The 144,179-nt window shown below is 38.5% G+C and overlaps 3 protein-coding genes across 8 annotated transcripts; 2 read left to right on the top strand and 1 right to left on the bottom strand.

Moving 5' to 3' along the window:
• The first annotated feature begins 17,916 nt into the window (after nucleotides 1-17,916).
• Nucleotides 17,917-19,860, top strand: LOC149185233 (cysteine proteinase mucunain-like). Its single transcript, XM_089415592.1, has 5 exons — nucleotides 17,917-18,050; nucleotides 18,146-18,419; nucleotides 18,518-18,658; nucleotides 18,956-19,408; nucleotides 19,517-19,860. Exons 1-5 carry the CDS (start codon nucleotides 17,917-17,919, stop codon nucleotides 19,595-19,597), a joined length of 1,083 nt encoding a protein of 360 aa, XP_089271718.1. The 3' UTR covers nucleotides 19,598-19,860.
• Nucleotides 19,861-41,234: 21,374 nt separating this feature from the next.
• LOC149185231 (uncharacterized) lies at nucleotides 41,235-116,290 on the top strand. 6 transcript variants are annotated; one of them, XM_089417840.1, is made up of 4 exons: nucleotides 41,235-41,375; nucleotides 41,482-41,634; nucleotides 43,695-44,272; nucleotides 115,111-116,290. In XM_089417840.1, the coding sequence occupies exons 2-4, from the start codon at nucleotides 41,616-41,618 to the stop codon at nucleotides 115,975-115,977; spliced, it is 1,464 nt and encodes a 487-aa protein (XP_089273966.1). In that variant the 5' UTR covers nucleotides 41,235-41,375; nucleotides 41,482-41,615; the 3' UTR covers nucleotides 115,978-116,290. The 6 variants fall into 6 exon arrangements, with proteins under 6 accessions (XP_089273966.1, XP_089273970.1, XP_089273965.1 ...); XM_089417844.1 differs by having other exon boundaries at nucleotides 41,291-41,634; nucleotides 43,773-44,272; XM_089417839.1 differs by having other exon boundaries at nucleotides 41,292-41,634.
• LOC149185232 (uncharacterized) lies at nucleotides 81,883-104,716 on the bottom strand. Its single transcript, XM_089417996.1, has 5 exons — nucleotides 102,538-104,716; nucleotides 101,999-102,427; nucleotides 86,754-86,924; nucleotides 86,141-86,643; nucleotides 81,883-82,323 (listed from the first exon to the last, which is right to left on the bottom strand). Exons 1-5 carry the CDS (start codon nucleotides 104,336-104,338, stop codon nucleotides 81,883-81,885), a joined length of 3,345 nt encoding a protein of 1,114 aa, XP_089274122.1. The 5' UTR covers nucleotides 104,339-104,716.
• Nucleotides 116,291-144,179: the final 27,889 nt, after the last annotated feature.

Raw genomic sequence — 144,179 nt, 5'->3', positions numbered from 1 at the left:
CTCCATACTCACTCCTTCATCTTTCTCTCTCCATCCATCCTCCGAAATCCCATTTCTGAACAACCTGTAGAAAATTACAGACATCTTGTAGAAATTCCAGAACATCCTGTAGAACCCCTGCAAACTTCCTGTAGAGGCTCACGAATGAGGTTTCTTGATAGCCAAACTTTGTGAAACTCTCTGGAAGGGTGTTAGGGACCCCTTAGGCCCTCTCTGAACCTTCTCGACCTCCTCCAAGCATTTCCTCTCGCCAATCCACCTCTGCATAGTCAAAAACAGTTAAATCGCATGCATGATAATTCTGGCAACTTATTCAAAAATACAAAAAGATGTTTTAAAATTAGGGTTTGCCAGGGTTTACGTTTCCTTTCAGCTTTCCAGTTTCTTTCTGCAAGTAGATCAACCTTCTTTGAGTTAGCTTTCATCCATCAGTTAAAAAAACTTCATCTCAGAGCTCATAGAAGTTGGCTTAAGCTCCTAGCAGACTTGTGCCAGCTGACCAAGTGATAGCTGCGGCAAGAGCTAGTACTTGTGCATACAACATCGTCGCTTCTAAGTTTGTTACGAACTACCAGGTTGATAAAAGTAAAGAAGGGAGTCCCAGGAGTTGCAGCATTATTGCTACAATACTGGAGCCCACCATTCTTTTTGGCACCGTTGCTGGGGAAGCGTCAGAGTATTTGTGATTGCTGCTTTTCTTCTATTTTCCTACCCTAACCTTCTGCTAAGTAGTTTATTTCAGCTCCATTCTGCAATTTCATTTCTGCAAAAGTAAATTAGACATTTCCTGCTTTCATAGATTAGCCTTTCAATTCCGCAATTTCAATTCTGCAAGCGTAGAATAAAATTTCAATTCTGCAAGTGTAGTCTAGCATTTCATTCCTGCAATTTGATTTCAGCAAAATAGATTAGTCCTTTCCTGCTTTCATTTCAATTCCGCAAGATATATTTTAGTTAGTTGCAATTCCATTTGTTTCAGTTTTGCAGGTACAAGCAGAAAAAAACAAAAGCAACCAAAAATCTTTTCATGCCTCGTAGGAACAGAGATAATACCGGAAAATTCCTACCCAACACCCCCACCACTTCACTGAGTCACCCTTCTCTCTTCTTTGGTGGCAGTGACCCAGAAGAACCTATAGGTGAACCTCCTGAGATATACGAAGATCCTATAATAGAAGAAGAGCAAGAAAACATTCCTTTTGAGACCATGGCTGAAAACAGAAACGGTAGAGACGATGATGAGAGAATAGAAGGTACCTTCCCCATCTGAGAGACCAACGGGGACATGAAGATGAAGAACATAAGTCCCTCAGCCTTACCTCATTTCCATGGATTGACCACTGAAGACCTTGATACCTTCCTGTTTGAGTTTGTTGTCCTTTGTCGAACTTATGACTATGCAGAAGACGAGAAAAAGTTGAAACTCTTTCCCTCTACCCTCAAGGATGCAACATTACGCTGGTTCATGGGGTTACCTGGAAACAGTATCACCACTTGGGCTCAGATGCAGCAAGCCTTTAACAACAAGTACCAGGATTACTGTAGGCCAAAGGAAACAAAGGGAGAAATCTTTCAGACGACCATGGGAAATGAGTCTTTAGAAGACTACGAGGAAAGGTTCCAACTTAGCTATAAACGGGCCAGGTGCACACTTGACACTGAATCTCTAAAGTTGGTTCTACTCCGAGGAGTCCCCGAAGACCTTCTAGATACCCTTCACATGCTAGCTGGAGGAGACATCTACCAACTACCTTATGAGGACATAAAGACTGTGTTTAGAAACCACTCTAGGGCAGCCCAGAAAAGAGGTAGGGGGAATCCACTTTCAGCTAGTACTACCTTCTCCAAGCATGAGTTTGCTAATCAGATGGAAGACCTCAAAAGTGAGATGAGACAGACCATTGCCATGCAACTTGATACTTTTCAAATCCAACAAAAGGAAGAGGAATCTGAGAGGGCTTTGGCCATTTTTTGTCCCAGATGTACGAGGAAGCACCCTAAGAACGAGTGTCCATTGCACTCAGTAGAGGTATGTTTCGTTTGTGAGGAAAACCACCCCACGAACCAATGCCCAACCTTGCCTGGATTTAAAGCCATGTACCAAGGGACTGAGGCAACCACTGAACCTCTCTACTTCCTCAACCAAAGGAGGCCGCATGGGCCCAGACCTTACCAGCAGGGGATGCAAGGGACATCCCAAGCTTATTATAGCCCCAACCAATATGCTCACATGCCTTCTTGGGGTCCCCCTGCTCATCCTTCCTGGTCCGCACCTCCTCCATGGTCTTATCCACCTCAATACCATACTCAACCCACTGCTCATTTGTTTCACTCACATGTCCAGCCACAACCTCAGTGGAATGCACCTCAACCGGGGTGGAGGCCCCAATACAACTCTCCTCCTACCATTATGCCTCCACCACCGGCTTAGCCACAACCATTACCTCTTGCTCCTCCAAGACAACCCTAGATGCCTGCTCAACCGAACCCGAACCCCAACAACCGACAGACCTAGCAGGTATACACTGGGGAAACAACATGCCCTACCTATGTTGTGGAGATCTAGGAGATCAACCTGCGATCCGGGAAGACCCTTCCAGATCGCCAACCTCCTCCCCCAGAGGACGAGGAAGAGAAACAGGAAAGTGAACCCAAAGCCATTCCACCCTTTGAAATTAAATTAATAATATGAAATTGGAAATTAAATATATCAATTTTTAAAACAATTTAAAATACACAATATTACATACAAAATTTTTCATAATATTATACAAAATTAAATAAATTTAAAAATATTTTTTTTTTAGTTTATTATGTTCAAAAATATAACTAAAAATCATAAATTTTCAATAAAATAGTAATTTAACAAAAACACTTAAAATTATAAAATTAAATATTGTATAGTGGAAAAAAAAATATCAATCTTAAAATTTCATTGTATTGAAATTAATTTGAAATATACAATATTGCATAAAACAAACAATTAATTTTAATTAAAAATTACAATTTTATTATATTTTAATATTAAATATTAAACTTCAAAATATTCCATTTAAATTACAAAAGTGAGTTTGTTAAATATTTTGAAATTTGAAATTTAATTTGATAATGTAAATGTGGAAATTAAATATATCAAAATTTCAATCAATTTAAAATACAAAATATTACATAAAAAAAACTAGTCATAATAATATATAAAAATAAATAAATAAAATTATGATAGAGTATGTTTAAATATGTAATTGAAAAATTATAAATTTCCAATAAAATAATAATTTAGTAAAAAAAAAAAAATTATAAAATTAAATATAATACATTACAACAACAACAAAAATTGTCAAACTTAAAATATCATTGTCTTGAAATTAATTTGAAATATACAATATTAAATAAAAACAATCAATTATTATAATGATAATGGATTAATTTCAATTGTTGAATTAATTTCAATTAAAAATTACAATTTTATATTTATTATATTGGATGAAAAAACACATTTTTTTAATAAATTGTAGATTAATATATAATCATAAAAATAAATATCATATAATTCAGTATAAAAAATTAAATTTCTTAAAAAAATGATATATTTAAATTAATTTAAAATACACACTATTATATATAATACTAACATAATGATGTGGTGTGAGAAAGATTTAGTAGCTAAAAGAAAATTAAGTTATTATAAGAAGGTCATCAACCCCACCCTAGAAGATCAAAAGTATCTCTCTATTTTAACTAGCTCAAAGAAGAAAATTAATATAGCAAAGATTAGAACGAATTCTCATGAGCTCCATAGTGAAACAGGTCGTTGGACAGTTCCTAAAATGCCATGGATGGAAAGGATCTGCCATATATGTGAGAATAGGAACATCGATGATGAAAACCACTTCCTCTTAGAGTGCCCCGCGTACAACCACATTAGATCTCAGTTTCACAATTTTTGTTACAATGCTAACCTTCAAAGAAATAAATGTGGTGTGAGAAAGATTTAGCGAATAAAAGAAAATTAAGTTATTATAAGAAGGTCATCAACCCCACCCTAGAAGATCAAAAGTATCTCTCTATTTTAACTAGCTCAAAGAAGAAAATTAATATAGCAAAGATTAGAACGAATTCTCATGAGCTCCATAGTGAAACAGGTCGTTGGGCAGTTCCTAAAACGCCATGGATGGAAAGGATCTGCCATATATGTGAGAATAGGAACATCGAGGATGAAAACCACTTCCTCTTAGAGTGCCCCGCGTACAACCACATTAGATCTCAGTTTCACAATCTTTGTTACAATACTGACCTTCCTAGCCTTTTACAATGTCAAAATTATAGTGAGCTCGGGAGGCTTCTCTCCAAACTTTTTGAGCATAGGAATAAAATCTTAAATCAAAATAAATAATTTGTTTCTTTAGGTCCGATAGACCAATGTTTGGTCTCAATGGATGTTAACCACCATCATCATCATCATCATCAATAATAATTAAAATATATTATAAAAATATATTAACATTTATTATATTCCAACATTTAAATTAAAACTATTTATTTTTTTAAATAGATAGTTCAACCTACGATTTTCAATTTAAAATCAAAGATTTTAATTTCATACAATGAAATGCAAATGTCTGAGTTCATATTTTATTACATACCTCCCAAATGCCTCTTATAGTACGGACTTTAAGCTTCTCGATATTGTCAAACTGACACGTGTTTAATTGTGGCCATTCAATTTTATTATAAAATTTAGAATAAAGATTTCTTAGTTTTTGGAATCGCCTTGTGCTGCGTGCCTCTAACATCTCCTACATTGCTTGAGTGGATTTATTTTATTTTGGGCAATTTATTGATTAGATTTAGTTTAAATGATTAAATTATTATAACATTTATTATTTTAAACCAAAATACAATTCTTTCAATTTAACATTTCTATCAGCCTCTCTTTACACCTTTTGGGGCAATTGCTAGTTTTTATAATGTTTCAAGTATTTATTTTGGGCTATTTTTTTTGGAAGACGGTAGATCAATCTATATTTATTATTTAAAGAGACTGAGATATATGAAGTTTTATTTGTTAATTTTTTGAAAATAATTAAAATAAATTTATTTACGATTTTTTCTAAAATTAAATAAATAGAATAAATATGTATCTTTAACAATTAATAAATCGTACATGTACTTAACACAGTTGAATCCCAAAATAATTTCTAATTAATAAGTCACTTTTAATTTTATTGTTGATTGAGATGTTGAGATTATACAAATTCAACCATTATCTTTTCAATTGAAACCTTTATAACAACACATCATACAGTGTAATAATCTTTCTTCAAAATAGCTATGGGGTTTGTTGAAACTAACACATGGCATTTTCACAGTGGAAAGGTACTTGTGTACTCTCGGATGTGTATGGCAAATCTTGCCATGTTGGGACTATCGATTGCTTAAGGTTTGGACATAATAAATCAAGTGGTATTCACATGGTGTTCTCATTGTATGGAATGTTGGTGTTTTTCTTGCATGGGATGTTTCGGTATATTTATTTTTAATTTTGTTAAATTTTTTTTAAAGAAATCATGTTAATTTTTAAATAATCTGTATTTTTTTATTTAAACATATTTATTTTTGAAATTTAATTAAATTAAGTTATATTCACAAGGGAGAAGATTTTGAACGACTCTCATTATATTTGTATTATTTGTTACCCAAACACTTCTCTAAATTTAATAATGAAATTTAGTCTTATTTATTAAGTTTATTTAATAATATTATTTAGTCTACATTTTCACTCTTGTAAAATAAAATTTAAATTTACAAAGTAGGTAATTGTAATTTAATGTTCAAATAAAAAAATATAAATATTAATGAAATAAAAAATTATATTCCCTTGTTATTATAAAGGAAAGTTATTAAAATATCTTAAATATTTATTGATATATCAAATAAATTAATATTATTAATATGACTATTTATATATTAATATTATTAATATGTTAGATTTAAGATTTTTGTGATTCATAATGTATATAGATGTCTTTCGGATTAATCACATAATCATGAATTGGTCGACATTTCGAACAAACTAATGTGGTCCATCTTCAAGACAAGGTGAAGAATCAATCAATCTTAAGGAACAAATGATAAGAATGCATCATTGCCCATAATTCACTCTTGAAAACTAGTTATTGGTAAAATAATTAAACTAGTTAAAAAATAAATAAAATGATAAATTAAATCATCAATTATTTAATTTTATATATTTTAAATTTAGTAAATGAAAAATAAAATGATCTCTCCAAACAGGCACAAGCTTATCGACAAATGTCTCTTCTATTAAGAAGACCACCTGGCCGAGAAGCTTATCCGGGAGATGTTTTCTATTTGCATTCCCGTCTCTTGGAAAGAGCAGCTAAATTAAGTTCCCAGTTAGGTGAGGGGAGTGTTACTGCTCTACCAATAGTTGAGACTCAAGCTGGAGATGTTTCAGCTTATATTCCCACTAATGCAATTTCCATTACCGATGGACAAATATTTTCATCGGCCGATCTATTCAATGCTGGGATCCGACCTGCTATTAATGTGGGTATTTCTGTCTCTAGAGTAGGATCTGCGGCTCAGATAAAAGCTATGAAAAAGGTAGCTGGAAAGTTGAAATTAGAGTTAGCTCAATTTGCAGAGTTGGAAGCTTTTGCACAATTTGCTTCCGATCTTGATAAAGCTACTCAAGATCAATTGGCGAGGGGTCAACGATTACGTGAGTTGCTCAAACAATCTCAGTCGGCTCCTTTGACTGTAGAAGAACAAATAGCTACTATTTATACCGGAACAAACGGATACCTGGATATATTCGAAATAGCACAGGTGAGAAAATTTCTCCTTGGGTTACGTTTTTATTTGATAAAAAATAAACCTCAGTTCGGAGAAATTATACGTTCTACTGGTACATTTACAGAAGAAGCGAAAGCCCTTCTGGAAGAGGCTCTTAAGGAACATACTAAACTTTTTTTACTTCAAGAAAAAAAATGAATATTTGATCATTTGGTGGAATTATTCAGAACAGTAAAAAGAACTAAATAATTTGTTCCATTCCAATCCAATACATTGCACAACAATTTATAACAATTGAAGAGTATTACGTCCAATAGGATTTGAACCTATACCGAAGGTTTAGAAGACCTCTGTCCTATCCATTAGACGATGGACGCTCTTTTTTTTCTCTTCCCTTTTTTTTATTTGAATTCCCTTTGGCATACATTGTCCCGATCTACCTTTTTATTCACACTGAGGTTATAGGATAGGAAAAGAATGGAATTTATTTCACATTAATTGATCTCGTGCAGCATAATCTATGGTTATAGATCCAAATTCATCGGGAAATTTTTCCGAGTATAATCCTTTGCTACATAAAAGAATAGGAAATTCCCTTTGTCGTTGTGGGATAACAAGCATTCGAATATTGATCGATCTATCTAATCGATTTGGAGCTATTAGAGCTGGATCCACTCTTTGGGGGATATGAGTCGAAGCAATAACAAGAATATTTCTCATAGAATCTTTTTCACCATCTCTAAATCTAAAGAGATTGTTCATTAATACACTAAGGAACAAGTCAGTGAAGCCAAAACCAAATAAATAGTTAGTTGCGTCATTTAAATTCAGTTCATGAATGTTTGGAATCCATATTATGCAAGGAGACATGCTTTTCGCCAATTCTAAGGTAATATGGAAATCTTCCATTTTGTCTTTCACAAAAGGATCAAACTCAGTAGAAATACGTTCAACAGGGTAAAAATAATAAATATCATTTACTTTTGATTTACAAATATTCACTTTATTTTTTATTTATCTTTGTACTTATCTAAAATATTATGTTTGGTATGTACATATATATATATATATATATATATATATATATATATATATATATATTTTTTTTTATTTTTTTTCAGAGAATATATATATATATATATATATATATATATATATATATATATATATATATATAGATATATAACTTTTATTATATCAATTTATATATTTTTTGTGATATATCTATATGTGTGTGTGTGTCAATTCTATATTTTTTGTGTGTTATATGTCAATTTAAATTTATAGGAAAAATATTTTTCTAATCTAAACAATCACCAAACAAAATTTAAATCATAAATAAATAATGTGGATCAATGATAATTTCAGTGTGCAAAACATTAGTTCTATCTCAGATTTATTAAACATTGATATGGTGAGAGTGTTTCTCTCGACATCTCATAATTAGGTATTAATTAACAAGAAATCAAAATATATACAAATATATAAAAGAAATCAAAACACATCAATCAGAAATATACATATTCTTCCTTATCTAAAGGATCACCAAACAAAATTTAAATCATATATAAATAAATAATGTGGATCAATGATAATTTCAATGTGCAAAACATTAGTTATATCCCACATTTGGTAAACATCTATATGGGGAGAGTGTTTCTCTCAACATCTCATAATTAGGTGTTAATTAACAAGAAATCAAAATATATACAAATATATAAAAGAAATCAAAGCACATCAATCATTGATGGTTTAGTAATGAATTAAGAGACATTAGTCATTGATCATTCAACTACATGCTACGCTAAAGTTTAAGTACAAGTTAATCTTATACACAATAGACCTTTTTCTAGTCACAAATTTATTGAAATTTAAACTTTTATGTACCAAAATCATAAATGTGGTTACATTGAAATTTAAACTTCCCTTTTCATGTGTGCACCTTCTTCAATTTATCATTATACATAAACACTCCCAAATTAAGAAACTATGATATCTTTGTCACTCATTAATGTGTACCATGAGGTATGTGTCACATGTCCATGGTGCATGCTCATCATTACCGATATCGTCACTATGGACAATTTACTAAGCATTTTGGAAAATTGAAAATTTTACACATCCACAACCCATCAACTTCGTGCTTAATGCTTATGAACATACGTTGCATAACCTTGGCATCCTTGTTATTCATGTCTTTTTAATATGTCTTTTGGTTTTAACATTATCATCATATTATTACATAAAGTATACACATAACAACATAACTCACTAGAAAGTTGAATCATTATACGCATCCAGTCAAAGCACACCTTTTAAGTTGTTAGAAATGGAGAGAGTATGATTTAATGTAAAACAAAATATCAATAATTGTTATAGAAGAGCATGGCAGAAGCAAAGCTTGGCCCACATGGATAGGAAATCACTGAAACCACTAACAATAAACTATTCAACCCATTTCTTTGAACTCTGCTTTTGAGAGAGTGATATCCAGCTCTGTTTTCTTTTTTAATATGGAAAAGATTTGGGTGATACTTTCCTTCACTTCTTTTTATAGGGTATCATAGTTGGCCATTAACTTTAGATCTTTAACACTATATTTTCCATAAGAGGAATCATAACAAATGGACTTTCATTCAAGTCAGCTCAGTTATGTTTCCTTATATGTGACTTAAATGTATAACTTTTCTTTAACACTTTGGCAATTTTAGATTATCTAGCCACCGTTATCCAAAAGGATGTGTTCATGTGTTCCTTGTGTACTCTTGGTGTACGGAAGCATGTTCTTCACCTTTTCCCATTCCCTTAGTGACATGTGAATCTTATCCTTGTTTTCCACATGTCTCACACACATTCTCTCGGATACTATGTCAGTATATAGAGGACTTCGGTATATAGAGGACTTGGATACTCTTACGTCATTTAAAGAAATGTTTATGTTTTTTTTCAATTTCTTTTTTATTATAATTACAATTATTATTTTGTGTTTAAAAAATATATAAATTATAATTATAATTGCTAATTTGTATTTGTTGATTAGAATGATTTTTTTTAATTTTCTGGTGAAATTTTTGTTTTTGTTTCAAATTTATTAAAAATAATAATAAAAAAATTGTCAAAGGCTTTGGCACAATAAAAATCAAGGAATGTTAAAGTCTTTTTATCATCATTTTTTAAATATCAATTTGAAGAGGTTTATATTTCATTTCTCCAAAAAAATGCATTTGTCCATTTCATCGACATAATCTAATTATTAACGATGAGGTACAACACATTTTTATTCTAATTCTTATATTTTAGTTTTCGGAAAGAAATAACATTTAATGTAATTAATTGTTATTTATGAGTGTGATAGGGCTTAGTTTCAGTCTTATCAAATATTATCGATTTTAAATGATTCTAGTTATTTTGTAACAATTGGGGATAAGACTTTTTTTTCCAACAAAATTCCCATTATAACCTTGGGACATTGATACTATTTGTTTTAAGAAGAATTCCACAAAAACTAATAAATCTCTAAAGTTTAGGTTTTTTTGCTGGAATATTTCTATTAAGTGCAAGGAGAGAATAACTAGAAGTTTGAGATAATTTTCATTATTTTATTAATGTTTTTTTAATCTATAGTACATTAAAGCGGTAACTAAAATTAAATGATGTCTCAGTTGCGCACGCCTGCTCTGCTCCCCGACTGCTGCAGCTCGCCCTAGCTCCCTGCGCCCCTCAGTCCGCTCTGCCGCTCCAATGGAGGGCAGCGGGGACCCTGATCCCCCACCTACACCGCCTCCGGAGGTGACAGCCTTCCGTTCAATGATCGCAGCAGGTCCAAAGCGCCCCCCTTCAGCTTCACAGCAGAAGTTTGTTAAAAAGCTGGATACGATTCCATCGGTAGCCCTACCAGAAGAAGAAACTTGCAAAGCTGCGTTGAACCTTGCGGAGAGAGGCCTTATAGGCCAGTTCACAGGCCTCTGGCCATCTCCCAAGTCGGTGGATGAATGGACCCAAAGGAACTGGAAGCCCCTGATCAAAGAAGGAGTTAAAAGCTATTTCGTAGGTAAGGGTTTCTTCGTGTTTGTCTTTGAAAACCCAGATGATAGAGGTTTAATCTTTAGAAATGGACCGTATTTCATGGGGCCCCAGGGCCTTTATCTGAACAAATGGTCCCCGGATTTCGATCCCACCCAGGACATCCCTTCTGCTGTTCCGGTCTGGGTTAGGCTCCCACATTTGCCTCTGCACTGCTGGAACCAAAAATCTCTACAGATCATAGGTAACGCTCTGGGAAAATATATAGATCAGGCAGCGAGAAAAGACCAGTATTCATGCGCCCGTATCTGCGTAGAAGTGGACCTAGAGGAGGGGTTACCGGAAGCCATCAAACTCACTGTAGCTGGGTGGACGCATGTCCAGGAGTTGGACTACGAACAGTTACCCTTTAAATGCAGACATTGCCATGGTCATGGCCACTTTGCAAAGAATTGTAAAAAGAGAGCAGAGGAGCAAGCAGACAAACAGAATGGGGAACAATGGACCCTAGTCCAGAAGAACGCATCCACAAAAAAAGGAACTGGCAAAGGTAACACGGACGGAGGCCCTAGCAGCAGCAAAGCCAACCAGGAAACGGAAGTAAATCCAAAAGGGACAGAAAGGGCTCAGAATAATCAAGCTATCCCATCCCAGGAGAATGAAGAACAGGCGGACATTCCACCTTTAAACAAGGAGGTAGGGGAAGCAATCCAGATCGAGGCCAACCAGGGCAGCCCCTCCAATCCCTCATATGCAGAGATAGCAAGAAAAAAACCAGTTGAAAGCTCTGGTTCCTCGGAGGATGAAACCTATGAGCGACAAACGAAAAAAGCTGGAAGGAAATCCCGCAAAGAAAAAAGGGAGGAGGAGGCAGAAAGACTCAAAACACAAGGAAGCCAAGCTACCATAGAAATGACTATTGGGCGAAACATCAGACCAAGGCCCTCCAAGGGAGGGCTCAATACCCCCTCAAGTAAATAATGAATCTCGTCTCTTGGAACTGTAGAGGACTGGGGAACCCCTCTAAAGTAGAAGCAATCAAGGATCTTATGAAAGCGGAGCCCTCAGATATCCTCATGCTCCAAGAGACCAAAATAGAAGGCCATGCCCTTCTAGAGATCAGCAGCTCAAAGTGGAATAAAAGAGCAGGCAAAGCTGTCAGCTCAAGGGGTACTTCTGGAGGACTGGAAACACTCTGGAACGATGACCTTTTTCAGCTGAAAAACCACAAGGAAACACAGCACTGGATCCACACGGAATTGATGCATAAAGCAAGTAAGTTGTCTATTTCCCTTTTCAATCTTTATGTCCCTGTTTCTTATTATGAAAAGAGAGAATGCTGGAACTCCCTCTCAGCATTTCTAGAGCAGACATCCCCCAGCAATATTATCATAGCAGGGGACCTCAACATCATTATGAAAGAAAAAGAAAAGAGGGGAGGGACAAGTAACAGAGACCCCATGCTAGACGAGGTGGAGGAACTCTTTCAGCGCTGGGACTTGCTGGACTTCAATCCTATCAGAGGCATTTACACCTGGTCCAATAATAGAGTGGGAACTGATCATATCTCAGCACGATTAGACAGATTCATGGTACAAAGCTCCATAATGATGAATAAAAAGATAATCATCACTAAAATTCTGCCCAAACTAGCTTCGGATCATAAACCTATTCAGCTTCTCCTGGAAGATGAAGAAGATCTAGGGCCCATTCCATTCCGATTCAGCCCCCTATGGATCGAGAAGGAAGGCTACATAGAGACAGTAAAGGCAGCTTGGGACAAAACATTCACGGGATCCCCAAGCTATGTCTGGGAGCAAAAGCTAAAAGCAACTAAGCAGGCGCTGAAGAACTGGATAAAGAAACCAGGACCCACTCCTACTGAGCAAAGAAAGGAGTCAGTTCATGCATTGCAGACTTTGCAAACAGAGATGGAAAACAAAGACATCACAACAGAGCTGCTGGAAAAAGAAACAAAAGCCCAACGTTCTGCACACCAAACTTTCAGAAAGGAGGAAGAATACTGGCGACTAAAATCTAGGAGTTTGTGGTTGAAGGCTGGAGACCGAAACACCTCCTTCTTCCACCGACAATACAGAGCGAGATTGACTAGGAATCACATAGCAAAAATCAAAACATCAGAGGGTATCGTTTGCAAAGGTTTTAATCAGGTCAAAGCAGCTGCAGAAACCCACTTTAGGAATCTCTATAGAGAAGAAACCCACAGCAATGATGAGGAAGTCGCTGATTTCATTGCCAATATCCCCACTCTTATTAGCCCTGAAGAAAACGTAGCCCTCTGCAGGCCAACCACGGAGGAGGAAATTATAAAAGTCATCTGGTCCATGGACGCAGATAAGGCCCCCGGGCCTGATGGATTTACAATCCATTTCTACAAGTCTTGTTGGCACATCATTAAAGCTGATCTCTGCAAAATGATACGCTGGTTCATGGGAAAAGCCAAGGTAGGCGGAGGAACAAACTCCACTTATCTCGCTCTAATTCCCAAAGACATCAATCCGGAGACATTCGCAAGGTTCAGGCCGATATCGTTGTGCAATGCTTCATACAAAATACTGGCAAAACTGATAGCAAACAGGATTAAGCCGCTGTTAAAAAAACTGATCTCTCCCCCACAAGGCGGTTTCGTTGAAGGCAGGCATATTCTAGACAATGTAATCCAGGTACAGGAGATCATCCATTCTAGCAAGCAGCGGAATGAAAAAGGCATGTTGGTCAAGTTAGATATGGCAAACGCCTTCGACAGAGTGGATCGCTCATTCCTCTGCAAGGTCCTGCTCTCATTTGGCTTTTCGTATCAATTCGTCAACCTCATCAAAGCCTGCATAGAAAAACCATGGATCGCCCCTTTAGTCAATGGCCGCCCCACGAATTTCTTCCAAAGTCAGAGGGGCATCAGACAGGGATGTCCCCTCTCCCCATTCCTGTACATCATAATGGCGGAATCTCTCAGCCGAAAACTTACTGCTGAAAAAATAAAAGGCAACATCCCAGTCTTAAGCCTTTCCACGGAGCTGAAGCCCAGAATCACGCGTTATTCGCTGATGATTCACTTCTTCTAGGCGGAGCCTCCATTAGAATTGCCAGAGCCATAAACGCAGTCCTCAATAATTATTGCAGAGCCTCTGGGGCATTAATAAATGAGAACAAAAGCGAAGTTTATAGCTGGAACATAGATCAGAGGGAGCTCTCTGACATAACCACTCTCCTCGGTTTCAAAGGACAAGCAAACTGGGATAGATTCAAGTATCTGGGCCTTCCCATTATATCAGGAGCAAATAAAAGATCGCTCTGGAGTGAAATAATCTCGAAAATCAAAACTAAAATTGCAGTGTGGGGAGGCTATTGGTTGACGAAGGGAGGCAAAGTAATTTTAATCAAAGCAATGTTGTCGGCGCTACCAATCTACCAGGCAGCGTTTCTCTTAGCACCAAGAAATGTGGCGGAGCAAATATCCAAACTGCTCAGAGACTTCTTGTGGCAGGGAGGAAAGGGAAACGAAAATAAAATGCATCTGGTGAACTGGGACGTGGTTAAAAAAATAAAGGCAGATGGAGGGCTGCAAATCAGAGATCCAGCTCTTGTAAATTTAGCGCTGGGAGGAAAGATCTTATGGAAGCTGATCCATGAACCCACCCATCCGGTTAGTGTAGTGCTGAGCTCTAAGTACAGACCCAACAAATCCCTTAGCAATCTTCAGAATGCAAATGTAGTCAACAGCACGCAGGTGTGGAAACTATGTTGCAGGAGCAGTAAGTTCTTTAACAAACAGGCCTACAGGATTCCGGGCAACGGCAAGCGCACCCATCTGTGGCTTGACAGAATTATGGGGAAAGAACCCCTGAAGGATAATGAGGACATAGCTGATCTCAGGGACTGGCTGAAGCAGGCAGGAGTTAACACCATATTCGAATTGTCAAAGTGGGATCATCGTGGAGATTGGGCAGGATGGGATTTCCATGGAGTCCCAGAGCGGTTAACTCACCAACAAATTCTGCTTGAAGATTTGCTGGAGGAAGCAGCGCCTATCAACAGAACCATGAAAGACAAATGGGGATGGGGTCAGTCCGGAGTCTACACGACAGCAGCAGGATATAGAGCATTGCAGGCTTCAAGAAATAGCAGTCAAACCCCGGCTTTTTGGAAGAATGTCTGGGAACCTCTAGCCCTTCCAAAAGTGAATTTCTTTTTCTGGACCCTGGCTCATAACAAACTCTTAACTGGCGACAATCTGGAAAAAAGGAATATAGCAGGGCCGCACAGATGTGTACTATGCAGCAGCAACTCCGAAACAGCCCAGCACCTTTTCTTGGAGTGCAATTTTGCAAAAGAGGTATGGAGTATTATTTTACATGATTTTCAGATTATTCTGCCTTCACAAATCTCTGTTGCAGATCTATACGCCACTTGGAATAGTTTCTATCCTCAGTGCATCCCCTCCAAATCATTCTGGAATAAAATATGGACAGCTATCCCAAAGTATGTTTGCTGGCAGCTTTGGCTAGCTCGAAATCAGCAGATCTTCAGAGAGATGAGGCACACTCCACTGCAAGTCGCAGCAAAAGCTAAATCTTTTCTACTGGAAGCAGCCCAACAGCAGTATTTTAAAGAAGATCCATTGTTATTGCCTGAAGAAAAAAGATGGCTTGGCCCGCTAGAGCCCTGTCCGCACAAGCAGCTCCTCTCCCCACAAAAGGCAAATCAGGAATGGCGCATAAGAGATGAAGATGACAAATTCCAACTATGGTGGCGGTCACAAAACTTAACTACAATTTTCTTCGATGGAGCATCTAAAGGTAATCCCGGAGATGCAGGTGCAGGGGGGGTCATATACTCTACTGACGGGACTTCAAAAGACTGTTTCAGCTGGGGATTAGGCCAGAAATCTAACAATCAAGCAGAGATTCTTGGGCTTCTCAAAGCCTGCCACATTGCAAGAGACAAAGGTGCCAAAGACCTCCAAGTTTTTGGAGATTCAGAGTTAATAATAAAGAGCCTAAAGCTGGGAAATCTATTTAGCAATGCCAGCCTCAACAAAATACTGGACAGATTGAAGAGAGTTCTTCTAGACTTTGACACATGTAAGTTTTATCATATTCTCAGAAAGTCAAACGGTGAAGCAGACCAGCTGGCAAACAAAGGCAGCTCTCTGATGAAAGGACTGCTAATTGTAAACAGTGAAAGCACTGTACAAATGCCCTGAAAATCAAGCAGATCTAAACCAGCAACAGATAGAAATCTGTAATGTAATTGGAGCCGCTTGGGCAAAGACCCAAGGTTTTTCAAATAAATAAAATCATAACCGTTTTAGTTAAAAAAATAAAATAAAAATAAAATAAAATTAAATTACATTAAATGATGGTAAAGACATAAAATTAAATTAGTTATCACCATGGAACATCAATAGCCTAGTGTGATTATTTTAGAATGAACAAATATGATATTAAAGTTTAAAAAAAATTCATCCACAAATAGATTTCCTTTTTATCTCTACCTAGCCTCACATAATGCAATCATGAATTATCTTGCTATTTTATCTATAATTTGTATTAATATAAAGTTGTATGTCTTTATTGTTTTTTACTCTAATTTAACTATATTTAAACTAAACGTGAGTAGCTATTTTGTAGTCCTTGTTCAAATGTGGGAGTTGGTTCATACTTTTCAAAGTTCAATAATTAAACTAAGCGGGAGGGAATGCTAGCTATACGGTCTTGATAATCCTAAAGTGAACAATACGACAAAAAAAATTAATAATCTTGAAGAGTTACACGACAAAATTTCCATACATGACTTTGTTGTTCCTGTGCTACCTACAAGTAATCACATTAATTTAAAAAAAGGTCAAGTATTTAATTTAAGTTTCCAAAAATATTTTTTTAATTAATATTTTTATTAAGATGCGATAGATGTGATATTAAGTTTGTTTATAATTTTATTTGATGGATGAGAATTTCAATTATAATTTTTTCAATAATTTTATATAACTTAAAAAAATTAAATTATCTTTATGGTCTATTTATTTATTTTTGAATTTTATCTTTTTAATTTACTTTATTTATGACTATTAATAAATATTTTAATATAAAATTAATGAAATGTTTTTATTTAATTTTTAATTAATTAATTAAATTATAAACTATAATAAATATTTTAATATAAAATTAATGAAATGTTTTTATTTAATTTTTAATTAATTAATTAAATTATAAACTATATAAATTAATAAGAAATTATTTTAATGTTCATGAAGCTAAAGATAGTCTATGGGACAGATTGTTTCTTCATCTACTTGATGTATTCAAAATGATTAGTAAATGTTAGAAGTTAATTCATTATAAGTATAAAATTTACTTTGTAATACATTTCATGTTTAAAATAATAATAATAATTAATTAAAATTGTAACTTTATTTTAAATTAATAATATATATATATGATTTTTAACTATAGATATGTACTCTTATTTTATCGGAGATTCATAACCTATAACTTAGCTTTGTTACAATACCATGGCTTATCAATGTCACACACCTAAATAACCATAGCTTGTTCATGTGACATTTCTTGTAATTAATCAATTTAATTAAAATGGTAGAAAATGCATAAATAAATATCAATATTTTGTTTGTGACTAATACTAAGAATATTTTATGCATGTTAAATCTCTACCATCCATTTAATAAGTGTGTCGATGCATATCCACATTCACTAGCTATTTAATTAGGCCAATTGGCCTTCCTTTGAAAGAGACTTTCGTCGTCCTTTTATTTCTAACGTTGACACCTGGCGTCCACATTCAGCGGGAAATTGTTCATATGTGTCGTGCAATTTCTGTTTATTCTCAGCAATTTCGGAGAACAAGCGCCACCCTTCTACTTTCCACTGACATCTGTGCGCATTTTCAAGATATTCGTCATGGTCTCCTTCAATTACTCGTCATGGTCTGCATGCACTTGTCTGCACAAACTCCTCCCTCTACATTCGACACTACCCTCGCTCCCTTCATTGCTTTTCCAACCTCCCAAACCCTCCTCATTGGCGGTCCAGGAAAATGGGAAGCACTGACGCCAATAAGCCTCTCAAGATCATTGCAGGAGTTGATGACTTCGGCTGCACGCTCAAAGATTCCCTTATCGAACACCTCCGATCAAAGGGTATCGAGGTCCGGGATCTCGGCACCGATAAGTATTACAATGTCGGCTAGACCATAACAATGCCCTGTATAGTACTTTTTATTTGAGAAGTTTTATCTCCTAAATTTCAAACCCTAGACCATAAAAATGCCCTGTATTGTACTTTTTCTGTTCGATTTTTTCAGGAAGTTGTTGGGCGTTCTCAACTGTGGCGGCCGTTGAAGGAATCAATCAAATCGTGACCGGCGATTTGATTTCGCTGTCCGAGCAAGAACTGGTGGACTGTGATACTTCTTACAACCAAGGATGCAACGGTGGCCTCATGGATTACGCTTTCGAGTTTATCATAAACAATGGTGGACTTGACAGCGAGGAGGATTACCCCTACACGGCCTACGATGGATCATGTGACGCTTACAGGGTAATTCTCATGGTCTTTTGTTTAAGCGGGATTCGATCCCGCTACCTGCTGATTTTTCTAGTTTATCATGACTGATAAATTTGCATGCATATGTGTAGAAAAATGCCCATGTGGTGACAATCGATGACTACGAAGATGTGCCTGAAAACGATGAGAAATCGTTGAAGAAGGCTGCGGCTAATCAGCCAATTAGCGTTGCCATCGAAGCCAACAGGAGGGAGTTCCAGTTTTACGAATCTGTGAGCACTTGATTTTGTGAAGAATGATCATTTAACCGTTTCAAATCTTAATCATCATTTTAGGATAAGTCGTCTTCATTAATCTACATGTGATAACCCCTAAAATTTTCTTTGCCAGTCAGTTTCTCTTGATGCCATTAATTTTTTTTCCATGTGACTTTAACAATTAATTATTTCCCATGGAATTTACCACCTGAAATGCTGTAAATTCCGTTGGCTAAGCTTATCTTTCCGCGATTAATGCTTTTGCCATGCGATTTTACCAATTGATTAATTTTCCATGGAATCTACCTCCAGGGTGTGTTCACTAGCGCCTGCGGAACCCAGCTAGACCACGACGTGACTCTGGTGGGCTATGGGTCAGAGTCGGGCACAGACTACTGGATTGTTAAGAATTCTTGGGGAAAGAGCTGGGGAGAGGAGGGGTTCATCAGACTGCAGAGGAACCTTGAAGAAGCTTCAACATGTATTTGTAGTATAGCAATGGAGGCATCTTACCCTGTAAAGAAGGGTGCCAACCCTCCAAACCCTGGGCCTTCTCCCCCAAGCCCAATAAAGCCTCCCACTGTGTGTGACAGCTATTATTCCTGCCCTCAGAGCAACACCTGCTGCTGCATGTATGACTTCAGAGGCTACTGCTATCCCTGGGGCTGCTGCCCTCTTGATTCGGCCACCTGCTGTGATGATCACTACAGCTGCTGCCCTAGCAAGTACCCAGTCTGCGATCTTGATGGTGGGACCTGCCTCAAGGTAGTACCAATATTCCTAACCAGTCATTTCAAGTTTGCAACTTCGCTAGATTCGATCTCAAATTTCTGATATTGTGTATTTTTTGGGGATAAATTGTTGTTGTCACAGAGTAGCAAGGATCCATTTGGAGTGAAGATGCTGAAGCGTACCCCAGCCAAACCCTACTGGGCTGCTGCTGCTGCTGCTTGAATAGTCGCTGATGTTTTTTTGCAAACCTGATCGTCCAAGGAGAAACTGATACATAAAAAAAGGGTTTGTGTACAAAATACTTCTGCTATGTTGCCGTGTCTGGCTTGGCTTCTCCAGATGGATCAGAAACTGCTCCTGTCCTGTCATCAATTCTATCCCTTTCCATTTATACATGTACAGCGCTTGGCTATGTTAGCCATTGTTATTGTTTGTTCTGAGGCTTATAGTCTATGAACAAAACAGCTTTATGATTACGGAAGCTATTATAGATCTTAACTCCAGGAGTTAAAGGTAATGTTCCATATTTTTCAATTGTTATTGTTATTTCAGGTCAGTAAGATTATTCCCAACCTGGGTGCAAAAGGTTCAGGTGTAATCCCCCATTGTTCTATGTACTATTTGGAAATTAATATCTATTACTCTTCATGTACATAATTTGTTCATTTATATTTGCTCTGTCTTCTTGTTAATCTATGAACAAAACTTGCTTGCATATATTAGTTTGAGATTGTTGTTGGCAACAGGTCACACACCTGTGCCCAAACCAGTTACCAATATAACTACGTCGGGCTGATAAATAAGTTAGACAAATATCTCACGCGAAATCTCTTATACGATTTACAGGCCTGCTAAAATTTTCGGCCATGGAACAAAGATTGGGATGTTAAAATTATAGTTTGCCAAATTAATAGAATTTGTGTGTAGAGAAAAAGTGGGTGTCATATTTAAAATTCCAAAACGACGCACAAACCTAGGATTGGGAAGGTTCTCTATATCAGAGCATGAGCAGTCGAAGCTAATGAATTTAAAAGCGAATGAATTTACCGAAAAGAAGGATAATGACCCTGGTTTATTTCATGGGTATTTTTTGTCTATTCTTCAGTATGCCTCAATTTGGTGCTCGTTTGAGTGTTTTTGGGGATATTTCGTTTCTTTTCTTGCTTGGGCATAACGTCTCCTAATTTGCAGTAGTTGAAATATTTAATCTGTTGTAAATATCACAGAGATTGAATTTGTGAAAAATCATCTTTATTTTTTTTGAAAATCTGTGTTCACTGTCTTGCCTCTGAATATAGAAGTTGACCCAAAGTCACCATACCCTATAATTCATTTCTAACGTTGTTTTTCAAATAATCCAGCTATATATCATATGTGAAATCTAGGCTTCCACTGAAGTTCTTTGTTTGTTGCTAAATGATACACAGAGGTGATTTCTATTTTATTTTGTCAATGAGGTTTTACAATGATGAAATGACATCTAATTTCATTTTATCACTGACGTTTTACAATGATGAAATGACATCTAAATGTAACAATATTTCATATTGCATTGTAGAGCCTTGTTACAAAAGGAGAGAGATTTACCAAAGTTAATGGTACTTCTGCAGAGTAAAGGTGAACTTTACACGCTAAGATCAGAAGCAGACACAGATAGATTCCTTGACACATCTTAACATTTTGTGGGCTATTTTGGTGATATAATTATTTTATGTTGTAGATTTTCTTTGTAGATGTGAAGGGATCATTGTTGAGGCAGCAACAAATCTTTTGCATTCTCGCCTTCAGCATATTCGACCCTTAAGATACTAGTGAGAGAATATAGTTACTTTGTAGGAAATTCTGGACTGGGCTTCAAGAACATAACAGAATATATTAAAGTTAGTGATGTACTTTTCCAAGGCTTAGACAGAATGGAGTTGTATGTTTTCATGTTGATGTTCCTGAAGGAACACATTTATAAATATGCAATAGTTGTATTCCTAAACGAATACAGCTCCTACAAAGTGGTTCTTAGTTGATTAACAATTATCTTGCAATGGACATAGTTTTACATCTACAAACAGATCATATAATGTGGAATGGACTGGAAATCCTGTTGACAACATTTGATTAGTAATTTGAACCTAAATTGGATGTTAAGGAAAAAGTTATAGGCTTATAGCCACTCATTCTATGAAGTTATTCAAACGGAGTGATGGCTTCCTCAGCATGGATGGAGATAGTTGCATTTCTAATAGTGTGGTATTCATCCTCTATTTGTATTTTATTGTTCTCTATTTGTAAACTCTATTTGTATTTTATTGTTCTCAGAATATATTTCTTTGTTACTGTTAATAAATAATTCTAATAACAATTCAATGACACCTAAAATCAAAAGTTTCGATAACAACTAAAATCAGAAGTTACAGCTAACAATAATGCTTACATTCAAGGTCTAAATATAAATGATCTGAAAATGAACAAATAAAAAAGAATGCACACAATAACACATGGCCTTTTGTCAAGAAAATTTTCTAGTGGTATAAAAACTCCACCATACATGATACTCTGTTTTACCATACGAAAATAAGTATGGCAGAGTGCTCTGTTTCATATTAACGGTGCATTAGGCTACACTGATTGCATATGGAGGATCTCGAGTCCCTTACAGCAACGTCGTGAACTCCCTTTTCACATTTTTCTGTTTTATCTGGATGGAAACTCAATCCTTTGTTGCTCGAAGAAGAAAAATCATTATTCCGGTTGTCTTCTATTTCCAATATTAAACAGATCTACAACCCACCAAATACACTTCATTTAGTTTCCCACATACTGAAATCTTCAATCTCCAACTGTAGTTATAGTTATTTTCCCCACCTGCAAACTTCACCCTTTAGTTTTCAATCTCAAATCTTGATGTAGTATTCTGGCTGGACATTTTACTCTTAATAAGACAATTTAGAATTTAAATCTTCTACGGTATATATCTCAATAGGAAAATTTCTAGAATTTATGTAATGTCGTTGTCGAATAATCTGGAATTAAAACTTGAAACTTGCAAGAAATAATTTACGCAGTAAAACCTTGTCATAAACGAAGTTATTTCATAAAAAAAATTATGTCCAATATTCCATAATACCATTCACTGAAAATAATTTACTGCGATAAACCCTAGATACCAAATAAAAATATTCCAGATACAATAAATTATTCAAAACATAGCATCGATTCTGAATGGGGATTTTACTGGACATTTAATAATTATTTCCAAACCATGTCTGCCCAATACGAAATAATACAATGAAGCTCCTCGTTGCAATGGCCTGCATGGCTCCTGCACAACTGTTACTGATAATGAAGCTTACTTGTGGACCTTGGCTGAACCCACCTAAAACACTGGTAGTATTGGGTTTTCGTTGTCCAGCGATCACAATGTCAAATTCTTAACAAAATATACTATATAAATAACAAATTCAGGAGGATCTAAATATCTGGCTCTTCCTCATTTTGAATCTTTTGAAAGGCGGGATGGGAGTATTTTCATTTTATTATTATTATTATTATGATTTCCAAATTTATTTTTATATATTTTATTTATGTGATTTTTTTAATTTAAATTATTCTTAAGACTATTTTTCCTCTCTAATTGCCGGAATTGTGGGAATTGCCGAGAACTGCGGGAATTGCTGGGAATTACTGGAATTGTCGGAACTGCCGGGAACAGCCGGAACTGCCGGGAAAGCTGACGCAGAGGGCAGAAGCTGGAACTGCTGAGAAAAGCTGTAACCGCCGGAACTGCTGGGAATAGTCGGAATTGTCGGAACTGTCGGGAACAGCCGAAATTGCTGAAACTACATTTAATAATTATTTCCAAACCATGTCTGCCCAATACGAAATAATACAATGAAGCTCCTCGCTGCAATGGCCTGCACGGCTCCTGCACAACTGTTACTGATAATGAAGCTTACTTGTGGACCTTGGCTGGACCCACCTAAAACACTGGTAGTATTGGGTTTTCGTTGTCCAGCGATCACAATGTCAAATTCTTAACAAAATATACTATATAAATAACAAATTCAGGAGGATCTAAATATCTGGCTCTTCCTCATTTTGAATCTTTTGAAAGGCGGGATGGGTGTATTTTTATTTTTTTATTATTATTATTATTTCCAAATTTATTTTTATATATTTTATTTATGTGATTTTTTTAATTTAAATTATTCTTAAGACTATTTTTCCTCTCTATTAACTAGCAATTGTCCCAAAAACTAGCAATTGTCCCAAAAGGTACAAAGAGAGGCCCAACTTGTCCTGATGATGAACCACACTTGTTGGTTCGAAACGCGTCGACAAATGATTTTCCATGTGATTTTCGCCGAAGAATCTATCTCTAAATTAGAATTGTTGAATTTCTCTAGAAGAGATGTTGGTTCAAGCCTAACGGATGAGCAATTTGAGCTGGCTAAAGGCCTTCTAATTGTTTTTTATATCCCTAGCTACCTCTCGTCTCTAGCTACGGAGGTGAGTTCAGTACCATGTTGGTTCATGGCTACCAACCCGTAGCAGCTACAAGGCCGGCTCTAGCTACCAACCCTATCGGGTAAAACTAGAGGCGAGCTCAGGTCAGGTGGTTGGCCTCCTCCCCTCGCCATACCCTGGATGGAAGGCTCGTTGCCTTACCATAGGTTTTAACAACCCTGGGTTTAAACCCATCCCCCCTCTAACAAGGGTTAAGTGTTTATAACAACAATGCAGAGAGGGCCCAGCTATTGGTATAATCATTTTCGGGGTGCGACCATCCCATCTCCCTATTTATTATTCAGTTAGTCATTACTAACCGTGGAGAAGACAAGCTTTAGGGGTTTTACGGGAGTAAGGTCTTTGGTTGAGCCCACGACCATACCTCACCCTAATGTGAGGTGACCTCAGAGGATGCGCGTTAGTATTACATGATGTGTCCAGTGGGATTCCTAAACGGAGTCCACACGAAACTATCCATCAATTTTTCTTTCTTGCTATGATAATACCCTGCATCAATTTTGCTTGCTGTATAGTGTTTGTATAAGAGGGACATCAGGACTCTTACAGGATGCCTACGGCGTTCTGGCTAAGATCCACCTCTGAGTTTCTCACTATTGGGATTTCTATATCCCAGATCAGCAAGAATACACTTCATTGTTACTGTTGTATATGAGGCTCATAACCATTATAAATTAAGACAAGACAAGTGTGTTACTTTTAACACAACATATATTATTAAACACCAACATATAACTATGTGTCTATCAATGAACTTATGACCAAAATGAGATCAAAGCATTGTAGGAGAACATTGCAATATGATCCACATGAAGGGAGAACGAGAAAAAACTTGTTTAAAAATAATTTGATTTTAGGTTGATAACCTTTCATATATAATGCAAATTTCATTATATATTTTCAAACAAAAAATTATATTATGTCAAATTGTAAGAGGCATATGTTTTTAAATAAAAAATCACATTAACATGAACAAAACAACCATGATAACTAACAATCTTACACATGCAGGACATTTATACAACGAACAAAACAACCATGATAATTAACAATCTTACACATGTAGGATATCTATACAACTAGTGTTCACCAATTCTCGTAAGTGATGATACTTACAATGATATTACACCAAGTAAATGATCCCATAAATGTCCAAATGATCATTACCAATTGTAATACGGTGTATTGCAAATCATTAAATAATCATCGTCAGTTGTATTATGGTATATTGCAACTCATTTTAATTGATGAGTAAAGTGCTCAATCCTTATTACAAAATGGGACTAGATTTATGTCATTAAACTTAGAAATCCCTCTCATCTATATTTTAGTAATTCACAAAACTAAAAAATTCCTTCTCATCTATATTTAAGTAATTCATAAAACCAAAAAATCCATCCACACCATGCATTATTGGGTAATCAAGTTGTTCAATGAGAATAGCATTATTGGGTCATAAGTTGTTCAATGAGAAAAGTGTAATATCCTAATTCTTTGTGATGTCCCTCTATATAGCACTTCATTGTTTGATTATTAACTTAACATTTTTATTTAACGCATAGGAAAAAGTCCATGATCGTAAATTTGGAATGCTTTATATCATAATGCACAAATTCCAATGTCCCTTCATGTTATATTTGCTATCATGCTAAACTGTAAAATTGTAAACCTTCAATGAGGAGAGCTTAATATTTATTGATATATTGTGCCTACCTCTCCTTGATATCTCCTATGCTATTTGATAGCATAGAGAAGGTATCCTAGGCAAAATTGTTGTTTGATATGGTGGGGTAGAATTTTAGACCAAATCCCTAGGCAAAATTGTTGTTCAGTATGGTGGGGGTAGAATTTTAGACCAATTTTTTCTCAACAAAAGTTGTGAGTTCAATCACATATTGTGGTAATAGTGTAGGATGTATCGTCATTAAATTTGATTCTTTTCACATCAGATCTTCAAACAATAGTTTTATACAATAATACAATACATACATGGTGATTGATTAATTTTATATATGTTTTCTCTCCACCCTAAGTAAATATAATCTTTTCATACCTCAAACAACTAAGCTGACTTAAAAATTAATTTATTTGTCTTAAATCTAAATTAAAAAATATACAATCTAAACATTTACCTACATTGTTGATAATAAACATGTAAAAAATTAAGTTGTATTTAAAGAAATATGGTGTCGAAAAAGCATAGAACTCAAAACATCAAATCTCTTTGCTCCTTGTATTATTTACAATTTGTTGGAAATAATTTTTCAAAAAAAAAACATAATAACAAATATTTATTTATTATCTATTATTGATTATAAATAGAAATAAATTGCTTCAAAAATACATAACTATAAATATTGATTTAATTTAACTAAAAAAAATATATATTTTAACAAATTACTAATTAAAATCAATAATAGTAAAGCCCCAAGGGTTAACTCAATTAGTTGAGTTCCCATCACTTTTAACAAATTACTAATTAAAATCAATAATAGTAAGCCCCAAGGGTTAACTCAATTAGTTGAGTTCCCATCACTAAAGCACCTTGCTAATGAGAGGCCACGGGGTCAATTCTCCTCGACACCCTTGTAGTTAGGCCTGCTAATAAGCTGATAGTATGGATCTACCTGGATATTTCTTCGGAAAAATAAATAAATAAAATCAATAATAGTAATTTAACAACAATATAAGTAGAGTGAAAAATAATTTTCTTTCACCACCCTTTCTTGGATTATTTATCAACAATCAAGTAAATTGAAGATTGTACTTTAAAAAATAACAAAATAACATCATGGGAAAAAACCTAAATTGGTATAGCAATAATTTAAATGGTGAAAAAAATATCAGTTCATTTACTCTTTGCTTTAATTTGCGACATTGTGCTCATGATGTTATAATAAAATTTTCAACTGTGTTAATATTCAATTTCCCATGGTAAGGCGGAAAATTAAACCAACAACTTAACACTTAGGAGTGTCTTAACAATACAAATCATGTCTACAAATGCATTCCACTTAAACAAATGAGTATTTATATTTTTATTAATTTTTCATCAAGATTTCTTAATTTTTAATGTTTATTTCTTTACATAAAGCCATTTTTCATTACATGAGACAAGAAACATGAGATTTATTTCTTCATTATTGAAATACATTTCAGTTTCTTTGTCTTTACATATAAACCACTCTTCATTATTTTCACTTTGAACGAGCGTACAAAGTGGATCCATTTAACAAATTTGTGTGGACAACTTTCTTTCTTCTTGGTAGAGTATTTGGATTTTGCTCTATGTATGTGCATAATTCTTTCCAAAGGCAATTTATTTGTGTAATTGGCTTGCTTCTCCCTCCCTAAGTATTCAATCTGATTGGGTAGAGAAACATTGTCAAATGGTAGGGGATAGTCATGGTGGTTATTGCCTTGGTCACTAGAAAGCTTCGTAGATGCTTGGCCATCTATAGAGGTTTCTTAATTTTGGGTAATTAACTTACTCTAAAATGAAATAAGACATTCAATGTGTTCCGTGTAATATAGATATAAACAAAACATCTAAAGAAAAGTAATTGCACAATGATCCAGTCCAAGAAAACAAGGTTTTCCACAAACCAATTAAGCCTTTCAACCTTTTCGGCTTATTTGCTTATATCAAACATTTGTGCAGGGTTTCAACCAATTAACATTTCATTGAGTATATATCTACAAATCAATGATTTTGGGATCAAATCCCACAAAGCAATTCTATACCTGCTCTTCAAATTCCTTCAAGCTTTTGAAAGCAAAACCAATGAATTATCAATATAATTTTACCATAATAAAAAAACAATTAGAAGGCGTTTAGCCAGCTCAAATTGCTCATCCGTTAGGCTTGAACCAACATCTCTTCTAGAGAAATTCAACAATTCTAATTTAATAATCCTATCGGCCTCTCTTTGTACCTTTTGGGACAATTGCTAGTTTATATGACTACTAGTAATTATTGATAATTAAATCAACCATTTCAAAAATAAACATGCATATTCAAATATTAATAAACAAAACTTTGATAAAATAAATAAATACTAAACCTTGTAAATTGTAGATATATTGCCAAGGAAAAAATGTTTTGAATCTCATATTATTTTTTTTAAAAGCAAATTCCCTCATTCTTAAAATGGTACACTAGTGAAGTTCACAAATATCTATTATATGGAGAGGTACTTAATTTTGAAAATATATATATATATATATATATATATATATATATATATATTATAATTAAAATAAGTAGAATTTAGATTAAAATGAAAAGAAAGGAAATATTGTCTTATATAAATATAATAGTTATAATATTCGGTGTATGATTAGGAGGAATGATTGTTATCTTCTCTATCCACATTTAATTTAAGAAGTGATATGATGAGCTTTGTTGTAATGGTTTCAAGAACCGTATTGTTTGAGTTTAAACAATCTCTTAAGACATGTATATTTTTCATGTAAAAAAATAAAAAAGTATATTTTATTTAAATGTATATTTGTCCATATGATATGATCTTAAGGGAAAAAGGTGTGATGGAAACCCTAAGCCCTTTAGTCGTCGCCCTGTCACTAGGGAATTTTTAGCTTCGAAACTTTTCCTCCCATCCGAAGCTCCCTCATTTTGATGTCATCACTGCAGATCTGTCAAAGCAAGGGGAATTTCTTTTGTAGCAGCGCTTTTCCCTCCTCCAAGGTAATGCCATTGCTTCAGATCTCTCGATATTTTTGGTCTTTGTGAGGCCGCTCTCAAGGGGTATCGTCTGTCTACATGCGAAAGATGCCAACTTTGTCTCTACACTCACAAAAAGAATTCAAGATCGAATAGGAATCCTTTCCATCTCAATGTGACTCCTACATGGGGGTAGGCAGCTTCAGGAAGGGCATTTGCTCAAAGATTACGATATAGCCAAGGAAGCTTAATCCTCAAAGTCTTAAGATTGAACGGAGGAGTCAAATGTTGGGTTGCACCCTCTTCCTCTTAGTCATGTTCCTTTAAGGATGCTCTAAAGCCAAGGATCTCGCAATAAACTCCCAAAGATCTCGCACGACTAACCTTCATTGTAGAACAAGCATGATATATTTCAAATCTAGAGGTGGAAGACTCTCACTCCGAACTTTCTTGTTTTTCCTATGAGCATTATTCCATACTTTTCTATTTTAATGGGCTCTAGCCATCAACATTTATGCTTCGGGAATGGGTACATCAAACCCGGTCCTCAAATACATATCTATATTTCTATTCGAAGGGTTTCTTTGTGGTTTATTTCAAAAATCAAGAGGATCAAAGAGTTTTTTTTTATCAAGAATCATGGTTATAGGGTCAATTTGTGCTCTTCTTTCAGCCATGGTTTCCTCAATTCAACCCTTTATCCCTGACAACTTTGGGCACTCCAATTTGGGTAAGATTTCCTAATATGCCCATTCATTTGTTAACTTCGAATATCCTAGCTTTTGTAGGAAACACACTTAGTCATTGGAGGGGGTTATTGTAACCTTTGTACGCATCTATGTTGAAATAGATCTCAACAATGGGATTTTTGATAGGATCCTCATCAATTGGAATGGCCTAACCTTTTTGTAGCCAGTGGATTACGAAAGCACAAGTTTCCGTTGTAGGTCATGTCAATAGCCAAGTCATCTGTAGAATGCTTTCCCTTCCTTTCAAGGGCATTCTCACCCCCCTAATGCCAAGAAAAATAATCGAGGATGACAAGACCAAAAGATCCAAAAGGATCTAAGAATTCCTTAGCTCGCAAGTAAGACATCATGCAGCATCCAAAAACGTTTGTAGTCAAATCTAGTCTTTTGGCCTCAACACAACACCATCTCATCCCACAAACTTTAAGGTCCCGCCCCCTACTCCATCATCTCCCCGCTCTTATCTGGATCCCTCAAATAAAGAAGAAATATATACAACTATGATCCCAACTTCATCCATGAGTAGGCACAAATTTCTTCATGAATCATATCACTTAGACATTGACAAGGAAGTAGCCACTATTGCAAACTCTCCGAAAATGGAAATGCCTCAAGGAAATAATTGTCTCCACACTATCTACCCCCGACAACTTCTCTAAATGGATTAACGTTCACAAGTAAAAAGGAAGAAAAGACCTTCGGAAAAACCCATGATCATTTCTAGCCTCAAAGACCAGAATATCAGTATATGTATTTTGTATTTTCAATCTTAGGTTACCTTGTCTTCTTGTTTTGGGGTTTCCTCAATAACCAATGAATCTAAACTTTTCAGTTTTCCATGTAATCTAATGTTCAAAAGGTAATACAACTTTTACTCCAAAAAAAAATGTACATATAAAATTCAAAATTCCTTTTTCATATCCGTGTTTTTTATGGTAAAATATCTCATTATTTTCATACAATGAATTTTTTTATTTTATTTTATTTTAATTTTTTTTTTCATAATAAAAAATGTTTTAGAGAGTAAATATTATATTTTTTTTAAATATTTTTATTTTTCTATTTTTATATTTATAGAAAGAGGGACTACGTTTGCAATCCTCTTATTGTTTTGGCCTTATGACTTTTTCCTAAACTACTAATCATTCTCGTTAAATTCAAGTAATTTGATCTTCATTTTATACTAATACCAAATAGTGATAAACATTTTTATTTTGATTTTTTTTAATAACAATTAAGGATTTTATTAAAAAGCTTAGTATTAAACTCAGAAATTACATCTCATTCATATCAGGAGAGACTTTCTCCATGATTCTTGGTTCATAATGTCTGTTATTCTTATATACCAAAATTTCCTTCTTAGATTTTCATTTCTAATTAAGCCACATCAGCTTCTGTAGCATCTCCAAAAACTGTATATTAAAAAACAAAAGGAGCATTATATTTAAAGACTAGAGATAGACTAAAAAGCATATCACATGTTGTCTTCTTTAGTGATGTTCTGCGGTTGCCGATATGACAGCTCGTATTTTCCATTTGTTAGAGATCCTTCCATGATTTTGTCCTCTTTCTTATCTGTATGTTTATGATTGAACTAGATTTTAGAGTCGAAAGTGAGCTCTTAATATTTCTGATCAAAATAGGTCTTCACTTCAATAGATAATTCCTTATGAGGTAGGCGTAACAATAAGACAACATAGCCCTTAAAATTACACATAAAAGGCACCCTGAATTCAAAATCCACTGAATTTTCCAGACTATATATTTCTTGTCCTGATGTGAGCTTGGAACTTATTGTGAATTCTATTAAGGGCTCATTTCTATGCATAATGAAAGAAAGAAGCCAAATCAATTGATGTAGGAGGGTCATATGAATGAAACTCCCATCAATGACCTAGAAGCAACTCAGACCAACAAAAACAACAAGACCACTTATGCAAATATCAATTGTTTTCCACGGGGGAGGGGTGGGTGGTTATAGCTCGCGATACAAAGACACAATTCAAGACGAAACAAAGAGGGCCATAGTTTCTCTTTATAGCGGAAATACCATAGTTGAGAAGGCAAACTAATTACACTCACATATACAACTATTATTCCTTTACTATCTACTTGTCTTGGCCAACAATACCTATCCACCACCCCCCACCACTTTGCCATATCGTACCCCTCTATACTATCCTTCTTCTGTGTGATTATATACTTTAGAATGTTCTTCACATAATGATCAAACTCTCCCTCATTACGAAACCAGCTGGCCGAATTCTCCATAATTAGAACTGATTCTCACATATACAACTATTATTCCTTTAATATCTACTTGTCTTGGCCAACAATACCTCTCCACCATCCCCACCACTTTTCCATATCGTACCCCTCTGTACTATCCTCCTTCTATGTGATTATATACTTTAGAATTCTCTTCACATAATGATCAAACTCTCCCTCATTAAGAAACCAACTGGTCGGATTCTCCATAATTAGAACTAATTCAACACACCAGCTCGTACTTCTTGATGATTGGGGGATGGTAAGATGTAGGCCTTCCCTACGTATGATTACGGATTGTACTTTGAAGATTACCATGAAACTTCTAGACGTTGACTCTAGGCAAAGGCACCGATGAGTGCATTCTTTATTCATGATACACACGGCGAGAGAATCTCGGGGGATTCATATATGAGATGACCATCCCAATCAAGGTTTCCCTTTGGTAGAGAAGTCTCGTGATTATCTTTTTCATTAGGTTTCGAGTTATTTACTCGTAACACATCATAAAAGTGAGATGTTGGTATGTGATTCAAAATCTTGAGAGTTCTTGTAATTGTATGAGTAAGTCTTGCATCATGGGGTGCAAATTTTTTATTATCCTTGATATAATAAGGAAGGAGTCTCCTATAATAGTTATTTCTTGAATATTCATTTTCATAGCTTGTTTAATCCCTTGAAAAAGAGTGTAGGCTTTGAAGACATTATTGGTTTCTTGTCCTAATCCCTAGGCATATTTATATTCCAATTTATTTTTGGGATGAAAAGTTACCCCCCTCTTTTTATTTGGATTTAAACTTTTCACGCTAACATTATTTTATTGTCTCCATTGAAAAACATAGCTCTTAATGCTTTCCAAAAAGATTGATACCATTGTTTCTTATTTCACTTCATTAATCTTTTTTGTCATTCCAAAAGACCTAGGTGTTCAATTTCCTTAATACACACACACACAAGAATAAATATCTTTATTTCAGTATAAAAATAAGATGTTTTGATGTATAAAATAAAATATTTTGAAAGAACACAAATGCGAGGTCGAGTAATGTGAAAGAACAAAAATCCATCAAAATAATATTGGTAACGAGATATACTTCTAAGATGAGAGAGAAGTGAAGTGCTTTGGCCGGACTCAAACACATATCTCATTTGCAATCGCTTTGGATCTAACCTACAACCTTATTTTCCTTGCATCTAGGATTTATAAGGTTTTTGTCCTAATATGAGTGTTCTAAAAGGAGGAACTAGTTCCCCCTCCTTTAAGGCAATTGTGTTTGGGTATATCGTAGGATTGACTAAGGGAGATAATACTAGAGCAAATTCCTCATAAATGTCAATTATAGGAGTGAAATGGCAAGCTATTCTTCAAGGAAGATGTATACCCAAAGCTCCTCAAACCCTGACTTTCGTAATACCACCTCAAAGCTTGGTGGATCATTGTAAAAGGATGAAAGATCATGCATTTATTTGAAAATTTATAGGAGTTTGGCCTACTGAAAGAAAACTAGCGTGTTGGGTACCACAAAAATGGCAACCGAAGGGAGAAATTGACTTGAGATTATGACCCAAAGGTTTTTTCACTGTATGTTTTCCCAATTTGGAAGACAAAGCTCAAATTTTTGAAGGCAAACCTTACTTTTACAGTAATGCAGGCATGTATATTCGACACTGGGAGGAATGTTTCAACCCTAAAAAAGAAGAAATCATGTTTGCACTTGTATGGATAAGGTTGTATTCCTTACCAGTTGATTTCTGGATCCCAAAAACATTAGAGGGGATTGGTAATGTGTTGGGTCATTTTGTAAAAGTCTCAGAAGTAACTAAAAGGTGATGGAATATGTCATACGCTAGTTTATGCATATCTATGAATATATCCCAACCCCTATCGGAGTTGATCAATCTAAATTACCAAGGGGAAATTTTGTCCCAACCAATTGATTACAAGCATGTTCATTTTCAATGTCATCTCTATCATGAACATGGCCATCTTTTTAGAGATCGCCTAAAGTGGAATAAGTAACTAGACAGTGCAGGATCGATGGGAAATGAAGGTTTCACGAAAGTGACTCCCCACAGAAAAAACTCCAAGTCGCACACCACCACAAATCAGCCGACCCTCCAGGGAAAAAATTCTTTTGAAGCCCTAGCGGTTATGGAGGAGGATCCTAAAGAGGAAATACCAAACGATGTACTCATGATGGAACAAACCTAGAACGTGAAGGAAATGAAACAATTGGCGAAACAGAAAACTCCAGAGGATGAAGTGGGGGATAATGATAAAATCAATGTTTGTAGTTTGGATATTTCTGTGGTGCAATTTTTGGGATTGAGAGATCGGAAATTCCATAGTCTGCATTTTTAAGTCTGATAAAATCGATGTTACTAACCTAAGCTATTGAGGAGGTTTCCCAGTTAACAAGAAAAAATTACGAGTCTTTGTCTAAGGAAGAAATTGTTTTAGTGAACCTCTATAATGAATGGGCGGAGAGAGATTTGGCGGATTTGTCTGGAGAGCAACCTAAGCGATATGCGAAAGCTCCGTTTGAATGGAAAACCCAAAAACGAAAGCAATCTTTGCAGGAATTCAAAGAGAAATGCAAAGACATTTTAGTCAAAGATTTGGTTAGAGAAGTGGAGAAAAAAAAAAACAAAAAAAAACAAAAAAACAAAAACAAAAACAAAAAAACAAAAAACAAAAATAAAAAAACAAAACAAAACAAAACAAAAAACAAAACAAAACGAACAAACAAACAAACAAAACAAACAAACAAACAAACAAACAAACAAAACAAAAAAAACAAAACAAAAAAACAAAAAAAACCACTCTCCATCCTTATTTCGCTAGAGAAAGCAAGCTTCGTGGAAGGTAAGTAGATCATGGATGATATTCTTACAGCTTAATAAATTATCCACTCCCTAAAATTGAAGAAGAAGCTAGGTATGTTGATTAAATTAGATTTTTCAAAATCCTATGACCATCTCAGTTGGGATTTCTTATCCACTCCCTAAAATTTAAGAAGAAGCTAGGTATGTTGATTAAATTAGATTTTTCAAAAGCCTATGACCATCTCAGTTGGGATTTCTTACTTCAGGTTTTAGATGCATTTGGTTTTTCTTGGTAGTGGATTTCCTAGATTTTCTCTTTGTTATCATCTCCTTTCTTTTCAATAATAATCAATGGTTCACCATCTTCAAAATTTAGGCCAACAAAGGATTTAAGGCAAGGGGATCCTCTATCCCCTTTTCTTTTTATTCTGGCAATGGAAGGCCTACGTAGATTCTTAAAGCAATCATGTTCTAGGGGACTTATTAAAGGACTCAAACTATTTGGGCAGGATTTACAGTTAACGTGTCAACAAATCTTTTGATGACATATGCCTATTTGGTTTACCCTCATTATGTTAAGTCAAAGGCCTTCAGAAAATCCTACAAATCTTTGTTGATACATCAGGTACTATGATTAACAAAGAAAAACCTAAGGTTTTCTTTTTCAATTGTAAGGACTCTGTTTGCAAATTATTTGACTTATGTATTGGAATTTCGAAGGGGTCACCTCACAGTCACATATTTGGGGGTACCACTAGTCCTATACCCAAGATGAATTACTTGCTGGAAGTATTTACTAACTAAATTGTCGAACAAAGTTCAAAATTGGACCTTTTACACTCTAATTTTTGCAAGCAGGATGGTTTTGACTAAATCAGTGCTACAGGCTATTTCAGTGTACTAGATGGCAGCTACGCCACTCCCCAAAGCTATATTATGCAAGCTCATAACACTATGGCGAGAATTTTTGTGGAGAGGTTTTCATAGAGCCAAGATATGGACACTAGTTGGCTGGGAGAAACTTACTCTAACAAAATCTTTAGGTGGATTAGGCCTTAGAGATCCATACATCATGAGTATTATGTTTGGAGCAAAATTATGGTGGCAGTGGGTTAAAGGAGGAGACCAATCATGGATATAAATCTAGCTTTGAAAGTATGCCCAATTGTTTACTTCAGAAGACATATTATGGGATATTAGGACTATTGCCAAATCAAGCATATGAAATTGGACTCATAATAGTAGAGAAATGGTGCAAATATATGCCTTTTGGGACGTTAAAGTTGGAGATAAAGCCAATTTTTTGGATGAATCCTCACAATAGATGCCAAGATTAAATGGAAAAAATGACCTGTAGGGGATTAAATATTTCTTGGAAAACCTAGGTATGATTAAAATTTTTGATTATTGGAAACAACAATTTGATGTATCATTTTGGAGGACATGGAAACAATAGGTCAACTGGCCTCCATCCCCCCACCCACTCCCATGGGAACTATTTTATTATGAGCTTTGCAAAAGAAGGATTTGATACTCAAATGGAGTAGATGTATTACGTTGGGGGACATGCTAGCATGGTCGTTTCACAATTAAATAAGCGTATCAGATTGTGGCGGGACATCAACTTTTGGAGAAAGAGCATGTATGGAAGTGGATATGGTCGGGATTTTGGAGGCCGAAAATATTTTCTTTCATGCGGCTAATAGCCTGTAATCATCTTTTAACTTGGGACAAGATTCGCAGGCAAGGGTTCAAAGGGAAATTTTAATAATTCTCTTTGCTCGTCCGATATTACATTTTCAAGATAAGAATTTTGCAATCAATCAATGGTCGACCATACACTTCAAGAACCCAATTGTAAATAGAGGTTGGAATTTGATTTTCGGTTTTACTTTATGGAACTTATGGAAGGAACGAAATAACCAATTTTTTAGATAAAAGGAGAAAAAACGATGTTTGGTACAAGATTTTGTTTTTCCAATTTACGAGAGACCATATGAATAGTTCCATGGTCATCAACGGATTGGGAAGCTGAAGAAGCAGAGATATTCATCCTTCAAAACTTAAATTTGGATGGTAAAATGATTCCTTTTCCTCATCATGTGTGCATATATCACTCTTTAATGATTATTTGCCTCCCCCAACAAATTTTATAACATTAAGTTTTGATGGTGCATATAAGGGAAACCCGGGACCTACGGGTTTTGGGGGGATTTTTAGATATAACAAGTTAGTCCCTTTAAGAATTTTTGCAGTAGATTGTGATATTGCCACTAACAACCTACTTGAGTTTCTAACTGTGGAGAGAGGACTCTGAATTGCCGCTCGACAAGGTTTTAAGTTAATCCAAATTCACGGGGATTCATACTCGCAATTCAATGTGTTCGTCGATTACTAAACAACCAACCCGCTTCCAAAATTATCCACAATTGGTGATTAGAAGACGTAGTGGCCAATATTGCGGAACTATTGAAAAAAATTGAATATATCCTAGTTCGACATACACGACAAGCAGGAAATGGAGTGGCATATCACCTAGCAAACATGGGTTGTTGTTTTGTAGGGTTGGACATGTATAGGTTGTGGCCAATTTCGGACTGGGAAGAGGAGAGACAACAAATAATGGTTATGCCTTAAGAGGATAACAAACTCTATAAGGATCCCTGATAGGGGTGGAAACATGTTCACAACCCAATCTTGCTTGAAATGGGTAATGATACCGCCAAGTGTCCATATGGGGTCCATATGTGGAAACACAATGGTAAATGGAAAGAACGCCACCAACCGACGACGCCTCCTCATAAATGGGCGAGGTTAACGGGAGAGGGACAAGACTTGTTGCTTCTTATTTCCGAAGTTTCCATTATGGTTCTAACTCACTCAGTCGTGGGAGGGAATGATGCATGCTATGAGCTCATTTATGGATCATTGCAATAAAGAGGGAATGTATTCCTTAACAACAACGCTAACACTTGTCCTCTCCATATCCTTTAATGGCAGATAAACGATATTTCGACCTCATGGTACTCCTCCTTCTCCTGTCGTTATAAAAGTCCTGGATCAGTCACAGGGTGGCAAGGGTACGATGTAATCTTGGGAGGTGAAGAAAGGTTTTATTGCCCTTGCTGGTTAGTTTACTATGTCATGTTTTGCACTATGCGTTGGGTGTTTTGGAGGCCATTTGCTAGTAAATTGAGACATAGTCACCCAAAGGAGGGAATCGGGGTTTCAAGAGATTATCCTTTCAAAGGTCTTCGAATTCTTGAAATTTCTGTACAATGCAACCTCGGGGCCTGTCTTCGAGTTGGTGGTCGTGCTTCCCTCATTGGCGCTCCAAGGTTATGATTTTCCAGGTATCTCGTTCAATTGTCTTGTTTTGGTCTATGGGGTATGGTATCCTGGGAATTTTTCTATCTAGTTTTAACAGTAGCTTCTACCTTGACATTTCAAAGAGGAAATTGAGAGTTTTATGGCTCACTGTTGTTAGTTTTGGGCTACATTGTTTGATGTTGGTGTTTGGCAACAAAACTCAGTCTGTAGTCGATGGTTTTCTGCTATCGTATTCTGTGGGTAGTCCTATTGTATCAATTTGTCTCTGTAAGGTCAAGGAATTTCGGTTGTCCAAGTTTCTAAGAGTGTATAATTCAAACTCTATAGTCATTTCCCTTATCGTTCTTCTGTCACAAGTAATCATGATCTGTCAAGGGTCACTAGAATATAAAGTCGACTTTCCTTTGTGTTTTGGGGACGATATAACTTTGCTTGGGTCTGTGTTCTGAATGGGGTCACCAAATTATATAATTGGATTTCCTGTGAGTTTTGGGGACAATATAGTTCTTCTTGGGTGTTGTCCAATTCATTGTTCTGAGAGTCAAATTACAAGTCTTGGGGTTAGTCAAGTCAGTGTCAATACTATGTACCTCTTTGTGACTATGCCACCTCGCTAGAGAATGGCAAACCGACAGGGAGGTGCCAATAGTAGTTCTATTTCTCATCATAGATGTTTATTTGGATGGAATTTGGTGGAAACTTTGTTCGACTTGGTTCCTCTAGAGATTAGAAAGGAGATTCGACACCTAGAATCAAGAGAGTTTGGCGATAAGGCCTACTTCTTTGATTCAGAGGTGGGTGTTCAAGATCTTAAATGGATTCCCAACCTGGGAAATTTAGAAGAAGGAGATTGCACTTCTTGCATTATGTCGCAGTGCATCAACAATTGGACACTCTATTTCATTTGGTGCTCTAAGACAAACAGGTGGATAATTACAAGATTTTTGTAGGCCAGGAGGACATAAAACGCCTCCTAAGGAATGTTTGCTCTTCTGTTTGGATGATATACTCACGCATTTGTAAAGGGTGGAAAAGTATGTGATGTCAGATTTTGATTCTGACTCTGAAGATATCACTTACGCTCCTGTTGTTATCAATGTTCAACCGGTCAACACTTCTCCACCATCCAACACAGCTCCCCTCTCTTTGGTCATCATCTCACACTGAATGGTACTACTCCCTCATCAATAGTGGCAATGTTTGGCTGCAAAGTATCCTTTTGGCACTTTTCCACAACATGAACTGCACATTAGGGGTTTCGACTGTCTTCTTGGCATCAAGCAGGCTAATGGGTGGCGTTTTTGTTGGTCTCATGTCTTACTATAATGATTGTAAAATTTTCTGGTATAGTTTTGCATTTTGGCACTTAGTATTTCACCTCCTTTTGGTGTTGGAACATATATAGTTATCATCCTTTGTATTGCTCTGTAAAACCAGTGGTCAATGTTGATCAAACTCATTTCTACTTTTTGGAAGCTTTGATGTTATTCAAAGATATCTGGTTAGAGGTTTACACTCCCAGATTAGTCCTTTTGGATAAGCATGTTATCAATGTAAAATCCTTTTATTAATAGAAAAATTTTGTACTGACTTACAAAAAAAAAGATGTTTTGATTTTCAAAAGAGGATCGAGATTTAACAATAAGGTTGAAAGCCATCACAACAAAGTTGTGACATGTGAGAATTAAATCTATGTAGAAAAAATAACAAAATATGCTAAAAATAAATCCATTTTTTTTTATAGATGATAAGCCTTTGTATTACACTTATGCAAAAATTACATGTAACAGAGCTTTGAGGCCCAACAGAAACCAACCATATTCAAAGGCCATGGGGCTAGGAGTCATGAAAGTGAAAAAACAAGAGGAAACATCTACCCAAAAAGGAGAAACCAAATGTCCTCCTCGCAATTTCTTTGCATCATTACATGCAAAATCAGAGGGAAAGGAACCTAAATATCATTGAGACACTATGTGGCAGACACAAAAAACTACCTTGAGAGTCGTGCTTTGCACAACTAACGCTCTGGAGGGTCTTCCTAGAAAACTGGGTGGGGCTTGTAATAATCTTCGTCATTAGGAAGGAGGTGCCCCATAGAAGCATGATGATTGAACGTCGTTGGTTACACTATTTGATGAGGGGATGATGCAACACTATTGTTGTTGACCTGACCACCCTTACTACTCGAGGGACGTAAGTCAGCTAGAGTGGTCTTCGAGTCTCTGCGAGGCTGCTAACGCTTAGGCAATGGATTGCGGAGCTTGACGTGGTGTGTGACAATATGCGCTAGGTAGTACAAGGGAGATTCATCCACTGCGTTAATGAAAGACGAAGATGAGCCTTGGAGCTACATGCCCAAGAGGCCAACAATTCTTTGAGTTGCAACTTTGGCATGGTGTAGGTGGAAACCTAGATCCAAAACATTGCCCTCACACAGAACATTCATGTCCTCTTGGTCTCTTAAGTGTTAGGGGAGAAGATTGCGTAGAGCCCAGAGGTACTCCCATGACACAAAGCCCCTGAGCTTTTGCATCAACTACCATCTTGTGATATCGATGGGGGATGCTGCTATCAAAATGTTCATCACCCTATCCATGCCAGGGTGGGATAGGAGGCCTGCCTCTTCCCCTACCTTCTCTGTGGGTGCGCCCACAGTCACACACCATGTCTGCAACATTCACTTCCTCAATGCTAATTGACTCAATTCCGACTCCATTTGCGGGTTGCTGCGAATTTGAACGACTATTTCTCTTGGAGCTCAGCCATTTAACGTGATGTTCATCCCGTCATGTTGCAGGGCGAATATACCAGTCCAGCTGATACCATAAATGATGATGGAGGATGGTCTTGCCACCTACTCCCTGTCTAGAACCTTGCGTGCTATGGAGAGAGTGGTAATAGCATTGCCAAAACCTCGAGTCGTAGTTAATGCCTTAAATTCGCCATCCAACACCTAAATCTGGTAAAAAATAAATCCAATTAACTTAATAAAAAAATATATTAAAAATTAAATATTTTTAAAAATATTTATAATATCAATAAATTAAAATAAAAAATATCAATAAATATTTCATATATATATATATAAAATGAATAAATTAAAATAAAACAATCAATAAATATTTCTCATATATATATATAATTAAAATATCATTTTAAAATTGATTATATAAATATGTGTTTATTAAAAAATCAATTTAATTTTTAAAATGATTATATAAATATGTGTTTATTTGAAATACATGAAGTTTAAGAATTGACACACGGCGTAGTGTCCAGAACATTCAGGCCTTTACCAAGAGTTTGCTGGTCAACATGTAATTTTATTATAGTTATATAATAATGTTTAATAATGACAACTTTTACTGTGAGTTATCTAAAATCACTTAAGTTTTATCTGAAAAACGTCCACACCTAAAAATTCAACGATTTTGCAACTTACAGCATCGCGATAAAGTAGATGACAAACTAAAATGACACATAGACAGCTCAACGGGAGGACCGACCACACCTAAAAGCTCAGCTAATTTGCAACTCACACCACTGAGATGGAATAGATCGCAACTAGAAGACACCTAGACAGCTTAACAATCCATCAATTCACTAGGCAACAATTACCCAGGTTGCAACATTTCATCTTCTGCTGCTTTCCTTCTCCCTTAAAATATAATTTTATTTTCTTCTCACATAATCTTTCACGTGACTTCATCTGGTTGCAACCAAAGCAGAAATCAATCTGTTTGGCAAACTGCTCTGAGAAGGGACGAACTGTTGCGGGAGGGTTAACGGTTGCTTTCAGCACTGGGTGACGGAAAACCTTCAGGATTTTTATGCCGACGGAAGATAAGATTGTTGTACCAGAATGTTTTCTTCTATTTCGGGTGAGTACGCATTTTTTAATTTTCAGGTCTCATGAATCTTCTCCAGGAGTTGGATTCATTTTTCTACCTATCTTTTTGTCGTAATCCGTCAAAAAAACGTGCAGTCCAGTCCCTTGTCTAGTTACATTTCCTTGCATTAGCCTTGTCATCAATGGTCACTGTTGATCTGTATTCACAATGCACTGATTATGTTTATGTAATTGGTCCTTCTCAATGAAGACGTCTGATGTTGAGGGAACCCTTTTCATTCCATTGAAAATGCTTTTATTGAATAGAATATGTTTTATATTGGATCAGACTAGTCACCCCAGACGATTCTTAAGAAACCCATATGACTAAAACCTGAAAGAGCTAAGAATCTAGTTTGTTATCTGTCTCTACTGGAATTGGATCCATGGGTGGCTATACAGGACAATCCAACATACATCTGAAAATGCATACAAAACTCCTTGCCCAAAATCAATCCAGTTAGTATTCCTATTGCTCTTGGTGTTGGATTTCATTCAGCAGAAGCAAAGACACCCGATGTCAAAGTTTTGTTAAAAATTGTATTTAAAGATCTAGTTGATGCATGTTCAGATTTATTTTTGGTTCGTAAATGGCCGCTTATTAGCAAAGTAGGCTCTACCATCAGCGTATATTCCATGACTGAGGGATATCTATTTTCTCAAGATCACCCAGGACAGAGGGATATCTATTTTGTCAAAATCTCCTGGGACTTGCACCTGGCCTTACCCATTGAGATACTCTGCCTATGCCAAATTGCCTAGACTCAGTTAGCTATGAGATATCAAGGGTATCACAATTGCTTAGACTCAGTTACCTATGAGATATCAAGGGTATCACAACAATTGGCCACATAAAATGACATGTTCTTGGGGGATTGAATTCGGTTGAAGAAAGTTCACTTGATTTGTCACTTGACCAACCTGCTCGATGATGCAGGTTCAGAAATCTTTCCTTCCTTGGGAATTCTTATTTTTGAATTTTCTTTTTTCCTGTTTAAATTGAAAAAAATTGAATGTGTACTATTGGAGGGAAACGGGATAATTAACAATGTCAATATTCTGAGTATTGCAAGTTTTTCAGGAATTTTTGTTTATGCTGGTCACATAAATCAGAGTTGTAGTTGTTATCTAACCTGAGAAGGTGGTTCAGACTCCAGAGCCCTTTTGTTCTTACTCAATTCGGGGATTTATGGTGTTTGCATTTCATGAACCATTGGGAATTGAATTTGTATAAAATGGTGCAAGCAAAGCTTTAGATTGAACCCACTTTATTCAGTGATAAGGTAACTGCAACTTTTCATGAATATTTCAATGGACAGATTACATTTTGAAGCTTATGTTCCTTATTCTATTCACTTTGTTGTATTTTCCACCTTTGGGGTCAATATTGGGGCAAACTGAACCGATGATGCATATGACCAGCTAATTTTTAGACCTAAAGTCTATTTTTATCTTCAACTGCAGAAATAGTTATATTTGTTGTACTTATTGATCTGTGGCCAAAGTTTTGCCCTTTTGAAGTTCCTGCTATGAGCTATCCTTTTGTTCTCTTTATCAGATCTTTTGCCTGTAGGATCTATAAAGTTGTTAGCTGAAACGTCCTTTGTAGTACCTTGTTTGGTTTATATTCGTGGATTCATTGACAGTATTGACATTTTGAAGTCTGCTGTTTTTGCTTCTGCGCATTAATTTTCTGTATTTGGTCTATATTTATTATTGTGTGTGGGCATACTTATGGAATTTCTGATCTTCAACTGGCAACTGCCACCTGTTCATAATTTGCCGAAGTCCATTTATTTGGGGATTGAGTTATGATATTTGTTTTCATAGAGTTCTCAAGGTATAGACGAAATGCTATTTCAGATTCTTTGTTCTGATGTTGTTTTCCTTGGCGTTCTTTTGATGTCTGTAATGTGCGTGCATTACCATCAACAAGAAAAATCTTTTCGTAATTAGAATTGTCTAGCAATTGGTGTATATTATAAAAAATATAAATCTGATTAACAATTAAACATGGTTTAAATTGTAGATTTTGCAACGTATTTTCTGCAGTATTATCTGGGCGAATGAAAGCAACAAGAAAGATGGTACACAAACATGGGAAATCAACTGCTTTAAGTTGTAATGCAGGAAGCAGGTGTTCCTTGTCTGCTATAATCTGGAGTTTGGCCGCATGGATACTATTGATTCATGCCTACAACACCTTAACTCCATCAAATTCTAACAAAGTAGATTCTCAGGTGCAACAGTATCGCCTTTCCATGTACAGAGAACATGAAGATATAGAGGATAGGGGTTTTGAAGTCAAACAAAGAGGCAAAAAATTTATCTCCCCAGCAGGAAAACACAGGGGAAGGAGACATACCCCAGTAGATGATTTTCTTGATGTCACATCTCAAAGAAGATCCCTTTACTTTCCAGAGAAAAATCTTGCAGTGAACCCTTTGAAGACTGAAGATAGCAGAAAGTACTACTTTTATCCTGGCAGAGAATGGTGTGACACAGACAGCAGGTCCATACAGGCACATGGCGGAGGAATAATTTATGTTGAAGAGACTCAGACCTTCTACTGGTATGGAGAGAATAAAGATGGTCGAAGCTACCGTATGCACAGGAAAGGAACTGCACGAGTGAGTTAATCGTTTCTTTCACTTCTGCCACTCTGAATGATGGATTCTATGCTATTATTTGTCTTCCTATGCATTTCATGAAAATGGACATATTTTTATGCTCTTCTGGTAATTTTATTTCTGTAGTTTTAAGTCGACAGAATGCTTGCAGAGATATTTCTGGATCTACATTCATGTAAGAGTTGCTGTATGATTTTGAACATTTAAGTCAGCTTCCCGTTGTGAAAATTTACCATATCATGTCACTTGGTAAACTGATATCTTTTGCCCTTTTTTTGGACACAAAAGCAATTGCCTGTTCAGATTGCTGGTTGCTATCTTTAGATTTTTTGATTGTACAGACTTTTAAAACATGCCCAACCCATTTCCTTGTTAACAATACGAAGCGTAGGATGATAATATGGGACACTTTCCTGGATTGGATTCCAGCTAGCTATTGCTTCTGCTTTTGGGCATATGGAAAGTTAAGTGCATTCTAGGGGGATTTGATTGCTTGTTTCTTTGTGTCAAGACTAAACATATCTGTAAATGTTCTTGATGATTGCTAGGGTGTATTCATTTATTTTAAATTTTCCTCATCTTTAGTGTGGACTGTAGAAAATCCACGAAATTCTGCAACTGCTAATATGAACAATCTGAAATATAATTTCTTTTCATATAGACACAGAATTTCTCTACTAAATTTTGCAGCGGAATAAGAACATAAATAAACACAATCACACAACAAAAACACACTGCTTTTCTAGGGAACCCAACTGGGAAAACCCTCTGCTTGATTATTGATAGAAACTGAGCAATAGATCTCTTACAAATACAACTTGTTTCAATCTGAAAACAACCTTGTTTTCCTGCCTTGAACCACGCTTGAAACCCTTGCAAGATTGCTGATCCCTGCCTCCTAAATTTATGCGCACTCTTGAGCCCTATTTCCTTGTGGAGCTCCTAAATCCTAGTGCAATAGGCCTCCTATTAAATAGGGATTCTCCCTATTTCTGTGCGCACTCTCCAAGGAAATCTGCTCTCTATCAAACTCACACAAGCCTCAACACACAAGCAACAACCTGTGCTCTATACTGCCTTGTCTCACCAACTCGTGCTATTGTGCCTTAGTTCCTCCTGATAAGCACTTCGATTAGGCTATTATTGGCAAGTTCTATTTGAGGAAAGTTGAACTGTTGATTGACCAGTTAACAAAAGGTCATTGGTTGTGTTAACTCGCACTTCCTATAATTTAGGACCCTGACTCAATCAACTCGACCTTTACCCAAAATAATTCGCACTAGAAGACAATAAACTCTGCCTTCCACTAATTAGTAGATAGCACTAGTAAACTGCTTCTTGCACTCCTAACCTTTAGGAATTTGCCCTAAATTTTAGGAATTCATCCTACTTTTTAGGAATTAGCTCCTAACTCATCGGAACTCGTACATGTTCAAGAAGAAACTCTTTGTGGTTCCTTTGATTAAGGCACAAATCAATGAACACTTGTTCACTAACATTTTCAACACTCCCTCTTAGCGAGGAAGGTGTTCTTGGAAGAACCTCGTCCTCTTGGATCTGTCTCCAACATTACCATGTTCTACGCTACTACAACTACTCCCTCTGAATTAGAAGACTTCCCTGCTTTCTTCTGCGGAACCTGCTTTGAAGACCTGTTCTTTCCCACCATAATTTGCGAGTCCATCACTTTTCTATTCTGAGCACTTCCTGCCTTGTTGCTCAAGGCTGCTCCCTCTGAAGGCATGCATCTCCAACTCCACAATTTGTGACTATCAATGATCACAACTCCTTTTGTGTCACTAAAATTTGGCTCATTGATTTGCCCACTCGCTGCTCCTTTGTCGATCAAGGATGCCAACTCATAGGTTCTTTAGCCTGCCCACTCTCACTGTAGAAGTCCATCTCTACACAGTGAACTAGGGCCTGAATACTAAGATCTCTTGGCTGCTTCCTTTGTCCCTTCAAGGATCAACCCTGAGATTCAACAATTCTGCTGCTCCAACTAGATTTGATGTCCTTCTTAAATGCTAGACTTAGGGCACCAAAGACACCTTCTAACTGCCCTCCAAACAATACATAAGATGTCCACCAAAAATGTCCTAAATCTGGACTCAAACACTTAGAAAAAACATCAAGCTTGGAAGAATACAAACATACCTTTGGTTCAGATGATTACTTCTGTCCCCAAATCAACTCGGCCTGTGCATCTAAGTCTGAAGCTTTGACTCTCTGGTTAGGGCTAGTGACTGTCCACGTTAGCTCCCCTAAACCTGGTCCAAAACTCCCTTAGGATCTTGTGGTTATCCTCCTTTTGCAAGCCTTCTATATACGCTGGAATATAGGATTGTTCTGTTTCCTGTTCAAGCCTATTGGTCCCTCCGAACCAGAACACACAGAAAAATCTCGGCCTATGTAATTGAGAAATCCTCCACAAAACAACGCACATATCTGCCCTTTACACTTCCTGCAATCTGCCCTTAACTCGGCCCTGCTCAGACTTCAAAAGAGACACTTCTTGCTCCTTCGCTCTACCTGAACTAGCTCCTCAAGTGCTTGCGGCTACCTCATACCATATGCTTCTTCACTATGACTAATTTGCTCTTGTATGTGCTATCTTTATTCTAATCCATGCTCTGATACCATGTAGAAAATCCACGAAATTCTGCAACTACTAATATGAACAATCTGAAATATAATTTCTTTTCATATAGACGTAAAATTTCTCTACTAAATTTTGCAGTGGAATAGGAACATAAATAAACACAATCACACAATAAAAACACACTATTTTTCTAGGGAATTCAATTGGGAAAAATCCTTTGCTTGATTATTGATAGAAATTGAGCAATAGATCTCTTACAAATACAACTTATTTCAATCTGAAAACAACCTTGTTTTCTTGCCTTGAACTATGCTTGAAACCCTTGCAAGATTGTTGATCCCTCCCTCCCAAATTTATGTGCACTCTTGAGCCCTATTTCCTTGCGCTAGAGCTCCTAAATCCTAGTGCAATAGGCCTCCTATTAAATAGGGAATCTCCCTATTTGTGCGTGCACTCTCCAAGGAAATCTGCTTTCTATCAAACACACACAAGCCTCAACACACAAGCACCAACCTGTGCTCTCTACTGCCTTGTCTCACCAACTCGTGCTCACAAGACAATGATCAAATTGTGCATTCGTTCCTCCTTATAAGCACTTTGATTAGGCTATTATTGGCAAGTTCTATTTGAGGAAAGTTGAACTATTGATTGACTAGTTAACGAAAGCTCACTGGTTGTGTTAAGTCGTCCTTCCTATAATTTAGGATACTGACTCAATCAACTCGACCTTTACCCAAAATAACTCACACTAGAAGATAATAAACTCGACCTTCCACTAATTAGCAGTTAGCACTAGTAAACTGCTTCCTGCACTCCTAACTTTTAGGAATTCGCCCTAAATTTTAGGAGTGCATCCTACTTTTTAGGAATTAGCTGCTAACTCATAGGAACTTGTGCATGCTCAAGAAGAAACTCATTGTGGTTCCTTTGATTAAGGCACAAATCAACGAACCCCTTTCGCTAACATTTTCAACACTCCCTCTTAGCGAGGAAGGCGTTCTTGGAAGAACCTCGTCCACTTGGATCTGTCTCCAACACTACCATGTTCTCCGCTGCTACAACTACTCCTTCTAAACTAGAAGACTTCCCTGTTTTCTTCTGTGGAACTTGCTTTGAAGACCTGTTCTTTCCCACCATACTCTGCGATTCCATCACTTCTCTATTCTGAGCACTTCCTGCCTTGTTGCTCAAGGCTGCTCCCTCTGAAGGCATGCATCTCCAGCTCCACAATTTGCCACTATCAATGATCACAACTCCTTTTGTGTCATTGAACTTTGGCTCATTGATTTGCCCACTAGCTTCTCCTTTGTCGATCAAGGATGCCAACTCATAGGGTCTTCAACCTGCCCACTACTTGAATCACTGCTGCTCCACAAAAGACAAGTCTTAGGGGAATGGAGGCTGCCCACTCTCACTGTAGAAGTCCATCTCTACACAGTGAACTAGGGTTGAATACTAAGCCCTCTTGGCTGCTTCCTTTGTCCCTTCAAGGATCAACCCTGAGCTTCAACAATTCTGCCTCTGCAGCTAGATTTGATGTCCTTCTTTATGGCATCAAAGACACCTTCTAACTGCCCTCCAAACAATACATAAGATGTCCACCAAAACTTTCCTAAATCTGGACTCAAACACTTAGCAAAAACATCAAGCTTGGAAGAATACAAACATACCTTTGGTTTGGATGATTACTTCTGTCCCCAAATCGATTTGGGCTGTGCATCTAAGTCTGAAGCTCTCTCTGGTTAGTGCTAGTGTCTGTCCACGTTAGCTTCCCTAAACCTGGTCCAAAACTCCCTTAGGATCCTGTGGTTATCCTCCTTCTGCAAGCCTTCTATATACGCTAGAATATAGGATTGTTCTGTCACCTGTTCAAGCCTATCGGCCCCTCCAAACCAGAGGCTACAGGGCAGAGCCCTCCTTCTAGAACACAAAGAAAAAATCTCGGCCTATGTAATTGAGAAATCCTCCTCAAAACAATGCAATAATCTGCCCTTTACACTGCCTGCAATCCGCTGTTAACTCGGCGCTGTTCAGACTTCAAAAGAGACACTTCTTGCTCCTTGGCTCTACTTGAACTAGCTCCTCAAGTGCTTGCGGCTACCTCATACCATATGCTTCTTCACTATGACTAATTTGTTCTTGTGTGTACTATCTTTATCTTGATCCACGCTCTGATACCATGTAGAAAATCCACGAAATTCTGCAACTACTAATATGAACAATCTGAGATATAATTTCTTTTCATATAGACATAGAATTTCTCTACTAAATTTTGCAGTGGAATAGGAACATAAATAAACACAATCACACAATAAAAACACACTATTTTTCTATGGAATCCAACTGGGAAAATCCTTTGCTTGATTATTGATAGAAACTGAGCAATAGATCTCTTACAAATACAACTTATTTCAATATGAAAACAACCTTGTTTTCCTGCCTTGAACTAGGCTTGAAACCCTTGCAAGATTGCTGATCCCTGCCTCCTAAATTTATGTGCACTCTTGAGCCCTATTTCCTTGCGCCAGAGCTCCTAAATCCTAGTGCAATAGGCCTCCTATTAAACAGGGATTCTTGCTATTTGTGTGCGTACTCTCCAAGGAAATCTGCTTTCTATCAAACACACACAAGCCTTAACACACAAGCACCAACCTGTGCTCTCTACTGCCTTGTCTCACCAACTCATGCTCACAAGACAATGATCAAATTGTGCCTTCGTTCCTCCTTATAAGCACTTTGATTAGGCTATTATTGGCAAGTTCTATTTGAGGAAAGTTGAACTGTTGATTGACTAGTTAACAAAAGCTTACTAGTTGTGTTAACTCGTCTTTTCTATAATTTAGGAGCCTAACTCAATTTACCCAAAATAACTCGCACTAGAAGACAATAAACTCGGCCTTCCACTAATTAGCACTAGTCAACTTCTTCTTGCACTCCTAACTTTAGGAATTCGCCCTAAATTTTAGGAATTCTTCCTACTTTTTAGGAATTAGCTCCTAACTCATAGGAACTCATGCATGCTCAAGAAGAAACTCGTTGTGGTTCCTTTGATTAAGGCACAAATCAAGGAACCGTTTCTCGCTAACATTTTCAACATGGACTCCTAAATCTAAAGCTCACAATGGATGCATTTAATCATTTGTCTACTTCCTTAACAGTAGTTGGTTACAATGAGAGGGGTAGTTGTTAGTGTTGATATTTCTAATTCTTGGTATTGTAATTGCCCTATGCAAAATACACTGACACAGTGACATCAACGTAAGAGAAGTCCTTATAATGAGTTGAGTATTTGGCATCTTCACAAGATCTCTTTCTCTTGGAATCATGAATTTAGTATAGTAATATGCCAGTAAGGTCCTGTGTCACCTGGAGTGAGGATATGGATACAGGTTGCAGAAATCACACCATGAAAATTTCAGGAAATGGCGAAACAACATATCCACATATGGATTTATGAGCATGGGGAGAAATTTATATAACATAGTCTGCATAAAATGTTTGAGCAGGAACTCTCAAATTTTCTCTTTTTTAACTGTTTTATTTTATTGCTAAGTTGCACTGATATGGATATTGTTCTGAAACATAAATGGCAAGTGTTTTGAAAATCAGTATATATATATATATATAGTCTTGTGTATAGTTAGGTTGCTTGCAGATGTTTAGCCCCACTTTATATTGTTGGCCTTCTTCCCTCTCATATAAATAAAGGAGAGAGTTCTTTTATACATTGATTTGATCATATTGTCTTTGAGATGTGGGTAGTGCAGTGAACTTGTCCCTTTTTCTCTTTGTACACTTCATCATATTATCTCTGTGTCCTGGAGTGCTAGGTTCTTGGAGCAGTTCAAGGTTTTGCTAAGGTTAGTATTTCATCCTAAAGGAGGCAAAGAAACTAGTGTTTGTGATAAACTGTAGAGGATAAGAAAGCATTGCTCTTTTAGCTCGTGTGAGAGAAGAAGACTAGGGTATTGGAAACCCTAGTGCTACTTGTGATATTTGATTGAGGAGGAAACATCTTGGACAGTGCTGGGAGACAAGTGTTGAAGCCAAGGAGGACATGCTGGTGTTGATGCTAGCATTGTGTGGATCCTTGGTGGTGGTTAGTGTTTTCATGGTTTTCCCTACCTAGGGTTTGTACTGCCTTTGTGATAAAGCTGTGGTATGTATATGTAGTTCATTTATTCTCTCTCTTTATATATATATATATATATGAAGTTTCCAACCGTCTAAAGTTGTTTAACTGATTTTCAATTAGCATTGTATTTTCCATTGGGTAATTTCCAGCACTTGTTCATTCTGATTTGACATAAAATAGGGCTGAAATTGAAGTGCTTTAACACATAACTAGAAGATAAGAGAGCAGATTTTCTGCTGTAATAAAGTGATTTCCAGATCTGGTATATGCTTTAAAAGTGTGCTCTAAGGGCTGAAACTTGTTGGCATATGTTTGGTATCTTTTCTTTTGAGCTGCCTAGTGTGTTGGGTTGAAGTGAAGTGAAGCGTGGCCCACTGTTTGCTGCTGTAAATTAAAAATATCAGATCAACCCTAAGGCTGAAAGCACAGAGGGATTAAATCCAGGAAACCTCCATTATGAGGTGAAATTTCTGAAGTTGCATTAATTGCCCTAGACTGAAATTTCATTAATAAGGGGTTTTGACATGAAGGTTCAAGAAAAATTTATAAACTTTTGTAAAATGCCCATGATGATGAGCAAAGCAAGCATCATAAGAGTATGTGAAAGCCAAAAATGCTAGGGAACATAATAGTTGCAATCCATAATTTCAGAAGTTGATACCCAGATTTGTTGCAGACACCACACAAGACAACTATTGTAGATGACAACCTAGAGTAGAATATGAAGCAGAAGCTTTGTGAGATCATGGGCACCTGAAGTTGTAAAATGGCAATAACAGATTTGCCCTCTTGACAAACGCTCATGAAATGCAATTTCAGAAGTGAGTGCCTACAATTGTTTCAGACACCACACATGACAAATTGTTGTAGATATCACATCAGACTAGAAGATGTAACAGAGGCTTTGTGGAGATCATGGGTACTTGAAGTTTTAAAATGGTGGTCATAGATTCACCTTGTTAACAAACACCCACAAAATGCTGTTGTAACATATGTAAAATGTTTGTTGTAGTGGATGCTGGAAACCTGATGTATCAGATGTAAAAAATCTACTGTAACAGGTGCAAATATCTGCTGTAACAGGTGTAGCAATCTGTAGTAATGGATGCCAAAGGAACACTGTATTAGTAACTTAATCTGCTGAGCAATATTTGCAAAGTGCTGATGACCTTCGACAACAATTGTGTTAGATGTTTGGAGGTGAAGAAATCCTTAGACATGTTTGAGAGCCCAGTCACTGACACCAATATATATGACAACTATGCATGAGAAATTAGGCAACGAAACCCTGATATGAGTGATTTACTTATTAAAAGATTGATGCCCTTATCTGTTTGAAATATTTTGCCAGAGATTACTGCAAATCCCAGCTTGCAGTTACCGGTAGGAATGACACTTGCAAATGCTGTATTTGCAGACCCACAATGAACAGGCCCATTAAGATGTCAAACACAAAGGCTAGGTTTTTATAAAATTTCCTGTTCATTGTCATAGGCTGGTTCTTGAAAATGGATTATCTTGTGAATAAATTTGGTAACATGAGATGGTCATCAGAAGTTTGAGAAAGATTGGTTGATGAATTTATGATGTTGGACTCGACCAACATAATCCCAGGGAGTTATTGGTGATGGATGTTGTAGCAAAACAAGGCAGTGATTTATCATTTTCCCCTAGAAGACAGTGAAGATAAACATGTTTGTTTCAATGAAACAAAGAAGAGAAAAATGCACAATAATGGTGATGTTAAAGAGGGTGGTGTTGATTTCAATGTGGCGGTGACTACTTAAAGGCAGCCTATAAGGTGCGGCCTCCAAACGAGGGGGGACCTTTGAAGGAGATGCTCGAAATGAATGGTATTCTCAGTGAACTCATGGTCTTGAATCTATGATTTCTACCTTCAACGTGATGGTGATGGTAATTGTTGAAAATGTAGCGAGCAAGGTCTTCTGACTTGTGCCTTAGCCAGTGAAAACCTTGAGTTGTCCTCATGAGTTAGACTTTAGTTAGGATCAGTTATTTTCAATTTACTGGAATAATCATCAAGTTAGAATGCGTAGAGTTGGAGCTTCAGTTAAGTGGAGTCTTCATCAGTTTGACTACAAAATGAGATGGTAGTTAGCAGTTCAGTTAGAGCGAGTTAGTCTTTAGTCTTGATTGAAAGAAGAGCAAGTTAGATCTCCAGTGTTGATTGGAGAGAGCACAAGGTAACAACTCCAGTGATGATTTGGAGGAGAGCGAGTAACACTCTCAGTTAAGTTGCTATCAGAGCTCGAGTTCTAAATTTGGAACTAGGCCTCCTTTCATGTTTGAATTGGGCCTATAAAGGAAAGATGAAGGCACAAGTAAATTACAATACTTTTGTGAACAAGGTTTGTGAGATAAGAGAACTCACGAGTTTGTGAGAGAGTCTTTGATTGTGGAGAGCACAAAACTTGTGTCCTAAGAAATAGGAGATCACAAGTGCACTAGAATTTAGGAGATTGGTCATGTGCAGATTTTGAGGAGCTGGAGTCCTAAGAAATAGGAGGCAGAAAGTGCGCAAGGAAATAGGAGGAATTGCGCTAGGATTTAGGGGCCTCATGTGCACTAGGAAATAGGGACCTAGTGCGCAAGGATTTAGGAGGTTTTTAGTGCGTAGAAGAGAGCAAGTTTTGTAGAACAAGTAAAGGTGGCAGCAAAGGAACAATTGTGTGCTAGAGGGCCTAGATCAAGCAATGATTAAGGCAAGCCAAGATCAATTGTATTAGCTGAGATTTGTGAGAAGAAGTAGAATGCTTTCTTAGAGGAAAAATTTGGTTTGTAATAGATCCAATTGCTCAAGAACAATCAATAAAATTTCACATCAAGGAAGCAGGTTTTCCTTGTTGGGTTTTATGAAAAAACAAGTGTGTCAATTTATGTGATGTGTTTTTTATATCTTTGGCTCTTTTATTCTGTTGCTTATGGATTGTTAAGAAACTTTGTATCTCGGTGAAAGTAAACTAGTTTTCAGTTATTCATCTAAGTAGTTGCAGACTTTTGTGGAAATTTAACATGGCATCGAAGCAGATATCAGTATAAAGACCAACACCAGATTGACCACTTAGTGAACAATGCAGATTAAGTAGAAGGCCTGCGTTAGAGTTTAAAGAGCAAAGCAGTTCTTTGGATAACAGTATGGCGTTCCAAGGACTAAGGTCAGATCACAATTTAGAGGGAGTCTCGAACTTCTGCTCATGGAAGGAGTGGATCTCAGTAGTGTTGGAAGATAATGGAGTGCTTGAGTATGTGAAGTAGGCAATAACTCCACCTCAAGATGCCCAACAGTTGATCCAACATAACAAGAATGACACCAAGGCGAGGAGGATTATTCTTGAGGGGATCAAAGATCATATTATTCCTCATCTCCATGAGAACAAGACATCATATGAGATGTTTAAAGCCATCTTAGATCTGTATCAAGGTTCCAGTGATGCCAGGAAGCTTCTCTGAAGGAGAAGCTAAGGAGTATCTAGATGAGTAAAGGAGAGCCCATCATCACGTATCTTTCTAAGTTCACTCAGGTTTGGGATGAGCTAGGTGGTGTGTGCATGACTGTAGCAGACAATGGCCTTGTGAGTCTTGCACTTTTGGGACTTCATAAGTCTTGGGAGAATTTCCAGGATGTAGTAAGTGTCAGAGAGAATATTCCCATTTGGGAAAGACTATGGAGTGACTGCGTTCAAGAAGAGATTCAGAGAGGGACGAGAGCTGGGAGATCAACTCCGGAAGAGGACGAGGAGAACTTTGCCCTAGCAGGCAAAGGTAGAAAAACAAAGGGCAAGAGGGGCCAAGGAGAGGCCGAGTCTAGTCAGAAGGGCGAGAAGAAGAAGAAGGTTTGAGCAAGATCAAGTGCTTCCATTGCCATGAGTTCAGACACTATGCCACTAAGTGTCCTAATTGAAAGGAGTCCAGTAAGGATCATGTAGCTGCATCAGCTGAGGTAGATGCATTTTTTACTCAGTTCAAGAAAGATTTCTCATTGATAAGCTTGCATTGATAGCTTGCATGGCAAGCTCAAGAGACAACAATGTATGGTATATTGATTCAGGAGCATCCTTCGACATGGCCGGGAACAAGGAGTATTTCAGCCATCTGAAGGAGGACATGTAGTTTCACAATGAGCTAAGAGATGATGGCAAGTACTTAACCAAGGGAGTTGGTACAGTCAGTTTTGAGAGGGAGTCAGGTAGCTCTCTCCATCTCAGAGATGTCCTTTATGTTCTAGGCCTGAAGCAGAACCTTGTTTCAGTAGCTACCCTTGAGGACAAGGGTTATGATGTCATCTCTAGCAGAGGTAAGGCTTAACTCAAGCACTTAGCTTCTGGATGTAAGGAAGAAGAATTTGTACTTGCTACAGGTTGAGATAGGCACAACCTTGAGCAACAAAGCAGGAAGTGCGCAGAGTAGTGACATGAGGGTTGAGGAGAGCAGAGCTCTGAGGGAGTCCTTAGAGCTAGAGCAGGTTAGAGCTCCCATGAAGGAGCCTTAGCCAATATCACAGTTTGAGTCTTGGCTAGTTGGCAAGTGGGTTGACTAACAAGATGATGAGGAGAAGAGACCAGGTGGAGTGCAGGCAACCACTCAGTCAGTGACTCCCTGTACAGGGAAAGTTCAAGCCTAATGGGCAAAAGAAATGTTTAGGGAGAATCAAAAGAGAGTTGGACCTGCCAGTACCACCTTCAACCAGAGTAAGCAGCCACAGAGATACACGGGGTACATGTCACTTATGACTGAGGTGATAGACTCGTAGAGCATGGTTGGAAAGAACAGGTCTTCATATCAGATTCCTCAGGAAAAAGCAGGGAAGTCTTCTAGTTCAGAGGGAGAAGTTGTAGCAACAGAGAATGTGGTAGTGTTGAAGACAGATCTAGGTGGACAAAGGTTCCTCCAAAAGTACCTTCCTCGCTAAGAGGGAGAGTTGAAAATGTAGCGAGCAAGGTCTACTAGCTTGTGCCTTAGCTAGTGAAGACCTCAAGTTGTCCTCATGAGTTAGACTTCAGTTAGGGTGCATTATTTCCAGTTTTCTGGAATAATCATCAAGTTAGCATGCGTAGAGTTGGAGCTTCAGTTAAGTGGAGTCTTCATCAATTTGACTACATAATGAGGTGGCAGTTAGCAGTTCAGCTAGAGAGAGTTAATCTTCAGTCTTGATTGAAGGAAGAGTGAGTTAGATCTTCAATGTTGATTGAAGAGAGCACGAGTTAACAACTCTAGTGATGATTGGAAGTAGAGGGAGTAACACTCTCAGTTAACTTTCTATCAGAGCTCAAGTTCTAAATTTGGAACTAGGCCTCCTTGCATGTTCGAATTGAGCCTATAAAGGAAGGACGAAGGCACAAGTAAATTACAATAGTTTTGTGCATAAGGTTTGCGAGACAAGACAACTCACGAGTTTGTGAGAGAGTCTTTGATTGTGGAGAGTGCAAAACTTGTGTCCTAACAAATAGGAGATCACAAGTGCGCTATAATTTAGGAGATTGGTTTTGCACAGATTTTGAGGAGTTGGGGTCCTAAGAAATAGGAGGTAGAAAGTGTGCAAGGAAATAGGAGGAATTGCGCTAGGATTTAGGGGCCTCTTGTGCACTTGGAAGTAGGGACCTAGTGTGCAAGGATTTAGGAGGTTTATAGTGCGCAGAAGAGAGCAGGTTTTGCAGAGAAAGTAAAGGAGGCAGTAGAGGAATAGTTGCGTGCTAGAGGGCCTAGATCAAGTAGTGATCAAGGCAAGCCAAGATCAATTGTATCAATTGAGATTTGTGACAAGAAGTAGAACACTTTCTTAGAGAAATAGATTGCTTTGTAATAGATCCAATTGCTCAAGAACAATCAACAAAATTCCACATCAAGGAAATAGGTTTTCCCTGTTGGGTTTCTTGAGAAAACAAGCGTGTCAATTTGTGTGGTGTTTTTTCTTATACCTTTGGTGTTTTTATTCTGCCGCTTATGAATTTTTAAGAAACTCTGTATCTTGGTGAAAGTAAACCAATGTTTTTAAAACCGGAACTGGTGACCGGACCGGTCCACCTAATGAACCGGTTTACTGATCGGAACCGGTCTAACCGGGACTGGTTTGGTCTAAACGAACCGGTTTTAGAAAAATACATTAAATAATTATTTTTTAATGAAAAAAACTATTTTTAAGATTTAAAACCATGATTCCAAGCCAATAGAGACAAAATATGCAAAGATTTCTCATTTATATACCATGTAAAGGTGAATATATCAAAATGGCACTGAGTGCAATACATATCATCGACAAAATACGTAAGCAATGAGGCTCTAAATGGCCTCTAGAGTGCAAAAACAAAGCCTACAAACTATGGGGCCAGTGGCCTACTACAAGGCTTCAGTCTAGACTCTACATATATGATAATAGTAATACTATAATAGTGATCAACATTATCACTTGAAGTTGAAACTTCTCATGATTCTCAGTCATCATGATCAAACTCAGTTGGTTGAGTCTCGACTCCCAAACTTTGCAGTCACAAACTTCTCTATTGGTTCAGTGACTTGAGTCTCAAACTTCTGAAGGTATTCTGCCCTAATATGCCCTATTATTTCATTTGGTGCTCCACATGGCTTTACATGGCCTCCTATCCCAGCCAAGTGTTGCTTGAACCTGTTAATACCCCCTCCTTGAATGGATTTTTGGCAATATTTGCAGATCATTTTGCCATCAATCATGTCACAATGAGCCCATGCAGTATCTCTGGCTTTTGGAGGCATGATGACTCCCTGGATGGTAGATCATAGAAGTGAGAAGTTTATAACACATAAAAAAAATTAATTCATGGACAACAGTCAAATAAGGAATTTTCAAGTGCAAATCCTTACCTGGAAATGCAAACTAGCTTCCTTAGCCTCCTCTTGAAGATGGCAACTCCACTGACAGCTACACACTATCTCCAAAATAGCTCCAACTCCAACTCCAAGATGACTACTTCAGCAAAAACTCAACACTCTCCAAGCTCACAAACACTCCAAATCAGTTGTGTGAGACAAATGAGAGTGAGAGGGGCCTCTTATAGCTTGGAGAGGGTGTTTTTGGAGGGAAAACACCCTTAGTTCCCCCCCAAAAACCCCTAAACCACCGTCAAAAATCCGCTTTTTGCAAGTTATGGTGGGCATGCCTAAAACCGGCCGGTTTTCACCGGTTAGGGCCAAAAATTGGAGAAACTGCCTTTCCAACCGGGTTTTTTGGCCGGTTTAGACCGGCGGCCTTGCTAACCGGCCGGTTAGACCGGTAACCGGTTTTTAAAAACGGTTTTAAAAACACTGAAGTAAACTAGTTTTCAATTTTCAGTTATTCATCTAAGTAGTTGCAGAGTTTCATGGAAATTTAACAGTAACTTGATGAAGTAGCATGTATAGTGATACATAAAGGAGGAACTTATAACCCACTTGCTTTATCAACACAAGTCCTTTGTAAAATGTATTTGTTCACTGCAAGGTTACTTGAGAGCAGGAGCGAGAGCGACATTTTCAGAAGCTCCCGGTTTGGGAGCAATTCGGGGAGCAATTTTTTTTATATAATATATATTGTTTTATATTTTGATGCATATGTGTCAACAAAAGCATGTGGAATGATGAATTAGATATAAAAAGCATAAAAAACATAGATTGAACCATATAACAACAATCATCTAGAAGTTATAATCTTCATCAACCACGTCCACAAGTTAGTAACATAGTAACATACAACATATTGAGTCTCATGATTCATCAATCTTAAAGTTTCAAGCTTTCAAAATTCAATATATAACATTTATCATCTTTGATCACCAAAGTTGTACTTGTAAGCTAAGTGTAACCATTACAACAAATAATATCTAACATGAAATGAAATGTTATAAAATGAAATGAAATGAAACAACTTTCAACTTTCACGAAGCATCATATTCATAATTCATTACCAATATAATTCCCAACTTCAAACTTCAAACTTAAATTGTCATATATTGTTTACAAAAATTATCATAATAAATATGAAAGAGTCGACAGTTATAAAAACTACTAGAAACTAGAAAAGACAAGTAAATTTATTTTCTATGGTTAATGCTTGGGCCTCTTGCTGCCATGAGAAATGTCTAATTTTTTAGTGTTGTTGGAAAATCAGGATCTTTGTCATTAATATCACCCTCTAAGCATTAACATAACATAGAAAAAACATAGCATGTCAAGTCAAGATTTTGTTTGAGTGATGGGTACATTTTTAGTAGGGTCATGATAGAGGAGTTCGACAACCAATGTCACTAACATCAAGGTACATAGAGGGATTGGTGCTCTTGATTAAATACGAGTTCCATACCCTAATACATGACAAAATCCAATGGAAACATTGCAATCCCCCCAATCCTGAAATCCTGAAAAATTGATAAGTCTGCTGGATTTTGAATGAGATTTAAAATTCTACTTTCTCCATATGAAATCCAATGAGGTCGGAACCACTCTCAAACATCCTGAGTCATTTCATGGTAAAGTTAAAATTTTAAGTAAAAGTGACATTCTTCTTAATCTTCATTGACATTCTCCTTAATCTTAAAGTAAAAGTGAAAGATGAAAATGAAGATTAAGGAGAATGTCAATGAAGATTAAGGAGATGAAAATGAAGATTAAGGAGGATGTTACTTTTACTTTAAGAATTTAAGATTTCCATGAATTACATATCAATACTAGGACCATAGGCTTGATCATTAGGCTGCCCCAGTCAAAAATTATTTGTTTCTTTGAAAAAAATTGCATTTGGAATGTTACTGCAAACTTTTTTAACAAAAAAGACTAGGGAGCTCCCCTAATCGCTCCCTAAAAACCAGGGAGTGTTTTCTTTAAAGGGAGCGCGAATTGGGAGCGGGTTTGTGGGGGTGCGGGGGGGGGGGGGGAGGTGGGAGGTGGGGGGCGCTCCCCTGCAACCCAAGTTCACTGCATCTCTACTCAGGATTGGTTCCATGGCCTGTTCTTGGGTGTAACTTGCACACAAGAAACCAGTGGACAATGCAAATAATAATCTGAACTTCGAGTTGGGTTTGTTGTTGTTTATCACTAGGAGGATTTGCTATACTTCTCTATTTCAAGCCTTGTTTCTTTTGCGCATGCAATGCTCTGTGCTCAGGTGCTCACTTGCTTCAGTAACACAGGTCCTTTGCAGAAATCATTTATTTCACTGCACTCTCTACTCAGGATTGGTTCTATGGCCTGTTTTTGGGTGTAACCTGCACACAAGAAATTGGTTGATAATGCAAATAATAATCAAGACTTTAAGTTGGGTTCACTAGGCAGGCACACAGTGATTGGCTATACTTCTCTACTTCAAGGCTTGTTTCTTTCATGCTTGCAATGCTCTGCATTCAGGTGCCCATTGAGTGAGACCCTCCAACTCTGTATATGCAAAATTTTCGACTCACCCTGCTATGCAATATGCCAATCAACAAATGCACCGTTGCTCCATTAAAATCCTGCAATCTCATGCAGTTCCTGCAAGCGTTTTCAAGACTGAGATGCAAATGATAACATTGCACTCCACTAGTAGCTTGTACTCAGATTGTTCTGTAATTTGATGTTTGGGTGCAAAAGCAGACTCAGCTCAAGGGCCGTTCACTTGCTTTGAGATGATCCCACCTCCAAGTATCATGTGCACATTCTCAAGCCTTAGCATAACAATTGCATACACAGATATAACGCCATCACATCTGTGTATGAAACTCACTTCCAGATCACATGTGCTTATAGTCAAACTCCAATTCAACTTGAACACAATTAATTAAAAGATATATGAGATGGCCTCATTAGAGTGTGGGGAATAAGACAAATCCACCAGATGCTATATGTACTGAAGAATATTACGCCCAAAGTGACCTGAACCACAAAATGCCAAATTGATTAAAGGAAAGAGCAACTAAACATTTTATGGTTTCTCTAAACTCTTGACAGTTAAACTCCTACTCAGCACCCAGCCTAACGCATCAGTGTATACACCTAGCCACCACTAATATGTGGTCAAGGAGATGAGAGGCAACCTTCTGAGCTGCATATGGCCCATACAGTCTTAGGGAAGAGTAATGTGCAGGGTATGGCCTCAGGGTTGAGTAATGTGTAGTGTAAAACCTCCAATTTTTTCCTCAGCATTGTGTGGAAGCTATATTTTGGCATCATCGATCTCAAAGACTGAAGCTTTGTTGTTCTTTCGTATAAAATTTAGAAACTTTGCTAGATGATTGCAACAGCTATCTCATGACAGCCCTTGATCTCAAGTCTCAGAGTAAGATGAACAGTGGGTGATACAGAGCTGTTAGCATTCATCAAATACTAGTGGAGAATGCACTCCTGAGTGAAATAACATGCCTACAACTGGGAATTTATCCTTAGAAACATTAATATAACTACAGGCAGCATATTAAACACAAACAAAAGCACCAATAACCCATGCACAAATATTAACACAGCATATAGATAAATTCATCACACAGGACATAGTATTTACCCTGGAAATCCAAGTGGGAAAACCAACTGCAAATGTTTGCTTAGTCTTCATTTTGAGAATCTCATGTCACAATGCAGCTCATGGCTCTAAGGCCATTGACAATTTGCATAGCTCCTATTGTACCTCACCTCTTGGCCAACCAAAAGCCCTTTGTGAGTCTAATTACAATGAGATATAGGCAGAAATGGGGGTAATGGGAAGGCCAAGAGACCGTTCGTTTCCCGTTTCTAGCTCTCTTCTCTCCTATTTTTTAATTTTTCTTTCTCATTTAATTTTTTTCTCTATTTCTCTCTTTTCTTTCTTACATCTATTTTCTTTATTGCTGCATTGCCTTTTCTTGTTTTCTACCTTCATCAATTGTTGAATTTGTTTGTGTACACTAAGTCTTACAACCATTCATGTTGTTAGGATTCATTTCAGATCACACCTCCCAATTGAGATCCTTTTTGGTCTTCAAGAGCTTCTAGGAAAGCAATCTTTGAATCAATATGCCTTTTGTCTGCTTCTTTGGAACATGGCTTTAGACTTTGGCTCATGGTCACAACTCTGACTCTGGCTCTAGTGCTGGCTTGCGACTCTGGATATTGGTTGTGGTTTTTGTTTCAGGGTTTTGAATATTGGATCTGGTTTCTTGCTCACAGTTTTGGATATTGGTTATGGTTTATGGTTCACTTATTCTTACAATACAAAAGTTTTCTCACTACTGCTTTGAGCAATATTTAGATATGAATATTTTAATCAAAATTCACTCCCATCTTTAGCATGCAAGTCTCTTTCATTCTTAAACTTGGAGACAGTCCATCTTGGTAGGCAATGGAAGCCAAGATGAATTTTGGTCTTATTCAATGAGATCTCAACAAACTATGCCATCATGCAACAAATCCACAAGAGGAAGTGTCAATTGCTCTCTTCTGCAAGGATAAATTACTTCTCGACATGGAAACAATTCCTGGTTGCAATGCAATTGAATGAAAATTTCATGTGCAATCATAACACCTTCTTTTGTCTACAAGAGTTGGAAAATCACGCAATGTGTGGTTGTAGGTGACAATCAATGCCTATAATCTTTGAGGATGAGAGAATGTCTCAAGATTTGGTAAGTGGAAGGAATGGATAGCAGATAACTTGGTAAAACTTGACTTATTCAACATTCAGTTTGCTTTTCCTGCTATCATCAAGTTCCAAAGAACCCCCGAGGTTACCGACCTCCATGTACCAATCTTTGACGCATCTTCAAAAATAGGTTCTGATGTTGCAGTATTAAAAGAAACAATTGGATCATGGCTGCCCTTGATGTTGGCATCATTCTGCTGTCCAAATCATTGATTATGCTGAGGTGTTGTGCTTACCATAACTCCTTGGACAACTTTTGCTCCTTGGGTAGTAGATGCTGTGAGCTATTCATCTCCTTTAGACTTCACTCTGTACTCCCTTGTTAAATTATGGTATGTTCCATGCTTAGAGCAGTTTACTTATTTTTCTTCTTATTATCCGCAGATTAACAATCACATATACATTAAGTAAAGTGCAGATAGAACATTAAATGATCAATAGAAAACAAGCCAAGACAAGAGACACAAGATGTGGCGGCTAGCTAGGGACAAACCCCAATACGGGGAAACCCTTTGATCAAATCTTCTTTTATGTTCAATAGTTCAGCAGAGAGAAATAGTACAAAATCTGAGTTCTGTAATTTTACATCAGCAGCAGCAAACCCTAGATCAGCGAAGTCAAACTTGGTCAAACTAGTTGAAATTGACCTCTAAAATACCTGGTCAATTTCCGGTCAACTTGTCCTTGAACAAATTGAAGAAACAACCCTTGAACAACCCCAAAAGTTCAGTCAATTGCAGATTTCTGAAGTCAACTTGCAGCCCTAAACTAGGGCAGTGAATACCGGTCAAACTAGAGGTCAGATCACCTTGATTTTCGTGCCAAAAATTGCGGCCTGCCTAGGAGAGGCAACCACACCCAATCCGCACTTCTGGATGGTCAATGCTTGGTCAACACTGGTCAAAGAGATGACCTGCTGTCCTAGCATCCTTCTTTCTGCGTCTTCCTTGCCCTAGGACGTCTTCCTTTCAGCCACACGTGTGAGAGAGAGAGAGGCTCCTTTTATGCGTAGGAGAGAGAGAGAAGATGAGTGAATGAATTGTCCAAATGAGGAGGAGGCTCCTTGTATTTATATGCAAACATTGAGTGTGAATAGACGTGACTGTTGGGCTTCTGAGCCTACATAAGTTTGCTGGCCGACCTTGACAATTTGTCCATAATCAAAATAAATTCATATCTCCATAAATATATATCGGAATCGGATGATCTTTAGATCAATCCTACACCTCTCGATGAGAGGAATCTAGGAAAAATATCAGAAGCCATAAATAAGGTGATCCACATGGAGTTTGGCCCTAGTTGCCAATTCTAACACTCCCTTTCAATTAGGGAGAACTTCATTTACAATCCGTCAGATCTTCGCTGCTATCCATCCATCAAATGCACTGTCCTGTACAACTTGACCCCACTCTGCTCTGCTCGAACTATGAAGAAGAAGAAATGATCGAGGATGTATCATACCATCCTCCACTGACCCAAAGTCAGTCTCAAAGTGTGAAACACTCTCATTGATCCCGGATCAATATCATTGACCCTAGATCAATGGAGGTCATCCTAGCATAGGGAGTACAGTAGATACAACGATGCGTCCATCAATAGTACTACTATGGTCCCTATCCTCATTTCCTTGCTCATTGATAAGATGAGAGATACTTCCCATGAGTCCCAGACTGCATGGGTAGGATGCCTCGACAGGAGAACTAATCATCCTGTCCACAGGAGAACGAATCATCCTGTCCAGTGGATGCCACGGAGAACTAATCATCCTGGCCTATAGGAGAACTAATCATCCTGCTCCACAGTCGCCATGGAGAACGAATCATCCTAGCCCACAGGAGAACTAATCATCCTATTCCACAGTCGCCACGGGGTGTCATAGGGGAAGGTTGAACCTTTACCCTGTACATAGTGCACGACCAGGGGATGGTGAGTCGCCCTGTGATCACATGTCGCTCCAAAAAGTACCTCGCTCCCCCCTGGAGCCCCCAGAGCTCAATACATCATACTCGACCCTCATAAGAGGGTCTCTGAACGACACTAAGTCATTTTCGGAAAGTCAGGAATTTGACCTTTAATAGGGGCTTCGTCAAAATGTCGGCGACATGTTCATCTGTACCAATATGTTGGAGCCTTATTGCTCCTTGCTGCACCATATCTCAAATATAGTGGTACCTAATATCGATATGTTTGGAGCGATCATGAAATACGAGATTCTCTGATAAACGGATCCCGCTCTGGTTGTCACACAGGATCACGGTGGTATCCAATGTAAATCCAAACAGCTCACTGAAGAGCTTTCACAACTAGATTGCCTCACAAGAGGCCATGCTAGAAACTATGTACTCTGCCTCAACGGTGCTTAAAGCCACCGACTTTTGCTTCCTGCTCATCCAGGATATCGAGGCAGATCCCAAAGAGAAAAAGCACCCGGAAGTGCTGTTTCGGTTCACCACACTGCCTGCCCAATCAGCATCAATATAACCAAGTAGTCTCACATTTTCGGCAGTGTATCTCACCCCATGAGTGATTGTGCCACAAAGATATCTCAACAGATTCTTGGCACTAATCCAATGTGAGTGGTGAGGCTCAACCATATGTTGACTCAATGTGTTGACTGCAAAGCATATATCCGGACGGGAGTTCACCAAGAACATTAATGCTCCGACGAGTTGACGATACTCGGTAGCATTTCGTAAAATAGGTCTGGCAGCACTACCGCTTAACTTCTTGAAGTCAAGCTCCATCGGGGTAGTTACGGGCTTGCAGTCCACCATGCCGAATCTCTCCAATATTTTCACCACATATTTTCCTTGAGATAGGAAAATCTCCCCTGGTTTCTGCCAGACTTCCAGTCCTAGGAAATAGTGCATAAGTCCTAGGTCTTTCATCTCGAACTCAGAAGCCAACTCCCTCTTACATTCGTGAATGAGAGGGTCTGCACTTGTTAGAAAGAGGTCGTCAACATATAGCACCAGTATGAGAGGCTTGTCATCTATAACCTTAAAGTAAAGGTTAGGGTCGGCTTCACTCCTAGTGAATCCCAACTTCATCAAGTAGCTATCGATCCTCTCATACCATGCTCGGGGTGCTTGCTTTAGCCCATAGAGGGCCTTCTTCAACCTGCACACATGAGATTCTCGATCATAAATTTCAAATCCTTCGGGTTGCTCCACATAGACCTCCTCTTTGATCGAACCATGTAAGAACGCAGTCTTGACATCCATCTGATGTAGGTTCCATCCTTGCGAAGCAGCAAGGGCTATGATCAAGCGGATGGTGGTATATCGGGCAACAGGTGCAAATATCTCGTCATAGTCTATACCTTCCTTCTGGGAGAAGCCATGAGCGACAAAATGAGCCTTATACTTTTCCGCACTTCCATCAACTGCATGCTTTATCCTGTAAAGCCATTTTGAAGTGACAACTGCTTTGTCCTGGGGTTTGGGGATCACATCCCAAACATCGTTTTTCATAATGGACTCATATTCCTCGGTCATAGCATCCTTCCATACGTGATGCTTGACAACATCTGTGAATGATGAAGGCTCATTTTGGATGATCGTGCTCATGATGGTCAGGTATCCTTGATACCTGTTCAGCTTCTTACTTTCGCGGAAGGTTCCTCTGGGTGCAATGTGTCCTTCAGCATCATCAAGTGTCCCCCTAAGCCATGAAGGCCTCTTCCTAGAAGAGGAAGGCTCTTGCGGAGGAGAATCAATAGGATCCATAGGTTCTTCCGCATCGGCCATCATCTCATCTTCCTTTTTCTTCGGTTCCCCGGTGTCAGCTTCTTTAGATCCCCTTAAAGTAGGAAGATTGTCTACTTTGCTAAGAGCCATATCTTCGTCAAAGGTGACATCATGACTAATCTTGACTTCCCTTTGACCAGCTACATAGATTTTATAGCCCTTAGTTTTTCATAATGGACTCATATTCCTCGGTCATAGCATCCTTCCATACGTGATGCTTGACAGCATCTGTGAATGATGAAGGCTCATTTTGGATGATCGTGCTCATGATGGTCAGGTATCCTTGATACCTGTTCAGCTTCTTACTTTCGCGGAAGGTTCCTCTGGGTGCAATGTGTCCTTCAGCATCATCAAGTGTCCCCCTAAGCCATGAAGGCCTCTTCCTAGAAGAGGAAGGCTCTTGCGGAGGAGAATCAATAGGATCCATAGGTTCTTCCGCATCGGCCATCATCTCATCTTCCTTTTTCTTCGGTTCCTCGGTGTCAGCTTCTTTAGATCCCTTTAAAGTAGGAAGATTGTCTACTTTGCTAAGAGCCATATCTTCGTCAAAGGTGACATCATGACTAATCTTGACTTCCCTTTGACCAGCTACATAGATTTTATAGCCCTTAGTATTTTCGCTATAGCCCACGAAGATTCCTTTCTTTGCAGATGCGCCCAATTTATTCCTTTTCTCTTTCGGCACATGAAAATGTACAGGGCTTCCAAAAATTCTAAAATGAGATACGTGAGGTTTCTTATCGGTGAACATTTCTTCTGGAGTCTTAGAAGCCAATGCTTGATGAGGGCATCGGTTTTGTACATATATGGCAGTATTTGCAGCTTCGGCCCATAGAAACTTCGGAAGTCTTTGATCATGGAGCATAGCACAGACAGTTTCCACAATTGTATGATTCTTCCTTTCCGCCACACCATTCTACTCAGGAGTATATGGTGTAGTAGTCTCCCTCTTAATGCCAACCTCTTTGCAAAAGTCATGAAACTCATTGGATTCATATTTAGTCCCATTATCAGTCCTTAAGATCTTGATCTTCTTTTCGGTTTGATTCTCGATCAAGGCTTTGAAGTGCCGAAACCAGGAGAACACTTCATCCTTCTTTTGAAGGCCTTTTCATAGAAGAGGATGACATCATGACTAATCTTGACTTCCCTTTGACCAACTACATAGATTTTATAGCCCTTAGTATTTTCGCTATAGCCCACGAAGATTCCTTTCTTTGCAGATGCACCCAATTTATTCCTTTTTTCTTTCGGCACATGAAAATGTATAGGGCTTCCAAAAATTCTAAAATGAGATACGTCAGGTTTCTTATCGGTGAACATTTCTTCGGGAGTCTGAGAAGCCAATGCTTGATGAGGGCATCGGTTTTGTACATATTCAGTGGTATTTGCAGCTTCGGCCCATAGAAACTTCGGAAGTCTTTGATCATGAAGCATAGCACAGACAATTTCCACAATTGTACGATTCTTCCTTTCCGCCACACCATTCTACTCAGGAGTATATGGTGTAGTAGTCTCCCTCTTAATGCCAACCTCTTTGCAAAATTCATGAAACTCATTGGATTCATATTTAGTCCCATTATCAGTCCTTAAGATCTTGATCTTATTTTCGGTTTGATTCTCAATCAAGGCTTTGAAGTGCCGAAACCAGGAGAACACTTCATCCTTCTTTTTCAAGAAGTATATCCAAGTCTTGCGAGAATAATCATCTGTAAAAGTGAGGTAATATAAATATCCTCCCAAGGAGTTCACAGGCATCATACTGGATATGCCTGATTGAACCAACTGCAATATATCGGAGGCCTTGCTTTGGCTCTAGGGGAATGGTCCCCTTTGGAGCTTTCCTTCGGCACATCCTGGACATACACCTTCTTGCTCTAATCTAAATTCGGGCATCCTGGTCACCATTTTCCTTACATCGGGTAGAGCGCTATAATGAAGGTGAGCAAACCTCCAATGCCATAGTTCGGACTGAAGAGATGTGTCACAAGACATGACACCCAGCGGACTTCCTCCGACCTGATATAATGAATCAACACGAAACCCAAGAGTAAAAGCATCTTTAAAGTTCTTTTTCCATACACGTACTTTGCCATCGCTGAAGGCCACTTTGTAGCCTTTGTCTTCCATTGCCGAAATGGACACCAGGTTCTTTTTGAGATCAAGTACATATAATACATCTTGTAAGTGGATGGTATTACCTTGATTCAATTGAAGAGTGACATTTCCTACGCCTTTCACGAGATATTTTGAATTATCTCCAAGAACAATTTCTAGGTTGGTTTCCTTCTCTATCAGATTATAGAGAGCTTCTTTGTAACCAGTGAAGTGCCTTGAGGCACCACTATCAATAAGCCAATTTCCTAGTGAGTCCGAGGGAGCAGTAGTAGATAGAGCTGTTGGTAGATAATATTCATCTTGCTTATTGTTAACAGTGTTAGATTCATACCTGGAATTTCTTACCTTCTTGAATGGTAGTCCTCTTCCTTGATTTCCGGCACTTCTTTTACTTCTGCCATTTGACCTGCCATTCCTTTGATTGCCTTGAGAGGGATTTTGATCATCGTCCCGATGTGAGTCCCTTTTATCAAGGCACTCCCTTGCATAGTGACCAGTTTTATTGCAATTGTAACATCGTCCTTTTCTTCCATCCTTTGGTCCAACCTTTTGAATTTAGCCCCGGAATTGTTTCTTCTTTTAGTATGAGAAGAAAAGGCAGAGGGATGACCTTTAAGTATGGGCATTTCTTGCTCTTCCATCCTTGTTTCTTCTTGAATGCATTTGGCCATTAATTCCTCAAATCCAGGAATTACGTTATTGTTGAGAAGAGTAGTCCTGAATATATACCATTCAGATGGTAGTCCCCCAAGAGTTGTGAGTGTCATTTCCCTGTCAGGAATTACTTCCCCAATAGATAGGAGATCGTTCTTGATCTCGGTGATCCTTAAGAAATATGCTTGCATACTCTCATCTTTGCCCTTCTTAATTTCCTTCAGCTTATTTCTAAGAAACAAGACTTGATTTGCATCATTAACTTTAAATAAACTCACCAGTCTATCGTAGATTTCCTTGGAGGTGTTCAGCTCAGAAACATAGGCCACTAAGCACTTGTCGATAGAGTCCCGGATGATCTTCCTTGCTTTGACTTCTCCCTTGGTCCATTTGTTCCTAGCAGCAATGGATGCATTTGATGGAGGCTCAACAATTCCGCCTCTCACATGGTCCAACACTTCCTGTTCTTCTAATGTTAGATCGAGAGACATCTTCCATCCATGATAGTCAGACTTCTCATGGAGTTTGTCTTCAGCAGGGAAGTGTGTTGAGGACCCCATGATTTATTTCAGATAGCCTTGCCAACCTTCTCTTCGGTGATTGCTCTTGCTCTTGCTCTTGCTTGGGCTTTGTCTTCACCTCAGCTCTGATACCATGTTAAATTATGGTATGTTCTATGCTTAGAGCAGTTTACTTATTTTTCTTCTTATTATCCACAGATTAGCAATCACATATACATTAAGTAAAGTGCAGATAGAACATTAAATGATCAACAGAAAAAAGCCAAGACAAGAGACACAAGATGTGGCGGCTAGCCAGGGACAAACCCCAATGCGGGGCCCTTTGATCAAATCTTCTTTTATCTTCAATAGTTCAACAGAGAGAAATAGTACAAAATATGAGTTCTGTAATTTTATATCAGCAGTAGCAAACCCTAGATCAGCAAAGTCAAACTTGGTCAAACTAATTGAAATTGACCTCTAAAATACTTGGTCAATTTTCGGTCAACTTGTCCTCAAACAGCCTGAAGAAACAGCCCTTGAACAACCCCAAAAGTTCAGTCAATTTGCAGATTTCTGAAGTCAACTTGAAGCGTTAAACTAGGGCAGTCAATACTGGTCAAACTAGAGGTCAGATCACCTCGATTTTCGTGCCAAAAATTGCGGCTTGCCTAGGAGTGGCAACCACACCCAATCTGCACTTTTGGATGGTCAACGCTGGTCAAAGAGATGACCTATTGTCCTAGCGTCCTCCTTTCTGCGTCTTCTTTGCCCTAGGACGTCTTCCTTTTAGCCACACGTGTGTGAGAGAGAGAGGCTCCTTTTATGCGTAGGAGAGAGAGAGAGAAGATGAGTGAATGAATTGTCCAAATGAGGAGGAGGCTCCTTGTATTTATGTGCAAACATTGAGTGTGAATAGACGTGACTGTTGGGCTTCTGAGCCTACATAATTTTGCTGGTCGACCTTGACAATTTGTCCATAATCAAAATAAATTCATATCTCCATAAATATATATCGGAATCGGATGATCTTTAGATCAATCCTACACCTCTCGATGAGAGGAATCTAGGAAAAATATCAGAAGCCATAAATAAGGTGATCCACATGGAGTTTGGCCCTAGTTGCCAATTTTAACATCCCTTCTCTTGGCTGCGCGGTTGTGGGGGACAAGCTGCAAAGGAAGTATCCAAAGCTTTGCTTCCCAATGTCCACTCAATTTGCAGTGGTGGCAAAAAATTCTTGGCACTAGATGGACTGTTTAACATCCTTCTTTTCTCTAGGTTCCTTTGAGTTGCTATTGTATTGGGGTAGCGGCTAACCTTCTTGTTATCCTCCCTTTGAAAATAACCTAGCTTGTGGCATGTAGCTTGCTTCTCTCAACAAGATGCCTTAAGATGGCCTTTCTTCCCACATAATGGACTTATCTCTGAGAACCAACAATTGGTAGCACCTATGGCCTTTTTTACAAATGTGACAAACAAGTGAATTCTTACTTGAGGCTTACCTCTTGTCGTGACTTGTTGTTGCCTAAAGTGTACACCTAAGGCGCAATGCTCAGAGCATGGGCTATCACTAAATCCCTACTCACTCTTTTTAAGCTCTCTCCTAGGCAAGCTAAGGGGGCTAGTCCCTAAGGAGGGAAAATCAAAGGAAAACTTGTTGGAACAACAAGGCTAGGAGATCAGGAGGCAAGGCAATCACTTCCCCAAAAAACTTGAATTAAGATTAGATAGCAAGCTAGGCTATTAGATTGAGCAATGTGAGATAAATATGTTTGATTAGATCAAATGACACCTTAGATGAGACAATAAGAGACCAATGCCTTAACAAATGCTCAAACAAATTAAGAACTTGCACAATGATACTTCAAGCTATAACGTAAGCAATGTTGCGAGGAAAATTTAGCACAAGAAAGAGATCAAGACAATATGAGATGTGAGCAGTAAACTTTAAGGAAATACAATTGCAAGGAAGATAAAAGATGCTGTTCCAAACACAATAAACTTGCAATTATAAATTTAGCCCACAATTCCAATTATCAAAGATCAATGAGGAATGAATGCAAGATCTAAACTAATGTGAAATGCAAGATCTTGGTTATTTTTAATTAAATGCTTGATCTAAGTGAAGCCTTCTCCTCAATTGTTTTGAAGCTATTCACAAACAAAGTTGTTGAGAGAAGTGTTGGGGAAGTAGGCTACAGTCTCATTAATGTTACCTCCCTAGGACCTCTAACCATCCAAGTGCCTCCGTTCCTACAAGGGATTGCCCATAAGAGAATTGCATGTTGGCAAGTATAACTAGGTTTGGTCTTCATAATGACATGTAATTATGATCTTTGTAAATGATGAAAAGAAGAGAATAAAATTATTTTTGTAATGCCTTGCTCCATGGGTTTCATGAGCAAGAGTTTTATTTTTAGATGGCTCCCATTGTGAGCCTTTAGGAATTAATGTCATGTATGAAGAGCTCTTCTTTTGGGCAGCCCTCCAAAAGACAAGCGTAAGTTCTCCTCCTCATGTCGGCTTCAAATTATAGAGACACACATATTCATACATACACGTCGACTTATTTATAGAGGGAAACCAGTATAAACATATGTGAAGGCTCTTCGCATTACACAGTCAGTCAAGCTTTGGAATTCGGGTAACAGAAAGAAGATAAGTTTAGACAAAAACGTAGAAGTGTAATGAAGGGACAATGAGGGTTTGTTTAGGGCCAATCATAGAAATAGCAGTTTAGATTTCTGAGGGAAGGTCTCGGTACTTCAACAGAGGAACACTGCTTAATCAAGGATATATATATATATATATATATATATATATATATTATAGTTTGGTACTATGAAGAAGCCACAATTCGTTGAAATGATAAGACTATGATTCGGTGCTATAAAGGAGACACAGTTTAGTAATATACCATGGTGTTTCGGTGCTGCTACAGTGATATTCCAGTGAAGTATTCAGTGCCACCTCAAGAGGAAGGTCACAAGTGTGACAAAATCTCAGTGCTGTTATGAGGGAGAAAGGTCTCCATGCTATCAACAGTATCTATGGTTCAGTGATATGACTTCAGAATTCGGTGTTGCTGGAGAAGGAGAAGTTCGACATCCTTGACAAGTTCAGTAATCACAGTTTAGTGTCATCACATATGGTGCGAGATCTGAAGTAGGAGGAACCAAGAGAGTGTAAACAAGAAGGTGGAAGAGAACTTGTGTCTTGGTCTTGGAGGGGCTAATAGGTCAAGGGTCTTGGTCTTGGTATTCGTCAATTGGAATCTCTATAAGAAGAATTTGTGCTAGTTTTCCTCTCAAAGAGTAAGTGTTTTTGGCCGTGGCTGATAGCCTACAGTCTGTGTCTCTTGTCTATTTATGTTCATGCATTAGATACTGTTTGATGAAGAAGAACACTAATAATCTAAGAAGAGGAATATTATAATCTAAAGAAGTAAAAGCATTCATAAGCAGTTACTAATCGAAGAGAAATCACCTAATGCTAATGCCCTAGATTTCTCAACATGGTATCAGAGCTAAGGTGATAGTTAAGGAAGGGCATCTAATCAAAGAGACACTCAAGGATCGAGTTTCAAGGAAGGCATCAAAGCAAGTTGAAGGATATCAAAGTGAAGTCAAGATCTACATTGAAGAAGAAAGTCTACTTCAAAAGGAAGTCTTGGGATCATCAATCAAATCAAGACAACTAGAAGTCTACACCAGCAAAAGTCTCGGATCCTCTAAGACATCACTAAAAGACCACAAAGACCCTCATCAAGTTGAAGAGATCTACAAAGCAAGGTAGCCCAAAGTATAGACATTCAAGAGAAGCACTTCAAGGACAAAGATCACATCATCTTGGAGAAAGTTGAAACTTTAGAAGAATTTCTAATCTGCACTCATTCACCACCGAAGAAGTCGAAGTATCTTGAAGGCTAGTTATCCAAAGAAGGCTAAAAGACATTGCCATCATCTTCAAAAAGTTCCAAGGCAGTCTCCCTTATTGAAGCAAGGATCTTCTCCTTATCCTTAAAGAAGATCATCCGAAGAAGCATCAAGAGATCCTCATCAAATTAGCATCATCAAAGGAGAGCTAGATCAAAGTTGTCATCATAAAAAGGGGCAATCTCCTTTTATTGAAGAAAGGAGTTCATTTGGAAGAAGATCATTCAAAAGGGGCGCTAATACATCTTCGCCATGCCACCATTAAAGGGATCAAGTTGAAGATTTCACCTTCACTTGTCAAGTAAGTATCTTTTATTCTATAATCTAATCTGGTAAAATGACTTTGTTTTACAAGGAGATCTATAAGCTGGTTGGGTCACTAAACTTCTTTGCATGGAAAAGGAGGATAGTCATAGTCCTCGAAGAAAGTGAAGCCATGAAAAAGTCTCCAAACCATCCGAAGGTCACATATTATTTGAATACATGGAAAGGTATTAAGGGATCCTTATAAAATCAGTAAAAGGTCCCTTCGTTCCCATATAGCAGGTTTGGAGACATCAAAGGAGATATATGATAAGATGGTAAAATTATTCTCTGAAGATGCTATAAAGAAGGTCACATCACTTAGATCTGATCTACACAAATTGAATGTATCAAAGGATAAAGGCTTATCTTCATAAGATCTCAATTACAAGATCTAGGAGAGATAATCCTCACTGTTCTAAATGCACTAACAAATGAACAAGGTAACAAATGTCTATGAGGAAAAGAAGGCTATCCCATTCAACAACTTGTGGTTTCTATGCAAGATAGAAGAAGATTGGTTGAGGGCAAAAAGTATTCAGACATTTGTCGAAAGGAGAGAAGATCATAGCTAAGACTCGATGCTATGAGCATTACAGGAAAGATTGTCCTAAGCTCAAAAAGGGCAATAACAAGGAAGATAGAGAAGAAGTCCATTTCACCAAAGAAGTGGAGGAAGCTGTAAGAGGAAAAACATTAGAAGCAAGAGCTCGTGACATCACCATAAGGAAACATGAGATACAACTAGAACAAAATCTATGGCAATCAAATATGAAGGATATAGCTCTTGGGAACCTCACTGGAAACTTAAGGAAAGGAAGAAGTCATCTAGGACAAGTCTCATCATACATCAGTCAAAGGGAAACATCTACTGAATAGGGATATGCAAGATCCTCAAGATTCTCTGATGGAATCCTCATCGGAAGGTTCACCGATCTAGAGTGGAAGCAAGTGTTTTATCAGGAACTCCAACTTGTGGAATTCATGGGATGATGGTATGATGACATAAGAGATGAAGTAGATCAAGGGGTTGAAGCTCTTTTCAATCAAGGAAGTTGCTGAAGGAAGCCTAGATGACCTAAAGGTAAACGAGGTATGTATGCTTGTATTCGGTATTAAAAAGTCATGTTGTATGGTTGCAGGTAACTTGGATCACTGCTCTATCTTGAAAAGCATTATCAAAGGAAAGGAATCTCCTCCTATGAAAGGTTGCTAGAAGGCATGGGTCACACTAGATGAAATCAACATAATATGTCCTCATATGAAGTATGAAGTGGTTGACTACAATTGAGGAACTTTGATTGAAAGCTACTGGGTATGAAAGGTGTGAAGAGAGGAAGGAAGAGATCGTGAGATATGTAACCATGGTAAAGGAATCAACATCCAGAAGACCAAGAAGATTTGACTAGGAAATCTCTGGGAAAGATATGAAGACTCTTATGGAAATCTGAAAAAGATGGAGACCCTTGATAATGGATATCTTTAGGAGATATGTCAACATGTATGCAAGACGCTGATGAAAACTGGAAGATGTCATGATGAAGACCACCACAAAGGTAATTTTGATTTTAGTGTTCATTTCTTATTTTTGAACAAACATTTGGATGGGCTAATGTAGGACTGCTGGAAAACATGACATGAAGTAAGGCCAGATGAAGATTAATGGACACTTTTTGATGAAAGGAATAATAACATGAATGACCCATGAATGAAAGTGATGGATGGTCTATGCCCTATGAAGAAGCCACAAAAGATGAAGACTCCTTGACAAAGAAATTCATGACATCGAAGGAAGGAGCTCTTCAAGCAACTGGTTAAGGAGCTACTGTAGGTCCCTAATTAAGAGGGAGCCTAAAAACAAGTTTCTTACTTGGAAGAAACTTGGAAATTTCTGAACCAAGAGGGAGCTTAGGAATTGATATGTTCTCCGTAATTGAGAGGGAGAGATAGACACACCATTATGGTCTTCACCTAGGAAGACAAAATGGAGGATTGGGTAAACATCTGGCATCCGATACTCTTTGACGATGAGATAGGGCATCCAAGATAAGAGTAGTCGTAGAGGACTGATATTCTTTGGGCATTGGCTACCCAAGATAAGAATAGTCCAAAGTAGGTCATACTCTATCAACACTCGGGTGGAGTATGTGCCTTGAGAGACATTGATTATGGTGTCTATGAATCATTGGTCTCGCCAACATTGTGCTCTGATCATGTGGATAGAGCTGCTAGTCAAGGCCTTTCTATGTAACAATGCTGGCTGATATGATGCTATACAAATGGGTTACCAATCCGATTCTTCTTATAAGAAATTCTTCAGATTGAGAATGACCAAGTACCATGATGAATACCTCCTTAGTTAAGAGGGAGTGTTGGAAAGTATAACTAGGATCAATCTTCATAATGACATGTAATTATGATCTTTGCAAAATGATGAAAAGAAGAGAATAAAATTATTTTTGTAATGCCTTGCCCCATGGGTTTCATGAGCAAGAGTTTTATTTTTAGATGGCTCCCATTGTGAGCCTTTAGGAATTAATGTCATGTATGAAAAGCCCTTCTTTTGGGCAGCCCTCCAAAAGACAAGCACAAGTTCTCCTCCTCATGTCGGCTTCAAATTATGGAGACACACCTATTCATACATACATGTCGGCTTATTTATAGAGGGAAACCACTATAAATATATGTGAAGGCTCTTCGCATTACACAATCAGTCAAGCTCTGAAATTTGGGTAACTAAAAGAAGATAAGTTCGGACAAAAACGCAGAAGTGTAATGAAGGGACAACAAGGGTTTTTTTAGGGCCAATCACAGAAATAGAAATTCGGATTTCTGAGGGAAGGTCTCGGTACTTCAGCAGAGGAACACTACTTAATCAAGGATCATTTCAACGAACTGGGGCTTCTTCATAGTACCAAACTGTAATATATATATATATTACAGTTTGGTACTATGAAGAAGCCACAGTTCGTTGAAATGATAAGACTATGATTTGGTGCTATAAAGGAGACACAGTTCAGTAATATACCATGGTGTTTCGGTGCTGCTACAATGATATTCCAGTGAAGTATTCGGTGCCACCTCAAGAGGAAGGTCACAAGTGTGTGAAAAAATCTCAGTGCTGTTATGAGGGAGAAAGGTCTCCATGCTATCAACAATATCTATAGTTTAGTGATATGACTTCAGAATTCAGTGCGGTTGGAGAAGGAGAAGTTCAACATCCTTGACAAGTTCAATAATCACAGTTCAGTGTCATCACATATGGTGCGAGATCTGAAGTAGGAGGAACCAAGAAAGTGTAAACAAGAAGGTGGAAGAGAACTTGTGTCTTAGTCTTGGAGGGGCTAATAGGTCAAGGGTCTTGGTCTTGGTATTCATCAATTGGAATCTGTATAAAAAGAATTTGTGTGGGTTTTCCTCTCAAAGAGTGAGAGGTTTTGGCCCTGGCTGATGGCCTACATTTCGTGTCTCTTGTCTATTTATGTTCATGCATCAGCTACTGTTTGATGAAGAAGAACACTAATAATCTAAGAAGAAGAAGATTCTAGTCTAAAGAAGTAAAAGCATTCACAAGCAATTACTAATCGAAGAGAAATCACCTAGTGCTAATGCCCTAGATTTCTCAACACTGCAAGGTCACTTGTGTTAATTGTGAATGGGGGTCTAACTTCTCAAATTGAATGATGGAGAAGGTGTCACTAACTTTTTATTCAACCAAGCTTATGCTTGGAGGTTAATTTTAAGGATGCAAACTAAGTTGGGATGCTAATGCAAGATGATGACCAAGTTTGATAGTTTAATGATGACAATACCCTATAATGTAAACGATGTAAATCACTTATAACCAAGGCTAATTGAGATATCAATTTAGAACACAAGGCTACAAGATTCCAATAACAAATTAATGAAGCAAGTTTAAAATTTCTCAATGAAACAATGATAATATCAAATGCCTTTAGTTATAGTGTTTGTTAGAATGTTCTTCACTTGTGAGATATAAAGTTTAGGAATAAGTGAAACTCAAATGATATCAACACAAGTAACTAGAAGACAAATGAGATTGCTGACAATGATATTATGAAAGAGACAAAACAACTCAAAGAAACTAGATCTAACAAATGAAGTCTTATCTAATCAATGAGGGCAAGAAAAGGTTAGTATCCAAACAAGATAAACTAACTAGAGAAAAAGGCTATTCCCAAGACCTTGAAGAGATGACAAGAAGATAAGCAACCTAACAACACAACCACTCTTCAAGCTATTCAATCACCAAAGATCAAAGCACAAGGTAATGAAAATATGCATCAGTAACCAACTCTTACATCAAACTTAGAAAATCCCTCACGACCAAGAATCGAAAAGGCTAGAAAAATTTATTAAAATTTTTGAGTTATGTGAGATGAATTTTAATAATTTCAAGCCTTAGGTTATTAAATTTTTACGTTAAAATCCCTTGATTATTGTTTGCTTCAACCTTTAGGTGTGAGAGGGTCTCAACCTCTTTGAGGGTCATGACCGAGGTGATTCAAGGCCTTCTAGGCCTGTGGCAACCCTTGAAAAAATATGTGATAGTGAAATGCAAAAAGGGGTCAAGCCCTAGCCACAAACTTAATGTGAAAACCCTTCAAAGAAATGAGAATGACCCCTTTAGTCAAATTTGTTAGTTCTGAAATTAAATGAAAACAAGAGCAGTCAACAAAAAAGGCTTGCTGCTAGGCTATATGAGGCCGTTAGGCCTTGTAGCTAGGCATAAAGGGACCTCGAAGTGATCAAACCCCAAACAAATTTTTAAAACCTTTTGTAACTTGATGGCATAGGCTTGCAAAATAAATTTTAGACCTTAGATTAGCGTGCGACTAAGGAGATCAACCTTAAAAAGGTTTGCGACTAGGGCAATCAAGGTCAATTAGGCCCGCGACTAGCCAAAAACAAGCCCAAAATCCAAATCTTGAGCTTAAAAATGTGCCTATAAGCTTGCAACAATAACCCAAGTTAGATTTTGATGATAAAAACTCAAAAATAATTGTACAAAATTTTAAATGTCAAACCCTTGCGAAAACTTGAACTTTGAGGTGAGACAAGGGCTTATAGGGCTAGCGGCTCCCCTAATTATTTTTTTTGATGAAGAATGGAGCCACCAAAATGTAGATCGAACTCCTCAAAGATGCTTCAAACCCTTGCGACCTTTTAGAAATTTTTTTGTTTAGGTGAAATAAGCCACAAATGGGTAGATCGATGCCTTGAGAGGACAAGAAAGGCCCTAGATTCCCTGCGGCCCTGAAAGAGGAGGCAAAAATGCTAGATGACCAACCAAAAAGGTGAGACATGGAGCCAAAACCTTAGCTGTCTAGGCTAGGTGAGGGCTAGAACCCTCAAGAAGATGATCCTCCCTTTAGATCTGTAAGAAAATCAAACAAAACCCCAATGGCTATATACAAAAAATGAAAAATATATGTACAAGGGTTAGAATGAAATTATTTACAAAATAATTTATAATATTTACAATGATTTATGGCTCTTATAAGCAGATCTATTCATTTATGCACAAATAAATTCAAATAGATGAGAGAAATATTTTTTATGGGTGAGCAATAACTAGAATCTCTGCAAAACAAATCGTTAGATAAGCCTCAAAATTTAACAAAGTGGGCTCTTGAGCTTTCTTGACTTGAGAGTGGGTTGGTCTAATCAAAGACTTCCCCTCATGCCCAAGATTTGAATACAAAAAGTCTCTACACACTTAAGATCAAATTATTAGATCAATAGAGGCATAGATAACATAATAACTCTCAAAATCTAGAGATACCTACTAGATAGATCAAATTAAAATGTTTCTCTAAAACCCATTAACTAATGCAAGATACTGTGCAAATAGTTAGTCCAACAACTGGCTCATGAAATAATATCTTACACGAGTTAATTCAGTGGAGTATTAATGTGATCCAAAAAACATTACCACAAGAAGCAGAATAAAAACACCACCATGAATAAACCCCAAAGACTTTTTCTTTATTATTCCAGAAAGGGTATTACAACTAACAAAGCTCGACTTAGAGCTCAATTACAACTTTTTTCGATGTCAAATGAGGAGCAAATAGCCTACATAGAAAATGAGAGCATCAAACCCCTTCAAGTGGAAGTAACTGCTAGTTTCCTTGATCCATGGCTTGATCCTTGTCAAATTAATTTGATCCATTGATAACTGTTCCACGGATCTCCAAAAGAATTCGATTTCCTTGATTGCTGGGCTTGATGGCCAAGAATTGACTTTTGGGTGGTTTTGGACCACTGGGGAATCTTGAAAAAATAGAATCATTGTAATTCTCACATAACCACCTTGACCCCAAAAATTTGGTTTTCTTGAAAAAATATTCTTTCTGGCACAACAAAATTCTGAGTGGGATTTTCTGCCTTGGAAAAGAGTCCTTTCTAATTTTTTGATTTTCAAAAGGACCTCATCATTTTTTTTTATAATATTTTCCACTTGGAGAGAATTTAATTTTCTGTCATTTTATTTTTTAATTAATTTCTGGCTTAATAATTTTGCCTTTTTTTGCCAGTAAATAAATTAAAATGACTCTAGGGGGCATTAGACATATTTTCACCCTCAAAGTGGGTCTAAAAAAAATATTTAGGCGATGATGTCTAACTATGATTAATCATCCACCTAAAATATTCATAGACAACACTTTTTACATCAATTATTACATGAACATCCCAAAAAGAAGGGGAATTTAATAATTAAAACATGACCTTTAGACAACCAAATTCCACGACTCTTGACATATGATCTAGTATGAAAATTTTACATAGACTCGATAACATTAGGACTCACCCAAGGCTTTACCATCGAATCCCACTCTAGATTTGGGGTATGTGTGGGAGAAAAACTCTGCCGATTATTTAGGTTCAGAAATGCGAATAATTGGCGGAGGGTAAAAAACTCCCTAGAGTGAAACTCTTTAGCAAGGAATCTTAGGCTACCTAGATGTTTTTACATGGCTTCATAGACATACTAAGATTATTTTTACAATAATGGCCCACAGGGATACAAAATATGGATTACAATTATAATCTGGAAGCTGCATGATGAAGATGATCTTGAAAAACTTTTATTTGCTGATATGTACTCTGCTTCTTGGAGAAGTTGACACAGGTATGGTCAACATCTGTCTCTCCTTGGGGACACATTGCTTCAATGAAGGAATGTGAGAATCTAGAATCTGCATTCAAGAAACAAATTAAATCAAATAGATATTCATTCAAATACAAATCATGATCATCATATAATATCAAGTGTTGTAATAGAAAACTTCTACTTTAACAACACAAAAATGCAAATTTTTATTTGTTGATATGTTCTCTGCTTCTTGGGGAAGTTGACGCAGGTGTGGTCAACATCTGGCTCTACTTGGGGGCACGTTGCTTCAGTGAAGGAATGTGAGAATCTAGAATCTGCATCCAAGAAACAAAGTAAATCAAATAGATATCCATTCAAATACAAATCATAATCATCATATAATATCAAGTGTTGGAATATAAAACTTCTACTCTAACAATACAAAAATGAAATCTAATCTAATGACATAAAATGTAAATGCTAAAATGAAACCTAGTCTAATAACATAAATGAAACCTAATCTATGAGAATAGGGTTAGAAATACAGTACAGAGGATGCCCCATGGCATCATGTGTCATCTTTGTAGAACAACTTGAGCATTTGGTCATTTGCAATTAATTCAAGTGGTTCACCATCTAATGTGCTCAAGTGGAATGAATTTGGTCTGACGATTGCTCTGATGATATAGGGTCCTAGCCACAAATTGTCGAAACTTGCATGATTTCTCAACTTCTCATTTCTGCGATCCCAAAGCAGTACCAAGTCTCCTACTTGAAAGGATCTAACACGAGAAGATTTGTCGAAATTTTTCTTAATGTTATATTTATTTTTACACATATTATCAAAAGCTTTCCTACGAGTTTCATCCAACTCCACCATCTAATCGATTTGATGCTGGACAACATCCTTCTCATTAGTGAAATGTTGAAGGCGTTGATAAGTTGGCAGTCTAAGGTGCACAGGTAAAGTTACATCCAAGCCATAAACTAATTCAAAGGGACTCTTTCCAGTAGCCTTCTTCTTGGTAATCCTATTTGCCCACAACGCATACTTGATCTTGCTATCCCAAGCCCTCTTATTGTCTCCTACTTTTTTCTTGATAATGGTTTTAAGATTCTTATTACTAGATTCAACAAGAACATTACCCTGAGGATAGTAGTTAGATGAATGAGACGAAATAATGCCATACTTGAAGCAAAAATATGGAAACTCTAAAGAACTAAAAGCCTTGGCATTGCCAGTGTTAATTTTATCCGGGACACCAAATTGAGTAATGATTTTATTATCAATAAAGTCCATAACAACCTTTTCTGTGGCATTCTTAGTAAGAATGGCTTCAACCCATTTAGTAAAATAATCAGTATCAGTTAAGAGTTATGAGTAGCCATTGCTAGAATTTTCATGAAATTTCCCAATGAAATCCAGACCCTAATGCTGAAAAGGTGCTTCAATAACAACAAGACGGTAAGGCAACTAACTTTTATTTCCTAGTGAACAGTTGATAGGCTTGGCAACTTCTAACAATTTTATGTACATCAGAAAAGATTGAAGGCCAATAATAATCAACTCTCAGAATTTTATGGGTAGTAGTCTTTGCAGCGTAATGACCACCACAAAATCTTGAATGAAACTCATAAATAAGCTTCTAGATTTAACTTCATCAACACACTTAAGTATTATTCCTTCAAGATTCCTCCATTTGAGGCTATCCTTCATGATGCAATACTTAGTTGCTTTCAACCTTAGAGATCGTCTCTTATGAGCAACTAAATGGTTAGGACATATGAGATTTTGCAAATAATAAATAATATCCTTGTACCATTCAAGTTCTCCTAATTCCCTGTTGGAATTTCTAAGTTTAACCCGTTAGAAATTCTTCTTGTATTCTCTGATTTATTTCTTCTTACTTGTTCAATTACTTAACAAGTTATTTACCAGGTAAATACTGAAAATAAATGCAAGTACAGTATCAACACATGCAGATCATCAACTGAAAGTAAACAAGCACACAAGTGACACCATTGTTTTTGGACTAATGTCCCTGGAAAAACTCAATGCGGAAAAACTAGTGTAGACTATTCAGAGGGTTTTATTATTATGCAGTTTCAGAATACAACCTGGGTGCCAAAAATGGCTCACCCAACAGAGAATGCCCTCGGCAGTAGTACCTCTCAGTTGGAGACAGATATTCCAGCTAAATCATCGGATGAACGATCCCACAACAAAAATGCAACTTCTACTGCTCTATTACTCTAATAGGGACTGCGTCACCCTATCCAGCTCTCAGTCTGTCCCACGAAATTCTCTCAGCGCTGCCTCTAGGCCCTGCGTCAGCCTCTCTGGCCCTGTTTCAGCCTCTTTGGGCTCTGCGTTAGCTTCTGGAGTCTCTGCGTCAGCCCATAGACCCTCTACGTCTCACACGCTGGCCCTCTCTAGCTCTGCGCAACTCCTGGCTGCCTCTGCGTAGCCTCTCCTTGGCTCTACGTCAACCTCTCCCGGCTCTGCGCTGATCCTCCTGGTACTAACTCTGCCTCTTTGTTATGTATTCACTGCCCCTCAGCTGCAACTCAGATCACTCACTCGATTTCCTCAGCAAACCCTGCCCCAGAAAATCGAATTCTTGATCTCTCTTGGTGTGTTTTCCAAACTGACCCTCAAGCCTATTCTTTTACTTTTCTCATTGGTCCATCAACGACCGAGATTAAATCTTTAATCAACGCCTAAGATTAGATTTGGCTTGATCCATGACTTTTGGACCCTTCTAACCCAGTTTTATATTAATACCCATTAATATTTTATTTTTCCTAAGTTTAGACTTAGGAATTCCATTAAAAATTTTAATTATTTTAATATCTCCCAAACCGGTTAGAATCTGCCCAAACCATTTATGGGTCTTGGAGATCTCATGTGCTTTAGCCTCTCCACCAATTTTCATGGCTAGAGCACATCCGATATCTTGGAGCATTATTCCTTCAAGATTCCTCCATTTGAGGCTATCCTTCATGATGCAATACTTAGTTGCTTTCAACCTTAGAGATCGTCTCTTATGAGCAACTAACTGGTTAGGACATATGAGATTTTGCAAATAATAAATAATATCCTTTTACCATTCAAGTTCTCCTAATTTCCAAAGCTCAGGTGAAGTTGAAACGTCATTTTGACAAATCAGGCCTGTTGACCACACCTGTGTCAACACCACCAAGAAGCAGAGTACATATCAATGGATAATTTTTTTGAGATCATCTTCATCATGCAACTTCCACATTATCATTGAAATCCAAATTCTACAACCCTTTGGGCTTTCATTGTAAAAATGATTCTAGCATGACTATGAAGCCATGTAAAAACATCCAAGTAAGCGTTTGATTCTTAACAAAGAGTTTCGCTCTAAGGAGTTTTTTAACCTTCCTAATTATTTGTGTTTCTAAACATGAATAATTAGCAGAGTTTTTCTCCCAAGCATCCCCCAAAGCTAGAGTAGAATTCTCTGATAAGGTCTTAGGTGAGTCCTAGTGTTATCGAGTCAATGTATTTTTATCATGCTAGATCATGTGCCTCGTGTTGTAGAATTCCGTTGAATCTAAAGAGGTCACATCCATTGTAAATTTCCCCTTCTATGGGTGATTATTGTAATATCTTGATGTAAAAGTGTTGTCTAGGAATATTTTTGGTGAATGGTTACTCATAGTTAGACACCATTGCCAAAATCTTTTTTTAGACCCACTTAGAGGGTGGAAAATATGTTTAATCCCCTCTTAAGTCTTTTTATTTATTTTTTTGGCAAAAATAAAAGAAAATTAATTAGCTAGAAATTAATAAAAAAATTAAAATGAGAGAAAAATAATCTCTCCAAGTGGAAAAATAAATTTTGGAGAAAAGTGACCTTCCAGAGGAAGAATAAATTTGAAGGACTCAATTCCAAGGAGAAAAATCCCTCAAAAATTCGTGGGTCCAAAAGAAATTAATTTTCTGAGGTCCTCCATCAAAGGAAAAATCAAATTTTTAAGAGAAATTGAACTTATGGACCAAGGTGGTTAAGTCAAAAGGAAGTTTTTGAGGAAAAAAGTTCAAAATAATATTTTTGGACCAGAAAAATAGGCTTTATCAACAAACGCGAATTTCATTTTCCAAATCAAGGGACAATATTTAATTTTGGCATGGATCAAGTATCAACTAGCCGTTATTCTCCAGGATCAAGTCAAAATTGTGCACTTCTTTGGACCTATCTATTTTCCACGTAGAGGGGGATCTAAATCTCTTTATTTTCTATATAAGGAAGCTATTCTACTTGTCATTGTAACATGGTACTCATCGGAAAATCTTGAGCAAGTTCTGAGTCAAGCTCTGTTGGATGTAATTTTTATTTTGCAATAATAATATCAAGTCTTTGGGGGTTTATTTGCGATGGTGTTCCTCTTCTGTCTACTGGTAATATTTTTTGAATCGCATGTCTAATGCTCTATTGAATTAAACTTCATAATTTATTGTTTCATTAGCCAATAGTTGGATTACCTATTTGCACAGGCATCTTGCATTAGGTATTAGGTTTACAAAAATGTTCTAGCTTGATTGATCCAGTGGGTATCTCTAGATTTTGAGGGTTTTAACGTGTATCTAGCCCCTTTTGAAACTAATAGCTTGATCTTAAGTGTGTAGAGCAGTGTTTTTAAAACCGGAACCGGTGACCGAACCGGTCCACCTAGCTAACCGGTTTACCGACCGGAACCGGTCTAACCGGGACTGGTTTGGTCTAAACGAACCGGTTTTTAAAAAATACATTAAATAATTAATTTTTAATGAAACAAAACTATTTTTAAGATGTAAAACCATGATTCCAAGCCAATAGAGACAAAATATGCAAAGTTTGCTCATTTATATACCATGCAAAGGTGAATATATCAAAATGGCACCGAGTGCAATACATATCATCGACAAAATAGCAAAATACATAAGAAATGAGGCTCTAAATGGCCTATAAAGTCCAAAAACAATGCTGCAAGCTATGAGGCCATTGGCCTACTACAAGTCTACAGTGTACACATGATCAATCATCAAGTCCATCACCACTACTAGACACAGGATCATCATCAGGAGCTACATAGACATCATCTGGTTCAGAGTCTGAGGATGCCTCTACCTCATCTGCAACATCAGTATCAATGCCACCGATGACAATAGAAGTGGACCTAATGGAAGCACGAGTTTGTCGACCTGCACGACTAGTGCCTTCCATTGGTTCCTTGCCTTTCCTTGATGCCGCTACTGATCCTGGTTCTGATGCCGCCACATAATCTGCCTCATCCTCCGCTAAAGCCATGTCGATATCAAAATCAGCCTCAAACACAGGATCTTCAGTCTCCTCCACCCATTCTGATGTTGGATCAATATCGTCCAACACAATGGGATCTAGATCAGGTGATTTGCTCATCATTTGGTTCCTCCTCAGTCGAAGGTTGTATTGCACAAAAACAAGATCATTTAACCGTTTTTGTTCCAAACGGTTTCTCTTCTTCGTGTGTATGCGCTCAAAAACAGACCAATTGCGCTCACAACCTGAAGCACTGCAAGTTTGACTGAGGACTCTAATTGCAAACCTTTGCAATTGAGGACACTGGCCACCAAATGACTCCCACCAATGTGCTGCAAAGAAAAAGACAATAATTAGTAACTTAGTTTATAATTTGAATTGTAAAGAACGTAAACAATTTTAACTTGAAATGAAAAACAAAATGGAAATTGGAATTGCTTACCTGGTTGGTCCACATCTCTTGCCATCTTTGCCAAGTTTTTGCCAAAAGTACCACTTGCTTGATTGAAAATAGTAAGCTGTCTATGTATATCCAACTGGTCTACATGGTTAGGGACCATGCGCTCCAAGCAAACAATCAATCCAGCTCTGACCTCCCCATTATGCTGATCTCCTAGCCGATTTTTATAGTGATACCTTGGGTTCAAAAAATACCCGGCTGCATGTATAGGACGATGGAGTTGATTGTTCCATCTGTTATCAATGATCTCCCATATACGGCCATATTTAGCTAACCTGTCATTGTAAGCTGCCCGTATCTGCTCCTTTGCCTGATCCATAGCTTCATAAATGTAGCCCATGGCCAATCTTTCCCCATCCACCAACCTTAGCACCTTAACAAGGGGCTCGGTAATTTTCACAAGCTCTACAGACCTTTTCCAAAAATAAGTGTCTAACACTTTCTTTTTGGTGTCTTTTCCATCTGGTCTACGAGCCCACCGAGATTCAGACCATTCATCAGAGGAAAACATTTTCTGCAAGTTTCTATGTTGACCATTGAGACATTGCAACGTGAGGAAGTGAGTTGCAAATCTCGTAATTGCAGGCCTAACAAGCTCTTTGCCTCCAGTGTGTTTCCTCATTAGGCTCAATACCCATGAGTGGTTGTAAATGTATTTTGTAATGCACTTGGCATGCTCTACAGTGTTTTTTACCCACTCCACCTTGCCTATATCCTCAAGCATGAGGTCTATGCAATGTGCAGCACATGGAGTCCAAAATATGGTCTTATATTTGGCCTCAAGCATCTTTCCAGCAAGAACATAGTTTGAGGCATTATCAGTGATGACCTGCACAACATGCTGCTCCCCAACTTCCTGAATAATGTTATCCAAAAGCTCAAATAGAAGGCTTGCATCCTTTACCCTATCAGATGCATCAACTGATTTCAAAAACATGGTTCCTTGAGGGCAAGAAACAAGGAAATTAATGATAGTGCGGTTCTTTCCATCGGTCCATCCATCTGACATAATGGAACAACCTGTTTTGACCCATGACTCTTTAAACTCAACCAAATACTCATCAATGGAAGATATCTCTTTTTGCAAAAGAGCTCCCCTCAAGTCATGCATACTAGGGCCTTTGAAGCCCTTTCCTGCAGCTATAACAGAGTCCCACATAGCTTGGTAATAAGGTGAGCGAGCAGCATTAAATGGGATATCTGAATCATACCACCATCTAGCAATGTATTGGTGAGAAGTTTCTTTGCATTGTTTTTTCCAATGCTGATCCAAAGTGGGTTGAGAACTTGGCTGGGAGGAAGTGGGATTAGATTTAGAAGAGGCAATGGTGGCAGAAGATGAGAAATAACTTTGGATGTTTGGTCTCTTTGGTCCTTTTGATGGTTGGCCAACTCCAACAGAAGGATGAACATAGTGAAAGGGGTCATTGGTGGAAGGGATAGAAGTGGAGTCTTGAATCTCATAATCATCATACCCACTCTGTTTCAAAACATTCATGGTTTCCATTAATTCCCTCTTCCTTGCAATTTCATCTTGGATGGCCTTCTCCCTAGCCTTATCCTCATAAAATTTTTCAAGCTTGGCAATGTATTCTGCCCTAATAGGACCTAACAGTTCTTTTGGTGCATCACATGGCTTTACTTGGCCTCTTACCCCAGCCAAGTGTTGTTTCAACCTAAGAATACCCCCACCTCCAATAGATTTATGGCATAATTTGCATATCATTTTTCCCTCAATTACATCACAATGAACCCATGCACTGTCCTTTCCTTTTGGAGCCATGTTTGCTTGAAATAATAACAATTTGCAAATAAATCTGCCATTTAAAAAAAAAATTGCAGCTAAGGAACATGGAAAACCAATGATAAATGTAGGAAAAAAATGCACATGCAAGCTACAAAATTTGATAGCATAGAGCTAGAGAGTTCATAGGCTTAGCATAGATGATAGATCATTGAAGTGAGAAGTTTATAGCACAAAAAAAATAATTCATGGACAGCAGACTCAAATGAGGAATTATCAAGTGCAAATCCTTACCTGGAAATGCAAAGTAGCTCCCTTAGCCTCCTCTTGATGATGGCAACTCCACTGACAGCTACACACTATCTCCAAAATAGCTCCAACTCCAACTCCAAGATGACTACTTCAGCAAAAACTCCACACTCTCCAAGCTCACAAAAAAACTCACAAACACTCACAAACACTCCAAATCAGTTGTGTGAGACAAATGAGAGTGAGAGGGGTGTCTTATAGCAAGTGTGAGGGTGTTTTTGGAGGGAAAATACCTTTCCCTCACCCCCAAAACCCCTAAACCGCCCTCAGAACCTAAATCGCTGCGCTTTTTTGGGTTTACCGGCGGCCTGTCCATAAACCGGCCGGTTTTTACCGGTTAGGGCCTATTTCTGGGCAAGTGAGGGTCTAAACCGGGTTAGGAGGGCCGGTTCGGACCGGCCAGGCTTCCAAACGGCCGGTTAGGCCGGTAACCGGTTTTCTCCACCGGTTTTTAAAACTATGGTGTAGAGATCTAATTAGTATTCAAATCTTGGGCATAAGGCGAAGTCTTCGGTTGGACCAACCAACTCCCAAGTCCAGAGGCCTAAGAGCCCATTGTGTTAAGTTTCCATGACTTATCTAACGATTATATTGTAGAGATCTTGGCCATGGCATTAATATAAAATCTTACTCTACTCAATTATTTCAATTTAATTGTGCAATAAAGTTAGATCTGTTTATTAGAGCTTGAGAATTTCATTGTGAATATTGTAAATAATCTTGTATATTATTTTCTAACTCTTGGTTTTATTTTTCATTGTATATATAGCCATCTTGGAGTTTCTATTTTTTATTTTCTTTTGAATCTAGTGGAACAACTAGGGTATTGTCTTGCAGGTGTTACACTTCAAAATCAAGGAGCGAGTTCAAATTTCTGAAGGCTCAAACCCTCACCTAGCCTAATGGCTAGGGTTTAGGCACCTATTCATCATTTGAAGAAGCCGTCTAGCCTTAGGAAGAGGGTTGAGTGGGTTTTGAGGCTAGATTTGGCTTGGAGAGGTCTAGATCCATCATTTTACCCCCCTCTTCCATCAACGCTCAGCCATATTCAAAGGCCGCAAGCCCTACAAGGGGTTATTTCATTTGTAGATAGGGGATTCTTCAAGGGTTTGACCTTTAAATTTTAGTTGCATATTTATTTGGCTATACATTGCAATTCTTGGCGTCAACCTAATGTATTATGGTTGCAGGGTCATTAGAGGGCCAAAAAAGTCAGATTAGGGGACTATTTGGGTAGGCCACAAAGGTTTGAGGGCTTGTAGCCCTAGCTGTAGGCCTGAATCGACCTTAGAGCCTAATCTGTAGGCCTAAAGGTCCTGTTACCACTCAAACTAGCAGGGGGCCTAAAGGGGTTCTTAAGATGGCAACTGCTAGGTTAAGGGCAATGGTGGTGGCTTAGCCCACTGTCACCACAGCTAAGTCTCCCTTCTCTTTATGGACTTTCATCGATTGGAGGAGTCCCGGTAGTGTAGGGATTCACTTGTAAAGTATATTTCAATAGATAGGTGAGAAGTGACCCTGAAAACCCTTTCCCAATGATGGAGTAAAGAATGGAGCTTGCTTGCTCTTTAAGCAAGGGACTTGGTCCACCAGGGATAAGGAGTGAGGATTGGAGGGTTGAGGGAGAAAGGATAGGCTTATGAACAAGTTTCTCAATCTCTGTAATCCTTGGGAAACTTGGATTCCCAAATTGTCCTTGACAAATAGTCTTTATTGAGAAGTGGGACCACACGGGGCCAAGTGGACCTAGCCCAGGTTCGGGGATGGAATGTAGCAACCAATGATGTTCCTATCTTGGACAAGGTGAGGGGAAAGGACCAAACAAGAATACTTTCTTCAAAAGGTTGAATTGATCCTATTGAGGTCTAGCCTTGGGGATGCCTAGGCACAATTCGATCCTAGAGCTAAGGCTTGAGATTCTCAGAGATTCCACCATTAGAATTGCCTCAAATTTGGAGGAGAGGGAGGGGACCCACCAACGCAGTAGCCTATAGGAGATTGAATTTTTTCCTTGGGTCAATTCCCAAGAAATTGATGCCCTAGGTGACCTAATGGGGCTAGACTTGGGGAAAAAGGGGAAAATGGTTAAAAGAGGGTTGAAATGATCACCCTTTTTGAGGGATTAGTGCCTAGTTCACTTGGGGATATGGAGTCAAGGATAATGATGAGTAAGAACTTGGTTTCTTGATCAAGGAGGCCCAAAAAGTCAACTTCGTCCAATGTTGAGAGAAAGAAAATAAAAGCGACCTTCAAGCATTTGTACTTCAAAGCAAATGATGCAAACTTCTCAAGATAAATAAATCTCGAGGACATTTCATTCATATAACATTGCCCCATACACTAAATTAGCTAAAACATGCTCAATTCCACATTTCGATAATGCAGCAACTAGCCCTAATTTTAGCAGTATGCAAGAAAAAGAATAATAGCACCAAAATTTACTTACAACATTATAGGGTATATCCAACCAGCATTTCGTTTGCTCAATAAAGCTCCAAGACGAGAAATAGCCCAAATCCATACATCAAAATTCATCCATCTCCAAAAATATCCACAAAGAAAAAAGTGCAAAAATTCTCTATGATTAGAGAGATCCCAAGTCAAGTGATGATCAGAAATGACCTCACCTCACTTGTATTTATACACATCTAAGGAGTTCGAGCCTCCTTGGCCTACATAAGCCCCAAAAATAAAATAATGTGCTAATAATACAACCTTTTGGTGACAAGCCCACCAAACTAGCTCAAAAATGAAAAAGCAAGCCCCTTAAGAGGTCAAATAATAATTTATGCATGTCGTAGGGTCTCTAAGTGGCCTAATGAGGTCCATGGGTGCCACAATGAAGAATAGGACTCTCAAAAGCAGTGGACAAGGGGTTGGCCCCTTGTAATAACTTGTGGTGCTCCAAATGACTATGGGGGCACACAAGTGTCCTCATGGGTCTCCAAACAAATCGAAGATGCCTGTAGGTTGCCCTCAAGGGCTAGGATGATAATGTAGGAGATGCCACATCATTGTAGAAGTCCTGGATCATCTGCCAAGTGTATGGTGTAGATCTGGGGCCAGCTGGGCATGATGGATCAGGTGCATCCTCCTCGTCCAATAAGTGAACCATGAGCAATTTTTGAATGGTTGTGGGGATCCATGAAGTGCAATCTGTTGCTGTGGAGGCCCATGGCTCTCAACACTCACCCTATATGTGCCAATGTAGCTTTTTGGAGGATTAGGACCCTGTATAAGGAGACCAAACTCCAAATGGAAACCACCTGCAATCTTGCATAAAATCCAATGTGTCCCCTAGCCTTTCAGTACAACAAGTCATTAGAGAAATCGAGTAAATGAGCTTACCTAATCATGGACCACAGGTGGGGACTTCATAATGGCCTGCCCTTCCATGATGGGCTTCGCGATGTGCCATTGTCTCCTAAACTCCAAATGGGGTAAACCAAACACCCTATTAGGTGGTTTCTACTTCTTAAAGGGGACAATATTCAAGGTACATCCTTCAAAAGGTGGTGGCATGTGACAAATATGGTGAATGAAGTAGGGGATGAAAAGGGGTAGCCCTGGGTCACATGTCGAGGTACAAGGGTAGCTAATAAGAGGGAAGCCCACACTTGGGTTTATAATGTATAGGAGGGAGCAATCGTGGTACATGAGGTGCCCTAGCCTTGATTTTTTCACCTTTCTTTTATTCCTTTTGCCTTTTTATGATTTTCTTTAATTCACTGCTCGGGGCTCAAGGGGTTAGAGCATGATGTGTAAGATATAGCAGTGGAATCCTCTTTTTAAGGTGGGGTGGTTCATCACCCGCCATGGGTTGGGACAATCATGGGTTCTTATATGATGAAGAAGGCTCATAGAACCTGTAGGAACCATGGTGATGGCCATGATGATGGGGTAGAGCTCATGTATTGGCTTTTTCCCATGTGCTAAAGTGTTTTTGTCCCGGCCACCTTTTGCATTTTGTGGTACTTTTCCTGTTGAATGTGGCCATATATGCTTTTAATTTTCTTTTCAGCTGCATCAACCTCCGGGCTTCATTCCAGGCCATGATCCAAGGTGTGGGCAAGGGGAAGGGGCAAGCTAACCCTATGTGGACCCAATGGAGGAATGTGGACCTAGGTAGGAAAAATGATGGATGGGGTAATAATGAATGGAAAGAGGGTAATATAAGCGGATAAAGGAGCGAGACCACACAACTAAAATTAGGGTTTCCTGTGAAATACCATCCCTCGAACCAAATGGTCAATAAAAGAGATCCCATGAGACAGAAGCACTAGGGGATAGAAGCACTGACCTAGCTCATTCTTTGTGCTGAAGCCCCCCATTAATCCATGCCCAGAAGTGTCCATGATAAGCAAACTACAATACTCAATTTCCAAATGACAAGGCATACCTTTAGATTCGGGAGGCCCACCTTCAAATATATGATCATGGCAGGTGGGCAAGGGACCACACGACTAGCTCAAGTGGCGGAGAAAATGACACAATAAGCTAGTTGGTGGCTGCAAGGGGCTGTTAGCTGCCAGTTAAGGACCATCTTGGAGAAAAAATTTCTCCAAGGGATATCACCCAAAAAGTGGTGGGTAACATTTGGCTCCAACTGGGACGTGATCTCTCAAAGAAGTGGGCAAAGCTACTCGAACGGGAGGTCACGAGAACTCCAACAATCTCCTGGTTATCGTAGACCTGTCACTTGCACATATAGCATATGGAAAAACACAGGGCAACATGATTTTGCGGCATCTCATGATCACACATGCTATATGTTAGGCCATAAAATCAACAAAAAATAAAATATGCAAATATGCATTTACCAGAAATATCATATGACGTTAATTTTAATGCAAAAATGAGCATGCAATGCATCCTACCCTAACCTGCATATGACGAAGCTTTTATTAAGTGTAATCATAAAGCCAATGCATCCAACATATCATCAAGTCAATATAAATATGACTGCTTGTATGATTACTCATGCAACAAAAAACCCCAAAGCGAATGCAAACCCAAACAAATGGAGGATGTTGTGGGCGGGATGTGGGAAAATATGATGCCCACACATGGATGATTATGTGAGAAGAGGTAAGAAAAGGATGTAATCTAGTCCATCCATGCACGTGGGATGAAAGTCTCCCTTATGTCCAACATAGCTACAATAAATCTCTCCACAACTCAACAAGCCATAGTCCCTTTTAGGTAGGGTTGGGATTTCAGCCATTATGTCCCATTGATGTGGCCATACCATTTGCAACCACTCAGGCAGATTCTTCTCATGTCCAATCCGAAGCCGAAAGGGCTACTAGCTTCATTGAGCGCATTCAACACATCCACCAGCAGGTCCATGCTATATTGGACGGAGTCAATTCTAAGTACAAGCAATGCCATGATCAACATCGAGTGCCGCACACGTTCCAGGTGGGCGACAAAGTTTGGCTACATTTGCAGAAGGATCGCCTCGCTGGACCCTATCACAAGCTTCGCCTACTCCGATGTGGACCATACACCATCACCAAGGCTGTCGGTGATAATGCCTTTGCACTCAACATCCTACCGTTCCTTGGTTTGCACCCAGTGTTCAATGTAGACTGCCTTCGGCCATACTGTCCACTATTGTTGGACACATCCGACATTGCAGAACAGCTCACACCAACAGAGCTCAACCCGGACTGCATGGAACAGGCCACAACTGATCAGATCATAGACCCACAAATCAAGAACACTTGCCAACAGAGGATACAACTATATCGAGTTGTCAAAGCAGGCCAACTCCTGCACCAAGGCAAGTGGTTCACCAGGGACTAGGTTCAATAGAAATTTCCTCACCTCATGGAGGCTTTGCACGCAATCGGGACCATTCCTTCCTAAGGTGGGAGGAATGATCCAGGGGGATATTGGTGGTCACCTGCCTATTCCACCTAGACCCTCCAGTCAGTTTCATCTGTTTCCTTGTCTATTTCAACATTTACTATTTTTAGTAGTTTTTTGGGTCCTGAACTTCCGGAGCAGTTTTGACCCGCTAAACGACATTTTTTGAGGTCCGTTGCAGTCCCATAGTTGTAGGCAAGGGCCTACGACAAAAGCTGTAGTACTCAGAGAGACCTTTCCAACAAGGTATCGTACATGCCAAACGAAGATAATATGACCAAGTTACGACCCCGAGAAGTTAGCTGCCCAACTAACCCTAACGGGGCCCACAAAATCTTGACGTTACATCTCCTGGGGTTAGGGTTTTGGTTGTTTAGGGTTTTCTCATGTTTTCCAATAATAAATAGGTCCTTGAGCCTCATTGTAACACAATTCAGTTGGCATGTAGCCGCCACATCTCTTCTTAGAGATAAGCTACCATCGCCCGAGCTATCTTATTTCCATTTTGTTTGTAAGCATAGTTCATTATTTTTCCATTAATGAAATGAAGTGTTTTCTGCTGCATCTCTATATTTATGATTATATCTGTAATTTGTTGCGTTTTTGTTTAAGTTAAGATCATAACATCATTAGGAGGATATTTATATTATGCTATATCTTTGTGGATGACTTCTCTCGCAAAACATGGATCTATTTCTTGAAAAAGAAGGATGAAGTATTCAAATGGTTTCGTGCTTTCAAAGCCTTGGTGGAGAATCAAACAGGGAAGAAGATCAAAATATTGAGGACTGACAATGGCACTGAATATGAATGAAATGAATTCAATGACTTTTGCAGAGAGGCGGTAGTAAGAGGGAAACAACTGTTGCATATACTCCTGAGCAAAATGGAGTTGCCAAAAGGAAGAATCGAACGATCATGGAAGCCGCCGGTGCCATGCTCCATGATCTAGGCCTACCGAAGTTCTTGTGGGGAGAAGCTGCAAATACTGTCGTATGTGTTCAAAATAGATGTCCACATTAAGCATTGAACTTCAAGACTCTCGAAGAAGTTTTCACTGGTAAAAAACTTGATGTTTCTCATTTTAGAATATTTGGTTGCCCCGTGTATTTTCATGTGCCTAAAGAGAATAGAAACAAGTTGGGAGCATGTGGGAAGAAAAAAATATTTGTAGGCTACAGTGAAAATTCAAAGGCATATAGAATCTATGTGCGTAGTCAACAAGATGTGGAAGTAAGCCATGATGTTACATTCGATGAAGACATTGCTCTTGGAAAGCCAAACATCTCCCCATTTCAAGAAAAGAGAATGATGATAATACAGGAAAGCAGGATGCACATCTGTCCGATGAGCCTATGCCCGATGGATCCCATTGATCCACCTCCTAGTGATCCCTCTACCTCAAGGAAAAGACTGTTGTGGCTCAAAGACACTCTCGAAGATGCTGAAAAGCATATTTCTCCAAGAGGGACATTTCGTGAAAGTAAGAAGCCCACTAGGTATCAAGGGTACCTTGCTGCTATGAGTACTATTGTTCAATTTGAGCTTTGTACGTTCGAAGAAGTCGTGAAACACCAAGTATGGAAGGATGCGATGAATGAGAAGTACAAATCCATCATAAAGAATGATGTATGGGATGTGGTTACTAGACCCAAGGACAAGTCTGTGGGTCACTTCTAAATGGCTTTACAAAATGAAACATGGAGCTGATGGGAGTGCTAAAAAATACAAGACTAGATTTGTTACTCGAGGCTTCTCTCAAAAGGAATGGGTGGACTATGATGAGATTTTTGCACCAGTTGGTTGATATACCACTATCCGTTTGATTATTGCTCTTGCTACCTCTCAAGGATGGAGGCTACACCAAATGGATGTTAAGACTGCTTTCTTGCATGGCTCGCTTAAGAAGGAAGTCTACTTGGAACAACTTGAGGGGTTCGAAGTACAAGATCGAAGGACACACGTATGCAGATTGAAGAAAGACCTATATGGGTTGAAGCAAGCCCTAGGGCTTGGTATGATAGGATTGATAGCTATCTTATGAAGTTGGGATTTACAAGGAGCGAAGCTGACCCTAACCAATATTTTGACATGCCTCTCATTCTGGTCCTTTATGTGGATGATCTCTTTCTGACAGGTGCAAACCCTCTCATTTATCAATGCAAGAGGGAGTTGGCTTTCGAGGTCGAGATGAAGGACCTAGGATTGATGCACTACTTCCTAGGCCTGGAAGTCTGAGAAAGCCAGGTGAGATTTTCCTTTCTCAAGGAAAATATATTGTGACGCTGCTCGAGAGATGTGGGATGGTGGATTGCAAGTCTGTGTCTACTCCGATGGAACTCAACTCCAAGAAGCTTTGTGGGAGTGCTGCTAAGCCTAAATTGGAAAATCCTTCCGAATATAGACAACTTGTGGGGGCCTTGATGTTCTTGGTAAACTCCTGTCCTGACATATGCTTCGTTGTGAACACGTTGAGTCAATTTATGGTCGAGCCTCATCACATACATTGGATTGCTGCTAAGAATCTCTTGAGATATCTCCGGGGCACAATCTATTATGGACTGAGATACATTGCCGGGAATTTGAGGCTGCATGGATATACAAATGCTGACTGGGCTGGCAGTGTGGTGGATTGTAAGAGCACGTCTGGATGTTGCTTCTCATTAGGGTTTGCTTCAATTTCTTGGATGAGCAGGAAGCAGAAATTGGTTGCATTAAGCACTGCCGAGGCCAAATACATTGCAGCTAGCATGGTTTGTTGTGAAGCTGTTTGGTTGAGCAAGCTCTTTAGTGAGCTATTTGAGCACGCGTAGGATACTTTATGATCTTCAGCGACAACCCGAGTGGGGTTCACCTTTTAGAGAATCTCGTGTTCCATGACCGCTCCAAGCACATTGATATTAGGTACCACTTTATTCGGCATATGGTACGACGGGGAGCAATAAGGCTCCAACACATTAGGACTGATGAGCAGGTCACAGATATTCTCAAGAAGTCCTTGGGGAAGGTCAAATTCTTAACCTTCTAAGAGAGATTTGGAGTCGTGGAAAGACCCTCCCATGAGGGTCCTGCTTGAGTTGGACATTGAGCTCTGGGACCTCCTGGGGGCTTGGGGTACTTCTTGGAGCTATGAACGACCATAGGGTGAGTGGTTCACCTTCCCCTATGTGGTGCGCTATGTTTAGGGTGAGTGGTTCACCTTCCCCTGTGATACCCCATGGTGACATGTGTGTAGGGTCAGTAGTTCACCGTCCCCTATGATTGACATATGCATAAGATGAGTGGTTCACCTTCTCCTATAGCATATGAGCTGTATGAGTGGTTCACCTTCTCCTGTTTATGCCCCAACATACATCCTACCCATGTAGTCTGGGACTCATGGGAAGTACCTCTCATGTGGCCAATGAGTTGGGAAACGTGGATAGGGATCATAGCACTACCGATGGACGCATCGTGTACTGCCATACTCCATATGTCTAAGATGCATGGTGTTAGCAACTTGATGTGGGATCATTTGAGGTTTTACATTTGGATTGACTTTTATTAGTGGAGACTGGTAAGGTCTTGTGTCTCACTCTCGATCGATTCTTCTTCATTATTACTTCATGGTTCAGTAAAGCAGAGATGAGATGACAGAGAGGGTGCATGACGACAGGATGGCATGATGACTGATGACGACAAATGGATTGGTAGGTGGAATTTTCCCTAGTTGAGAGGGAGTGTTAAAATTGGCAACTAGGGCCAAATTCCACCTTGGGACAACTCATTTGATGGAGATGATGATTGCATTAGATTCCTCTTTTCGAGAGGTCCAAGATTGATATAAAGATCATCTCATTCGGACAAGCAAAAGTGTGATTTTGAATTTATGCCCACACATGTGCAAATTGTTCAGGTCGGCCTCATCATCATGTAGGCTCAAGAAGCCCAATGGATGTGTCTCTTCACCCATAACAAATTGTATAAATACAAGAGACGTCACACCTCATTTGACACATTCATCACTCACACATACTTCTCTCTCTTCATCTGATTGGTTTGTACAACATTGGGCAACTTCTCTCTCTCACGTGGCAAGGAGGATGAGTGTTAAAATTGGCATCTAGGGCCAATTCCACCTTGGGACAACTCATTTGATGGAGAGGATGATTGCATTAGATTCCTCTTTTTGAGAGGTTCAAGATTGACTTCCATGGGGTCTACACCAGATCCAGAGTTCATGGTCAAGACTGCCCTGAATGTAGTCACCGAGGACTGGGAGACATTTGTCCAAAGTATTTTGGGCAGAGCGACTCTCCCCAGTTGGGAGGAGATGTGGGCATCTCTTTGACAAGAAGAACTTAGGAGGTTGACCAAGGCAGGGAGTAGCAGCAAGGGAACCTCGGTCAAGAAGGAGGAGGAGGATGCAACTCTTGCATCAGTGGGATAGCAGGGATAGCAGAAGAGGAAGAAGAAGGACATCTCCAGGGTTAGATGCTTTAACTGTGGGGAGTTGGGACATTATGCTACTCAGTGCCCTAGGAAGAAAGGCAAGGGGGAGGCTTCCGACTCAAAGGCTGCTCCAGCAAAGGCGAACAAGGATGTTGAGGATGACGATTGTGCATGAGTGCTCATGCGCCTTTGGAGAAGAGGTGGGACGACATGGAGTTGTAGTCGAGAGGACTACATGTGGGCATGATCCTTAAGGTGCCAAAACTCTTGGATCACATACGGCTAAGGGAACCCTTAACGACAGTAGTAAAGTGACGGGTGTCGGTTGGAGCGAGGTGTGATGGAGCGATAGTGGCAGAGCTAGAGTGCCAAAGTCTGTAGTAGCGCAGTAGAGGTTGCAGCAGTGCGAGAGGCACAAAGGAGGTTGCAACAATGCAGTAGCAGCAGAGGGACAACACAAGTTAGCAGCAGAGGTAGCTTCAACATCATGAGGCTTCTAGACTGACCAAGATGTCAGTTTTGGGTAAAGCATTAGTTACTTACTTCTCAGTAACTGAATTGCAGTGCAACAGTTAACAATGCCAATGATATGGGCAGCATGAGGCAACATTTTGAGAGGGAGCTGCAGTACAGATGTAGCAGTGGCAGTGGCAGAGTCATGGGCAACAGTACAGAAAGCAACAGTGCAGTGGATGAAGGGCATCAAGCCAAGCATCAACAGCACAGAGGACCGATGCAGAGGATTAATGTAATGCTTCTATGGTGAAGTGTTGCCAGAGCACATTCCTCGCTAAGAGGGAGTGTTGATTTTGGGTAGCATCAGATGTGCTCTAGCTCCAAAATTTTGTGGAGGGGCTAGAACACATGAGATCTCCAAGACCCATAAATTGTTTGGAGAAATTCCACTCGAATGAGAAGTTATTAAAATAATTAATATTTTTAATGGGTTCCTAAGTCTAAACTTAGGAAAATAAAAATATTAATGTGTATTGATAAGAATATGGGTGAGAAAGTTCTAAGTGACGAGGATCAAGCCAGTTTTAATCTTAGCCGTTGATTAGGGATTTAATCTCAGCCGTTGATTCATCAACAAGAAAAGTATAAGAGGAGGTGTGAGGGTCAGTTGGAGATACACTGAATTGATCAAAGAGTTCGATTTTTTTGGGGCAAGGTTTCTTGAGAAAATCGAGCTAGTGATCTGAGTTGCAGTGAGGGGCAATTCGGCAAGGGAACTTCAGTCCGAGGCCGAAGAATACATAACAGAGAGGCAGAGCAGCGCTGGGAGAGACAACGGAGTCCCAAAGAGGGTGACGCAGAGGTCGTAGGGGCTAACGCAGGCCCTTAGAGGCAGCGCTGGGGAGATTCTGTGGGGCAAAGAAGGAGCATATCAGCGAAATCGACTTTCGGAGCAAGGGAGGCTCGCTATGAGGGTGACACAACTCCTAGAGGAGTGACGCAGTTCCAATGCAGAGCTTGGAGCAACCATCGCTGTCCAGCACTGGGAACAACCAGGTCATTGTGGGGTTTGATCATCCAGTCGCTGAATTTGCCGGAATATTTGTCTGCGGATAGAGGTACTTATGCCAGGATTTTTCTCTGTTGGGTGAGCCATATCTGGCACCCTAGTTGTATTCAAGAATCTGCTTAATAATACAAACCCTCTATATGCTGCACCGGGTTTCCCAAATTGGGTTTTTCTGGGGACGATTGTCCAAAAATAATGGTGCCCCTTGTGTGATTGTCTCAGTTTATTTCAATTCATGATCTGTATGTGTGTGTACGTTGCAATAATGTTTTTCATCGATGTTTATGTAATTAAGTAACTTGTTAATGTAAAGAACAAGTAGGAGGTGATAAATCATTTATTGCAGTAGGGTTTCTGATGTGTAGATTCATAAATTTTCACAAAATCAATAGTGTGAGCACTCACAAACTTTTTCCTTAATTATTTAATCTTTAAACATGCATAAACTGAAACGCATAATTAGAGATTAGTGCATCAAACATAAACCAAAAACCATGAAAGCAATCACACAATGGACACAAATATTTCTGGTGGAAAACCCTCTCCAAGGCAAAAAACCACTCGCTGCTGTTGCGTTACTCAAATTCTATTATGTCAAGCAAATTCTTTACATAGAGATATACATGGCTACTATCAAATGGAGGTTGTTTCTCATGCGGATCTACGGATTACCATCCATTGAAGGCCACCATGATCAACGATCCTCGCCTGGTTACCCCTGAACTATCAAGCAACTCTAAAGACTCCGATCTACTGGAAATTACCACGACCAATGAGCCTCGCCCAGTTTCTACCAGTGTTTTTAAAACCGGAACCGGTGACCGAACCGGTCCACCTAGCTAACCGGTTTACCGACCGAAACCGGTCTAACCGGGACTGGTTTGGTCTAAACGAACCGGTTTTTAAAAAATACATTAAATAATTAATTTTTAATGAAACAAAACTATTTTTAAGATGTAAAACCATGATTCCAAGCCAATAGAGACAAAATATGCAAAGTTTGCTCATTTATATACCATGCAAAGGTGAATATATCAAAATGGCACCGAGTGCAATACATATCATCGACAAAATAGCAAAATACATAAGAAATGAGGCTCTAAATGGCCTATAAAGTCCAAAAACAATGCTGCAAGCTATGAGGCCATTGGCCTACTACAAGTCTACAGTGTACACATGATCAATCATCAAGTCCATCACCACTACTAGACACAGGATCATCATCAGGAGCTACATAGACATCATCTGGTTCAGAGTCTGAGGATGCCTCTGCCTCATCTGCAACATCAGTATCAATGCCACCGATGACAATAGAAGTGGACCTAATGGAAGCACGAGTTTGTTGACCTGCACGACTAGTGCCTTCCATTGGTTCCTTGCCTTTCCTTGATGCCGCTACTGATCCTGGTTCTGATGCCGCCACATAATCTGCCTCATCCTCCGCTAAAGCCATGTCGATATCAAAATCAGCCTCAAACACAGGATCTTCAGTCTCCTCCACCCATTCTGATGTTGGATCAATATCGTCCAACACAATGGGATCTAGATCAGGTGATTTGCTCATCATTTGGTTCCTCCTCAGTCGAAGGTTGTATTGCACAAAAACAAGATCATTTAACCGTTTTTGTTCCAAACGGTTTCTCTTCTTCGTGTGTATGCGCTCAAAAACAGACCAATTGCGCTCACAACCTGAAGCACTGCAAGTTTGACTGAGGACTCTAATTGCAAACCTTTGCAATTGAGGACACTGGCCACCAAATGACTCCCACCAATGTGCTGCAAAGAAAAAGACAATAATTAGTAACTTAGTTTATAATTTGAATTGTAAAGAACGTAAACAATTTTAACTTGAAATGAAAAACAAAATGGAAATTGGAATTGCTTACCTGGTTGGTCCACATCTCTTGCCATCTTTGCCAAGTTTTTGCCAAAAGTACCACTTGCTTGATTGAAAATAGTAAGCTGTCTATGTATATCCAACTGGTCTACATGGTTAGGGACCATGCGCTCCAAGCAAACAATCAATCCAGCTCTGACCTCCCCATCATGCTGATCTCCTAGCCGATTTTTATAGTGATACCTTGGGTTCAAAAAATACCCGGCTGCATGTATAGGACGATGGAGTTGATTGTTCCATCTGTTATCAATGATCTCCCATATACGGCCATATTTAGCTAACCTGTCATTGTAAGCTGCCCGTATCTGCTCTTTTGCCTGATCCATAGCTTCATAAATGTAGCCCATGGCCAATCTTTCCCCATCCACCAACCTTAGCACCTTAACAAGGGGCTCGGTAATTTTCACAAGCTCTACAGACCTTTTCCAAAAATAAGTGTCTAACACTTTCTTTTTGGTGTCTTTTCCATCTGGTCTACGAGCCCACCGAGATTCAGACCATTCATCAGAGGAAAACATTTTCTGCAAGTTTCTATGTTGACCATTGAGACATTGCAACGTGAGGAAGTGAGTTGCAAATCTCGTAATTGCAGGCCTAACAAGCTCTTTGCCTCTAGTGTGTTTCCTCATTAGGCTCAATACCCATGAGTGGTTGTAAATGTATTTTGTAATGCACTTGGCATGCTCTACAGTGTTTTTTACCCACTCCACCTTGCCTATATCCTCAAGCATGAGGTCTATGCAATGTGCAGCACATGGAGTCCAAAATATGGTCTTATATTTGGCCTCAAGCATCTTTCCAGCAAGAACATAGTTTGAGGCATTATCAGTGATGACCTGCACAACATGCTGCTCCCCAACTTCCTGAATAATGTTATCCAAAAGCTCAAATAGAAGGCTTGCATCCTTTACCCTATCAGATGCATCAACTGATTTCAAAAACATGGTTCCTTGAGGGCAAGAAACAAGGAAATTAATGATAGTGCGGTTCTTTCCATCGGTCCATCCATCTGACATAATGGAACAACCTGTTTTGACCCATGACTCTTTAAACTCAACCAAATACTCATCAATGGAAGATATCTCTTTTTGCAAAAGAGCTCCCCTCAAGTCATGCATACTAGGGCCTTTGAAGCCCTTTCCTGCAGCTATAACAGAGTCCCACATAGCTTGGTAATAAGGTGAGCGAGCAACATTAAATGGGATATCTGAATCATACCACCATCTAGCAATGTATTGGTGAGAAGTTTCTTTGCATTGTTTTTTCCAATGCTGATCCAAAGTGGGTTGAGAACTTGGCTGGGAGGAAGTGGGATTAGATTTAGAAGAGGCAATGGTGGCAGAAGATGAGAAATAACTTTGGATGTTTGGTCTCTTTGGTCCTTTTGATGGTTGGCCAACTCCAACAGAAGGATGAACATAGTGAAAGGGGTCATTGGTGGAAGGGATAGAAGTGGAGTCTTGAATCTCATAATCATCATACCCACTCTGTTTCAAAACATTCATGGTTTCCATTAATTCCCTCTTCCTTGCAATTTCATCTTGGATGGCCTTCTCCCTAGCCTTATCCTCATAAAATTTTTCAAGCTTGGCAATGTATTCTGCCCTAATAGGACCTAACAGTTCTTTTGGTGCATCACATGGCTTTACTTGGCCTCTTACCCCAGCCAAGTGTTGTTTCAACCTAAGAATACCCCCACCTCCAATAGATTTATGGCATAATTTGCATATCATTTTTCCCTCAATTACATCACAATGAACCCATGCACTGTCCTTTCCTTTTGGAGCCATGTTTGCTTGAAATAATAACAATTTGCAAATAAATCTGCCATTTAAAAAAAAAATTGCAGCTAAGGAACATGGAAAACCAATGATAAATGTAGGAAAAAAATGCACATGCAAGCTACAAAATTTGATAGCATAGAGCTAGAGAGTTCATAGGCTTAGCATAGATGATAGATCATTGAAGTGAGAAGTTTATAGCACAAAAAAAATAATTCATGGACAGCAGACTCAAATGAGGAATTATCAAGTGCAAATCCTTACCTGGAAATGCAAAGTAGCTCCCTTAGCCTCCTCTTGATGATGGCAACTCCACTGACAGCTACACACTATCTCCAAAATAGCTCCAACTCCAACTCCAAGATGACTACTTCAGCAAAAACTCCACACTCTCCAAGCTCACAAAAAAACTCACAAACACTCACAAACACTCCAAATCAGTTGTGTGAGACAAATGAGAGTGAGAGGGGTGTCTTATAGCAAGTGTGAGGGTGTTTTTGGAGGGAAAATACCTTTCCCTCACCCCCAAAACCCCTAAACCGCTGCGCTTTTTTGGGTTTACCGGCGGCCTGTCCATAAACCGGCCGGTTCCGCCCTAAACCGGCCGGTTTTTACCGGTTAGGGCCTATTTCTGGGCAAGTGAGGGTCTAAACCGGGTTAGGAGGGCCGGTTCGGACCGGCCAGGCTTCCAACCGGCCGGTTAGGCCGGTAACCGGTTTTCTCCACCGGTTTTTAAAACTATGGTTTCTACCGAACTATCCAACCACCATTGGATTGAGAAATCTGCTCACTTATATTGATTTCGCCTGAGTCCTCCAACTCTTCTCCTCTATGTGGTTCTCATTTCAAAATGTTTCAGACTGGAACCAAGAACTGCTCAACATGAGCACTACAACAACATAGCGTCAAAGCACAAATAAAAATCCAAATCTCCAAACTCCAAATACCCACAAGTAACAATACATTCACCAATCACTACTCCAATCCACACATCATCTTCTCACTCACTACACAAAACTGATGGCTGAAACATACTTCAACAAACTGCCGCAACACTTGCAAACTACTTCAGAAATTCTGCACTATGATCCTCACACAACTTGCACACTCTTCTCCACACACACACCCACTCAATACATCACTCATCTAACCAAACTATCATTGAGCTTCTTCTAATATATGGATGAACTCAAGTGCTCAACTCAATAATTACAAAGAACTATTGGGCTTCACAACTCTGTTCATATGCTTGATTTGATCCGGATTCAGCTCATTGACTCTATCAAACCACTAACTTCACTTAATGAGAGAGATTCTTCACTTTAATCATCTTCTAGAAGTTAGTTAACCTTTTCTGACCTTTACATGGAAAAACCCGACAAAGACAAGCCAAAAAAACCATTAATTAACCTGAGCAACACGAGGAATGCGGGGAAAATCACCTCTAGATTGTATACACTACTCATGTGAGATAAACCTGCATATGTACACTGTTCCTATGAAGGAAACTAGCGTATACCCTCTAAAATCGTTGTTTCTAACTTCTTTAAGCCACCAATTGGAGTATAGTTGCAGGAGGGTGTAAGGGACACCATGACAAACCTCTAGAACATCTGTAACAAGTCTGCAACTAATGATATAGGCCAAGAACATTTGCAACAAGTCAATGACATACAATACCTAAGCTGCCAACCTCATCACCAAGACCAACACCTCCAACTCCTCAAGCAACAACCACAACCTGTCGAAACATCTCTTGTACCTGTAGCAGCATCTCCAACTCCTGCAGCAGCAACATCATAGCATCCAACTACCTCCAACATTGGTAGAGGCATCTCCAACACAAGCAACCACAACTCAATACATGTAGCAACATATCCAATGTCTCCAAGACATATATAGACATATGAAACAACTAGAGCAACAATCCAACCACCTGCAGCAGCAATGTCTGCCTTCAACACGACCTGCCATGAGTCCATCTCAACTCATCCTCCAAAACATCTCCACTAAGGCATGCCACAACTAAGTTGACATCAATGCCAACCAATAGTACCACCAAGCCAAACATCCATCACACATGCATATGCAACACCATGAACCTGTTGACATCAATGCCAACACTACAATGCTAACATACACGAGACCTTGACTGAGCATGTCCGCGAATTTCTTCTTGGACACAATCAGCCCATAGTTGCTTCCAGTTCGGAAGCTTCTCCCTGGCACATATTCTGTTTGTAAGTTTCCCAAGCTTTGGTGAAACCCATCAGGGCAAAACTCACCAAGTCTTTGTCTGTAACCGTCTTGCCCACACCAACCAACTTGTCCCTTAGGTAAATTTGGTGAAGTAAGACACCATGGATTTTGACTTGGACATTCTGATGGTCCTCAATTTATCCTTCAGCACTAGCTTTCTGGCCTCACTTGAACCGTGATAGAGGCCAATAGTGGCTCCTCACATAGCTTTGGCTGTCTTCTTTTTGGTAAACTAAGGAATAATGTGGTCTTTGACTCCTTCCAAGATGATTCTTCTTTCCTTGGCATCTTTCTCATTATGTTGAACTAACTGCTTGTTGAAGGAAATGTAACTAGGTTCGGTCTCCGTAAATGTACTTTTGATATTTGTATTTATCCAAGAAAAGAAGTATTATTTTTATATATGTCAATGAGTTTCATGCTCATTGAAGTAGGTCTAGCACATATTTAAGTGCTATAGGTAAGTCAAGAGGTCAAAAGAATTATGTTAAAGACCTTAAGGGTATGTTACATTGTGTATAAGAGTCAAAGAAGTCACCTCCAAGCAAAGTCAAGTCTCCTTCTAGCAAAGACTCCATCAAAAGAAGCAATGGCACCATTAAAAGCACCCATCGAAGCAAAGGAAGTCAAGTCGGCCTCAAGGTAGCAAGTCGGGCTACAGGTTGGCCTAAAGGAGGGACAATCCTTTATATAGAGGTTGTCCACTCCAAAGAGTATGCAATCACCTTTGAAATTAGCGAAGGAAGAAGTCGAGCTAAAGTGAAGAGAAATAAGTCTAAAAGGGTCTACAAAGTACAACGAAGTAAGGAGGAAGAAAAGCGAAGGTAGAGGACTGTTTCTAGGGCTAGAAACAGTGACACGTGCGAAGAATAGGAAGAAAAATCTGCGGGTATGACAGTAGTTTGGGTTTGAAACTAGGCCTACAAGGCCTCCCAAGTCAAGTGAAGAAGCCTATCTCTCTAGCGAAGGAAAAGGACCCTAATTCTCTAGGGTACCTCTCACATGTGTGAGAATTGGGCTGCAGTGCTGTCACACTAAGCCTACCACTTTATATCAGAAAGAACTCAGACGATCAAGAGAAGGAATGAGTATCCTTAGGTGAAGGATATCACTAAGTGCAAAAGATAAAGTATCTCTTCTAGAAGATCTACTAACAGTGGAAGGAAGAACGAAGTGCCGGAAGGAGGTGGACAAAGTGTCGGGGAAACATAGTGCAGAGAAAAGGAAGGACTTGACTTGTGCTTGGAGGATCTTTTAGTCAAGGGTCTAGGGTTTGGCATTGATCAAGAAAGAAGCTTCAATAAGAGAAAACTTACCGAAGGGTTTTCCTCTCAAGAGAAGAGAGTTTTTGCCCTTGGTGGAGAGCCAACATCTTGTGTTCTTGTTTTATGTTTAGATAACAGTTTGATGAAACACACACACATGTATTAATAAGAGAAGAAGAAGATTAAGCTAACAAAGATAAATTGTAAAAAGACATCACAAATTGTTATCTTGATAATTACTTGTGAGTTATGTTGGCTTATGTTACTTCTTTATTATCTTATCTTTCATAAAGCAATTACCATATTATGTGTGTATGAAGATCACAAAACAAGAGACACAAGATGTAGGCACTATGCCAGGGAAAAACTCCCCTCGAGGGGAAAACCCAGTCAAAAATTCTCTTCCTTTCAATAGTATTCTTTGAGACTTTTCACCCTAGACAAAGACCAAACCTTCCCTCCACACCAAGTCAGCCTCCCAGATCTTCGACCTCTTTCCAGCAACACTTCCTTCCCAACAACTTCGACTATGCAGCAGCTTCTGGCATTAGGTAGCAGCAGAACTTGGATGACTTCGATCTCCCAAACTAGGGCACGAAACAGAGAGAGAGGCGCCAAAGATTTAATTTTCTTCTTCTCCTTAGACTCCACCCAACTTGCACTTCATTTTTCTTCCTTAGACCCACTTTGCACTTCTCCAGCTTCCCTAGAGATATCGAACTAGCTTGAGATGAGATGCTTCACATGAATTCGACTTGCTTCTATTTATAGGCTTCAAGTGAGGTCAAATTAGTGTCCTTAGGCCGACTTGATGTGGAGGATACATAAATTATATTTGACTCAATAGTAAACCTTTTTACATGATTCAAAAGCCCAAGAAGGGTCTCTTTGAATGTGCAATGACTCTATAAACTCAATATTAATCCTAGGAGTCCACAATGGGGACTTTGACTAAAATAATGATGACCTAAGCATGAAACCCATGCTTTAATAAGTCATTGATACAATAATAAAAATTTTCTTTATTTTTTTGACAAGTAAATTTCATGATGACTCAAATACATTAATGAAAACAAAACCTAGTTACATTTTTCAACACTCCCTTTTAATCAGGGAGGTATTCATAATATACAAATACAATGGAAGATCTCAAATTATATGAACAATGAAGAACTTTAGGCATCGCAATGCCATGGACTAGATCCCTAACCAGGGCAATCTATCCATTGGTCTCTCATCAATTTAGGCACCGCAATGCCACGAACTAGATTCTTGACCAGGGCAATCTATCCAAGTGGGAATAAGGTGGACTCAAGCTTTCATCCTCTTTAGGTACCATCAGGCTTACTTGCTAACCACCAACCCAGGGACCTAGGTGTGAATCCATGGTCAGAGCTCTATGACCCACGCCACCTTCACTAATTTGGGACCGAGACATCAACACAAAGTGGCGGCCAAATCTCCTCCCAGGCAAATGCTTCACTCGCAAAGCCTCAACATATCTCTTCCAATCTCTTATCATCAATACAATCAACAATATCTACCAAACCAAGCAGGTTCCTTAGATATTCAAATTTCTTATTAGGAAAAGCCTTTGTTAGTATGTGTGCTACCTATTCATCTGTCGAGACATACTCTAACTTCACAATCCCATCCTGCACCAGGTTCCTAATAAAGTGGAGCTTATTGTTGATATGTTTTGTGCTAGTATGAAACACGGGATCTCTAGACATCTTGATTCAACTTTGATTGTCACAATTAATCACAGTAGGACCCAAAGACTTCTCGAACAAATCTGTCAGAAGCTTCCTTAACCAAACAACCTCCTTTGCTACTTCACATGCAGCCACATATTTTGCCTTAGCACTACTTAAAGCAACGAAATCTTGCTTCCTACTCATCCATGAGATCATAACAGCTCCCAAACTAAAACATCCTTCGGTAGTGCTCCTTCCATCGGGGTCACTACCACCCCAATCAGAATCTGTGTAGCCAATTAGCTTGACTTCCTTACTATCATACTTTAGGCAGTGATATATAGTGCCACGAAGATACCTCAATATATGTTTGGCAACTATCTAGTGATCATGATGAGGCTCCAACTGAAACTGACTAAGAATGTTTACTGCAAAACATATATCTGGCCTAGTATTTACCAGATACATTAGGGAACCCACCAATTGTCGATAGGAGGTAGGATCCACGAGACTAGAGTCAGAGTCCCTCAATTTCTTGAGATTGGTGATCATAGGAGTAGTCATCGACTTGGAATCCATCATCCCAAATTTCTGCAACAACTTGATGATGTACTTTCCTTGCCCCAAATATATCTCCCTAGGTCTCTGCCATACTTCTAGACCCAGATAATAGTGCATCAGTTCTAGATCCTTCATTTCAAATTCAACTGCCAACATCTTCTTGGATTCTTGAATTCTTTGCTTCACACCTGTGACGAATAGATCATCCACATATAATGGAATAATGATGAGCTCATCATTCACGACCTTGATGTAGAGATTCAGATCAACATAACTCTTTACGAACCCAATTCTGAGTAGATATGCATCCATCCTTACATACCATGCCCTAGGTGCTTGCTTCAAACCATATAGGGCCTTCTTAAATCTGCAAACATGAGAGTCCCTGCTATTAACTTCAAAGCCTTCGGCTTGTTCGATGTACACTTCCTCATCAATGGTCCCATTCAGAAATGCGGTCTTCACATCCATTTGATGGATATTCGAACCCATTGTAGCAGGCAATGAAACCAAAGATCTAATGGTAGTGTACCTTGTTGTGGGAGCAGTGTTGCGGGGGAGTGCTTCCCCCCCCCCGATCCCGCTCCCAATCCGCGCTCTGGGCGGGAGCGGGTTGGGAGCGCGCTCCTGAAATCACTCCCGAAAAGGGAGCGACTTTAGGAGCACGTTCCCTAAAAAAAAAATGCTCCCTGCCTTTTCGGGAGCGTTTTGCCTTTTTTGCAATGATGTTCCAAATGCAATTTTTTTTCAAAGAAACAAATAAGTTTTGAGTGGGGCAGCTTAATGATCAAGTCTATGGCCCTAGTATTGATATGTGATTCATGGTAATGTTAAATTCTTAAAGTAAAAGTGACATTCTCCTTAATTTTCATTTTCATCCTTTTACTTAAATTTTTAAAATTACCATGAAATGACTTAGGATGTTTGAGAGTGGTTCCAACCTCATTGGATTTCATATGCAGAAAGTAGAATTTTAGATTTCATTCAAAATCCAGTAGACTTATCAATTTTTCAGGATTTCATGATTGCAATGTTTCCATTGAATTTTGTCATGTATTAGGGTATGGAATTTGTATTTAATCAAGAGCACCCATCCCTCTATGTACCTTGATGTTAGTGACATTGGTTGTCGAACTCCTCTATCATGACCCTCCTAAAAATGTACGCATCACTCAAACAAAATCTTGACTTGACATGCTATGCTTTTTCTATCTTATGTTAATGCTTATAGGGTGATATTAATGACAAAAATCCCTATACAGATACAGAGGTAATGACAAAGATACCTCTGGATATTAATGCTTAGAAGGTGATATTAATATGACAAAGATACTGATTTTCCAACAAGACTAAAATTAGACATTTCTCGTGGTGGCAAGAGGCCCAAGCATAAGCAATAGATAATGGATTTACTTGTCTTTTCTAGTTTCTAGTAGTTTTTATAACTATTCACTCTTTCATATTTATTATGATATCTTTTTAAGCAATATATGACAATTTAAGATTGAAGTTGGCAATTATAACTCATTAGTAATGAATTATGAATATGATGCTTCATGAAAGTTGAAAGTTGTTTCATTTCATTTTATAACATTTCATTTCATGTTAGATATTATTTGTTGTAATGGTTACACTTAACTTACAAGTTAAACTTTGGTGATCAATGATGATAAATGTTATATATTGAATTTTGAAAGCTTGAAACTTTAAGATTGATGACTCATGAGACTCAATATGTTGTATGTTACTATGTTACTAACTTGTGGACGTGGTTGATGAAGACTATAACTTCTAGATGATTGTTGTTATATGGTTCAATCTATGTTTGTTTATGGCTAATTCATCATTCTACATGTTTTTGTTGACATATATGTATTAAAATATAAAAATATAAAAAATACACATATTATATAAAAAATGCTCCAGGATTCGCTCCCAAACCTGGAGCTTCTGAAAATGTCGCTCTCGCACCCGTTTTTGCTCCCGCTCCCCGCTTTCGCTCCCGCTCCCAAGTAACACTGGGTGGAACATAAGGGGAGGTATCGTTAATCAGGCCACTGCTTGCTTCCCGTTGGCTTCCATTTCACAACCTAGTCTGAAGATTATTTCTCAAAACAATTAAGGGAGAGGTTCAACTTAGACTAGGCATTTAAGCTAAAAATAACCAACATCCTTGCATCACACCTAGCTCTTAGGAATTGCATATCATATAGGATAGTTTATCATATTAAGTAGTGGGTGTCCATCCAGTTACTTGGTTTCAATTTATAATAAGCAAGAATTGTGACTCCATAAGACATTGGTCTCATACTTGAAATCTAATCTAATCCTTAATCTTGCTAAAATTTTACCGAGTAGCTAGGCCATTTATCCGTGTCTCCCAAGCAAGTTGGTTCCTAACTTGTTTTCCTCCACTTCATTTCCATAGGGACTACCCCCCATAGGTTGCTGTTGGGAGACAACTAGAATGAAGTGGGCAGGGATCAAAGTGACAACCCCCACCCTGAGCGGTTTTCATGGTGCCTATACAATCCGGGCGACAACAGGTAGATCCCTCTTAGCACTTTGAACTAGCTATGCAGGTCAAAGGAAGGGATATTAAACGAGAAGGTCTGAGTGAATGGGAGACTAAACTTCCTTAAGGACTGACGACTACATGGTCACTTGTAGAAAAGAAATTTAATGGAATTTTTAGGTTTTCTATATAAATGCTTATGCGCAAGAACCTTCACCATTTTCTTTGAGATTAATCCATGAATTTCACCCTTCTCTGGTTTACCGTTCCTTTGATTTTGAATGTGGTTATCATGGAATGAAGTATAAGATGGAAAAATGTTGTGAGGATAATACATATCAATCAGGAAAGATACCAATCAAGGCTCTCTTATATATTTAGTTAACCACAATGACAGTCAGAATTCAGCAAGGTTTATGGAATTTACATATGTTAGAGGTGAATTTTAAAGTAGATTTCAGCTTAGCAACCAAAGAAAAAATGTGAGACTTATCTGTATTTTGATGTGTATGTTTCTGTTGTACAATTACTGTGAGGTTACAGGTGTTTATGTACCTTTGACATTTAAGAGGTGAACATGGTCTTAACTAGCATTATCAGAACTGGACCAGAACCAGTTGAACTGATTGGTCCGACCATTTTGAGGCCCTAACCAATTTGACCAGTGGCACAGAATGGGAAAAGGCTGGTTCAATACTAAACTGGCCGGTTTCGTACAATGCAACTAAGGACCCTCAAAACACAATTATATATATATATAATTTATGAGTGGTGCAGACTAATATTCAACCCTAGGGCCCTAAGAATGTCATGTATTTAATGGTAATGTTAAATTCTTAAAGTTAATTAAATTTTTAACAGAAGTGTTTCAGGATGTTTGAGAGTGGTAGCAACCTCATTGGATTTCATATGGAGAATGTAAAATTTTAGATCCCACTCAAATTCCAGCAGACTTAACGATTTTCAGGATATCATAATTGGGGCGATCACAATGTTTCCATTGGATTCCGTGATGTATGACGGTTTGGAACTGACATTTCATCAAGTGCACCAAGCCCTCTATGTACTTCAATGTTGGTGGCATTGATTGTTGAGCTCCTTTGTCATGACCCTTGTAAAAATGTACCCATCACTAGAACAAGATCTTGATTTGACATTTTAAGCTTTTTCTATCTTATTTTAACACTTAGAGGGTGATATTGATGATGAAAATCTGAATACAGGCAATGACCTTGATGATATGTAGGTAATTGTTATAGCATAACGTTTTTTGGACTCTAGAGGACATCGAGAGCAGTGTTGCAAACATCTCGATAACATTGCCACATCGCAATTTTTTTACAAACGTTGATTTTATTGACGGAAAAATTTGCGGATTTTTAAGTTTGAAAAATCAGGAAAATCACGATAAAATCAGGATAAATTGTAAAAATTGCGAAAAGAAATAAAAAATTACGAGTCAATACAAAAATTGTGTTAACTCACCTTTTTTGATACTTTGTTATTTTTTTTTTTTAATTTTAACGATGTTTGCCAATCTTTACCAATATTTTCCCGATTTCTATGATTTTTTCATTTTTTGACCCTTGTCGATTTTATCTCGATGCCGATTTCAGCAGCATTGATCTAGAGCCTGATGTATTTTTGGTTGAGAGATGGATTGTAGTTGCTATTGTGGTTATATGCACCTTTGCTATAAATATGAGAAACTTTGCATAATTGTTTATAATGGTTTGGATTCATACAGATGCTTGCATGCGTGCATGCACACACACATATATTTTTAAAATTTGTATATTTATGTACTGGTTCTTTTTTCCCATTTTTTCTGGTTCTGTCTGGTTCCCAGTTTTGGGGCTGACTGGTTTGATGATTAGTCCAGTTCTGATAACATTGGTCTTAACTTGAACTTTAATCTGAATAATAAATATGCAAATTCAAGCAGTATCCAATAGTGAGTCACATTTACAAGCAAATTTCAGACGAAGGCCAGCAAATGTCATTGACAAATTTCAATTCTTGTTTTTTAAAGCACTGTTTTGGATACTGAATGCATATGGAGACAAATATCTAAACTATCTTTCACTGATGACAGTTTGCTGTTTGTGCATCATTGAAAACATAACTGTACTTCTTGCAACATCATTTCCTTATTCATGTTTACATTAGTTGGATTCTGGAAAATGTATGGGGCCTGTCTGAAGTTTTGGTAATAGCACAGCCTTGCCAACTATTCTTATGTAGGCTATCATTGTTCCATTGATTACATCAGAACTGTGATGTCTGTGTCAGCGATATACTGGGAAATTAAAACCTTTATTTGCAGGAGGGTTGGCTTCGCTTCATCATGACTTTATTTACCTAAATATGTGATTTTCTCACTAGTTTGCCAAAATACAAATTCAATTAGAGGCAGTGAAATAATTCTTCTAATTGTCTTGCATGGAAGTTATCTAATCGTGATTCTGAATTACACAACTGCAGGTGGATATCATAGGCGTTAGTTGCTACTCATCAAAGGACTTGTGGACATGGAAGAATGAAGGGATTGTTCTACCAGGCGAGAAAGTCAATAAGACGCATGACCTGCATGTCAGCAATGTGCTTGAGAGGCCCAAAGTGATTTATAATGATCACACCAAACAATATGTAATGTGGATGCACATTGACAATGCTAACTATTCCAAAGCTTCTGTTGGTGTGGCAGTCAGTTCCTCCCCCACTGGGCCATTCCAGTATCTTGGCAGCAAACAGCCACATGGTTTTGATAGCCGAGATATGACAGTATTTAAAGATGACGATGGTCGAGCTTATATTGTCTATTCATCAGAAGACAATAGTGAATTGCATATTGGGCAGTTGACAGAAGACTACAAGGATCTTACTAAAGTCATGCGAAGGGCTTTGGTTGGAGAGCATAGAGAGGCACCTGCTGTTTTCAAGCACAGGGGGCTATATTATATGATCACTTCTGGTTGCACTGGCTGGGCCCCAAATACAGCTTTGGCTCATTCAGCAGAGTCTATGCTAGGACCTTGGGAAACATTGGGGAACCCATGCATGGGAGGTAATGAAGATTTTAGAAGAACTACATTTTTTGCCCAGGGAACGTTTGTTTTACCTCTTCCTGGCATGCCTTATACATTTATATTTATGGCAGATCGATGGAACCCAGCTGAATTAAGAGACTCACGTTATGTTTGGTTGCCTCTCACAATGGATGGGCCTGCAGACGAGCCCTTAGAGGATGATTTTGAGTTCCCTCTGTGGTCAAGGGTGTCTATTTATTGGCATAAGCAATGGAAGCTTCCAGAAGGATGGAATTCACCATTGCCCAATCAAACTAGTTAGTGATAGATAGTCTGTATTCTAATAACATTACATGATTCCTAGGTTACTGCATTCTTGGTTATTTGCAATGGCCAGTATATTAGCGCTGTGACAAGTGCATGTTCCAATAGTACCGTCTATATTTAGCAAACATAATTTCAAAAGAAAAACTATTGGACAGAAGCCATCTAACACCATTTGCTTTCTTTAGGTGTTGAAAAAAGATGAAAAAGCTGATTCTACCACATATCCTAAACCAAAAGTCTACAGCTCTTGTAAAAGTTGGTCTATCCAGCAAATGATTAATAGAAATTACTTGCTGTCTTCAAGTGCATTTTTAGAGTGTAGTCCTTTTACGTTTAGTAGTGACATGTTTACTTCGTTTATAACTTGATTGGCTTTGTAGCTTTTTGATTTTACAAGTTTAGGGTCATCAGCAACTGGCTAATCATATTGAAGTGATTCATCATATGTGGCTACTTGACTCTTTTGAGTTGTAGGCTTAATCTTGTGACTTTATCACATATCTACTTATTCATGAAATGGTTGTTTCTGGAGAAGTTGCTTCAAGAAACATGCCCCAAGGGAAGGGATTGTTGAGAAATATAGCTCGAGCAGAAACTTCTTGCGCAGGTTCACTGTGAACATGCAAGAAGTAGTTCAAGACATTTCTTTGGCTACCACCTTAGAGAGGTGATCACTAAGATCACTAATTTTATCTTGTAATTTCACTTGAAAAATAAAAGAAAAAGTGAAAGTCTTATGTTTTTAAATAAACTAGACTTAAAATCTAAATGAATCTTCTAGAAGTTCTACAACATCAGTGACTTTGATCATTATTTACTTTTTAACCATACATCTCATGATTCGAATAGGTGGCAGCTAGAATTGAGGAGATTAGTTGTTAGGATTGAAGAGAGTAGTTATCCTCTCTTAAAGCATAAATAGGACAAGATATGTAAGATCTCACACACATGAGAAGAGAGCAAGAGAGCTGGATGAAGGAAGATCACTTCCCCAAGAGATGAAGAGCAGATTTGCTAAAGAGACTAGCAAGTACTGTGGGCCATACACTTTGTGTTACTGCTGAAGTCTTTTTCTCATGCACAATCCTGGCCATACACCTTCAAATCTGGGCATATGATTGTATTGTTGGAGTGTGTTTCAGTGATCAAGAGGGAGAAAGAGCAATTTGTTGTCCAGGAAAGGAAGAAATAGAGTGGGCTATACAGCTGTAGCTGTACTCTCTTTCCACATGTCATACAATGTTGTTTGAGGTGATTTTATTGACCATACAGCTGCTGGTTCAAAGCAGGCTGCAAAGGTCACCTTCTAAGCTTTGATTAGAGGAATGAAAAGCTGATTTGAAGGAGAAATCCTTGTGTATGTGTTTTATTTCTTCTATTATTTATTTTTCAGCTATTTGTGTGATGGATGCATTATTTAAAATTTAATTTCCAGCTGGTAAATAAATTCTGTTTGAATTTTTTTAGCATGAGAATATTATGACAATAATCACACAACCTTGAAAAATTTATTGAAAATGTAGCGATGGAAGATCTTCTGGCTTGTGCCTTAGCCAATGAAGACCACGAGTTTGTCTTTCTCTAGCATGAGTACGAGTTCATGAGATAGAATTCAGTTACGGTGGGTTTATTTCCAGTTTACTGGAGTGGTCATCAAGATTACATGCGTAGTGTTGGAGCATCAATTACGTTGAGTCTTCTTCAGTTTGACTACAGGACAAGGTGGCAGTTACAAGTTGAGTTAGAACGAGTTAAGACTTTAGTATTGATTGGAAAGAGAATGAGTTTAGTTCTCAGTTAACTCGCAATAACAACTAGAGAGAATCAAGGAGGAACTCGAGCTAGTTAACTAGCACATGCTCTAGTTAACTAGCAAAATCAACTCATGACTCTAGTGTGGACTGCTAATTCGACTAGGCCTCTAGCATGCTCGAATTTTATCTATAAAGAGGAGGACGAAGGCACACAATTCACTTTCTTGTGAGATCATTCTTTGTGTTTGAGGTGCGCATATTTGAGGAGCTTGTGCGTTAGAAAATAGGAGGCCACAAGTGCACAAGGAAATAGGAGATTTGAGCTAGAAAATAGGAGCGTAATTGTGTGCTAGGAAATGGGAGAAGTGCACAAGGAAATAGGGGCTTTGGTGCCCAAGGAAATAGGAGTAGGGTTCAGGGATTCTTCGGGCAAGTCTAGGCTATTCAGTAGGGGAACAATTGTGTTCTTAGAGACAGATTGCCGGCTACCGAAAGCAACATGAATTGTAATAGATCCAATTGATCAAGAACAATCAATAAAATACCACAACAAAGAAAGTGAGTTTTCCCTTTTGGGTTTCCTGGGTAAAGCATGTGTGTCAATTTGTGTGCATGTGTTTTTTTATCTCTCAATTATTTTCCGCTGCTTATAAAGTGTTAAGAAACTCTATATCTTGGTGAAAGTAAATTTGGTTTCAGTTTTCATTAATTCATCTAAGTAGATGCAGAGTTCCAAAGAAAATTAACAAAAATTTTGTGCTATAAGAGCAATTTCTTAGATTGAGATTCTTGTTAGTTTCTGTAGCTTGGACAGTTGTTCAGTCTCAAATGGTGTCTGTTACTTTTTGGAGTAGCAACGAACATGTGTTCTAGTTTCTATGGTGTCTAAGAGGCTAAGGAACCCAGGGTCTCCAAAACCCATAAAATGTTTCACGAAAAAGGCCTTAGAGACACCTTAATTAAATTAATTAGCCATAATTAAAATATTTCCTAAGTCTAACTTAGGAAAAGTGGTTAATTAAATCAGATTAACTGAGGGAGGTTGATTTTTCTCTAGAGACTTTTGGAAAAGTTAATTGACGGAGTCAAGATGACCATAGCCATCGATTGAGATGTGATCATGGTTGTTGGTTGCCCAACAAAAGATTATAAGAACAAGGTCGATGGGGTTGGAGAAGACACAATGAACATTCAAGAAATTCGACTTACCTAGTTGTAGTGATTCAACAAAGGCGCAGTGGAAGTTAGGGAAGCATTAGAAGCATGGGTTCAACAAAGATTTGGGGAGTAGGATTCCAGAGGAGTTTTTCTCAATGTTTTCTAGCGTCCGAGAGACAGGAAGAGGAGGCCGAAATAGCAATGCAAGTTAGCTAGTTTATCTAGTGCGATTTGCCGGAGAGATCATGTTTCAGTTGCCAGTTGTCGGATCTGTATCTTGGAGGCAGAGCGAGTGGGTCTAACAACTACAGGAGGCAAAACGACTTGTAGGGAGGCATTCCCAGGGGTTACACGAATTTACCAGAGCCACTAGTACGCATTTCTAGGTAGAGGTGCGAATAGCCTAAGGAAGTGCGAGTGGCTGGAGAGGGCTAAATCGAGTTGCAGAGGGAGACAATTAGTCTCAAGATTATTTTTCCAGATAAGATCAATATTAGCCGAAGGTTTGCCAGTAAAAGGCAACCAGTTGTAATTTCTCAAATTGTTGAATAGTAATAAAACCCTCATTTGTTGCACTAGTTTTCCCTTTGGAGTTTTTCTAAGGACATTTGTCCAAAAATAAAGGTGTCATAATTTTTATGTGTGTGTGTGGTGCAGGAGCATGAGGCTTGAAGACAAAAGGCTTCATTTTATTTCAAAAATCCAAAAAAAAAGTTTACAAGCAAAGGAGAGGGATCCTTTAACTGTCAATTTACAAAGTTTTCTAGATAGGATTTGAACTAGAATATAGGTATTTGAATGATTTTGTAATTAAGCCAAGTAGTTCAGACTTAGTTGAGATTCTCGAGGAAAATATCAAGCAGTTTAGGTATTTATCTAGGATTAGATAGATTCGATCCATTGATTGAGGATCGGATTGTTGGATGTAAAGTATTTATGTAAGTTTTGAACTATTGTAAGAGGATTTGGCTGGATTTGGTTATGGAAAATTAGACTGTAAAAGAATTGAAATATCTCTGTATCTTTGTGTACCCTGCGCATGAATGGATTCCTTCAAAATATCTCTGTGTATTGTTAATTTCTAGTTTGGTCCTTTAGAATTCAAGGTTGATAATATAACTTTGTGTTATCACGATTAAATCTTTATTTCTGTGTATTGAAATAGTTGGGATATGTTTAAAGAAGTATAACTTAACCACAGTCTAAACTTGGTGGAAGTGCTAAATTCATAGCGGAAGGAGAAAAGTCTGATAAATTCGGGAGGGAACCCAAAGAAGCCCAGAATCGTCAGATCGATAGAACCGTTAGATCTATGATAGTTGCATGCAAACAAGCGCCAAAGTTAAACAGAGGAGTAAAGTGGTCTTCATAGGCGAAAGCTGTTTTCGCGCGGGCTCAAGGAGGTAAATGGTATTTTGGGATAGTCACGTGATTCCATTTAGCAGTCGACACGTAGCACAGAGAAACTGCTTTTCTCGTGTGCTCTCAGCTTGATAAACATCGGCAAGAATTCCACGCGATATTAAGCGTCAACCGTTGGATCAAGCGGGCTTGATCAACGGTGGAGGATCACCCGGCTAGTTTGCGAGCGGGGAAAGTGCCAACCGTCAGATTGAAGAAAGAGGATCGACGGTGGAGAATTAACGCGATAAAGGTTGGGAGAAAGGCGGATGCGAGAAGTTTATGAACAACAGTGTTGTTTTCCTTTTGGTTCTGGGGTAAGTGAAGTTCTGCTAATTTTCGGGTAATTTTAGCAATTCTGCTGTTTTAGTAGAATATCTAAGTTTGGAGGCGGATGACTGAAACTGAAAAAGAAATTGAAGAAGAACTTCCACCTGCGCTTGAGGAAATTGTTTCTGGATTTGAACGATTATCCCTTACACCTGCAACCAAACCACCATTTGTGGTATCAGAGCAGCCTACTGACACTGAACAAGATCTCAAGGATCAGAAAAATAAATCCAACATGGCTTTCAGAGTTGGAGGAAGAGGTGGTGGTCGAAGAAGAGGAAGACCAGTTGCAAATGCTGAAGTATTAGAAGCTATGCAACAGATGCAAGCTAGATTAGAAGCAATGGAAATGGCAAGAGATGAAGATGCTGGAGATGTCAGTGAGCCTGAAGTTGGAGCTGCAGAAGAAGAGGAACCTGCAGATGTAACTCCTGAAATGAGATTCTTTAAGTCAGTATTGAGATCCACATCTAAACCCAGACTTGAAGTTTCAATTTATACAGGAAGTTTAAGCCCTGAGGAATTGATAGACTGGATTAATGACATGGAGAAATTCTTTGATTATGAAGAAACAAAAGAAGGAAAGAAAGTGAAGTTTGCTGTCACAAAATTGAAAGGACATGCAACACTTTGGTGGGATGGAGTGCAGGTAGAAAGAAGAAGACTTGGTAAACAACCAATTAAAAATTGGAACAGGATGGTGGCAAAGTTGAAAGGTAAGTTTTTGCCAAGTGATTATTAGCAGACATTATTTAGACAGATGCAGAATCTTAGACAGAGGTCTATGACAGTGAAGGAATACATAGAGGAATTCTACAAAGTGAGCATAAGAGCAGGACAAATCCAAGATACAGATGAGAAGGTTGCAAGATATGTAAATGGTCTCAGAATGGAGATTCAAGATGAGATAAGTGTACTGTCTCCTAAAACAGTAGAAGAGGCTTATTAGATGGTATTGAAGGCTGAAGAAAAACTCATGAGGAAGCAATCTACCAGAAATAGAGGTACTTTCCAAGGAAGGGGAAGTCAAGGTGGTAGAGGAAGGTCTACAACACCTAGAGATGGAGCTAGCAGCAACTCAAGTCAGCATGCACCCACAGGAGGTGATGCAAGTGGCAGAGGGAGTTTTTCTAGAGGAAGAGGAGGCAGAGGCAAAGGAAGAGAAGTCAGATGTTATAGATGTAACAAGTTGGGACACAGAGCCTATAGAGCCTATGAGTGCCCAGAAATAGAGGTACTTTCCAAGGAAGGGGAAGTCAAAGTGGTAGAGGAAGGTCTACATCACCTAGAGATGGAGCTAGCAGCAGCTCAAGTCAGCATGCACCCACAGGAGGTGATGCAAGTGGTAGAGGGAGTTTTTTTAGAGGAAGAGGAGGCAGAGGCAAAGGAAGAGAAGTCAGATGTTATAGATGTAACAAGTTGGGACACAGAGCCTATGAGTGCCCAGAAAATATAGGAATAAGTCAGAGAAATGCAATTGTTGCTAAGACTGAAGAGGAAGCAACAAAGGTAATAGAAGAATAAAATGTACTAGAGAAAGGGGAATCTTTGGTAGTTAACAAAGTTTTATTAAAGCCAGCTAAGAAAATTGTTGAACCAGCGCAGAGAAAGACCTTGTTTAGGACTGTGTGCAAGGTTCAAGGGAAATGTTGTCAGATGATAATTGATAGTGGTAGTACAGATAATTTTGTCTCTACAGAAGTGGTGGAGAAGTTGAAGTTGAAAACAAAGAAACATCCAACACCTTACAAAGTGTCACGGCTTCAAAAGGGGTATCAGTTGATAGTGAATGAACAGTGTGAAGTGGAGTTGTAGTTGGGAAAATACAGAGACAAAATTATGTGTGATGTGATGCCTATGGATGTGTGTCACATATTGCTAGGAAGACCTTGGCAGTATGACAGAGGAGCTATGCATGATGGAAAGAGGAACACATACAAATTTAGTAAAGATGGTGTCAATCATACATTGCTGCCTATGGAAGAAGAGGATGCATCAAGGAAATCTGATCCAAAGACCCTATTGTTGAGTGGAAAGGAGTACTTGCAGCAGATTGAAGAGGATGAGGTAAATTTTGCATTGATTTGCAAACCCAAGGTAATAATTACTTCCACAAAAATTTCTGATTTGCCAATTGAAATTCAAGAGATGCTAGACAATTATTGTGATATCATTGTAGATGATTTGCCTGATGAGTTACCACCCATTAGAAAAATCAGTCATCATATAGATTTGATTCTAGGAGAAAATCTACCTAATAAAGCAGCTTACAGGATGACTCCCATAGAGAATGAAGAAATCAGGAAACAGGTTCAAGAACTGTTAGATAAGGGACTGATTAGAGAGAGTTTGAGTCCTTGTGTAGTGCCAACAATGTTGAGTCCAAAGAAAGATGGAGGTTAGAGAATGTGCACTGATTCAAGAGGCATCAACAAGATAACAATCATGTACACATTTCCTTTACCTAGAATTGAAGATTTGATGGATTGTTTGAGTGGAGCAAGATATTTTACAAAGTTGGATTTAAAAAGTGGTTATCATCAAATCAGGATTAGTGAGGGAGATGAGTGGAAAACTGCTTTTAAAACAAATGAAGGATTGTATGAATGGAAGGTAATGGCTTTTGGGTTATCAAATGTTCCTAGTACATTTGTGAGGCTCATGAATGAAGTTTTGAAAGAATTTATTGGTAAATTTGTAATAGTATATCTAGATGATATATATGTTTACAGCAGATCAAAAGAGGAACATGTGAGACACCTGAATTATGTATAGAGGCTACAACAAGAGAAGTTACTGTTAAATTTAAAGAAATGTTCATTCATGAAGGAAGAGTTGGTATATTTGGGTTTTGTTGTTTCTGCTGATGGGTTAAAGATGGATCCAGAGAAGATCAAGGCAATCATGGAGTGGCCTTCACCAAAAAGTGTCTTTGAGGTAAGAATTTTTCACGGTCTTGCTAGTTTTTATAGGAAATTCATAAGGAATTTTAGTAAGATCAATGCTTCTATTATTGACACTATAAAGAAGGACAAACAACCATTTAAATGGACTGTTGAAGCAGAAAGGAACTTCCAGCTGTTGAAGAGAAAGATTACTGAGAAACCTATTTTGATTTTGCCTGATTTTAATAAACCTTTTCAAGTGAAGTGTGATACTAGTGGAGAAGCCATTGGAGCTGTTTTAAGTCGGGAGGACAAACTTGTAGCTTATTTCAGTGAAAAACTGAATGAGTCAAAGAAGAAATATTCTTCTTATGACAAGGAGTTTTATGTAGTGGTGCAGTCTTTGAAGAAGTGGAGACATTACTTGATGTCTAAGGAGTTCATACTTTATTCAGATAACCATGCATTGCAGTACATTATGCAACAACCAAAGCTTAACCAGAAGCATGCAAAATGGGTAGAATATCTTCAAAGTTTTAATTTTGTGTTGAAACATATAACTGGCCAATCAAACAAAGTAGCAGATGCCTTAAGTAGAAAAAGCATTTTAGTTCAAGAAAGTCAAATTCAAGTGTTGGGTTTTGATTTTCTTAAGGAATTATATGAGAAAGATTTAGATTTTAAAGAGGCATTTGAAGCTTGTAAAAATCCTGTTTTGTTAGACAGAAGTAAGTGGCTGGATTATTTCTTGCAAGAAGGACTATTGTTTAAAAGAAATCAGCTGTGCATACCAAATTGTTCTATGAGAGAAAATTTGATCAAGGAGAAACATAGTGGTGGACTTGGAGGACATTTTGGTGCAGACAAGACTTATGAGCAGTTGAACCGATTTTATTTCTGGCTGAGGATGAGATTTGAAGTAGAAAAGTATGTGAAGAATTGTAAAGTCTGCCAGTATGCAAAGGGAAGGAGCCAGAACACAGGTTTGTATGTTCCATTACCTATTCCAGATAGACCTTGGGATATGGTAAGTATGGACTTTGTTTTGGGTTTACCAAAAACTCAGAGAGGCAATGATTCAATTTATGTAGTAGTTGATAGATTTTAAAAAATGGCACATTTTATTCCATGTTATAAAACCAGTGATGCTGCTCATATTGCTAACTTGTTCTTTAAATGAATTGTAAGATTACATGGGTTACCAAAGAGCATTGTTTCAGACAAAGACACCATATTTGTTGGTCATTTCTAGAGGACCTTGTGGAAGAAACTTGGTACTAAACTGAGTTTCAGTTCTGCTTATCATCCTCAAACTGATGGGCAGACTGAAGTTGTAAACAGAAGCTTGGGTAATCTTTTGAGAAGTCTTGCAGGTGAACATCCGAAACAGTGGGATCAAGTTTTGGCACAGGCTGAATATGCTTATAATGATTCTCCTAATAGGAGTACAGGGCAGAGTCCATTCCATATAGTTTATGGAATGCACCCAAGAGGAGTGTCTGAATTAAGAGATTTGGGTAAAGCTGAAATGAGGAGTGCTCAAGGAGAAGATTTTGCTTCAGAGATTCAAGTAATACATGAACAGGTAAAACAACAGTTACAGGACAACAACACAAAGTACAAGAACATAGCAGATTTGAAGAAGAGAGAAGTTAATTTTGAAGTTGGAGATTTGGTTTTGGCACACCTAAGGAAGGAAAGATTTCCAAAAAGGGAGTATAACAAGTTAAAATTCAAGAAGATTGGACTGTGCAGAGTTTTAAGGAAATTTTCTGCAAATGCATATGAAATTGAGTTACCCCCTAGTATTGGAATATCTCCAATTTTCAATGTTTCTGATTTGTATAGGTATGAAAAGGGACAGGTAGATGACACAACAGAAGACAAGGAAGAACAAGAGGTGGATTGGGTAAAACAGTTACCTACAACAAAGGCATTGCAACCAGAGAAGATATTGGATAAAAGAGTGTTTAAGAAGACAAGGGGACAAGAGTATTTTCAGTACTTGGTCAAGTGGAAAGATCAACCAATTGCTGATGCTACCTGGGTGACAGATACCATGCTACAGAAGTTGGGCAGTTTTGTAGAAGAGCTCATGGACAAGAGCCCATGAAGAATTTTGTCCTCAGGAGTCTGATGCAGGAGCATGAGGCTTGAAGACAAAAGGCTTCATTTTATTCCAAAAATCCAAAAAAAAGTTTACAAGCAAAGGAGTGGGATCCTTTAGTTGTCAATTTACAAAGTTTTCTAGATAGGATTTGAGTTAGAATATAGGTATTTGAATGATTTTGTAATTAATCCAAGTAGTTCAGACTTAGTTGAGATTCTCGAGGAGAATATCAAGCAATTTAGGTATTTATCTAGGATTAGATAGATTCGATCCATTGATTGAGGATCAGATTGTTGGATGTAAAGTATTTATGTAAGTTTTGAACTATTGTAAGAGGATTTGGCTGGATTTGGTTATGGAGAATTAGACTGTAAAAGAATTGAAATATTTCTGTATCTTTGTGTATCCTGCGCATGAATGGTTAAATCCTGGAGGTTTGGATTCCTTCAAAATATCTCTGTGTATTGTTAATTTCTAGTTTGGTCCTTTAGAATTCGAGGTTGATAATATAACTTTGTGTTATCACGATTAAATCTTTATTTCTGTGTATTGAAATAGTCGGGATATGTTTAAAGAAGTATAACTTAACCATAATCTAAACCTGGCGGAAGTGCTAAAATCATAGTGGAAGGAGAAAAGTATGATAAATTCGCGAGGGAACTCGAAGAAGCCCAGAACCATTAGATCTACGATAGTCACGTGCAAACAAGCGCTGAAGTTAAACAAAGGAGTAAAGCGGTCTTCATAGGCAAAATCTGTTTTCACGCGGGCTCAAGGAGGTAAGCGGTATTTTGGGATAGTCACGTGATTCCATTTAGCAGCTGACACGTAGCACGAATAAACTGCTTTTCTCTCATGCTCTCGGCTTGATAAACATCAGCAATAATTCCACGCGATATTAAGCGTCGACTGTTGGATCAAGCGGGCTTGATCAATGGTGGAGGATCACCTGGCTAGTTTGCGAGCGGGGAAAGCGCCAACCGTCAGATTGAAGAAAGAGGATCGACAGTGGAGAATTAACGCGATAAAGGTTGGGAGAAAGGCGAATGCGAGAAGTTTATGAACAACAATGTTGTTTTCCTTTCAGTTCCTGGGGTAAGTGAAGTTCTGCTAATTTTTGGGTAATCTTAGCAATTCTGCTGTTTTAGTAGAATATCTAAGTTTGGAGGCGGATGACTGAAACTAAAAAAGAAATTGAAGAAGAACTTCCACTTGTGCTTGAGGAAATTGTTTTTGGATTTGAACGATTATACCTTACACCTGCAACCAGACCACCAGTGTGCATATTTCTCAGTCCTAGTTTCTATCTTCCACAACATTTTTTTATTTGTGAATATTGCAATAGTGATTAAATTGTTAATTGTCGTAAGTTAATTTACAATAGACAAATAATCTTTAGTAGATAGCAGATTAAATTCCAGTTATTGCAATTGTGGAAATTTCACAATGTCTATGAGGTTAGGAGCATAAGAGGATTAATTATCTCCAATACCTAGAAAAGGTTTCCAAGTGAAATTGTATTAATTAAATTAATTATCCAGTTTTAATTATTTTCCTAAGTCTAACTTAGGGAAATGGGTTAATTAATTGGGGATTAATTGAGACAAATTGATTTTACTCTAGAGACTTCTAGAAAAGTGATTTTTAGAAGTTGATATGATCTTAGCTATTGATTGGAGTTAGATCTTGGCCATTTATTCATCAACGAGAGATTATAAGAGCAAGTCAGTGGAGCCTTTGGAGATCATTCGATGTAGTAACAACAAGGGCGCTGTGATAGCATGGGAGATAATAATGGTAGGGTTTCAACAAGAGAGATTGAGGAGAGAATTTTTGAAGAAATTCTTCATAGTGATTCCAATTTTTCGAGAGAAGGAAAGAGGCTGAATTATTCTGCAACAGGAAGGTTGATACAGGTAGTGTGAGTAGCCAGAGGCTCGTTTCAGTTGCTATTGGTCGGTACAGATCCCTAGAGGTAGTGCGAGTTGGTTTGGTGAGTTGCTCGAGGTAGTACTTATTCACAAGATTGATTTCTAAAGACAGTGCGAGTTTCTGGAGGCCAAATTGTATTTTCGAGATAGCTAGTGTGAGTTGCAGGAGGAAATGCGAATTGCCTAGGAGAGGTCGAGTTTGTTTGCAAAGGGAAAAGCTTGATTTCCCAGTTTGATTTGGTTAGTAGAAGTGGAGAAAATAATTTGCTGGAGCTTTTTCAGGAAAGCGGTTGATGTAATCCTTGATTTGTTGAAGAATAATAAAACCCTCATTTGTAGAACTATTTTTCCCTTCGAGGTTTTTCTAGGGACAATTTGTCCAAAAACACTAGTGTAAAATTTTATGTGTATGATATTTTCTCGGTTCCTATGATTATTTATTTGTGAAATTGCAGTTGCGTTATTTATTAGTATATAAGATTACTAACTAGTAACTGCAATAATGTTTTTACAATTCTCAAGGATTTACCACATTAATTCAACAACTGGAAAGGAGCACCACTGGTTAGGGTGTTTCATATTTTTTTAATCACCACTAATTTTTAGATCTGGGAGTTTGTGCATTAGATTTAAGAGATGGTCCCAACTAGCTTTAGATTTGAAGACACACTAGATGACACTTCAAATTTCTTATAATGGAAAGTTATGCTCTTATTGGAAGATAATTATCTATAGGATATTGTCAAGGATGTTGTGCCTTTGCCTACATATTTGCAGTGATTGGCAACTCGTAAGAAGTGAAGGCTAAGTGGATAATCATGGATGCCATAAAATGATCATTTGATCTCTCATATACCCAAGAAGAAGACGGAAAGGAAATTTTCAATGTCTTGGTCAACCTCTACTAGAGCAAGACCATAAAAAAAAACGATGATATTGTGAAACAAACTTAGATCCATAGGGATGAATAGATGAATTAATCACCTATTATCTTATGAAGGTCACTCTGATTCTTAACCAACTTGCAGTAATTAGGGAGAAGGTTGCAAATGTAGTGTTGGTGAACATGGCATTGAATAGACCTCTAGTTCCATGGGAACATTTTGTTGAAGGTATTTGTGATCATGAGAACCTTTCGAACTTTGAAAAGTGGTGGGATGACTGTATTTAGGAGGAGACTCAAATGGAGTAAAAGGCTAAAAAGAAGGATGGTGATGAGAACCTAACCCTATTTGGTCAGACAAATAAGGGTAGAGGTAAAGGACCCAATAAGGGGTAAGAGAAAGAGTGAGTAGCCAACCTCACAGCTAGAGAAGGAAGACTTGAGTAAAATTAAATGGTTAATTTATCATAAGCACAATCATTATGGATCATAGTGTCTAGATAAGAAGGGTAAAGGGAATTTGTAGCAAAAACAAGTAACAACCTTTGCAAAATTCAGATGAACAAGTTTGTTGCCAAGTTTAATAAGGATTTCTTAATGGTATTTTTCCTTTCTACCAACACAATTCCTAGGAATGCATACTATGTGATAGTGGGTCATTTCATCATATGACATTGACCCAATAGTTATTTTCTATTCTAAAGAAACAAGACTTAGGAGTACAGGTTGAGCTTAGTGATGATGCAAAGTGTTGAATAGTAGGAGTTGGTACCTTTGCCTCAAAGCCTAACATACCTTGTGAGAGGCCTCACAAGACAAGAACTAGACCAAGGGACAACACTGAGGTGAAGGCCCAATGTTACCATAACACACCACCTCATGCTTTTTAATGGGTTTTCACCACAAGGGAGGCTTCTTGGTATTAGTCACCTTATAGGTATTCTAAGGCAATGGTTCAAAGGTGATGTATGCGATAAGCTGAGAAAGGGCACTTAGACTAAGGACAAGGCACAATCTAATGGGACAAGGAATAACACGGTCTTTAACAGACCTATCAAAGGTACTTATAGCCTAGGGTTTGAGAAATAGGCATTAAGAATGGCTAAAGGCTTATGTGAAATGAATATGATAAAAAAGAGTGACAAGTCATAACGAGCCCTAAGTTGAAGCCTTGATGCTAGGTTAGGGTTTCCTTAGGGAAAAATTACTTAGGGCTTGTGACATTAGCCATAAGGAGGCTAATTTAACCATGGAAAAGGCTATATTTTGATATAGTGAGGCTCAATCCACGCGACATACCTCACAACAAGCCAATATCTTCCCCCTAGTTGAACTCAACCCTAAACCCTATCCCTAGTGACTTTCGTTGAAGGGATGCAAATAAGGAAGAGAGAGAGAAATAAAGTTGAGAAATATTTTTTTGATGTGGTTTGATCATCTATGTGGAAGCCAGTGACTATTTCTTGGGTGATGGAGTCTAAGGGAAACCTACTATGGAGATATCAAACCCTAGAAGGGAGCAAGGGGAAGAAAAACCTTATTTATCACTTTATGAGGGGATAAAATCAAGAGAAAAGCTCACTAGGAGTTCCTCAAGGGGTGCTTAACATTCTCTAATTAAAGCATAAAATACTTCACCAAAATTCCATATAAAGATATGCAATTAAACAAGAACATAGAAACCTTAGCAAAATTTATTGCATAAATAACCATTAAAAGGTATTCAATAACAAAGATACTCACAAGATATGGATAAATAAATCCTTCATTATCCCAAAGTGATGCCTCCATAACAAGAGCTAGTCTCCAATTGCAAAATTACCCACAAAGATCACATATCTGCAAGATTACAAGGCCTACTACTAGGCTGAAATCTTTAATGAGGTTGAATTAGTCCACAAGTGGTGATGAAATAAGTGAGGTGGCCTTTTTTATATGAGGTCTACCTCAAATTTAGCCTAAGAAGCCCCTAAAACAAGTTTGACAAGGAAACCTTGGGGTACAAGCCAACCCACTATCTCAATGCAAAACTATGCCACAAGAGACCCACAAGTGTGAGATGTTAGCCTCTAAGTGATGATGTCATGCCTTATTTCGGCTCTAGATGCCATGTGATGGTGATTATAATGCTAAAAATGTGTCTAAGTGTCATGATCATCCATCATTTGAGGAATATCCCTCAAATCAACCTCAAAGAAGCTCTATGGGTCCCAAATCCAGCTGGGGTGTTACCACGTGATCTCCATGGGTCTCCGATGGTTAACACAAGGCCTCCTCTCTCTTGCATTAGGGCTCCATCAGGTGCAATAAGTCCTCCCTAGTCATGTCATGGAAGACCATCCTCATCTGGGCTTTGTATCATGGCTTTCCCACCAGGGAGTGTCAAGGTCAACCTAGTGGCATGTTGGGTCCAATGGTGCAATCATTAAGAATCCTTTGTGCTGAGTCAAATAAGATCAACATCCTGTGTCTTGGGGGTGCTCTAGGACATGAGCTTAAGTCATCACAATGTCCAATGCTTTAATGTAAGTGGGCAACACTGCATCTACTAAGTCATCAACCTCTCTGAAAGGCCTAGGTACCCTCAAGGCTTGGGCTGTTGTGGACCACATGACAAAACCAACTCAATCTCTAGTGAAAGCAATCATTCATTAGAGACCAAGATCATATAAGCATCTAAGTGGACCAAATGTGCATGTTAAAGGCATATTAATACTTCAAACATGGATCACCTTCCAATATCTAACTAGACCAAGTCCCATAAAGGTGTTCCCTACCTTGATAGAGGTGGCTAATGGTCAACCCTATTAGGTGCTTCTAGCCCCCAAGGAGAGGTGGAATTTCCAAGGTTAACCCCTTAATCAATAGGTGTTGGTGTAGATGAGTGGAAACTAAGGGGAAACGACTCCATGGCCAAGTGCCATGGTCAAAGTGACCAACTGATGGGGAGCCCACATCCTAAGTGTATAGATGTAAATGGAGGGAGCAATCATGGAGGCATGAGTTACCTTACTTGGCTTTCTTTTTCCACCCATCTACTGTGCCTTTTACTTCTTAATAATGATTTATATTATGATGCATAGCTCAAGGGTTAGAACTTGCTCTTTATGATGTAGCATTTAATTACACCCCTCAAGATGAGGCAGGTTATCGCTCATCAGGGTTGGGACATGGACTAGGGAAAAAGATTAACTCCCCTAGTAAGGTAAGAGAAAAATTTACAGTCAAGATTGGTCAATCTTCTAGATCACCCCTTTATCCATACTAAATGCCCAAAACAAACAAGTATAAGCACCCGATTGCGAAATGATCAAAGTACCTTTTGAATAGCAGCCCACCTTCATCCAAGAGGAAATGTTAGATGGCGAGAGGTATGTGGCTGATGCAGTTGGTGGAGGCACAATGACATATCACCATTGAGAAGTGAATATCAAGGACTGCTGGTTGGCTTCCTATCAAATGTTGAAGAATTTTTTTACCTTATGAGGTTACCCATTTTGGTGGGTAACATGTACTATTTCCTTCCAACTTGAGTCAGATAACTCTTTATATTTTGACGATATCTTGTTTGTTACAAGTCCTAGGAAGAAATTTATTTTGTTTTGCTAATGGAGGATAAGGGATTTGTAGTTGAGCTTAGGAACCAACAGGTCCTCATCAGACCTAAGGAATCTAACCTAGATATATCTCATTTAATAGAGTTTATTTACAATTTGTAGGGTTAACCAATTTGAGACATAATTGATAACAATGACAACTTGTGTGAGTTGTGGCACAAGAGAATGGGGTACTTGCATCATAGAACTTTGCTTATTTTGAGTAATATAGTCCCAATTCTTACGAGATTCAACATTAGAAACAAGGAGTATGTAGAGGGTGCATGCTTGGCAAGCATGCCAAGGCTGCTTTTCCAAGCAATTAACTTACATCTAAAGAGATTCTAGGTCTAACACACTTCGATGTTTGTGGATCGATATCAATAGCATCAATTACTGAAAGCATGTAATATGTTTCATTCATTGATGACTTCTCTTGCAAAACATGGATTTACTTCCTACAAACTAAGGATGAGGTCTTTAGTAGGCTTCAAGAGTTCAAAGCTCTAGTTTAAAACTATAGAAGCAAGAAGGTCAAAGTACTGAGATCATGAAATGGGGTTGAGTATGCCTCCAAGGAATTTTAGGGTTTCTACAATGAGGCATGAATCAAGAGGAAGCACTATTTCATACAACTAATAACATAATGGGGTTGTAGAGTGAAAGAATCAATCCATCGTATGGGTTGCTAAGGCCATGATTTAAGACCAAGACTTACTGCTGTTTTTCTACGTAGAAGCATGCAACGTAACATTCTACATCCAAAACTAGTGTCTTCACATGATGTTAGAGGACAAGACACTAAAGGAGGAATTCACTAGTGTCAAGCCAGAGGTGAGTCATTTTCACATCCTTCAATAGGAAGTGTTGATTTGTAGGTTTTAGTGAGACTTCAAATGCCTATAGGACCTATATTCCAGAGAAAAGGAAGATGGTAGTGAGTAGGGATGTAAAGTTTGTGGAAGATATTCATCCATGAAGTCTCACAAACTTATTCTAGTGATAGAGTATGAGAAGTATGACGCTTTGAAGGCTAAGCTAGGGTCACTAGTGACTTCTAGAAAAATACAACCACCTTTCGATGAAGAGGAGGAGACAATGACTCCTTCCACTTCTATCAAGAGACCTTGATGGTTCACTTAGACATTGAGGGATGCTTGGGAGTGTGTTAAGGTTCCTAAACACACATTTCAAGAGAGTAGAACTCTAAAGAAGTTTCTAGACTACATGGTGTTGATGAGAAACATCATTGGTTATGGGCCTTCTAGCTTTTAGCAGACAACAAACTAGTAGGAATGGTGTGATGCCATGGTGGAGTAAACCTCCATCATGAAGAATGATGTTTGGAACATAGTGCCAAGACTTGAAGGGAAGTTTGTAGTGAGTTTGAAGTGGCTCTTCAAGATCAAGCATACAACAGATGGAAACCTTGAAAAGTTCAAAGAAAGGTTCATAGTGAGAGAGTTCTCTCAAAAAAGAGGGAGTGGACTATGAGAAGACATTTGCCTCAGTCACTAGGTACAATTCCATTAGAGCATTGATGTCATTAGTTTCATTTATGGAATGGAGAATACATCAAATGGATATGATGGCAACTTTCTTTAATGGGATCATTAAAGAAGAAGTGTACGTAGAGCAACCTTAGGGTTTTAAGGTAAATGGTAAGGAATCCCATGTTTGCAAGCTTAAGAAATATTTATATGGAATCAAGCAGGCACTAATAGCATGGTATTTCGATATATATGGATATTTGCAGTGTAGAAATTTTGAATAATATAACACTTATTCATAGAGATTATCCCGATTATACACTATTTGCGGAATGCATGCATAATACATAACCTCCTCTACGTTGATCACCAATTTGTGGAATTAAAACATTCGCATGCGCACATTGAAACATCAATCACACATATCAACACAGTATGTACTGGGGAAAGCATACAACTGAAAACCCCCAACTATCTGTATATTATAATGATAGAGAACATGTAACAATACATAGTACAATACTCCTCACAAGTACTCAATACTATCTCCACCTGCTACACACAAACTAGCTCAGATTTGAATCAAGTCACAGGTTCAAATCTCCTCCACTCTTTGCCTGCCTCTACTGCACAATCCAATGTGAGAATAGGAATGATCCAAGCTCGTTTTCCTTGGCTTGTATTGCGCAATCCTCATTGGCAATCTCAATCACTAATTGTGCAAATCTCATGCACAGCTATAGTCACAACTGATAGTAGTCTCCACCTCTAACACCTGTCTCCACTGAACTGTCCATGCACTGAGTTAACCGATGTATTCTTTAGTTGATTTATGAGTTAATAATTAGTGAATTAATTAATAATTAATTCACATCACTCATCACTAGTGTATTTGGCAGTTAGACTAAATACAACTAGTTCAACTAAGTCAAACTGAACACAACTCCATCAACTCCTCAATCAACTCCACCAAACTCAATCACTTGAGTTCTAACTAAAGTCCATCATGAAATAGCTCAACTGACCCATAAGAAAACCGTATTTCCTTCTGGCACTTGCATGTGCCACATCCGTAGCTCGAATTGAATTGCTCCAAGAGGATAAGATAATGTTTATAGTCCAAATATTATTAAAAGCTAATAATATTCGACTGTTCTAATTTTAGCCTGACAGTCTAAAAATAGACTCCGCCCATATGTATAAAAATAGAAGTCCATCTATTTTTACCAACATGACCAATCATCCACAAATAGCATCCTGCAACTCATAGACCATGATCCATATGTCTAAAAATAGACATAGTCTAAAAATAGACTTTGCGCCAAAAATAGCCTGCGGGCCCACTTAGTGAAGGCGACTTCTTTTCACTAAGCTCCATCATCTTGTTGCATTTTCAACACTCCCTCTCAACAAGATATGGATTATCTGCAACCCCTATCCTGCAACTTTGGAATGTTCTGCATGCAACACATTTGCCCGGTCCACTTGTTCCAACAACACTTGGAACAAAAACACTCCCAACTGACCACTCCATTGGGCTAGGAACATACTCTGATGCTGAAGCTCTACCTGCTGCTGACAAGTGATCCCTCTTTGACATCTGTGCTACTGCAACATCTCCATGCATCTCGCACCATTGCACACCTCTCTGTGCCCCCTAACACTGTGCAAAACACTTGTGCCTCTCACATTGCTGCAGCCTGCTAGTTATGCGCTGTCCTGGGATTCCCTGCATTTTCGCTCTCTCTGTCGCTCCATCTGCATCTGTCTCTACCCAATTAGTCATTTCCTACTACTCCACATCGGGGCTCCAGTAGCAAGGTCTCATCCAAGAGGTTAGGTACCTCAAGGATCCTGCCCCTCCTCCTTGGGATGATCATTCTACATCGCCCCACCTCCTACCTGGAGGTATGGCTGCATGTGATCCCTCAGCCCACCTGGCTCGAAGTTTCCCCCTACTGGAGGTCTTTGCATGAGTAGATGTCTCTACTTGATCTCCTCTCAGCTTACCTTGTTGTGGCTGCTCCACAACCTCCTGAAGCTGCTGCACCAATCGTGGCTCCTCCACAATCGTCTGAGACTTCTTCTGGCTCTGCATGTTGAGAGGTAATATACGCTCCCTCTCAACCACCAAGTCTCCATTAGTTACCTCGCTGCTCAAGGCTTTGCATGCATCTTGAACCTCAAGAGCATATAGGTTCTTGACCCGTGAACCAATCTGCTTCACCTGTCTAGTGATGATGTGTCTAAGGAAAACCTTTCCCTTACTGAAGACTACATCATAGCCTCTGTCTTCCAGCATCGCGATCGACACCAAGCTTCTCTTCAGTCCTGGTATATACTTGACATTGGTCAAGGTAAGGCGAGCTCCATGCTCCCTCTGAAAAATAACCGTGCCTACACCTGAGACACTATACTTCTCATCATTACCCATCGCTATGAGTATTTGGAGATCTTTCTCCTCCAAAGTACTGAACAAACTCTTGTCACCGGTCATGTGGAAAGAAGCTCCACTATCAAGAAACCAACCACTTCCCACCATGGATTAAACCATGCATGCAAAGAGTGTGAAATCCAACTCAAACTGTGAAGCAAGTGCCTCACCTTTAGATCCTTCCCCGGATCCCTTCTTGGATTTCCTCCGTGGACAATTTGTAGCATAATGGCCCACCTCATGACAACGAAAGCATCACACTTTCGATTTGTCAACCTTCTTCCCATCATTGGAAGAACTGGATTCGGAAAGAGAAACCTTCTCCTTCCCCTTCTTTGCTTTGGCAGCCAAAGCGCAATTTTCTTCATCAGATGCCTTTGATGAAGATCCGTCCCTGGTATTCCGCCTGATCTCCTCTTGCACAAGATCAGACCAAAGTCTCTCCCATCCTGGCAATTTCTCCCGACCATTGACAGAGTCCTGATAGGAATGCCAACTCTTCGGAAGACCAAGGAGAGCGAGGCTCACCAAGTCCTCATCGTCGACAGTCACCCCCACACTTCCCAGCTCATCCTGACATTGGGTGAACTTCGTGAGATACTTGGGCATACTGTCTCCATTCTCACACTTAATGTTTCTGAGTTTATCCTTGAGCGCCAACTTCCTCTGGTCACTCTTGCTTTGGAATAAATCTGTCAACGCTTTCCACATCAAGTATGGAGAAGCCTTTCCATGCAGGCTGGATACAATGTGATCCTTCACGCCCTCCAACAGAATCCTTCGACACTTTGCTGTCTTCTTTTGCCAAGCCTCAACGTGAGCAACATCAGTTGGCTTTGGGAGCTCAGCCTCTATGAAATCCTTCAACCCATTGTCATCTAACACCGCCTCCATCCTGTCTTTCCATACAATATAATTCGAGCTGCTTTCAAGGGCATACTCCAATCGCAGTTCGTTGAAAGACATTTCAACTTTGACACCAAGAAAACACTGCTGCAAATTCGAATTCCACCAGCTTAAAACTCAACTGCTTCTGATCTAAAATTCGTGAGAACAAGGTATTTCTCGTACAGAGATTGACTGTATGGGCATTCACCGAATATCTCACCTTTTAAAAGAAGGATGAATCCAGAGGCTACCTGGCCCGATTACAGACTCTGCCTGAAGAAATAAAATGTAATCACTTTCTGATACCATGTAGAAATTTTGATACCATGTAGAAATTTTGAATAATATAACACTTATTCACAGAGATTATCCCGATTATACACTATTTGCAGAATGCATGCATAATACATAACCTCCTCTACGTTGATCATCAATTTGTGGAATTAAAACATTTGCATGCGCACATTGAAACATCAATCACACATATCAACACAGTATGTACTGGGAAAAGCATACAGCTGAAAACCCCCAACTATCTGTATATTATAATGATAGAGAACATGTAACAATACATAGTACAATACTCCTCACAAGTACTTAGTACTATCTCCACCTACTACACGCAAACTAGCTCAGATCTGAATCAAGTCACAGGTTCAAATCTCCTCCATTGTTTGCCTGCCTCTACTGCGCAATCCAATGTGAGAATATGAATGATCCAAGCTCATTTTCCTTGGCTTGTACTGCGCAATCCTCATTGGCAATCTCAATCACTGATTGTGCAAATCTCATGCACAACTATAGTCACAATTGATAGTAGTCTCCACCTCTAACACCTGTCTCCACTGAACTGTCCATGCACTAAGTTCACTGATGTATTCTTTAGTTGATTTATGAGTTAATAATTAGTGAATTAATTAATAATTAATTCACATCACTCATCACTAGTGTATTTGGCAGTTAGACTAAATACAACTAGTTCAACTAATTCAAACTGAACACAACTCCATCAACTCCTCAATCAACTCCACCAAACTCAATCACTTGAGTTCTAACTAAAGTCCATCATGCAATAGCTCAACTGACCCATAAGAAAATTTCCTTCTGGACGTTGCATGTGCCACATCCGTAGCTCGAACTGAAGTGCTCCAAGAGGATAAGATAATGTTTATAGTCCAAATATTATTAAGAGCTAATAATATTCGGCTGTTCTATTTTTAGCCTGGCAGTCTAAAAATAGACTCCGCCCATATGTCTAAAAATAGAAGTCCATCTATTTTTACCAACATGACCAATCATCCACAAATAGCATCCTGCAACTCATAGACCATGATCCATATGTCTAAAAATAGACTTTGTGCCAAAAATAGCCTGCGGGCCCACTTAGTGAAGGTGACTTCTTTTCACTAAGCTCCATCATCTTGTTGCATTTTCAACATGCAGAGTAGGGGCTTCATCAAAAGTGAAGTAGATCCTAACTTAGTTTATATATTTGTTGGGACGAATCTGCTATGTAGATGACTTGAAGTAGATCCTAACTTATTTTATATATTGGTTGGGACTATTTTGCTCATTTTGATGTTGTATGTAGATGGCTTGTTATTGGTAAGTATAAAGAAGCTCATTGTAGAGTGAAAAGTAGATATTGTAGCTGGGTTTGAGATGGAGGACATCAACATGATGCATTACTTGCGTTTGGAGGTGTTACCCTCATGTTAACACGGGTACATACAAATTTTTGTAGTATATATCATCACCATTGTAAGCCCAAGGTCACAAGTCAAAAGCCTTGTAACAACCATGTGAGGCCTTGTATTAGTTGTTGTAGACTTGTTTGGTCAGACCATGGCTAGTCCCTTTGGGTTCATCTTTGGCTCCGTTTGTCTTGGAAGTTGGATAGGGTTGGAGGGCCTTGGATGGGCTTACATGAACACTCATGGTTTTAGAGGAACCTACTTTTTGTAGAGGTGACCATCGGTATATGGGCCAATCCAACTCACTTCAAGGTGCACCTATGTTTTATCGCATGGTTATGTGTCCTATTGTCGCTCAAATTGTACAGGCAAGATGCGACAATGACTCAGGGTGGGGGTTGTCACTCTGATCCCTGCCCTCTCTGTTCTAGCTCTAGTGTAGGTTGTGGAGAGAAGCCCAGGGAAAGATAACAAAGGATATATTAACGATACCTTCCCTGGAAATTTAACCACCTGATGCCTCTGGTGTTGCAGAGACTGTGGCTCTGATGACTGCAAGGTCACCGTGTTAACCACAAAAGAGGGTCTAGACTATGCAAGCTAGATGAGAAAGGTGGTCCTAGAGTCTTTCAACCAAGCTTATGCTTAGAGGTAAATTGATTAGTGCAAGGCTAAACCTAGAATGTAGATGCAAGATGAGAGATTACTTTCAGTGAGATTGTTAAGAATCTTAAGTTCTTAGAGACAAATTCTTAAGTGCTTAGAGACAAATTGCATTGATATTCGATTTCTAACAATGAAGTACTTAGCAATGTATAATGACAATCTTCACCAAAAGAAAGTGCTCAATGAACAAAATATATGGCGCCAGAAATCGTTATCAATATTACCAATATCACAATAGACGATTGCTCATGAAATGACCATAAATATACATATCCAATGCTTCTTTCAACACTGCGATGGCAGATGATGATGATCCTTGAAAGCGATTAGAAAATTCTTAAGGTTACTTAAATCATAACAATGGAATGCCAATGTGCCAATTAGATACAAAAGAGAAAACTTGAATTCCTTATGAATACAATTAGAAAATATTTAAATCACTTAAGTTACTCCTATCATAGTTATGATTATCAATTAAGTGCTTTAAGAGTAACTTGATTTGCAAGATTATAAACTTAGATGTGAAGCTCACTTGCAAAACACAATATTAGTACACTTATGATGTTATGACAATGAAAAGCAATATAACATTTATCCAATAGCCAACCTCTTTAGCAATGTGATAGCAATGATAAGTAGGGTTATATCAATGTCACAATAATGCTAGCTATCATTAATCCATAAGCCAATCTTATTAATTCAATTAGCCTTTTAGAGCACTTAAGTTTGTCAATGAGAATGAAAACAATGATATGCTTATGCAAGAATGCAATGTATGATGGATGCAAGAATATGGCAGCTAAGAGAGTAATGATTGCAACAGTAAGGAAAGCACCAAATTTCACTAGACAACACTTATTCAAGATGCCAAATATGCTAGGATTGAATGCCCAATAGAAAGAGATGGTTGTCCAGTACCATTCACATCACTGTTATGTTTATATCAGACCTTATGCAATGTATATCAAACTTCAAAATTATTTGACAACCTTCAAGAAATGACAAGATATGTCAAGCAAATGCAAGCCCAACCAATGCCAATGATTTACCAATGATGAAATATGCTTGCAAGTTAATTATTATGCCATTGTTATGTTTTTTCCCCAAGGAAAAATAAAACTTTATTCATAATGAACAAAATTACATATTGTAGATGCTTAAAAAGCATATGTGTAAAACAACCGATTCTGGAATCCAAGATAAAAAATAACTCATCAAAGAGTTAATAAAATTCTACTCCCTTCTACCTTTCTTTTTTTCCACTTTCCTCCAAACATTTGAGTTGGGAGTGGAAGATACAATAGACATTTGGGTTTCTGTTACATTTGCAAGTAATTATTTATCAGAATCTGAACTTTCTGGTGCATGAATTCTTTTGGTACCGCTGACTTCTTTTTCAGATTGGGTTTTCTCTACCAGTTGCTGCTATATGGAAGGCATAGGAACTATTGAAGAATTATGTTTTTCATCATTCTTCTGCATGGATTCCTGGGGATTCTGGACATTGTTGTTTGTAGTTTTTTCTGGGATTTATACCTCCTCTGCTTCAGCTTCCTGGGATTCAGAAAATTGCCATCCTTTTGGTTTTGAAACTTGTCTCTTTTTATTTTTTAGATATGTTTTTGCTTGTGGACATGTGTTTTGAAGGTGACCAGTTTGTAAGCACATATGACAACGGAAGGCCGTATTCTCATAATCAAGTGGTTGAGTCCACTTCAGATTGTTATGGAGAAAAATAATTCTATCGGGTAATCCTTTACTGAGATCTACCTCTACGCATATTCTGGCAAAGGTAAAAATGCCTTTGGAGACTCGATCTGCATCCACTTTTAAGAACTTTCCCAAGGAATTCCCTATTCCTTGTAACACTGAGTGTTGCCAAAAATGTAGGGGAAGATTATGTAGCTGGAACCAGACTGACATTTTGGAGACCACCATGGTATTTGCGTCGAAATCTGGGAACCATGGTGTCAAGAAGAGTCTTGCATTGCCCCAGAACCATGGTCTCTCTTTTAAAACGTATTCCAAAATTGTTGGTGTGTCAAACTTAACTATAAAGAACCCTTTTGAACATATATGAACTTCACAGTTTTCTATCCAGGTAAAGTATATCCATTGATGTAAATTTTCCGATTTCGGCCAGACACCATTGAATCTACATATTATTGTTTTTTCATAAAATTCAGAGCATAGCTCATTAACTTATGGTAGGTTGATTGTCAATGTTGACACTTGGTTCATTTGATCCACAATATAGGGACCAGGTATATTGGGACATTGTTCTTCATTGGTTTATGGTTCTGCCTTCCTTTTAACTGCATCCTTGAAAGAAGCTGGACCTTTGGAACTGGATCTGAGAGAACCTCCAAGTAGACATAAATTCAGGATGATGGTTGAATTAGTTCCAATGTGATATTCCCGTAACTTGACTCCCTCTTGCAAAGATTTCCCTGCATAAATCAAATTTTGAAATCATTTTGGAATACCTATCTGTTCATGAATCTTTTGCTGCAAAACTTGTACTCGTTCCCAGATCCCAATCCTCACACTTAGTGACTTCCTGGTTAAGGATTTTATAAAAATTTGGGCTAGTTCTCCTTCATTCAGATTTGAGGGTTGACATCCCATATTCACCCTCTTATGCATCGGGTCACCAATATATAGATTTGAGAAGTGTTCTTCATATTCCTTTCCATTATTCCTCCTTTTTAAAAGAGTCTTTTCTATTCCTTCCATTGAATCAACAAGTGAGGAAGAGAAAGGACTAACTTGACCCAACAAATCTTTGAAGAGATTGTGATATATATCTGCACTTGCATCAAAAGGTTTCTTATAAGCAAAAATCTTAGTTAAGATCGCGTTTTTGCCAACCAAATCTGCTCCATGCTTTTGCCCAGATCTCAGATCGCCATAAGGGGGACACTGTACATATATAATACCAAATGGAGTTCCACGAGGCTGATTGACTTATGAGATGTAACCCTTACCAACCGACACTCAACGCTTCATCTCTCTCTCCAGCTTATACTTCCAACCGTAGATCTACCAGGTCCAGAGATTGTTTGGTGGGAGTTGGATCTGGAGTGCTCCTATCTCCATGGGTTTCCGAAATGAATTTGGAACTGTTTCCTTTGGAGCTTATCCCCATGTATGAATGTCTTCACCTTCTCTACCTTCAGATCCAGAATGGGGTAGGCTAGATCGGTAGTTGTAGAGACAACTCTACGTGAATCTAGTAAGTGTGAGGTTCGTTGAAGCCAAGACTTTGCAGTCCGAGTTGTATTGGTGTACTTATAGGAGTAAACCTCCACCCAATTAATAGATATACACTGACTCTCTTGGGGATCCCAATCCTGCGCTATGATTTGCGATCACGACCGATGCGTGAGATCTACAAAATTGGAAAGCTTGTCTACCCACTCATGGGTCATTTGGCGTGTCTGTAACTGGAAACATGAAGAATCTTTGGCGATTTGTTTCCAAATTCGTAGGCCATGGAAACTCTCAGCTAGGCTTTCTCTAGCTTGCCCAGATCTGCCCTCATCCGGCTATGTGTAACAAAGAGTGTCTGATCTGTAAAAGATTACGACACCAACAACCCTCGCCTCTTTGCATTCGCAAGAACTCGCCATCTCCTCTTCTTCGCTTCCCTTTCTACACATCCCACTATTATGTTATTTTATCATTGTTGTAGCAAACATTTCAAATCTTGAAATTTACCCAACAATCCTAAAAAATTTCACTTATGCAACCAATACAACCACAAGATTAATATTTAATGCCTTAGGTGAAATATTAATGAAATTATGATTATTTTAGGTGTGTTTATCCCATGAATACACTGTTGTTATAAAATGATTTAGAATTGTAGATGAAAATAGTGATGACAATGAGGTATTAGAGGGAAAACCAAGAGGCTAGATGGCCTTATTGATGTCTAATTTGGCTTCCAATGAGAATGCCTTCCTACAAACACAAATTTAGTTCCAAAATCATTGCAAAATAAGACATTAGAGGTAAAATTCCAATGCAAAATAACTCAATGATTGAAGAATGACTGAATGAGGGCTAATAGGCCAACGATAGGGCTAAGAGGCTAAGGGAAAGGCAACGATGAGGGTTTGAGGGCCTAAGAAGGCCACAACTAGCCTAAAAGGTCTGTGTCACACAAGGAAAAGCCTCTTAGAGGTAGTGGCAAGGCCTAAGAGGCCTGTAACTAAGGGAAAAGGGGAAAAGGAGGGGGGCCGAGAGGGTTTGAGGCCCCTCTAAGGTTGCGACATGGCCCTAAAGGCCTACGGCCAAGCAAGGAAAGCCCAATAAGTGTTGTCGTTAAAGGGAAAAGCTCTTCTAGGGTTGCGGCCAAGGAGAAGAGAGGAGACGACTAACTAAAAGGGGAAGAAGAGGCCACGAAAAGGCTAGAAGAGGTGACAACTAGGACTTAGAGGCCTTAAAAAAAATTCAGAACCCTGCAATCACAAAAATTTTCCATAAAAATGCAAAAATTCACTTCCTTGTAGGCCAATGCATTCCTTTCTTAGTTGGACGATGATCTTGGAGGGAGGTTAGAGGCTAGATCCTACCTTCCTAGGCTTAGACTAGTCTCAACACCCCAATGAAATTGCTCAATTAGGCTGGATGTCTCACTTGGAGGAGTGAATCCCTTCAAACCCTACTTTTAGGGTTAGATCTTCCACAAAAAATCGATTTCCTTTGGTGCTTGAAGATCCACCTGCAAATTTGAATGCAATAATTTCCCAAAACCCCAAATATATACAAAAATTTAAAAACCCAAAAACCCCAAGTCCTACAAAATCAAAACAAGGGTTAGAATAATTTACAAATATTTACAATATTTACAAATTTAAATTATTATCTCTCATTAGTAATTTATTTCTTTGTAGCCCAAAGGTCAAATCAATTTTTTGATAGGTTTTAAATAAATTGCATGGATGAATAATTTCGAAATATTGACCAGCC

The sequence above is a fragment of the Pinus tabuliformis genome, chromosome 3_2 (genome assembly GCF_031772625.1).
Source record: "Pinus tabuliformis cultivar Carrire ecotype Pingquan chromosome 3_2, CPIR1, whole genome shotgun sequence".
NCBI lineage: Eukaryota > Viridiplantae > Streptophyta > Pinopsida > Pinales > Pinaceae > Pinus > Pinus tabuliformis.
The sequence above is the reverse complement of the archived record's forward strand: the minus strand, read 5'-3'. Positions and strand labels throughout refer to the sequence as shown.

Excerpts from the sequence above, each read along its gene's own strand:
- LOC149185233 (XM_089415592.1), top strand. The coding sequence starts at position 17,917 with ATGGGAAGCACTGACGCCAATAAGCCTCTCAAGATCATTGCAGGAGTT. Across the intron at positions 18,420-18,517 it reads GATCATGTGACGCTTACAGG|AAAAATGCCCATGTGGTGAC; the intron begins GTAATTCTCATG and ends GCATATGTGTAG. Across the intron at positions 18,659-18,955 it reads AGTTCCAGTTTTACGAATCT|GGTGTGTTCACTAGCGCCTG; the intron begins GTGAGCACTTGA and ends ATCTACCTCCAG.
- LOC149185231 (XM_089417840.1), top strand. Across the intron at positions 44,273-115,110 it reads ACAGGAAAGGAACTGCACGA|GTGGATATCATAGGCGTTAG; the intron begins GTGAGTTAATCG and ends ACACAACTGCAG.
- LOC149185232 (XM_089417996.1), bottom strand. The coding sequence starts at position 104,338 with ATGGCTCCAAAAGGAAAGGACAGTGCATGGGTTCATTGTGATGTAATT. Across the intron at positions 102,428-102,537 it reads AAGAGATGTGGACCAACCAG|CACATTGGTGGGAGTCATTT; the intron begins GTAAGCAATTCC and ends TTTTCTTTGCAG. Across the intron at positions 86,644-86,753 it reads AAGAGATGTGGACCAACCAG|CACATTGGTGGGAGTCATTT; the intron begins GTAAGCAATTCC and ends TTTTCTTTGCAG.